Here is a 144,179-nt window from a genome sequence, read left to right as displayed (position 1 = left end):
ATTGGACACCAAATTTTAATCATTTGCATGTCTGGTCAAAACACTCATGCATATAAAATTTCAAAGCAATCGGATGATGCTTCTAGGTTCGTCGATTTTTTTTTTTTTGTTACAGAGTGTAACTGAAGTAAAAATACTTTTTGTTTTTCAATATTTTATTTGGTAACTCCAAATCTTTCAAAAAGTAATAAAAACCTCACTTTGACATGCAATTTAAAAGTTCAAGTACTTCTGCATTAAAGCGGCTCTAAAGACTCAATCTGCAAACCAAGGTTTACTGCCAAAAAGATGGTATATTTCCACAGTTGAATTAGTAGATAAATCTTTACCTTAGAGCCCGACTAGCATAAGTCCAAAAATTGAGATTCTCTGTTTATTAGTGCATTGTATGTTGAATCCTATTCTGCATCGAACCATGTAAACATAATTCTAAAAGGAAAAAAAAATCATTTGTACACATTTAAAAAATCGTTAAAAAATAGCCCGTCCCATCCTTTGCATGTGCAAGACAAATGTGTATAGGCCTTTGAGGTTGCCGTTCTGGTTTTGAGATACAGAAATATCAACAGCAATAACCAGGTATGTTATAAACAGCTGGTGCACGAAAAAAGAGGAGGGCCAAAAAAAAGTGTGTGGGGTTAGGAGGCATGACCGCAGAAGCTGTTTTTTTTTTCTAGCATTGAGTTGTTTTAAAGGCTTTTTACATTAATGATTCTATAACATCCCAAAAATGGAATATCTCCTCAAAAATCAATGGATGGCCACTGCAGACTTTCCCCTTTCAATTCAGTTTCTTTTTTTATGAAATAAGGTGAGAAAAATTCATTTGTTTGGAAGTTTTAGTTCTTATTTTGGTGGAAAAAATCAATTCACCCTGCAAAAAATCATTTTTCAATAGATTATTAATTTTTAAGTTTCAAAAGTGAGAGGGCAAGGCCCATGGGTGCAAGATCTTCCGTCTCAGGACGGATTTCCATCTTGGACAAAACTTCGAGACAGAGGTCGTTACAGAAAGAAGTTCGATGACTTTCCTTCAGCTTTTACTGCAAAAAGAAAAATTGAGTGTTTGAAAAATATGCTTTAATATTACTGGACTGTTCCATAACCACGAATTTACTCTCTATTTTCCGCCATGGGCTTGTTTTGCTTGCAATGTGCTTTTGGAGGAGTGGCTTTTAGACTCACGCCGTTTGGCTGTTTTTTAGGTTGCTCTGTTATTTCCAACTCACTGCATTGCAGACCGCGGAGTTGCTCGCTATTGTCTATGATTTATCGAATTAATCGTCTCTATTTGAAAATTTAGCTTTTTCTCTTTCTATTTTCGATCACCCTTTCGGTTTTTTTTTTTTTTTTTTTTAAATTTGCGCGTTTTTTTTTTCTTCCAAAAATGTCTTAGAAATGAATCTGAATCACTGATTGAGTGTGATTGCTGACGGGATGAAATGTTTAGCCACAGCAAAGGGCGTCCACATACCAGGCAAAACGGAAACTATCAGGGACTTTAAAGTTTTAAATGAAAATAGGAATTTTGGAAAGAATGGGGGGGGGGGGGATTTCAAGCAGGTTTGAAACACTGATGGGCAACTGTTCTTGCATTTTTGACATGTTTCTAGTAAAATATTCTAAGACTTGAGCAATCACTAAATTCCAATGTCTTTCAATCTAACACTCGCCAGAATCGAAATTAGAAGGGGGGGGGGAGAGAGAGAAGGAAACGAGAAAAATAATGGCAGCACAAATTAGCAAAAAAAACGCTACTCTTGCAAAGAGGGTAAGTCAGTAAATTAACCCACAATACTGAGGTCTTAAAACGTTTGTATCTAGGACAATCTAAGAGGGGGAGGGGTGGATGCTACTCGAGGGCTCCAGATTAAATTATCGAAAAACTGAATTGAAAAGTCATTTTTGAAGCTAGGAGTGGTTTGGGCTTTTTCCTCTGCAAACTCTTAAAAATTTATAAGTCAAAAATGTTTAGGCTGTCTTTAATGATCTAAAAGTGGGGAGGGGTAGTTTAAAAAAAATTCGGAAACTGGAGTCTTAAAAGCATTAATTTAGGCTATCTTTGGTGAATTGATGAGAGGTGGTTTTGGTGTTCTAACCTGAAAATGTTTCGTAGCTGATGTACTAAAAGCTATTTGAGTCTATACTTAAATTACTTAAGAGAAAGGGAATTTATGACCCGGTCACGAAAAGTGTTTGTAATTTAAGTCTTAAAACTTTTAGACTATCTTTGACAATGTCAAGAGGGAGGGGGCTCTCTGTAGGCAAAATTCCGAAACTGGAGTCTTAAAGGTGCAACTTAAGTCCTGGGGTTCGGGGTCCCCCTTCCTGGTAAAAAATTCAAAGCTGAAGTATTCAGAACTCAGCTTTTGGTAATCTTTGAGGGACTTAAGAAGAGGGAATTCAAAAGCTTTCTCTCAATAAATTTTAGAACTTAAATTCTTAAAACTTCCGTGATAAAAAGGGGGAACCGAAAATTTAATTCAAACGTAGTGAACTTAGGGGAAGGAGTTGAGGGGGGCTCTCTCCCCTGAAAATTTCTCCATGCCGATGTATTGAAATGCTATTTTTGAGTGAGTAAAGAGTTAGGGAATTCGGGGGGGGGTTTCTCGGAACATTTTCGAAATTGAAGTCTTATAACTTTGAATTGTCTTTGGGGGGGGGGAGAATTGCTCTTTCAATAGAAAAATCAATCTTAAACACAAACTTACACTGACTGTATTAAATACAAAGAAAAGGGGGGGGGGTTACTGTTCCTAGAAAAATTTTTTTAAATTGTAGCCTTAACTCAAATTTAGGATGTTTTTGGTAAATTCAGAAGTTCTCTTTCGAAAAGTTTTCGATGCTGAAATTTTTGAAACGCCTCTTTAGGCTATATTTGAGTGCCTTAAGAGGGTGTGATTCAGGGGTCCTCCCTGGGGTGAGGATTCAGTTCCCCTATTGTTTGTTTTTTTAATTAATAAATATTGGAAAGTACCTCGTTTAAAAAATGTATCTGCTTCACTGAAGTGTTTTTTTTTATGGCTAATTTCACCACCTGCTATATTAAAGAGAAAGAATTTTTTTTCAAATGAAAACTGGGGGTGGGGAAATGGTGCCAGTTATCATTAGTCGTCCATACCCTTCCCCCACCTTTCCTTCTTTTCTGGTTTGTTGGCTCTACCTTGGGTCGACTTTCCGATCAGAACTGATTTATGTTGCAAAAGTGAAAATCTTACGTCCCAAGCGATTTTATTGCTGCAATAAAAATGTTTACGATTGGCAAAAAGCTAATGGCGGGGAGCCCCAAACGCTCTTACCCCTAACATTATCCACATAGACTAAAATTGTGTTTTTGGAACTTCAATTTCGAAATATTGCCGAAGGAGAGTTCCATAACTCCATCCCTTTGATAATGCATTCAAAAAGCATATAAACATTATGAAAGATGAAGTTCAATTTGGTTTTTAAAGCTTCAATTTTGGGGAGAGTCCAGAGCGCCCCTCCCCCTCTTTTTCTAATATTTTTGAAGGTTGCCCAATATTGTGATTTTGGGACTATAAGTTTGAAAAAATTGTAAGAGAGTCCCTGAACTTCTCCTTCTCCTGAACTTTACCAAAATGGCCTACCATTGTGTTTTTCGTTTTTTAATTTACAAAAATTTATAGGGGAGAACCCCCAGACCCCGTTATTGGCAGTTTTTAGGTTTTTGGAATTACGATATCAAAATGCTAAAATATTACAATTAAAACTAAGTTCATGTTGCTAGAAAAGTCAAAAGCTTAAAATTCAAATCAGATTCCAAAATTGGCATAGTTAAAATCTACAACATTTAAACACATCAATTTTCCTCAAGCACACATGCTTGGGGGGAGAGGGGGCTGAAAATATTTTCTGTCTTGAATACATCACCAAACTTGCACCCATGGCAAGGCCCTTTTACTTTTGAAAGTGAGGGGGCAGTTGTTCTCCTTGTCGCCTCCCCCCCCCCTCCCATATGAGCTACCTATGAGGTATGTGATAGTTGAAAAATTTGGCTGATTTACCAATTAGCAGTTTTTATATGTTTCATCTATGTTCAATTTTATCATGTAATTATACTATCACTCATCATAACTGTATAACTGACACCAACAACCTAGGGTTTTCCAGCAAAATATTTGAAAGGCTCTCCACAAAAATAATGATCAATTTTAACACAGACTATCCTGTGTAACAGGGTCTATATCATCACCAGTGCATCAAGTCCATGCAAAGATTGCAGTAGAGGTAATCCTGAAGCTCCTAATTAATTTCAAAAGAAGCACTAAAATCCTTTTAAAGAAAAGGAAATTACAAAAAAAATGCCTTTTTTAAAAGTTGTCTAGTAGCTTTAAATTGCTCAAAGAAGAAAACCTTGTTCTCAAAAGAATTATTTCATTACTGTTTGGAACAAAACTTTCAATATCTTCTTTTAAGTGTACAATTTTTTTTATTGTTTACTGTGACAATAATTTTATCAAAACTAAGCAAACCCTAAACAGTCAATATTTATTCGACTATGAAAATAATTCAATTTTGATTACCTTTCCCTACTTATTATAACTGCCACAGACATTAAAAAGTATAGCATGTGAGAAATTTAAAAAATGAGCCTTCTATTTTGTTTCATTTGAAACAGTTATTCCAAAATTTCTCAAAGTCATACAAAATGTAAACAAACTTTATCTAATGGGATTTTTTACATGCCTAGGTACGAAATTCAAAACAATGCAGTATTTCTTTGGTGCATAAAAGAGTAGTTTATGATTCAAAAATTAAAACTTGAACTGGTTTGGACATAAACTTTCAAAACAACCGCCTCAAAGTACCTCTGTCCCAATTTGAGATAAATCCAATGTAAACTTGATTTGACAAGGAAAAAAAACAGAGATATGCTCATTTTTTATTTATCTGAATTGTGTTTTTAGTATACCTAAAGAATCAGTATTTGTATTACATTTGTATATAAAAAGTTGCCCTCCTTATAGCTTGAGAATTAAAAAAAAGTTGATTAGATCTGGTTTTCCTTTCTTCTGAATTATTTGTTTCTTTCTTTTGATTCTGACGTTCCTTTGAGTTTCATGCAGCTTCATGCATGCCAGCTAAAAGTAAATAGATTTGCCTTACGCGGCAGCATGAGGTCATCTAATAAAACAAACAATGTAATAATTAAAATTTCCTCTGAAAAATATTTGTAGCTTTTAGAGATGTCTGATTTTGAGTATTATACTGTGAAACAAGATTGTTTTCTTATATTTTTCAATTTCTATAAAAGAATTGTTTTATCTTGGTTAACTTTTTCTTCTTTTTTGGACATCGAAAATAGGAACAGTCAGGAGGTTCTTAGAGAAATATGGTGATACTGTAGACATGGTTGTATTCGCTGTTGAAGATGTTGATGTTGGAATTTATGAGCTTTTAATGCCATTGTATTACCCAAGATCTAAAGATGAGGAAGAATATGCATGCTTTAATTTACCAAGGGACATTGGTGGTGAGAATGGAGAACCTTTCATTCCTGAAAGACAAATGAGGATTGTAGAACGACCTTTTCATGCTCTTGATGGTAATTTATATTGCTTTAGTCTTTCATTTTGGTTTTGCTAGATGATAGGTGTTACCTTTGAATATGATGCAGTAAATGCCATTCAAGAATGAAGTAAAAATTGCTTGAGACTCACGGCCAGCGTCAATATGAAGAAAAAAGTTTCCAGGCTTATTGGCCGTAGTCAAAATGGAAAAGAAAATCCAGACGTTTCGTCAAGCTCTCAACTGACATCGCTTGACAATATGTCTGCATTTAGTTTTTCATTTCAACCACGGCCAATAAGCCAGGAAATGTTATTTCTTCATAAAAATGAAGTAGTATAATTGAAACATAAACAAAGCATTTTACATGCCTGAGAAATTTCTATGAAAAAATAAATATATAAATAATTTAATGCTGAATCATGTTAAGTTCTTAGGCATGTTTAGTCTGTTTGGGAAAAGTATTTAAAAAAATTTTAATTATAAAACAATATATTCATACACTTTTGTTTCGAACTAGAAAGGTTTTTTTTTTTAATTATGAAACATAAATATATTCATATTTGTATTAAAAATAAGTTTGATTTTTCTGCTTTGATACACAGTTTGTTGAACTAGAATGTATCACCCACCAGCAAGGAAAGTGACACAACTCAAAATTTTGAAAAAAAAAAACATACTAAGTTAGTAGGTTAGTACTACTAACGTACAGTTAGTACTACTAACTATTGATTCAAGATCTAAATTTAGTGCTCTTTCTTGCCAGAAAACTCGCAAAAAGTTAGCATATGGCACTGCTGCATGGCGATGAAAAAAATGATAGTATCAATACCAACACATTATTAAAATTTCCTAATTTAGACTATAAAAGTTAACCACTAAAAGTCACAATCTTTTATGACTATCGTTGCGTAAAACCTTGATTTTCTTCAATGCTGTTTTATTTTTCTTTTTTTCTTTTTTTTTTGGAGTTTTGTCGCTTTTTCTGCCAGGGTGTGATATGTCAAAGATTTTGTATAAGATTTGAGTGAAAATACTATTATTTAACTACAACTGTCGCAGCTATTAAGATACTTCTGCTCTTAATCTTTTTGAAGTTTGATTTTGTTGATTGAGCAATACTGTCATTTGCAGTTAATATTTGAAGGAAACCTTTTTTTGATTTTCCACAAACATCAATAAAATACTGAAAGTTGAATTTAGGTGATTCTATATGCTTTGTATCAAAATAGTTTTTGGGTACCGTATATACTCATGTATAAGTATAGAAACTTAGCTCAAAAAATGAGATTAAAAGTTAGGGGGTCAACATAAGCGGGGCAGAACTGCCAAAAAAATTTCCAGAACAATTCTTGGGGGGGAAAAACTCTCAAACGTTAGCATTTTCCGACTTTAGACCGGCTCTTCAAAACAGATGCTATAGAAATAAATACAAACACATTTTGCTTTAATTTTACATGGTCTGACTAAAGTAAAGATTAAATAATTACTGTAAGCGGCCGACTAAACGAAAAGTGCCATATTCGCGAATTTTATCTATAGTCGCAAACTAATGCTCATCCTTTTAAAAACAATATAATCTGGCTACAGCACAGGATTTTATTGACATTTATTCAAAATAAAAGCAACAAGTAACAGAAATCGTAACAGCAAAATCGAGCCCTTTACAAAAATCGTGATCTCAGAAGTGAACCCTTTTTGGTGCCAAAGAATAATGATCCAACTTTTTTCAACATAAAAATGTTCATTATATTTCAATTTCCTCCTCTTTAAAACGTTTACATTTAAAATTAGTGGTAAAACGTGTAGTATTTTTTCAGAAAGTAAAGGCTTGACTAATATGCGGGTTTTCGATTTTTCCCCCCCCGATTTTCTCCTAAAAGTAGGGGGGTTGACTTATATGTGAGATCAACATGACAGTTGGTTTCATTTTGATTTTGTAATTGCATAGAGAAGTAAAAGCAGAGACTGCTGCTTATCTTTCTTTCTCACCGATCAATGTCATACACCACTGTCTGGTAGTTAGCAGTGACTACACAGTTGGCTATTAATTATCCAGTACTTAAGATTTGAGATAATACAGAGTCAATACATTCTTACAAAATAGATTATTGTGAAGTGAATAATATATTTTATTTAAAAGTCGAAATACTGTGTATAAACTTGATATTAATGTAATATGAACAAATTAAATAATTTAACACAACATTTTATTACACAAAATATAAATAAATAACGTGTATCCACTTGGTATAAATATAATAATATAACTTTAAAATAAAAGAATTTTTTTTTTACACAAAATATAAATACATGTCTGTGTTGTTGATAAATCTATACTATTAAAATCTGCTTGTCTGTCTTGTGTGTTTGTGTCTGTGTGTCTCTGCAACCCTATCTGCTACAAATTGTGAATGTCGACCAAGTCAATAGTGATTAGATACCTGTACAAGACATCCAGGGAAAACCGTTTTACTCTGTGTTACCTTTTTAAATATAAAGAGGGCTTAAATAAGGGGCCATACATCCAGGGGTAAAATCATCAATTGTCACCTGACATAGGCGGCATTTAGCCACGGCAGGTGGCAAACGAGGATTGGGGAGCAAAACAAGCAGGAGTGAAAACCCCCTGAATTTAATATTCAAATATGTATAGTTGAAATATGTATCAGAAGAAACAACCTTCATCAACTTGATATAAATTATATGCAATAACATTAACATACCTACTCAGATACCAGAAGTACTTGCTTTTTTTTAAACAGACATAGGTAAAACAAATTTAATTTTGGAGTTTGTCGAAAATGCTTTTGTTCTTGTGCTGTCACGTGACAACTGGAAGATTCTTTAGCCATTTTTAAAAAATACTACAAATCACTTTGTTTTGCACTTTGTAAAAAACTAAAAAAATTTTTGAAAATTTAGGATCTTGAAATGTTTAGTGCATTAACGATGGCTCTCATTTAACTACTTAAAGTGCAGTAGCTTAGTATTAAATTGCAAAAAATATTTTCTGCTAGTTGAAAGTAACTTTATTTAAATCAAAACAAAACAAATTGAATATAATCATTTGTTGCTGCATGCTTATTTGTTGTCTGCCAAGTTTTGCTTGCGTTTCCTCATATGTTATTTATTTATTACTGTTCATTAGCAAGAGAAATCATTTTGTTTTATTGTTTTTAGATTTCTACTAGGCATAAATGAAGATTTTTTAAAAAATATGTGAGGTCTGTGAAATTATAAAACATTTTCTTCGAGTTTATTTGAAATAATATATAGTTATTTTCCCTAAATAATAGTTGTATGAGTAAGTTAAGTACCTCTTGCTGTCAGGGGCATCCCAAGTAAAATTTGTAGGATTAAGTAATTCCCAATTTTTTGAATGACTTCCCGATTTTACCAAATGATTTAATCTAATGAGAAGCTACTAGTCATCATTTAAAATAATGTAGTATTGCATGTTTTCTCAAAATTTTCAAAATAAAACGAATTTCGAGAGGTCACAATGACCTCCTGTGACATCCCATCACCTCATCCCTGCTTATGCTTTGTTGAACTACAAAGGAATTCACGAAAATGGTTTTTGCTTCTTGGGGAAAGTTTTGGCAGCAATTCATTTATGTTCCATTCTTCAGACAACTGTTATGGGCAGGTAAAGAGCAGTAAGTGCATACTGCCGAGTACCTGCACAATGTATCAATAAAAGCAGATCCTGCTAACTACCAGAAATAACAAAAATGCTTTTTTTAGTGGCAAACAAATAAACATGTTTGTATTATATAACTGAGGAAATATAGATTTCAAAAATGCAAAAAAAAAGGAAAAAAAGAAAATTGGAAAATTTGCAGATAATCTTTGAATAGGAATATGTGAAATGAAATTCAAATTTGCCATTATTTGAAATGTAATAGATTTCCCAAGTGAAAAGTTCAATTCCAATGTGTAGATTCAAATACAATTGAAAATTTAAACTTTTTTTAAAACATTCATTGCAATCATTTTCAATAATATTGAATGCTCAGTATTGAATAATTTGTTCATATGTTTTTGGGCAACTTTTGAAACATCAATCCTGTAAGAAATAAAGAGCAAATATTTGTTCAAAACAAAAAGAGAAGAAATAGATACAATTGTTTTGAATTCAAACAACAGTTACAAAACTTATTTCATGCACATTTCAGGGTTACAGAAATACTTTTTCCAACACAGTGAATGTTTTGAACTACCAGCGCTCAGCTGCAGTCACTAAAATGAATCATATAAAAAAAAATTTTATTTTCAAGAAAACTTTTCTCAACTACAAAAGGCAGAAAATCTTCATTTTATTTTGACACTCGTTGAATGCTGCTTCATCTTTGATTTTTGTGTGTGTGTGTGTGTGTGTGTGTGTGTGTGTGTTTTCTTCACCTTACATCAGTACAGAAATGTTTTACGTGATTTTGTTCACCTGGTACAAAGGAAAAGTGAAGATATATTTTTATATGCTCAAAAGTGGTTTTGAAGATTTTGGTTCAAAATACATTTAATGTTTCTGCAGGCATTAATCACTTTCTATTGTTGCATCTTAAAATTCAAAAATTTATTTTTAGAGGTGGAAGAAAGTGTGGATTTAGCTGCTGAACTGGAGTCTTCTGTATGCATTGGAAAAACAGCTTTTGCTAAAATGCATGGTGACTTAGATAGACATAAAAATTCCACTGCTAAAAGCACAGTGGATATTCTCACTTCCGAAGTAACAAGGAAAACAAGGTGAAAATTTGTTATTTGCTTGAAAATTATGTAAAGTTTTTGGTTGTGTATTAATAGCTCTAGTTACTTCACAATCATTTGCTTTTAACATTTAAAAAAGAAAAAAAAATTCAAATATGACTACAAGCAACAGGCTCTGAGCTCAGTGAGACTGGTCCTAGTCAATTTAGTAGTCTGCAACAAAGATCAATGGCTGACTTAAAGCTATCTACCACCTTGCTCATCACAACCTCTTCTTGTAAGCTGTTCCAAGAGCCCACAACCCTGCATAGTAACTTTACCTAATTTCCTGGTTAGCCTGAGCTTTGAATAGCTCAAAACAATGATCCCTTGTCCTGCTTTCCATCTAAAAGTTTAAATCATGTCCCCTCTGACTCTCCTTTGCTTTATTATATACAATATATCATATATTTATCATAATCTAAATCGGAAAGTTCTTTTACTAGCCTTGTACCAATAAAAAAATATCTGTCTTCAGATAGGGAGACCAAAGCTGAACAGCATACTCCAAAAGAGGTCTTACTAAACTTCTATATAAAGACAGAAGAATCTTAGATTTGTTTGTTATAGATCGATTGATATACCCAAGGCATTCTATGACTTTGTTACTTGTAGTGCTGCACGGCTAACTAAACTTGATGTCCAGATTTATTAAAACAACCAGATCAATGATATTTTCTGCAAATTATGACTAAGCCCTGCAAATAATAGTTTGTAGTGCACTTATTTCCATGGCCTAAAATTAGCACTTACCATTTTTTAAGCTCAACTGGCATTCCCCACTTATCTGCCCGCTTAGCAGAATTCGAAAATATTCAATACTTTGATATATTTCTGATATTTTCAGTCAGCACAATTTAAAATCTTCATAATAGTAAATGCATCCTCAAATCCCTCTTTATTTTCTTATATTGTTGATACAATATGTACACTTAAAATTAAGGTTTCTTTCATTATTTATGTCTGATATTTCATTTGACATTTTTATCAATTTTAATGGAGTTAATTTAGCATTAGCTGTTTTACTCATTTTTCTTCTGAAGCTTTCTTTTCCTTATCCTGGTAGATTGTAGATAAAGATAATGTCAATAAAATTTCTAACCAGAGAAGGAATCAGTCCTTGAAAGTGTTCAATATAATGATACAGTCCTTATTTTCTCCATTAAGCTGAGCACACAATCCCAATAAAAGCTCTATTAGGATTAAAAAAAAAAAAAAACAATGTTCTTTAAATTCCAAACCAGGATGAAGAATACCTCTGAACGTTATCATTCAAAAAAAGGCAATCCACAAAATTTCTTATATTACAATTTTAAGATCATTAGATATAAGATTGAGTCTTTAAAGTATCCTTTTAAAAAGACCATAATTTCTAATATTGCACATGATAATGTCATGAGTCTCTAAACATTTTCATAAGGATAAGTACATTTCGTAAAAATCCCATTAGTATATGAAAGCATTCCTAAAAAGTCAGCTTTTGGATAAGAATGCCCTATCTAAAAGCCTCATTGGGATAAGGAAGGTTTTTCTTATGACTATGTCAACATCATGAGGAAATGGTTGTTTCTGTTATATCTTCTAATCTTTTTGGGTAAATGAAAACATGCATTTCCTCACTAACAAGAAGATGTAGACAAACTTATCATGCTGACTCACTGAGAGTAGAATCTTGATTACTGTGCATGAAGTTGTGAAAACTGTCTCAGTTCTTCTGAAAGTTAGGGGGGTTTTAAGGTAAAGTGTAGAATTTCAATTTTTAATTAAAGCAAGTGATCCTATGTAGTTTATAAATGTATATAAAGTATGTAAGAAAATGAAAACAATGGTTTTTAATACACATCTAAGTGACATTTAATGTATTCGATTCTCAGAATGTCTATTGTCCCCAGCTATAGTGTTATAAAGAGGGTTCCGAGACTCTGTCATAACACACTGGTATGTAATTTGAATCAATCTCATTTCTGATGACCGATTTCAAGTCATCTAGTGATTTGAAGGGTTTCCTTTAGTTTTTGGGCTTGATATACCCCCAAAAGAAGAAGTCGCATGGATATAGGTCCGGACTGTGTATGGGGTCCATTCTCTCCTGTGACCTGTTACTTTTTCTGTATCCATGGCTCAAATGCTCTCCAAACGTCAATTTAAGCCATGTGAAGATTTCAGCAGTTATATGGGGAAGAGCCCCATCTTGCATTAACCAGTACCAGCTTATGTTGAGACAGCCCGCTTCAGGGCCAAGGTGATGAGGAACTTGTATGGATGCAACCCCACTGCTTTTATTAGTCTTTGGTAATGATGTTTTGAATATGCTTAATAGGATGCCTGTAGAGTGGAAGTGGTTGACTGATCCTCAAAGAATGCGCATACACACTCCCTGTTGTCATTGGTAACAACTGAGCATTTTCGTCTCCTAGATGATTTTTCTTGCATCTCAAACATTCCCGGTAGATTGAAATCTATCCATCATTCTATAAACAATGAAAATCAGTGCGAGATTAGGGCTAGAGAGAACATCACCCATGTGATGACGTCAAAATGACTGCAACTTTGGAGTGCTATAACTTACCACGTGATTAACATGTCACTAGGTGTCCTTTTCTTTTGGAACTCTGTAGGACATGCCCGTCAAACGGGGGTATTACCTCAATTATTCTCATAAATTTTCTTAGGAGTAAAGCAACTCTTCCAAAATCCGTGATTCCATATTACTTAATATTTATTTCCGGTAATTTAATTTTCTCTTGAAATATCAGTGTATGTGCTATTACACTATGGAAGCATTGTACTTATATCAATAAATGTGAAATCAGGAACTTAAAATACTTTCGTGTTTTTTGGACCACCCTGTATGTATAAATAATTTATGTATATAGCTCTTTATATAGGTATACTTTGTTATAGAACTGAAATTGATTTAACTTTCATAAACTTTAATCAAATAAAATTGAGTATATGTTTGTTAGAGTAAAACTTTCTTGTTAATTGCCATTATATAGGTATGAAAGGCTGCTTCGTAAAGCCAGAAATGAAGATTTACGTTCAATTGCAAATTTGGGATGCTTATATCATAGTGGAGAAGATAGATATGGTAGACCTGTTGTTGTTTTTATTGGTGAAAGATTCAAAGTCAATCAACTGGATTTGAATAAGGTATTAAATTAAAACATTTACCAAAGTAAGGTCTTGGTATGAAGTAAATTGTTTGAGAAAGAAATGAACAGATTAATATGATAACACTTGCTCAAATTTGTAGTTATGTTATGAAAAAAAGGAATTAAGTTAGTAATAATTTAATTGACATTATTCTTTTTACAGTCAATAACTTAAAAACACAGTTAAAAGTGATAAAATGCTAATGAAGTAAAATAGATTTATATTAAAACAAACTCAAGATATATTAACATGCATAACATGCTCTCTTTTTAAGTGAAGTGCATATGCACAAAATCATTTTAATTAACTGCTCTCTGTATTTTTTCTCCCAGCCAGTTTTCATTAAATAATAAAGATTTATGTAAGCAAACCAATAAAAGATGAAAACTAATGAGAGAAGGAAAATGTTTCCATACTTATAAAGTTGATTTTCTTCTTCAAATGCTTCCACGATTGAAATAATGCCTTTGCTATCTATCTCTTATCTGGTTTTGTGGGCCAATTAGTCAATTCATTGTTGAAATTAGTTTGATTATGGTCAGTGTGCTGAATAAGCTTCTTGCTATCAGTTACTTTCTCTTCCATTGTAGAGATTTGTCTTTGTTCACTAGGGCTGTTCATTTGACCAGCAGTCATTTACAAGCATGAAAGTATGTTCTTGAAAATCATCAAATAAGCAAAAAACAAGCCTCAATGGTCCTTTGATGTTCTACCAAGTATTTTCAGAACCAAGTACATCATGAAGATTAAATGGTTGAAAACTTACGTTTTCATCCAATATAGTTGTTTTCTAACTCTTTTGTTTGAAGTACATTTCTTCTCAAATAATATAGCCGCCAGTCTTTCTAGTTAACAGATTTCATTTGTTTCAGTACATTTGACAGTGAATCTTCATATAGTTTTAGGTATCAAAGATGAAATTTTACTTCGTGTGTATAATTTGTTACATTGGTTTAACTTTCGTTTTTGTGTCCTGAAATCCCAGTTGCAGGTAAAAAGCAAAGTTGATCCTATCTGAGCAACTGTCCTCAGATTAAGAGAGTATAACAGTATCGGTTGATTTTTTTTTCTTTTCTTTTTTTTTTTTTTTTTTTGACAATTTTTTTAAAGAAAAAATCTCCTTTGATTGTGGTTTTTGTTTTTACAAGCGCAGTCATTGTTGAAAATATGCAGTTCTGCTTCAGTTTCTGGAACACTGTTAGTTAAATCCATGATAAATGAGCAAACTTCATTTGGCAACTTTTTTGCCTTGTCTTTGTGGTACTGATAGAATCTTTTTGTCTTAGCAGCCAGATTTTTTTGCCAAATGTGGTCAGATTTCATTTTCTCTCCTGGAAAATATTCTGCATAAAGTTTTTTTTATGATATAGCAGTTGAATGAAATTATACGCAGTACCCAGAGATATTACTAGGATTTTTTGCAACATGTGAAAATACACCTTGGGGTCATTCCATATCAAGTGATCCAAAGTTTTTTCATCACATTTTTGTATTTCTTTGAAATTTGGCTCATCGATTGTAACCTTCAAGGATCATCAAAAGTTCAAATTTGTAGATTTTTATCTCTTTTATTTTTTATATTTTTGAGACTTTGATTTTTAGTAAAACCCTTTTTTTTTTTCATGGATGCTTGAACATAAAATGGACAATAACTCAGCACCAATATAGATAGAAAGATTTATTAAAAAGTATTTTAAAGTACATTAATTGTTGCTTAATATGATATGCAACATGACTAATTTTATGACTAATTTTATGAAAAAATTTATTTTTTAAAATTTAAATTTAAAAAAAACTAAATTTTTCAGAAAACATATAATGATTTTTTTTTTTAAATTCTCAAAATTTTTTGTGTATTTTACCTTCATTTGTGCAAAATTTCAAGTTGGGATCTCAATGGGATCATATTTTTATGAATTTTTGAATAAAATCTGATTTAAGAATTAATGATATTTTTCAGATTCTGTTTAAATTATGGGGTTTTCTTGCTAGAGATCCTCTAGTGAGTAGTATGTATATGTATGACTATGCTTGAAATGAGCGGAACTTGTAGATTGGTAAGCCTCCCCCCGTACCACCACGTTTTATCTTTTTTTTTCCCAAAATGTTTTCAAAATTAAAAAAAAAATGGTTTGTAAGAGTAACAGGCATAACAAACGTTCCCAAACATCAGCAGTGTCTAAGGCTTATATATGGGGGGGTGGGGAATCACAAACACTAAAAGTTGGGAAAACTTTAACAGAGAAATGGAACCAGGAGTATACTCCATGTATGTCGTATACTCTCAAACATTGTTTAGACATATTGTGTATATGATGCGTACACATATTGTGCATAATGGATTACTGGGAGCATACCCTCAGAAAAATTGAACAGACAGATGATCTGTTACTTTGATTTATTTGTAGTTTTGTGTGAAAAGAATGGAAAAACATTAAAACAACATGGGGAAAACACTATTTTGCTTTGATCTTGGGGCAAACTATTTTCCTCCTTCCGAAATTGAAGGTCAGTTCTGGGGTAATGGATGAAATGCATCAAAACCTTCCTTATCAGATATTGAATTAATCAAGTACAATTTGTGAAGTTATAATCAGAAAGACTTAGTCTGAGAAAAGAACAAAATATGTGGGGTAAAAATAATTCTCAATTCAATCCCCAGGTGAGGCGTGATACTAATATTGTGTTAATCCTATGTTTGGGTGCATGGGAGGGGGTGATATACTTCATCTTGTTTAAAGAAGAACATTTACCACCTTTTAATAATTAATTATTAAAATTTTATTAAATTGTTTATTTTAATCTGTTTTGTTTTGGTTATTTATTTTTTTTAGCATTTTGAAAATTAAAAAAAATAATTAAAAGTGGTGGTGCCCGGGGGGGGGGGCTTACCAACCTACAAGTTCTTGCCAGTTTATTTCAAGCATAGTCATCTTTACTTACTACTCATTTGACCATCAACAGTAATAGAATCCCATATTTAACTAATTATAGAATCTGAAAAATTTCATTATTTCTTAAGTCAAATTTTATTCAAAAATTCATAAAAATATGATCTCATTGAGGTCTGAACTTGAAATTTTGCACAAATAAAGATAAAATACCAATAAATTTTTGGAATTTTTTTTAAACAAATTATGTTTTCTGAGAAATGAAAATTTTAAATTTAAATGTTTAAAATAATTTTTTTTTTTATAAAATTAGTCATGTTGCATATCATATTAAACAGCAACTAACGCACTTTAAATTGCTTTTTACCAAATCTTTCTATCTATATTTGGTGTGGAGTTATCGTCCATTTTATGTTCAAGCATCCATGAAAAAAAGAGTCTCATAAATGAAAAAAATAAGAGATAAAAATCTAAAAATTTGGACTTTTGATGACCTTGAAGGATACAATCGATGAGCTAAATTTTGGAGAAATGCTCAAATATTTTTTTGGAGTGTATTTCTGCTTTCCAATGCATGAAATAAAATTGTAGGGCTGTTTAAAATGCCTCTTGCAGTACCCATCACATCCTTCTTTCCCTCAGCTTCTTAGATTATTTCGTTTCTCTTTTTTTAGAACTTCCTGCTACTTCTGTTTAAACCACAATTTGAGCTATTACCTGTTTTTTTATAAGCTCATGGCTAACTGAGGATTTTTAATCTTAACACTTAATTTTTCTCATTTGTATTTAAGTATGTATCAGTTTTTAATTACCAAAACCTTATGGAGAAGTGAAATTGAACACCTTGTTGTAAACTTACTTTGTACTTAACAGGATGTGTAGCAACAAACAATCTCTGCATGGATTTTACCATGAAACAATAGTCCAAATAAGGATTTTCTAAATAATGAGTTTTCTTTTGGCAAATGAATCAATGTAGCCATTTTTTTTTCTTTCAAATATCTGCTGAGGCAGCTTTTTCTGACATAGACCTCCTGTGTTATCAACTTTACTTCAAATTAGATAATTTTTTAACTGTAATGCATGCTATAATTTGAGCATAGCTAGCTGTTAGTATCACTATTTACATAACTGCATGTCTCGGTTGTACACAACTGCTGCAATTATGGTTACTAATAACTGTTTTTGAAACTTGGCACCTCTGAAAAAATCTGCTCTTTTGTGAACATATCATATTTAAGGATCATCTTGCTAGTCTTTGAAGGTGGAGAAAAAAAAATGGTAAATGTCTACAACGTGTGCAATTACTGCTCTAAACAAAAATTGATACCTAAAGTAATTGCTTTGTTGTGAAAAAATCAACTTCCAGTCTACACCATTTTTTTTTTTTTTTAATACTCTGCCCAAACCGCTGTTTATTCAATTTTATAATATAACAATTGTGCCTCTTTTGAAAATCATTTGTTAAGTTATTTCTGTTTTTCAAGCTTTTGAAGTTGTCCCCGTGCAATTGCTAGAGTAATTAAGCTTAGGTTCATATATGTAGTTGAAAGAGTTGCTTTTACATTGCTGGTAGCTGAAGTACTTTAAGGCTATAATTCGATAGAAATTGCAGGATGCGAAGCTTGAAATTTCCTGCAAAATACCTTCTGCTTTTAATTCTTTATGTTGCAATCAAAAATCTAATGTAAATTTTTGTTGTTATTAGTTAAAAAGTACACTCTTGTTTGTGAAAATTGCAACATCACGAAGGACTTACGCGAGTGAGCTGAAAATTGCAGGAAATGTAAAGTAGGGCATGATATGCAAATGATTAGAATTGCAGACCGGTAGCGCATGCGTATGCTGAGCTGCGCCCTCTGAACAGCAGATCAAACCGAATATAAATAGACGGCTGTAGGGAGGCGTGTATGATTTTCAGTGGGTATATGCTAGAGTGAATGTTAACTGAATCTTTACTATGCCTCTTTGACGAAAGAAAGCGTAATTTGAGCAAATTTCGGAGTTTGAACGGGGCATAATCGTCGGCCTACGTGAAGCAGCTGGATTGTCTTATCGTGCAGTAGCCGCTCGTGTGCAGTGTAACAGCAGCACAATCATTGCATGTTTAGAAGCAGTGGATGGACGAGGGTTGGACAGCTCGGAAATCGGGTAGTGGACCCCAAAATGTGACTTCTGCTCGCGATGACAGACACCTGGTGCGTATGGCGCTGACAGACCGCACAGCTTCTTCTAGACAATTGGCAGCGCAGTTGTCAACAGCTACAGGTGTTTTATTGTGTACTTCATCAATTCAGAGACGTCTGCTGCAGCGTCGGCTGCGCGCAAAGATTCTTTTATACAGGATTCCTCTCGCCCGAAACCATCGCCGCCTGCGTCTACAATGGGCCAATGTGCATAGGAGCTGGCGTGATGATTGGCAGCAGGTCATCTTTTCTGACAAATCCTGCTTCAATTTGTGGCACCATGATGGCCGAATTTCGTGTCAGGCTCTATGCCGGAGAACGGCACATTTCGGAGTGCATTATCGAACGCCACAGTGGATGAACACCCGGAGTTATGGTCTGGGGTGCCATAGCATATCATGGACGATCACAATTGCTACGAATTGTGGGCAATTTGAACAGTACCCGATACATAAACGACATTTTACAGCCCCAAGCTATTCCTTTCCTGCAAGGATTGCCATGGGCTGTATCTATTACGATAATGCCTGCCCACATGTCCCCAGGATTGTCAAGTCCTACCTTGATTCGCAGCAGGTGCAGCTTCTTCCTTCGCCTGCATATTCCCCGGATATGTCACAGATTGAACATATGTGGGATTTCGTTGGGCGTCGTCTCGCTCGTGATCCTCGTCCTGTTGCTTCGACAGACGAATTTTGGTTGCTCATACAAACAATATGGAATACTCTTCCGCAGGCAGATATTCAAACTTTGTTTCACTCCATGCCGAGTCCTGTAGCAGCTCTTATTGCGGCGCGTGGTGGTCACACAAAATACTAATTTCTATCTCTTTTTATTGTTTGTTTGGTTTGAAAATGTAGTTATTTATTTGTACTGTTACCACTCAACTGTGTATTAAATTTCATTTAACTAGGATGCTTCCTTCTTGGTGTTGCAATTTTCACAAACAGGAGTGTAGTTAATAAAGTTTAATCTTTAACTGACAGCTTATTTAAGCCTACTGTCTGTTAAGTTTTGCACATAACAAAAATTCTATGTATTTTAAATGTGTATCAATATGTTCTTTATAAGTGTTATTGTTTACGTAACTTTTCAATATAACTTTTCAATTCTTTAAATTATCTATTTAATGCCTGTATTCTGTACAGCTGGAATTTCAGTATGTTGTATGCAGTTACTTATTCACTGTAAACATTCTTCATTTTCAGGCTGTTATGTATCTGGTTTTGACCTTGGATTCAATTGTTCAGAAAGATTATATTGTGGTGTATTTCCATACTCTTACAACCAATGAAAATAATCCGTCCTTATCTTTCTTAAAAGATGTATATAGCATATTGGAATATAAATATAAAAAGAATTTAAGAGCTTTTTATATTGTTCATCCTACATTTTGGAGCAGGGTAAGCTTGTAGGTTTTTTCATTACATTTCATTCTTTTATTTTTTTAACCCTCCTCATGCCATGGAATCGACTTTGACCTCAACATATCACTGCCTAAGTTTTATTCTAAGACAGACATATTGAAAGTGGCTGTTTTGAGAAAAATGCATTTAAACATTTATTTTTCATACTGAAATTCAGGAAAAGTGCCATTTTTACTTTTTGTTAAGAGGATGAACAAACTACTGTTCAACGTATCTCAGTAAGGAACTGATACAGCATGAATTACTCTGTATAGATTATATCAATGTCAAATTATAACTTTTTAAGGATGTCTTAGTAGTGAACTAGAGCAGTAATATGTTTGCAAAGTTGATGCTCTTGAAGCATGTTGTCTAAAATTCTGAAACATTTAACTTTATTCATTTAATAATCAACTTTCTGACAGTGAACTGTTACACATATAAAAAAGTAAATTTGTTAAGTTAGCTTGTAACACCACTGGATCACAATTGACCCTTTTAAATATATCATTAAATTGTAAAGAGAAAAAAATATTTTGATGAAAGTGGTATACTATGTGTTTACTAAGTGGTAGTACGGATCAGAAGCATTGAGAGAATGAGATATTCTGGTTTCAGAGATGCTTGTTAAATTTGTTCTATATGTGTCACAATTGTTGCCTGAACAGTTTTCAGTGTAATGAAAAATATGTATTAAGATAGAGAATCAGTTGCTTAAATTTTCATTCTGTTCTTGGCTATTATAGTTATTGATATTACTCTGTTTATTTTAGCTAATGGCTTGGTGGTTCACTACATTCACTGCATCATCAATAAAGAACAAAGTACAACTATTAGGAGGTGTTGAATACCTTTATCACCTTATTCCTCCAGATCAATTAGAAATTCCTTCTTTCATTCTGGATTATGATTATAAGGTATATTTTCATGATTTAATGGTTGAAGGGGGGAAAAAGTTTTGTAAATTTGATTATCTTTTTCTTTTCATGAATTGCTGCAACATTAATATTCATCAAAGTGTTTTTAATTTTTGATGAAATTGATGGCTAAGTTCTTAACCCTTTCTTTTCCCTGAACTGCATATGAGACCCCTACTTCAAATAATTGTGTAATCTCATAATATTGTAAATGGGTTTCAAAATGCAGTGGGACCTAGTTTATCCAGACTAACTGTGATCAAAGGCAATTCTGATGGTTCAAAATCCGGGTACTATAGATAATAAGCTAAGTAAATCTTTAAATAAGCAGACATACCAGTCATTATATTTAAAAAAAAACTGTTTTCTGTAATAACATACATGGAATTGTACACGAGATGTTCTACAGTATAAAAATATTTTTTCCCATTGTTTCTTAACAAAGAGTTTGTACACTGTCTTCTGTTCCAAACACATGTGACGTTTGAATGAAGCAGAGTCAGGCAAAAGCTTTATCATTCACAGATTAAAATAAAAGTAAATATGTTGTGTACTCAAACTATTTTCGTGCTATCACCACTTAAAATTATCTAGGAGTATAAAAAATTTTAAATGGCAAAAAATTTAATCTGGAGATGTAGATGAGGTGCACAGTTCTTCTGTATCCTCGAATTAGCATTTTTGTGCTCAGTGAAAACCATTCATACAAAACACTGAGACCTTAAGATAACTAAAAGAATCAGCCTTAAATAATTTCAGATGCCAACATCTCTTTTTTGATCAATGGCGCAATTGTCTGAGAAGAAAATCAAGTCTTAATTTTAACTTTCCACTGAATAATTGTGTTTTCCTTTGAGGTAAATATGCTCCTTTTCTTTCACATGTGCTTGTTTATTAATTAGTTTTAATACAAAATGCAATTTTCCATAATGTTGGTTTAAAAAAACCAACTGGTAAAAAATTGATAACGTTTGTTTGTTTGTTTGTTTTTTTATTATTATTTTCCTTAACTTGATTGATATTGGTGTTTTTTATCCTTTATTTGGCAAAAATATTTTTTTGTTCTCTTTTGTTTTCAAAATTTGGTGAAGAGAGTGTTAAATTCAGCTCTTGTGTGCCTTTTTTCCTATGATGTTAAAACTATTTAAAAAAAACTAGAAACACAACCTTTTTGTCTATATTTAAAAATCAGTTTTTCATCTAATGTCACATTTTTATTTTTGAATGCCTTTTCTTTAGTCAAATATAAATGTTTAAACTAATGAAACAAACAACAAAATAATGAATATGAACAAGAATAAATTTTCACAAATGTTTTTTCATTAAATTAGATTTATTTATTTCAAACGGAAAACCAAAGTTCTAAAGAAGGTCTTTAACCTTCGCCTTTTTACTAAGAAAGTATGGCTGGTTGAAGCTCATTCATTTTTATCACTGTTGTACTAATCAGAGCTGCGGAGCAGGAAGAAAAATGTCAGACTCTGATTCCTAGATTTTAAAACATCCAACTCCTACTCCAGCATTATTTATTTTTATATTTTTTTTAATCCCCCATCCTCTCATTAGAAGGGGGGAAAACCTTTAAACAGAGTTTGGAATGAGTCCTTTTCATGAAATTTTTGTGTTGTATTTTATTGTTCGCCTAAGATGTATACAACATTAGAAATGCAATTTGAATATCAAATTTTCCAATGGTTAAAATTTTAAAAGTGAGATTACTAAAACATCCCTTTTTTTTTTTTTTTAATGAAAAGCATAAATTTGCAGTCTTTTAATGTTTAACAAATAGATGTTGATCAAATCATGTGCTTTCAATTTTTGAAAGCTGTGACTTGAGCGAAAAAAGTTTTTTTTGCTAAGTCAAATAACCTCTTTTGAGAGGAGGAATTCTGCCCCAGGTGACACCCATCCGGTGGGTGACACCCCAAGTTAATTTCATAGTTTATAAAAAATATAAGTACTACAATTCTGAAACATTTCTCCAATAAACCGTAAGTAGGGAACTATATTGCAGACATATCCGGGACATGTACATCTGCAGCAAATTGTACACAAAATACAGTAGGATACAGCTTTGTACGAATAGCTTTGACTATACCTGTATTTCTTCTCTCAATTTCAAATTTTAATTTTATTGGCTACTTTAGAATTAAATTTAAAATGAAGATTTTAAGATTAACTGCAATTACTGAGTGTTGTAACCAAGAAATCATATACTTATTTTATTTCTTACTTTTTAGTGAGAATCAAGCTTATAGATATAGTCTTTTAAAAAATTGATATATTTTATCAGACCTTTTGGATTGGTGCTTTCACACCAACACTTATTTGAATTTACGGAACACCCTCAGAAGTTTCTTCCCGAGTCAGGGGTCCCGACTTGCGCAAGAGAAACATTCCTTTTACTATTTTATGTTTGAGATTGAAGTAAAAAATATATTGCTATTTTTTTGAAATTAAGTACTGTAAATGTTAGGCAACAAAACCATTTGCTGATAGTTACTATTAGTTAAAGAAAGTTTTTTTAAAAAAAAGGAGAAAATAGCGACTCAGCGGAAGTAGCTACTACAGAAAGTGTAAGTTCGATAAATAAAGAAGCCAGCAAGTTGCCAATGATGGTTATTTTCTAATGAGTAGTTCTCTATACATCTATTGAATCAATTGGTAGCCAGTTTAGAAAAAATGTAAGGAAAGTAAGTGAAAATTGGAGAAAAAAAGAAGCCGGAGTCAGAGTCGATATGTTTTTTTAAAGACTCCGACTCATTTACCCCAAAAGCACCCCAATTTAGTTCTAATTCCTATTATTACTTTGTGTTTCCATCCAGAGAGCAATGGAAGGATGTATAGAAAATCATTGGCAAAGCACATAAAAACTGGTTTACTGATGGTTCCAAGACAGCATCTGGAACTGGTTCTGGTGCATACTGCAGCAGCAACAACATAAATCTGTGCTTCTCATTAGGGAAGCTTGCTACTGTCTACTAGGCAGAAACTTTAGCCATATTGACTTGTGTAAATAACTGCCTATAACTAGGCATAAGTGGTAAGGTTATCAGAATATTCTCTGATAGCCAAGCTGTGTTGAAAACTCTTAACAGAGACTGCTTCGCTACCAAGACTTTGGGGAGTGCCATTAATGCACTGGTAAGACTAGCTCGCAGTAATATGGTTTCCCTTTACTGTGTTCCTGGTCACCGTGATATTGTAGGCAATGAATTGGCAGATCATTAGCTAAGCAGGGTTCCAATGTACCATTTGTGGTACCCGAGCCTGCCCTGTGTCTGCCCTACAATGCAGTAAGGATTACTGCAGTGAAACTTCTTATGGGTGAATCATATGGTCGGTGGCTTCAGCCTGACTCTCAAAGACAAATTAAGGCTCTCAACCGGCAGTCTCCTTGGTTTAGATCCAGGGAACTGCTTAATTTGAGTAGGAATGAGATCAAAATGTCTGTTGGGTTGCTAACTGGACACTGCTCTCTTAATAGGCACCTTAATCTGATGGGTGTTTCCGACGATCCATCATGTAGAGGATGCCATATGGCTGATGAGAGCTCTATTCATATGCTGTGTGAATGTGAGTTTTACACTGCGCAGAGAGTTGAACACCTAGGATACCACTGCATGGATCCCTGGGAACTGCCTAAAATATCGGTTAGGCAACTGCTGAAATTGCTTCGGTTATTGGGCTGTACAGTGGTCAAAGCAGGGACAACCTAAGGCTTACAGCTAAGTGGTGGGGTGTGTACAGAGAAAAATATCGTACAGAGAGCTCATTTCAAGTGCCCCCTTTTTCACTTCATGCTTCATACCTCAAAATCAATCCGACTCCGACTACACAGCCCTGGGAGTTTTTTTCGTCTTTCGAGTTCGACATTACCGTCATGTGATCGGCTCTGATGTAACATCTCGCAAAGTAATATTCTAAACTGCTGACACATAGCTTGCGGAGAGACGATGAGTTTAAGATAAGAGACGCGATATGGGGAGAGGGTTTTTCTCCGGTTTACGGCTAGTGATCGGCGACGCGCGGGTGCACGTGACTTCTTCCAACCAATGTTCTTTTAGCACATAGTTTTCTTTTTGCTTCATTCGTGTACGATAAGGAGCGAAGTTTGACGATTGGAACGCTAATGGCTTACTTCAAAGAATACGTTTTACATTACCAAGAATCATATCAAAATAATTTTAGATTTTCTTGAAGCAAATGCAGACGTTCATAAAACTAAATTCACCTAGAATTTTACAAAATAGTACACAAAGGAAAAATGGGCCAAATGTTCCGGTGCAAAAAGCATAGTCAAATGACAAAAGGTAAGTCATATTTTATGCATATTTCAATATTACAGTGTCGAAAACAAATATCGAAGAGGGAAAAAAAGCCTATATGAAAATAAATTTTGTTGATTTACAATATAACACCATCTATGTTTGTAAAAACATCTTTTATGAAATATATTTTTCCCGAGAAACTATAATCGAAATACTAATAATAATAGTAATAACTTTTAAAAAAAACATGATATTAAAAAAAAAAAATCTTTATAATAAATGCAGACGAAGAAGTATAAATAATCTGTAATCGTGGATTGAATATTATGTTGTTATGTCTAATGAAGTGCAGGGTGCAAAAGGTTTAGATGCATCCAAAACTCTTGATGAAAAAATCTGCCAATTCAAATTGAATATATAAAACACTAAAATGCAGGGGGGGTTAGGTCATGGCGCTGACTGCGCCATTGAAATTTTTACGGGGTGGTGGTGGTATTTTTGAGGAGTATTTTTTATTTGGGTGGGGGGCTCTTGGTTTTTGAGTGGGGATCTTCGCGATATTTGGGGGGAATGGCACCCCTGAAAAATGTAAAATTTTGTTGGGCTAATTGAGCTTTTTGGGGGATGGGAGCAGTCATAACAGAGTATATAATATTCCGTATTAGGATTGGTTATGTAAAAACCAACCCTCCCCCCGCTCAGTTGTAATTATAACAACAACCTCAGTTTCAAAGACATATTCCAGTTTTTTTCTCTTCTCCTTTAAAATTATAATTTAATAAGCATCTGCTAAATAAAAAGTTTTATTTTTTTCATTATTCCTGTTTTCAAATTCCATGTTTTCTAGGTATTGCTTTCCAAGACCCAATCTTATGATATCTTCAAAACAGTACTTTTCTAGATTTTCCTTTTCAAAACAAGCAACTTGTACCTATGATTACATAATTTCATCTTTATTTTCAAGATAAAAAAGTCAAAGCAGCAATCTTGGTTACAAGAGCAGTTTAAAATAGATTAATACTCTGCTTCTGTAAATGTATATTGAAAAACTACAACCCAAAGGAAAGATTCTAAATTGAAGAAGAAATGAAAACAGGAGCATTTTGAGGAGCACTCTCTTTTCCTTGAAATGCATCATATTATATAGCAGCCAATTTACGAATGCTTACAGTATAATCAAATACAGTATTTGTATTATATTGCTAATTTTTATGTCGGCAAAATGGAGAGTCAAATTTTGGAAACAATTACCCAGAAATTACCAGTCTTTGTACTGTTTTGTAATTAGTTAATCGATATTAAATTTCAATAAAGAAAAATTAATTTTCTTACAAATTGAATTCAATTGAAATTGAATAATGACAATAGGTAACAAATAAAGAATTTAGAAAAAAAGGGGGGGAGGGGATTTTATAGCAAAAGAAGACAGAAAAAAAAATTACCATCGTCAGTGGTGTACCTAGCATGGGTGACACACGGGGCGGTAATTTATGATGTCACTCCACCCCCCTACAATGCAAAAAAAGAGGGATTGTATATTCTGTGTAAACTTGAAATTCACACATTTCAGAAATGACTAGTACTTTTGTGAAAAAACTAAATTTTAAGTGGGATAACGTACAAAAGACAAATAAAAATTATGAACACTTTTTATATAATTGCCCTAGACTCATTTGTGCAGGCCGTCAAGCGGTCAAAAAAATAAGGAGGAGTAGGAATTTCCTAGCCCCTTAATTATTTCAAATGCATTATCTCTTGAAAATTTGGAGTGCCCCCGATTCCCCGCCCCCCTTTTACCTTATTTCCTAAATGATAGATTTGGTTACAAGAAAATGGAATCAATGGAAATAATCAACGTTAGCCGAATGCATTTTCATTCGCAAACTCATATTTTTTACATTGAAAAAGGAGCTCTTAATAGTTTCGAAATACGTGTCTGCAATTTAATTCAGATGTTTGTGCATTATAACGTTGTTATTAGTTGAATTAAGCATTTTAAGCTTTGAAAACTTATTGTAAAGTGAGAAATGTTGCATACATACCTATTTTATGTTTGCAGTTATAACTCCCAACCCCCTATGCCCACTGCATCATTTTTAGGGTTGGCCACATCCTAATTCAATTTTCTCATTCCAACACCTTTCAGAAAACTAACTCCCGTAATTTTATTACAAAAATTCTACGGAAAACCACCTGCCCCCCCCCCTTTCCTGCACCATGTTCAGTGTTCACAACATTCTAATTTGTTTTCCACTTGCCAATACCTTTCAGAAAAATTAACTCCCCTTTTGGTGGCACAAAAATTGAACGGAAAACCACTTATCCCCATTGCAGTTATAACCCCCCTTGCCCCCTGCACCATTTTTGGGGTGGGCAACATCCTAATTTCTAATTTGTTTTCCTCCTGCCAATAAAATTTTTTTAGAAAAACTTACTCCCGCAATTGTATCACAGAAATTGAATGGAAAACCACTTGCCCCCCCAGTATAGTTCCTCCCCCCCCTTGCCCCCTGCACCATCTCCGGGATTGGCAACATCCAAATTCGTTTTCCTCGAGCCAATACCTTTCAGAAAACAAACTCTTAAATTGTATCACAAAAATTGCACAATCTCACCTACTTAGGGGCAGTCGAGATTTCGCTCCGAAAACAAGAGCGTGAAAAATCACTTTTCCCCTTCTTTTGACGATTGGAATACCAACATGTGAGAATTTTTTTGAGAGATCCCTTTTTCCCCTATAGCGCCATCCAGTGAGACGATCAGAACTAATCTCGCGAGGTGAATTTTGAGCTTGGTATAAGCGCCTTGGTACTCATGTGTTGATGCACATCTTCTTTGATGCATACACACAAATAAAAATACTCCAGTGCACCAGTTCGTATGAGTGTGTTATAATGAGCTATTTTTTCCATATGAATAGTATTTAAGGAAGATCATGCAATTGATTCCTCTCAGAAAAAGATTACTGAAGTAGTGAAGTTAATTGTGTTACCCATTCAAGCAACTAAATACTTGTCATTTTTTGTTGGATGATGTCAAGTGTTGCAGAAAAAAATCTGAGGACTTGCTTATTTAGCAGAAATATAGTAAGCTCTGTATAAAATACTGTAAGTCCATAGAATGACATTGTATTAAATATATAATTGTAAGGCTCCCTTCTCTGTTTTTTTCACTTATTGCATCACAACCATTTTGGATTTTTTTAATGATATGAGAAAAAGAGAAAAACTAAGAAATATGTCCATAGCTTTTAAATCTTTATCAATCAGAAATGTACTAATATCTTCTAGAGCATCTAAAAGCTCAGGGTTTTAGGAAAACTATATGTAATTTTCAAAACATCAAAGGAAAAGGAAATACAGTAAAACCCTTCTAATGTGGACACTAAAGGTACAAATTTTTTTGTCCATAGTAGGGGGGTGTCCGCAGGACAGGCTAATGTTATTTGCCTTGGAATCGGGGGAATTAAAAATTGTCCGTTAGGAGGGGTTTTACTGTAAATTATATTGTTCCAACTGTAAGTTAGTGCTACTAATTGGAAAACTGACTTCCTTCTTATTTTAATTTTAGGTGAATGGTATTAGATATTGCCAACCAACACAATCATCCACGTCATGAATTACTTCTACCTTGAAAGATGGAAATACTCATTCCTGAATGAACTTTAAAAATGAGCTTGTTAAATTTTTAATATTTTTTGTAATCTTAAAAAATAAATATTTGTATATAAAACATACTTGAATATTGTTTTGAATGGTATGTACATACTTTTAATTTTTAAAACATTTAAAAAAAAAAACTAGCATATAAAATATATTTATTCTAATAATTCCAAAAATAAAGGTAATATTTGACTTTTTTCCCCATTTTTGCATCTGCTGTCTAACTTTTTGTTACCAAATTTCATTAAACACAAAATTGCTCTGCTGGTCAGTTTATACTATATTGCATTTTGTTAGTTTCTATATCCAGAAGAAAACCATGGGGAAGCATTTCTAAATGCATCCTACCAATGTTTCAAAATGATTTTGATATTTCTGAATCAACTGTCAAAATAAAGGGTTCTGACTATTTTTATCTCAAAATAAATTTTGTGTTTTTTGTTCCCTCTTGCAGGATAAGTTTGTTCTTGCATTCTCTACGTATGCATGAGTGTGTATTGTAACACACTCATACATTAATTTTTACAAACCACATCAAGTGGTAAGTGGTTTGAAAAGGTTTTGAGCTTGTGTGGAAGGGCAGTGTTATCCTAATTTTTCATACAAAATTTAATTTTAATGAGTAATATGTAAGAACGTTGTTCAACTGAAAACACTGGTATAGGTTCAACCAATGTGAAAGTTCACCCGAATTCTGTGAAAACTGTACTTAATTGAAATGACAAAAAAAAAATTTCGATCACTTTTTTTTGACCGGGGGAGGGACATATTGGACTTTTTTTGGAATTAATGTTAACTGTTTTTTACTAATTAAATAACTATAAAATTCTATTACAATAAATTTCAAGGGACCACAAATTTTGTTTGTTATAATGTAAGAATTTTGTTATAGTGGAATTATAACAGAAGAAATCTTGTTGAAGGTGCCAACAATATATATAATTTGAAGTTGGGATCCTCATAAAACTGCAGGAAAGCAGTATTAGTTTCTGGTTCTATGAAGTTAGGCAGAATTACGTGTACTTGAAATCTTCCACGCCCAACCACTGCAAGGTTGTCCTAGCAGCCCATGGAGGATGTGCTAAATGTTGAAGTGCATGCCTCCTGCATGTATTTACTTCTTAAGTACAGTCAAACCTCTGTTTCTCAAATTTCATGAGATAAAAAATTGGAGACATGGACGTTTCGAGATAGAGCGGTTTTGATAAAAGTTATGAAAATAAGTAATTGGAACAAAGTCAAAGAGATAGCGTATTCTTCAGCATGGATGTTGTTCAACATTTTACAGTATGATCTTGCTTTGATTTTAAGTTTTAATGACTATTGACAACAAGTTTATGCATACCTTTGGGGATAAAAATTATCCTATAATGATTTTCATTCAAAAATTTTGAGTTTTTTTACTTTAATTGAAATATTAAACATTTGAATGATATGAACTTAGGAAAGAAATAACTAGTATCAGTGGACTCGAAAGTAAAACGCAGGAAGCATTTTCTGTTCAATACCCTCTTCCATAAATTTCCTAGTGGATGAAATTTCTGGAAAATGTGATCAGTTTATCTTGAGTTACATATCTCACAAGAGTTGGGGTTTATATGACTGTTTAATATTAGGAAAAATGCTTTCTCACCAAGTCCCACAGTTGATAAAAATCGATGGGGATCAAGTTCAAAAATACAATGCAGTTAACAATCGAGATATAGAGGTTTTTGGAAAATATTATTCCTGATAAATATTTTTAAAAACATTGAAGTAACACTATAAATGCAGGGAAAATCGAAAAATCCGACATAAAGAGCTTTTTGAGGACAGGTTTGACTGTAATATTATATCTACATAGAATTAACACTAAGTATAGAATTTGTGCAATAGCTTTGTTTCACCTTTTCTTAAATCTTTCAGCTTTTATTTTTCACTTTTCAAAATAATTAAAAGAGTAAACTATTTATTATTGCTATTAAAATTTGATAAGAGATTCATCCTGCAGCCATATTTTATAGTTACAATATAATCACTGCATAAAACAAAGACATTTGCACACTTTTCTATCAGTTATACAATTTTTTTGGTTTTTTCTTTCATTAAAAAGATAGAAAAATAAAGTTGAAATTTGTTTTATATTCTAGAAAAATATTTATGGAAGCTGTAATAAGATATCAGACATTTGATTTTAACTCAAACAAATCTTTCTAATGAAACATTAAATATGGTTTAATCATTTATGACCAAGCCTTCATCCATGTAAAATAGCATTTTTATTGCTTCTTAATGAAGAAATGACAACTTTTAAGTAAAATTCTTTATCAGTAACAAATGTCAAAGTATATTAATACATGATGGTTTAATACAACAAGAAATACACAAAGAACAACATTTTGTATACATATATGTATATATTCATATAAAACCAGTTGTTGAATAACATTTTCGATATACTAACTGACAATCATTTATCAGTTTATAAAATTTTTCATTAAAAACTGTACTTTTTTTCTTTAAATACTGATTGTTTGTAAAGAATTATTTTAAAAAAGGGAGATGAGAAACTATATTTGTAATGCTCAAATAAGCTGTTAAGAATTGATTTTGTGTTTTAATGGGATAGGATTGAACATTGGGGTGTATCAATCTTTTGTAATATGCTTGCCCCCAAGTGCTATGTTTTGACCAAATTCGCTTAATAAAAAGTGTACCGTATTTCTTTTTGATAGGTTATATCTTTAGCAGTTTCATTATTAAGCCAAAAGTTTAAACAAAGTTTTTTTTTTCTGCCTCTTAAATCTTTTTTAGATAATTATCTCCGAATTTGCTTATATCTAGTCTAATTCTAGCTAAATTGACTTGATAATAAGAGGATCAATTTTATGCTAGGTTGTATCTCAGAAGGTAAACTTAAAAAGATGCTTATTATTTTTCTGGTGCTACTTATATTATTTATTTATGATTCACAAACAAAATATATTAACCAAAAGGAAACGAGCTGATGTGTGCATCACATGACTTCCTTTTACTCCAATTTAATGTCATTTTCTCATTATTGGCAGTTTTAATGTGATTCAATAGTTTACTCTCTAAATATCACCAACAGTGGCCAAATTGAAACCAGATTTTAAAAAAAATTAAAATTGCCAAATTTGTCGCCAAATTGGCGACCAAAAGACTGGTGATATATCGCCAAATTATAACACCACTTGAGTTTACATCGAAATTATCAATGATTTCCCCCCAAAAGGGGCAAAAGACCCTCTTTGGAGCATCCGAATGCAACCGAAAAGGGAGGTGCACAACTAGACCCCACTAAGCCTCTAAGTGCCAAATTTCAACTTTCTAGAATGAGTTATGCGACATACATACGTACATACAGACGTCACGAGAAAACTCGTCGTAATTAACTCGGGGATAGTCAAAATGGATATTTTGGGTGTCTGTACATTCCTAGGCATATATATCCACATGTGGTCTGGTTGAAAAATAAACTCAACATTCACTTGGTGTGAGCAAAATGGAAATTAAGGCCGATTTTTGAGTGAAAATTTTTTCGCGAATATAATACTTCCTTTTTTGTAAAAAGAAATAAAAAATGCTAATATTTCAAAAATCTCCTTAACCCCCCCCCCCTGCCCTAACTTTATGATCATTGTGCCAATTAAACACCTGTTATGATTACAACTTAAAATTGATGCACTTATTACTTAGTCAATACAACTAGAAGTTCATCTTACAGTGAAACCTGTGTATAACAATACTGTCTATAACAATAAACCTGTCTATAACAATATTTTTCGTGGTCCCAGCAAAATGTCAGCCTTAATAATCAAACTGTCTATAACAATAACCTGTCTATAACAATACTTTTTTTAGGTCCCAACAGTATCGTTGTTGACAGGTTTTACTGTATGAGCATACTTATTTTGAAAAATTAATAATATTTAGAACTTTTATAAATTTACCTTTTTTTTTTTTAAATTTTAAACTTTGTGGCCCCACTGTAGTCCGTATTCAAGTTGAAATTTATTGGATCTTATCATAAAGCAATTTGGCTAAAAAATAACGCTAAGAGTTACTGAATTCTGAGAAAAAAAGTTTTTCTATACACCCTAGTCAACATCATTTACAGTATTACAAAGTAGAATATTAATATGCAAAAGACTAATTTTTAAAATATAGTTTTATCAAACATATATGAGATAGGTTTGCAATACTATTATCATATTACCTTTATAAATTACTGCAAAATTTATCTATTGTAATTTCTGGTCTGGTTTTCTAACTTTATTGTTACTTTGAAAAATTTTGTAAATATTTATTAATTATTACTATTATTTTTTTAATATAAAATTTACTTATTTTTTCACTAATATGTCAGTAGTTACGCTTAAATATATCCCTAGTTTATAGACATCTTCAGTTAAAGATTTTAAAATACTTAAATTTTCTAATTACGATTACCAATTTAAAAAGTGATGATTTAAATTAATCCTTGTTTCTTCTGCATTTGTGTATGAACGCAAAACTCAGCTACTACCAAAACTTACTTTTTATGAAAACTAGTTGCACTAAGCTTCAAAATAAATTTCTTTGAAATTCTTAACCCCCCCCCCTTTTTGTGATCCTATAATTTTTCTTAGATGTTTGATATATCGACTGTTGACTGAAAGTTGCTTAGAGTTAAGCAGCATAATTAATGATTCTGATTCAAAAATTTTAACTTGTTCATAAATTAGACTTTAGCAAAGTACCTAGTAATCAGTTTTTGTAAAATTTGAGAAGCATTTGTTTTATTTTTAACGAGATGGGAAACTTTTGGAGTTGGTTATGAGCAGAACCGTGTTTAAATTTCTACTTTTAATAAACACACAAATAAAATAATTGAAGACCTTGGTGCAAGAAGGGGGCAGCTCTCCTTTTTTTTTTTTTTTATCTTTTTTTTTTTTGGTTTTGTGCTTTACATTGAAATGTTTTTTTTTCTCTCTCTTTTTTTTAAAGAAAAGAATGACAAAGAAAAATATTATCTTTCAAAAAAGGATGTCTCCAACCACTATTTTTGTAAGATATTTTAAAAAGTAGTTGTAACAGGCTAGGTTTTAGGAGCAAGTGAAGAAAAACTTTACCTTTGTTTCATTGTATTACTTTAAAATGAGATTGGATTTTTTTATTACAAAACTCACATCATTTTCTTATTAGAACCAAATATTTCAATTATTGTCAAAAAAAAATCCATTTATTTAAATATTTATACATATTTGGAGCAAGAACGGGACAGTTTCACCATGTAACAGTTAATTATACATGGATAATATGGTTCATTAAAAATTTGGTTTCATAGAGTAAAGTTCTGGTATAATATTAAATACAACAAAAATTCAAAATAATAGAATATCAGAACTGTTTGAACAAAACTTGTCCCTGGGTTGGAAAAAATGATTGCATGAAATTAAAAAGACTAAAACTCGTTATTCATGAATGGGCAAATCAATTTAAACAACTTTTCAGACATTATTTTAACAATTTATAGATCATTAACACATTGGAAAATAGATAAATTTTTTATATGGGTCAAAAAATTAGAATAATCTATTCATTCAATGGGATTTTTATATAGTAGAGAAAATATTTGCATACCTGTTAACCGATAGTTTGTCACAAGTATGGAGCTTGGCGCCTGGATAATTTTACGCTCTTTGAAAAGCCTGTTATTGCTTAAAATATGTCGTCAATTTGATGAATAGGAAAAAAACGAAGTCACATATTGCATCATTTCTTAAAGTTAGAAAAAACTATCCAACTGAATTCAAATGATCGTTTTACAATCTATGTAAGTACGTATGTAAGATTTTACCCTATACGCATGTAAGATTTTAAAGGAATATAGAAGGACTGACCAACTAAAAAGTAACCGAAGTAAACGAGGTAGAAAAATTGTAACACCTGGCAGAGATGAATTCAAATTAAATTGTCCAAAATAATCGTTTCAAAATGCTTCTTATGTACATAAGTGTTGGACAGAATGTATAGTTATCTTATCCACGCCAACTACACTTGGACGGTTGCATAACTGCAGTTTTAATTGCGGATCTAGGAAGTAAGACCAAAGATAAACATGAAGCAGAAGCGTGCACGACTATCCTGGAGCAAAGAGAAGCTCAAACAGGGACAACAACGTTGGAAAAGTATTATATTCAGTGATGATTTTTTTTTTTTTTAAATCTGTGAACAAAAAAAAGATGTTTGGGTTTGGCGTTTAAAAAGAAAAGCGTATGAGAAATCTTGCGTAAGAGGTTCTCTCCACTTTGACACATCCTTCTTGGTTTGTGGGTGCATGAGGGCTGCTCGAATTGAGAAGTTTTATAAATATCATAAAATAAAACAATGCGTGACTTCCGCTGTTTATCAATAATACTAAATGATACACTGTTAAAACTACAGGATGCATTCGGCACCTTTCAGGGGAGAAACGCTTGTTCACCAGTGGCACCCAATACGGAGCCGAAATCGCACCTCTAAATAGGGTGAAAAACAGGCACCTTTTAAAAAATAGACAGTCGGAGTGAAAAAAAGGAACCTTCGGAGAGAGAAATGGTACCCTTACTATAGCTCCTCCTCCCCCCTCCCCCGTATTGTGTGCGTTTTTAAATACAGTTGTGTAATTTTTTTTTCTTTTTTTAAGTTTTGTTTTGATTTATGATATTCTACGTTCTGGACATTTTTCACATTGAACTCGGTACTGGAAATGATTAAAACATGTAATTACAGCATTTGATCATATTTCAGAGTTTTAAACATAATTAAGAAGTGCTCATTGCTCTAACTCAGTGTTTCTCAACCTCTTTTGACCCACGGGCGCGGTAAAAGCAAATGAAAAACTTTGCGGACCAGTTAAATCTTTATCGTTTTCTTAAAAATTCATAAAATAAATAACATTAATAATAACTCTGGAGCCGTTAAAAACATGTGAAAAATTCAGAGCTCTGATGAGTTTTTTTTTTTTTTTTTTACAAAAAGTAATGTTAAGAATTAATAAAACAATAAATATCTACCCCTTTACTTGGTATCAAAGATCTGTCACAAATCGTTATAATTTAAAGACGAGTAATTATTTAAATAATGTGAGAAATTATACATTTACTAAAACATGACGCATTCCGAAAATGAAGCATAGCTGTACTTATGAATTATTTACATGAAGAGCCAAAAATATTCAGGGATATTACAGTTACGGAAAAACACAAAATCGTTTCATAAACGTTAATCAAGAGTAACAAAATAAAATGCACATGAAGTTTTTCGACAGTTAAAAAACCAAAAGAAATTTCTAACGCTATCGAGACATTAACCGCCTAACAGGAAATGATTCTAACACTTGAATGAAAAAGCAAAAAAAAAGGTAGACTGAGAGAGATTTTTTTTTATCGCTAGGCTTTCTGTTATAATCTACGAAGCACAAGAACCATTTTTATTAAGATTCTCACTTGTTGATTATAGCAGATTGATTATATATATAATCTTATAGCAGGTTTTTTTTTTTTGGTAATTAATATAAGCTGCTTGTACTCAAGAAAATAATGACAGATATTTTTAGTAGAGTTTTGAATAATGGAAATTTCAAGATAGTAACGGTAAACTGAAATTAAAAGACAGTAACGGTAACTGAAAAGCAATAAATGTACTTTTAAACACTTAACTATGTTTGAAAGCCCTAAAAGCTACTAAGTGATCAAAAGCTGTACTTACTTGTAACTTCGGATAATTAATCCTAGAAAAGTTGTATATTAATCCAATAGTGTACTTCATTCAATGTGAAAGACACACAAACACAATCATCATTTGTCCGCCATATTGAGGTGGTTGAATTTTTGTCTAAGGCAAAAGCGCATGCGCAATGAGTCTTTTTGCGATTGCATGCTGTTTCGGCTCCTCTGCTCTATTTTCTGGCCTGCATTGCACCTTCAGGCACTATGCTTTCACCTTAGAGGGAATATTTTCACTCGTCTGGAACCCCTGGTTATAACAGTGTACTTCATCTCAGACCCAGCAGTTACCCACTTAGCGACACATTTTATCTTTCAACAAGGTTCTACTCCGTGTCACATCTCTAAATCGACTAATAGATTTTAAACAGAAAGAGGAATTTCAGTATTAAACTGGTCAAGCAACTTAGCCAATCTCAATACGATCAAGAATTTGTGGTACCATCAAATCTAAAGAAAGTGGTTCAAGATCTGGTGCCCGCCAACAAAATTGAGCTTGTTGCCGCATTGAAGAGAGTATAGAAACAGTGTTAGAGAGAGAGAGAAACGATTAATGTAAACAGGTAGTAGAATCTGTATGAAAGAGGATTAAAGCATTGAATCCAGCAAAAAATGACGCATTCTAGTATTAATATTGTTTCTTTTGAACGTGTTTTTCTTCCTTTAATTTGAATATTCTAATTTTTTGACTCAATGTAAATCTTCATCACTATAAACTTTTGGATTATTCTGTCTAAGATTATTTTTAATTGAGTATATTTGAAATGCAATGCACACTTTAAGATCTAAGAAAGGTGGCACGTTCATTTAAATACCTAACTTGCACTTATGTTTGGTTAGGATAAACTTTTTTTCCAAATAGTGGGAAGTATTCTATTATTTTGAATTTGAGTTGTAGAAAGATAAAATCTTTACAAATATTTTTTTTTATTTTTTTGTGGTTCTTGAAAGTTTTCAAAAAGTCTTAACTGTCCCCTTCTTGCGCTGAGGTCTTTAATTGATTAATGGAAATAAGTAACATGTAATTAATAACTTCTCTGTCGATATTAAACAATTACTTTCCATTTCCGCTTGGTGCCCTAAGCCGAGATCTTGGTTGTGTAGTCTCTGTGGATTTATTTGACTTGGGACATCTTCTGCAGCGCCATCGAATCAATCTTGTTATATAGTCGGGCCAATTGTCTGGTAACAAAACTAACATAAAGCCAATTGATATCAAAAGAATTCCTGCCAGTTTCATTCCTTCAAATTTCACGTTATATAGATGTACATCTAAAACTGTCAAAGCAATACAGACAAAAATGTTACTTAATGAAACATTTTGAACTTTGTGAAGCACAAAAAAAAAATGAAAGTAAAAAATTATGTATAAAACATTTGTACAAAGAGATGAATACTCATTAAACAGAAACAGTTCAGTTCCCAAAACTCGACCTAATGTGGAACGAAAAATGGCCGCGTTTGAGAAAATGCCGGGTTAACGGAAATGCGGAGCGCGTAACAGGTTTTTTACATACGACGGGGTTTATTTATTTATTTATTTTTTTAGAATATTTTATTCATGTATTCATTTTTTTAAATCCTACTTGGGTATAGCGGTGTTTTTTGAATTTTCCGGTTTATCGAATATTTAGAACTCTACTTAGATTGAAAATTTAAAAGATGCAATTTTGCTGCAAAATTGATGTCTTATATGCACAATAATGCAAACCGTTTGTAATAATATCTTCCTTTCTTTTCTTTTCTACTCATCTGTTTTTCTTTTTGGTGTGTTTCTCGAACAATCTACATCAGCGTTTCTGAACTTGTTTTGGCTCACGAACGAGTAAAAATTAGTTTAAGAATTTCGTCGATCTGCGATTTTTTTATTCTTTACAAAAAATATTTGCTAGGTATTAAAGAGTTGTTGCAGAAGTTAATTATAATATTTTTGTCAAGATTTACTTCGAATAATATTTAAATAAAAATAATAAATAATTACTGTATTGGGTATAAGTAATGATTTTGCACTATTATTAGTTTGTTTACTTGTCGAATAATTATTTTTTAAGGTAGGCAGTTAAAAAATATTCGTGGACCGGTCTTTTTTTTTTTTTCCCCGTAATCGGTGCCAGTTTGTCGTACCAGTGGTTGAGAATCTTTGATCTATTATACTGCATTGAAATCTACACTAAATCACCAAAAGTATTGGGACTCTTTTCAAAAATTCATTTTTTCTGATTTCTCGAGAAATCAGCGACCAATTGTTCTGTAACTTTTGTCACATAAAAGGTACGCTCCAAGTGTCATTTTCCGATCAAATGACACATGATTTAGAGGACCAGCTACACTGAGAAAAATAATGATTTTTGATCATAGCTCACAATGTAGAGTTAATTTTTATATTTTCGTGGAAATATCACGTATATTCACGAAGATTTTAGCATTTCTTTCAAAAATATAAATTTTATTTGAAGGTTTCTAGCTCATAAGACGCAGTTTTCTGTCGCTCCTTACCAAACCTTTCAGAATATTTGACAGCATACAAGAGAAACATAATTACTAAAATGTAAAATTAAAATATTGTAAAATTGATGAAATATGAACGTTTAAGAGCCAATTTTTTTAAGGATCAGGCAGGCTAGAGTTGACATTTTTGATTTTGCTGAAATTTTCAGGATATGTCCCTTATATAAAACTACTAAAACGTGTTTTTTTATTTTTGCAAAAAAAAAAAAAAAAATTTCTCTAAGTTTTTGGAGGTCAAAGTCGGACTTTGTTCGTTTTTTCTTTGAAAAAAAAAACATACCAGTTTTCGTAGGCCAATACTTTTTACTTTAAGAGTGAATCGTGGCACTGGCGATTATTTTGTGTTCTACTATATCCTCGATATATGTTAGTACTTAATTAGTTAGTAGACTTACGCAAAGGTCAGGGGTCATTCAAAGTTGCACAAAAAAAGGTTTTTTTCTGCAACTTTGACCGACGAAATCTTATCGCGCCAACAGTGAGCCACAGTAGTATATATTTTAGTAAATAACATACCAAAGAGTAGTATCCAAAAAGAGAAAGATTTGTGTGGCTGACTTTTGGCGTACTGAAATATTTGACTCTAAAATTGCAGAAATCACAAAATTACAGGACTTTCAAGGTCATTAATTTTTTGCGCCAAGAATCAGCAGATATGAAACTACCTGGAGAAGAAGGCTTTCTTGTCGTAGAAACACAATCCGTTAACAAACCTATGGCTACTGTTTCCACTTTTTCATAATTGGGCTCTTAACTTTGCTCAACGAGTGTTTCTTGGCGCTTCTGAAAAAATGCCAATTACCTGCTTTTAAGTATTTATTACTATTATTTGCAATAACATTATCATAAATTTTCATAAGCTAACTAAAATGGTAACAAAAGACAACATATACTTGGACCCAAATTGAAAACTAATTCTATAAAATACTCAGTATGCAACAAAAAATCTGTCTACTTGGCCAATTGACTTTTCTTGTAACATCTTGTCTGCCCTTTTCCATCGGTAATTAGTTCATATTCGAAATTGTATTTGAGAATAATGAAGCAGTTCAAGTGCGGTAAGCAAACTGTTGTACAAAAAAAAAATAAAGCAATGTTTATAAAACTCATATCTGATACAAATATGGCCTGCCATACTAAGTTTATAATGCCAATTTAATATTCTACTCGTGTAATTAATATAATATAAACAAGAACTAAAAAAAAATATATTAATTTGAATTTTTGGCATCTTGAATTCAAATTATGTTTTTCGCAATCACGAGCGTGTGTGTGTATGAATGTGCGTGTGTGTTTGTGTAGGCGCATGTGTGTGGGTGCACGTGTATGTATGCATGTGTGTGTGGGTGCACGTGTATGTATGCAGTGCTGTGTGTGTAGGCGTCCGTGTATGTGTGTGTATGTATGTAGGCTTATGTGTTTGTGTGCAGGCATGAGTGTGTGTATGTGTGTGTGTGTGTAGGATATGGACACAACCTAGAGACGGTTTTCGCAAGAGGAGCAGCATCGTAAGGGCGGTCGACGCGACGGTGGTGCTGGCAGAGGGTGCTGGCGGGAAAATAAAATGATAGGAATTCAAAACAGTCAAGTGAGAACAATAAGCAATCGTGATTGCTCAAAAAACTTACGTATTCAATTGTGCATTCTTGATCAATGTCGTTAACGCCATGAAAAAATTCCGAACATGCAAAAAAAATCTGGAGGCTTTAATGTGCCGTCCTTTTTTTTTTTTTTTTTTTTCAATCTGTAAAGAGGCTTCTGATTTGTGAAGAAATCATACATCAGAAAGGTTGAAATAATATTTTTCCATTATGATCTCTCATGTTCTCATGTTGATGTTCTCTCATTTCTTTTGATGTGCTTTCTGGGATGATTTTATAGCAGTTTCCTCTCAAATCATGAAAATATCATAATCGTGCAATTTTTATTTTTATGAGAAGTGCGTTTTTTTCCAATGGAATTTGAGAAGGGCCTAGCCACACTTGAGCAGATTCATTATTCTGAAATGGAATTTCCTAATTCTGAACAAGTTACAGATGGAAAAGGGAAGGCGAGATGTTACTAAAAAAGTTGCCTGGTCAAGTAGACAAATAGAAAATAAGAAATAACAACGTTCGCAGAAAAGTGTTTCGGCGTTACAAAAGCTTATGTCTTTTGTCGGGTGTCTTTACACCCATAAACTGATTTCTTTTGCATTGAAAAAGGCGTTCCTTGTAACCCCGAAACACGTGTCTGCAGTAATATCCAATTCCTGCTATTTGACGTTGTTATTTCTTACTTTACTTTTCATTCACAAAATTATCTATTTATTTTAGACAAATAGAGTTTTTGTTGCATACTGAGAATATTTTATAGACTTAATTTTCAATTTGGTTCCAAGTATATGTTGTCTTTTGTAACCATTTTAGTTAGCTTATGAAAATTTATGATAAAATTATTGCAAATCATAGTAATAAATACTTAAAAGCAGGTAATTGGCATTTTTTCACAAGCGCCAAGAAACACTCGTTGAGCAAAGTTTAGAGCCCAATTATGAAAAAGTTGAAACAGTAGCCATAGGTCTGTTAACGGATTGTGTTTCTATGACAAGAAAGCCTTCTTCTCCAGGTAGTTTCATATCTGCTGACTCTTGGCGCAAGAAATTAATGACCTTGAAAGTCCTGTAATTTGTGATTTCTGCAATTTTAGAGTCAAATATTTCAGTACGCCAAAGGTCAGCCACACAAATCTTTCTTTTTTTGGATACTGCTCTTTGGTATGTATTTGCTGAAATATATACTACTGTGGCTCACTGTTGGCGCGAGAAGATTTCGACGGTCAAAGTTGCAGAAAAAAAACTTTTTTTTTGTGCAACTTTTGAGTGACCCCTGACCTTTCCATTAGTGGTCCACCGGAAACTAATTAAGTACCAACATATATCGAGGATATAGTAGAACACAAAATAATCGCCAGTGCCACGATTCACTCTTAAAGTAAAAAGTATTGGCCTACGAAAATTGGTATGTTTTTCTTTAAAAAAAAAAACGAACTAAGTCCAACTTTGACCTACAAAAACTTAAAGAAAAAAAATTTTTTTGCAAAAATAAAAAACACGTGTTTTAGTAGTTTTATATAAGGGACATATCCTGAAAATTTCAGCAAAATCAAAAATGTCAACTATCCAGCCTGCCTGATCCTTAAAAAAAAAACTGGCTCTTAAAGTAATTGAATTATCACTTCGCATTAGGGTCGTCCTTTAAGATGTACTTTTGAAAATGTTTATAGGCCTTCCTCCCATTTTGGTTTTTGCCCTAAAATAAGACTTCCATGAAAATTTCAGACTTATATGAAATAATTTTCAGGTGTCGCTACTGAGCTTCAAAGTTTTGAAAATTCAACACTTTTCCAATAATTTGAAGCATTAGTTTTTCGATAAACTGAAAAATACATTATAAAAAAGTCAATATCAATTACTGAAAAACGGGAAGGTTACATTTCTCCTTTTACTAGATCAACTCATATTCAGCTTTAATATTGAGATGGGAATTTTTATAATCATAAGCTCAGAGCGAAAGCCTTCAACAGAACATTGCGACAACGCGTATAAAAAAGGGCAGGAAGTAATCCATCCTGATGCACTGCAAACGAACTCTCTATTCAGTATCTCAGAACGAAAAGCATCAGTTAAAATACTGCTTAAGATTTGAAAAATCAATAGGCAGCTGATGTTCCTTTGACTTGACTGGATCGGAGCATATTTAAAAGACATTATAAGTTATTTACGGAAACTTTTTATTGAGTGCCAGTCATTGCTGAAATATAACTTTGAATACCAAAACTTCAATCAGGAATAGAATATACAATCGCTTCAGCAGTTTACGAAATAATTAGAATCCTGGGATATTGTGACTCTGGTAACTTGATGCTTGATTTTGGACGAGCATATTTATGCTTAGGTTAAAATTTAAGAAATTCTTAGATCTGCACAACGCCAATAATTGTTAACGCAACTCAAGCCGTATTTTCTTAGACTTGTCTTAAGAAATGGATTCGTTTAAGCCTCAGTAGATTAGAAATCAACTTATGTGAGCCTGACTATAAACAAATGACCGAGTCTGTGTTTTGATATAACGTCAGTAATTACAGCATGTGCCTTTATTTTGGAAGAGGTGAGCAAAGTATTTCCCTGGATCTTTAAGGCGTTGTAATGTTCTTGAAACTATGCTCGAGGCAAATGTAGTAACATTGAAATTAAGTTACAACGAACTTGAAGGGACCGAAAATTTTGTTCGTTGTAACGAGAATTTCTTTGTAATGGAATTCCAGCAATGCAGTGGAAATTATAACGGTACTGAAAATTTACTTCGCTGAAACGGATATTTCGTTGTTTTGGTATTTGTTGGGACGGGATTTCACTTTATAATCAACTTTGTTAGCCCTGAAATGTAGATAATAAAGTTCCAATGCTCAAAAATATTATGAACTTATGGTTCCAAGATGCTAAATCTTCCATCAATCAAAGTAATTTTTATGCTGCTTTATCTGATGTTTAAACTTATGCAAAACTAATCACAAATGCATCAGATATTGTCAACAAAAATCAACTTGAACAGCTCTCGCCTCGATATGACTAAACATTTTTTTTTAAAGATACCATAATATATCTTGATTTTTCAAAGAGAAATTCGCTTTAGAGTTCTTGAGGTATTATCAAGAAAGATCGTACTCAATCAATGGGGGGGGGGGGGGAGTACTCTCTCAAAATATATTAGTTTAGAAATAATTTTGAACAGCAAGAAAAATCTGAAGTTCGTAATAAATGCTCGTTTGCTGCAAAATATTATCTGCAGAGTTAATTGTACGTAGCAACTGTGTGTTTTGCCCCAAGGCTTCATAATCAGCTCTTAAAAAAGTAAAAGGACATGAAATAATTAATGAGGTTTATAAGTGTGTAATAAACGACTTTCTTGGACAGAAGTGACCCTGAGTTCCAGAGAAATTCTTTGTCCTTACGTTTTTTGACAATATTTCTCTAGAAACGAAAGGGAAAATGGTCGACACTTTAAAAACAGAATGAGGTAATAAATTGAAGGGAGCCCTGGTAGATCCTGATGCAGTTTTTAAGTAGGTCTAGATGATTTTACATCAAATAACTCAAAAAGTTTATTTAAAACCTTGAACATACCAACAGATAAAAAAAAGTCAGAAAATGGAAAGGCAGAAAAAGTAATGGAGTAAAATTACAGAAAAAGTAATGCAGTTATTTGTTCATTAAACTACGATGGTTACCAATGGGGAGGGCAGAGCCCGATCATTCTGATATTGGACATGGGGCACATTTCTATTTCAGGGTCCCCCTAGAACCCGACTAAGATTTTTGAAGACACTGGGCATGAAATTCATTTTGTGCCCCCTCCCCCTATTCCCGCTTATTCTGAAGCTATAAAATATTTCGATACTTGCGTATTCACACAACCATGCTAAATTTGGTGGTATGAGGTACCATCATCACACATACCTCATATCACAACATTTAAAAAGTAGAAGAGATATAGTATACGATAATTCTATAAGATGTGGTTAAACTTTGCCCGTTCCAGTTCCGTAAATATCAAAGTTATCTATGATATAACTTTTAATAGTAAATACAGACTAAACTTGGAGTGGTTTTGAGATTTGTAAATAGATCAAATTTTGAAAAGGAATTTTTATTTTTTAGGATTTTTTTTTCCTTCTCTTGGCAGTTGCAAAACTACCAATGATATCATTATACTCTAAATTTTGAGTGAACTCATTATTTATTTTTAATTAGCATGATAAATTGAGGGGATTTTGGGCCCCCTGAATCTAAGAGGAGGGGCCTGTGCCCCGCATGCCCCTGCAGTAATCAGGCTCTGGGGGGGGGGGGGACATCATGGCGCAGGTTATGACATTGAAAATTCTAGGTAAGATTTTTTTTAGTGGCTCATTTCGGTTTTTTTTTTTTTAGGGGGGGGGGATGGAGGGCGGTCAATAGTATTTAGGGGCAGGAATCAGCCTTCGCTCTTTGGGGGGTTGGGCATTCCTGATTAAGAGTTGCAAATTTTTTGCAAAACATGGATTGGCACTGATGGAAGAGTGCAATAAACTTCATACAAAACACTACTTGTTGCTGCCAGTGAAGCAATTTTGAAGTAACTATCCGTACTGGCATTTTGTTGTCCTAAATGGTCCCTTATCCTTCTAATTCGTTTTTGCAATTTAGTTAATTTGACACGTTTTCTGGCATTTTGATTTGAAAAAAATTAAATTGAATGAAATACTTAGTAAATCGCATTTCCTCTGAAGTTAGAAAAATAATTTTTTCCAGAAATTAAAAGTTTCCAGCTGCGGTAGTGCCCCTAAAAATTTATCTTAAAAATCTAAAAAAAAGTAAAATAATTATTTTTCAGAAGCTGGATCAAAACCCATAGGTGCCCCATAGTAAATTCACAATTTTTATTAAAACGCTCATATAAGGACCACCCTACTGCGCATGCACGAAAGATAACAATTTTTAGAATTCATAATGTTAAACCCAAGTAGATCTTCCTACTTCAGATTCCAGTTCAATATCTTAAAAATTTCGAAAGATATCGGCGATTTAATGAGCTGATTTTCAATAATCCTTGCGCAACAAATCATTAGGGGTCTTCCGCAAATTTGCAACATTCGCCTGCAATTGTTCAGTGTGATTCGCGGCAAAAACAGATTATTTGAGAACTATCCCTCACGATTCATAGTTTATCCAAGAGTCATTGAAATTCTGCTCATTTGATCGGTGATACCTTTCTAAATTTTAATTGGTCTGTAATTTTATTATGAGTTGGAAGATCTACTTGGGTTTTAAATTATGAAGGCTATAAGGCGCCATCTTTCGCGCACGCGCAAGTGAAAAATTAATAGCTTAAAACTTTCACATTTCATCAAATTTTCAATATTTTAATTTCAAAATTTATTATTATGCTTCTCTTGTATGCTGTCAAATGTTCTGAAAGTTTGGTAAGGGGTTACACCGGAAAATCTACGTGTTATAACTCAAAAACCTTCAGATAAAATTTGTATTTTTGACAGAAATGCTTATCTTCATGAATATAAGGGATACATTCACGAAAATGTAAAAAGGAATTCTACATAGTTCGTAAACTTATTTGTGAAATTCAAAGCTTATTCCCAGCTATTTACGATGAAGGATGGTCAAAAACCTTTTGTTTTTGTTTTGTGTTTTTCTTAATTTGGTTGCTGGTCTCCTAAATACATGGGTGGTTTCCTAAATACTTTTTAGTGGAAAATGGTAGCTAGAGCATACCTTTTATGTGACGAAAGTTACAGAACAATAGATCTCTTGTTAGTCAAAAAATCCGTAAAAGTGTGAATTTTTGAAAGTGTCACAATACTTTTGAGGCTATAGTGTATTTGAAAGAATATGTTTCGTGAAATTTTGTACTTTCCCAAAAGTCTACATTGAAGTATTTAAATATTTCCTGCAGTTTATCATTATATATTTCATCAATTCCGAATTATAAAATGTTTTTCAATTTTTTTTCGACTGCGTTTAAAACTTAAGTCACTATAGAATTTTCTTTTAAAACAACTTTCTATTATTTTAAATTTTCTCGTTTTTACAAATTTCTTACTTTATAAAACCGAACAAATTTTTCCTCCTTTTGCATACTCTTACACTACTCATAGCTACTTTCAAAGTTTTATGTTTCCGCTTAAAACAGTTTATAATTCAAATAATAAAAATATTGGCATGATAAACACGGACTGCAGTTTTCAATTTCGACTTGATTGCATAGAGAACAGCACTTTTTAGTTTTGGAGCTATTATTAACTCTCTGGTGGTCAAGCATCCGAAATTTATTTGTCTAGCCAAATCATTATTTCATTACATCACTAACACGAATATAATAATTTTGTTTAAAGCAAAATATTGTATCCCCCCCCCCCCCTCTTTTCTTTAAATGCAAATTAACTTACCTGCAGAAACTGGCACAGCAGAAACGATGCCTAACTTAAGAAATGTGTCATAATCGTGAATTATGTCGAAGTTTTCCATGACATTGGCAACTGCAAAAATACAATGATATCAGAAATTTGTAAAGAAATAAAAGCAAAATATGTTTAAAAAATATATATGACTTTGCAAGCATAAAAATATTTTGCAACACTAAAGTACAGTCGTGTTCAAAATTATAAGGACAGCAAAAAATTTGCACAGAAAAAAAAATCTGAAATAATTCAGTGAAAATTTATACACAAAATGCCTTTTTATGCTAGAAATCATTACTACATACAAAACATTTGAAAATACGGGGGGAAAAACGTTTTGTTGTGATTATTTTAAAAAAAAACTGTCATTGTAAAAGCTGAACAAAATTATAAGGACAACGAGCGTTTTGCCCCTGAAAAACCCTTCGAATTAATAATATCCCCCTATTTTTCAATCACCTTTTATCATGGAAGTTGTAGTTTAAAACTAGTAATTAAGGGTGATTTTGGTTTAAAAATATTGCTCAGTACATCAACATTAATAATTCATTCTTCCCTCACAAAAAATATTGGTATAGTTTCCGTCCGTAGCGAAACTTCCTCAGACTATTACTGAGCCGCCTCCAAATGTACGCTTTGACATTTTTTTCTTCACATAGATCGTACCAGAAGTAGCAAAAACTATCTAGTCCATCCTAATTAAACTTTTTCTCATTTTGAAACATTACATCATTATGTTCTTTTTACCCATCATAACGCATTTTTGGCACGCTCAACCCTTGGTCTCTTATGAATTTTTTTAAGAGTCTGTCATGACATTAGTTTCACATAGTAAAACTTTTTCCCTTTTTGTAAAAGGTGTTGAACAGATCGAGCACTGCATGGTAACTTGAATTCCCATCTAATATCTCTCGATGATTGTTTTTTGGATCAAACTCGTCTTATCATCATTAGTTTTTCACACAGAGAAGCAGATTTCGTACCTTTTCGTCTTTGTCGACCTTGTTTGCCAGAATTAGTGAGAAAGATTTAAATAACCGATCTCTCTATTCAAATTTGTTTCGATTCACGTACAGTAGGGGAAGCTGCTGTACCCACGGACAAAATTCACTTTTCAATTTTTGCTGGTCTCTGGGAATGGATAATCGATCGGAAAAAATTTCTGGCAGAATCTACAACTTATCATCTAATTTGTCAATTTTTGTCAGGTGAAAATCTCAAAACTTTCAACTTAAAATTTTTTTTCTTAAAAACCATCTTTTTTGTCCGTGGGTACAACACCCCGTTCACCCCGCGGACAGGTACCTTTGTACCCATGGACATATAAAACAAATAATATATAAATAGGTCTGAGGAAACTCAATTATACTCAATACATTTTCATAAGTCATTTTATATTGAAATACTTCAAACATATATTGAAAATAACATTAAATAAAATATCCAACACAAGCTAAACTTCGAAAATTAATCGAAGGTTTTTTCCCTTTTTTTAATTTTCCTTAATTTTTAACAACAGTGAACTCTTTAAAAAAGTTTGTACTCTTAAGAGAGTTATTGATGTTATGAATATAATTAATGTGTTTTTAAACCAAAAAAAAAAACTAGATTCATGACAGTATGGCTCTCTATGTATAACTTTATGTGCAAATAGAAACCTTTAATCAAAATTAATCCATTACAAAAAACTCAGTTTAGATTAAACCAACAAAAATATAGAAAAGTCGACTTCAAATGAAAAACAGGTGGGATTGACGGCCTGTAGATCCTACAACAGGTGGGGGATACTTCAACACTATATCTTCAAGCCCTACTTCAAATTCATCATCATTGTTGAAATCAAATTTCGGACGTTGATGACAAGGCACCATTTTGAGTTATTTCACGTTGTAAGAAGACTCAGATGTGACCCAAGGAGACTAAAAATTGCCGTCCGTGGGTACACAGTGTTTATGTGTCCTTGGGTACAAAGGTACGCCATTATGGTTTTGCAAGGCAGTCACATCGACAGAACCAGTTTTACATCATTAAAAATCAGAAACAAAACCTTCAAAATATAGGAAATCATAAATACCTACAACAAAAATAATTCATACAATCCACGACGGACGAAAAAAAAAAAAAAAGAAAAATGCTCGTTTTTTTTTTTTTTACTTAGATCCTACTAAAACCGAAAAAATGTGATAGGATCTTAAATACGTGAAATACACCGCCAGCTCAGTCATTTCCAGCCGAGGACTGCAGTTTCGTGCTTATTAGCACTCATCAGCCCGGCATAGGAGTGACTGAACTGGAGGTGGAAAACCTCTTAAGTAAGCCAAGAGTGCCAAACAAACTGGTAGCTAATAAAGAATTAGCACTGACCAGACGAGTGACCAATGGTTCGGTTCAACTCGAATTTTGAAGGCAAGGCAGGTATATTCAGTAAGTTACCGCCCTATAGCCAGAGCTAAGGCAGAAATACGTGAAATACACCGCCAGCTCAGTCATTTCCAGCCGAGGAGTTGGCTGGAAATGACTGAGTTGGCGGTGTATTGAAAGATACATTTTCAATTGTCGTAAACAAGAACGTGATGAGAAATGTGATGAATTTGTAACAGATTTACGAAAATTAATCAAGCATTGTGAATATGGAACTTTAGCGGACCATATAATACGCGACCGTATTGTTTTGGGAATAGCTGATAGAAACATTCAGGAAAGATTGATGCGAGAAACGGATTTATCCCTGCAAATCGCGATAGAGACATGCAGAGCTGCAGAACTGAGCAAGCAGCAGTCTGATATTATACAACGGAAAGAAGAAATAAATCTCCTAACGAGAAAAGACTACAGAAAAAGAAGGAATAAATACGAAATTTCAATCCTCAGTACCTTGCGAAATAAACGAATCGGCAAAATCTGACTTGTTGCGTAAAAAGAGTGACTCGAGTTATTTGTGCAAGAAATGTGGCTGGCAACATTCATAAGGACAGTGCTTTGCGTACGGGAAACAGTGCAATTTATGTAAGGGACTAAATCATTTCGCGATATGCTGTAAACATAAGTCAAAAGCTGTGAATTCGATTCAAGAGAATTTCATTGTTGATGCTGTTTTTAATGATGGTGCTCGTAATTCATGTTGGATGCATAAAAATAGAGGTAGGAAATAAAATTTTGATATGTAAGTTAGATACAGGTTCTAGTGTAAACGTCATCCCAAATAATGTTTTTAATTCCTTAAATTGTACTAATTATGTTAGACTTACTAATTTAATGTTGGAGGCATTTGGTGGAATTCAAATTATGCCAATAGGCATTGTTAATTTAGAATGTAAAAGTAGGAAATATCGTTAAAAGTTTCGAGTTCGTTATTGTGAATTGTGAACGAAGTTCTGGAACGATACTTGGGTTGTCCGGCTGTAAGGAATTCGGTTTTGTTAAAAGACTTAATATTAATAGCATTGAATTCAAGGGAAAAAAATCCTTTATTGAAAAAAATAAAGATGTTTTTGAAGGTTTAGGAAAATTTAACTTAACATGTAAAATAAAAAAAGATGAAAATGCACAACCTGTAGCTAGACCGCCAAGAAGAGTTCCAGAATCAGTTAAGTTAAAGCTAAAAGATAAGTTAAATATGCTTGAAAAAGATGGTATAATAAGTAAAGTTAAAAATCCAGATGGTTGGATAAATAATTTAGTAATTGTCGAAAAACCAGATGGTACTATTAGGATATGTTTAGATCCTCAGGACTTAAATAAAGTAATAAAAAGAGAGTATCATTTAATAATGACTGTTGATGAATTAATACCTAAGTTGTGTAACAAAGCTGTTTGCAGTGTACTTGATTTAAAAGATTGGTTTTATCAAATAAAACTTGATAGCGCATCTAGTAAACTTTGTCAGTTTAGTACTCCATTTGGTTGTTTTTATAAATTTAATCGATTACCCTTCGGAATTTCCGTAGCCCCCGAGCTGTTTCAAAAGTGTAATGAAATTAACTTTGGTGAAATTCCAGGTGTATTAATATATTTTGATGATTTGTTAATTTATGCGGAAAATGACAAAGAACATGATGAGATTTTGAGTAAAGTTATTGAAAGAGCTAGAAAGTTACATTAAATTTGATAAAAATAAATTGCAATTTAGAGTAAATGAGGTTAAATACCTTGCACATGTGTTTAATAAGTTTGGTATGAAACCTGATCCTGACCAGGTAAAAGCCGTATTGAATTTGCAAATACCCACTAATAAAAAAGAGTTACAGCGAATTTTAGGTATGATTAATTACTCAGTATTCGTAATTTATTCGTAATATGTCTGAAACTACTGCCCCTTTTAGAGAATTATTAAAAACAGATGCACATTTTGATTGGTTACCAATACACACTAGAGCTCTTAATGAGCTGAAAAATAAGGTTAGTAAAGCACCTGTCTTATCAAATTTTGATTCTACCAAACCAATTGTATTGCAGTGTGACAGTTCAAAATATGGGTTAGGGTGTTGTTTAATGCAAATAGATCAACCTGTTGGTTTTGCATCTAGGGCTTTGTCTACCGCTGAACAAAATTATGCTCAAATTGAAAAAGAGTACTTAAGTATAGTATTTGCGACTAAAAAGTTCAATAAGTTTATATATGGTACGAAAATAATTGTGCATAATGATCATAAACCTCTTGTATCAATTCATAATAAAAATATTGTTAATGTATTATCATGTAGACTGCAACGAATGAAACTGAAACTGCTTAGATACGATCTTGATGTAAAATATGTACCAGGCAAAATCTATACGTAGCCGATTTATTATCCAGATCCTACATTAATGAGATTGATAATCATGAGTGCCTAAAAGAAATAGTACATTGTGTTAAAGCTACTAGACATTTGCAGGTTAGTGAAAGAAGACTAAAAGAATTTCAAGAATGTATTTTTAAGGATCCAACCTTAAGTAATTTGATGTCCTTGTGTAAAAATGGCTGGCCTCATAATAAAAATAATGTTCCTGAAAATGTTTGATTTTATTTCAAGTTGAGGCAGGATCTTTTTGAGGAGGACGGGATAGTGTTTTTAAATAATAAAGTTATTGTTCCGAATGAGCTTCGAAAATAAATAAATGCTTGGGAAAATACACGAGGGACATTTTGATATGGATAAAAGTAAGTCCAGAGCAAGACAAATTTTTTATTGGCCAGGTATGAGTAATGATATTGAAAACTTACTAAATGTTCTATTTGTGAAAAATATAGGTCGAGTAGTTGTAAAGAACCACTCATATCTCATGAGATTTTGTCATTACCTTTTGAAAAAGTAGGGTGTGACCTTTGTGAATTTGGCAAAAAAGATTACTTAGTGCTAATGGATTATCTAACAAAATGGTTAGAAATCGTTCCAATTGTTAATAAACAAGCAACTGAAGTAATTAATAGCTTAAAAGTTATATTTAGTACTCATGGCACTCCCAGATTCGTTGTTTCAGATAATATGCCTTTTGATTCTAGGGAATTAAAAAAATTTGCATTAGATTCGGATTTTGAAATAATCAATAGTAGTCCAAGGTATCCTAAATCTAATGGCCAAGCGAAAAGTGGAGTTAAGATTGCTAAAAGTATACTTAAAAAATGTTACGAGTCTAATCGGGATATATACATCGCGCTCATGGAATACAGAAATACACCTATTAAAGGTTTAGATTTTTCCCCATCCCAAGCCCTAATGAGTAAAAGAAATCGTACTAAACTGCCAATAAGTAGTGAGTTGTTAAAACCTGAACTACAATGTAACGTTCGAGATAAAATTATTAATAAGCAACAAATAAGTAAGTTATATTATGATAAATCTTCTAAAAAACTTGAGGATCTTCATAAAAGTCAAAACGTGTTAATTCGTAATGGTAATGAATGGGAAAGAGGTAAAATAGTTAGAACAGATAAAAAGCCTCGTAGTTACTGGGTGAAACAAGAAAATAATCGTGCAGTAAGGCGAAAGAGGTGCCATTTAAGATCTTCCTATAATGAGCCCAGTTTTAGATTTGATTGCGATATGGATGGTTCTATAAATGCTGAAAATGTAACAAGTGATTCAAATATCGATTCCGGTGTTGAAATTTCGAACAACTGCTCCAGAATGAACTCAACATATTATGTAGCAAGATATGGAAGAACTGTTAGACCACCAGATAGGTATGTTGCACCGATAAAATAGTTTGAACTGTAAATACTTGAGTTGGTTTGTGTATATAGTTTTAATGTTTAAATTCTGAAAAAGTAAGGTGTTTTATGCGATTTGCATATCAGGTTTAACTGCAAATTGATGCTTGTGTGTAATCTATAAATAGTATTTCCTATGGTTTAACTGCAGACTCTTGCTCAGGCTTGTAACTGTTTATGTTGTACTTTTAATAAACATTCATAAAATACAACAGGGAGAGCCCCCAGGACTCCCTATCAGATAAGGAAAATTTCAAGTGTGCCTTCTTAAAATACCTGTCGCTCTTTCTGCAAGTGTAGTAGCAAAGGTTTAAAAACAACTTGAACAAAACTTTTAAAATATATATTTCAGATTATATTACATATTAGATTTTTACTTACCATACTTTTAAACTTAAATTTGAACATGCTTCAACGCATTTACTATCTGCATTATTTTCTTACTATTTGTAAGGGAATATGTGTTATACACTCATGTTTGTGAAAATTGCAACAACACGAGGACTCATTGGAAAAGATAAAAATTTATTGCACATATTACTCATAGTGCTACAAATAAACAATCAAAATTACAGATCATTGAAATGAAAATAACTGGCGTAAATTAATATCGAATGTAGCTATCCTACGCACCTATGCGAGCCGTTTGGTATCGAATCATAGAAGTCCTGAATGTCACGATTGGGAATAGCATCCCATATGGCTTCAATCTGAAGCCAAAGTTCTTCCGTACCAACTGCCGGACAAGACACATGGGCGAGTCTCCGACCAACGCAATCCGAGACATGCTTGACGGGCGTCATATCCGGAGAACGGGTAGACTAAGGAAGTAGCGTCAAAGACCATATAGCTTCGCATAAGACTGGACACTCCGGTAGAAATCAATGCTTTCGCGTTTTCTCCCACTTCAATGAAAGTCGTTGAGCACATAAAAAAAACTTCACAGGCGTGTTGGCGATTGAATTTTGGAGGAGAAAAAATGTTTTATACTGTGTGCAGCGATTAATCGCCAAGTTCAGCCACTGTGCGTCGTGCGCCGTGTGCCGTGTTTGAATCAGTTCTTCTCCCCTCCCTCTGGCGAAGGGTGGTAATTATATGGGCATTTAAGCCTCAGAGAGGGTCATTAAGAAAAAATGAAAGCAAATAAATAAGCAAAAGGAACACAGAAGTGTGTTGTATCAATAACAGACTGTTTACGAAGATGCAAAGATCTTTCTCATTTCTTTTTTTTGCTGTTTTATTTACTTTTATTTTCCTTTTTTACTGCCTATTTATTTCTATTTAATTCATTGACTTTGTATTTATTTACTTTGTGAAGCGAATGCAGAGATGTATTTTCATTTTTGTCACAATTTTTTAACTTATAAATTTTATAATTTTCTCTATTCACATTATAATTTTTATTTTTTTCATGTCAACAAATCTTGTATTACATTACAATTAAGTTCAAGATGTCAAACTAGCAGAAAGAAAAAGATGAAAATATAATGTATTTAAGTTAAGGAAAAAGTGTTTTGAACACAACGTGGGCTTATAATCTGCGGACGGTTAGAAAAGGGTTATGATCCCCATGACTCTCCCCTCGTATCCCCCTGTTTAATACCGAATATTGATCGCGTCAGGGCCGGATTTAGAAGAGGGAAGGCGGGGCAACTGCCCCGGGGCCTCCACAGCAAAGGGGCCCCCACAATAAAATTTTTACAAAATATCCTCTTTTTTTTTGGTATTTCTACAAAGAATGATTGCACAAGATAATATTATTATGGATATATCAGAAAAGGGGGGGGGGGGCTCCACTCCTTCGTTGTCCCGGGGCCTCCACACTTCCAAATCCGGCCCTGGATCGCGTGAATAACAAATAATTTAAAAATAGAATGGCTAAGTATTTTGTATTCAGTTCAGATAAAATTATCGACGAAACTAAAGTATTATTAATGCATATTTTTTAATTTTTCGCTAATATTTTAGGTATTTTTGATGCATATTTGTTAGAATATGTTAATGATTTTTTTAATGCATATAACACGACTTACTTCGTAAGATTCTTGTGCTTACTATTAAGAAATCGTGTTCTATTGCGTGCTTTATCTTTCCAACAGGTTTCTAAGTACAACTGGAAAAAACAATGTTTTAAATAATAATTATTTCTGAAATCCGTAGTTACATATGGTTCTTTATTTTCCTTCTATTTATGTTTAATTTCTTACATTCAGTCGAATCGGATCTTTAATCGACAACCAATTGATTTTTTTTCTTATTCCTCCTTTCATGGCATAGAATTCAAGGATACCTTCATTATAAAGTTTAGTAACCTAATTTCGTTCTTTCATGTTATGTCCTATGACTTGGCGAAGGTTTTTCAAAAAATAAATAAAAAGTTAAACAAAATACTAATAATAATCATTAAAATTATCAAACTGCTGTTGTTATAAATCTCATTAAATTAGGATACATAAAGCAATAGAAATAGATTTTTTTCTCATTCTCCATCCATCCCAGCGCCCAAGCGTTGGTATCTGAGCCGTAGAAATGTTGCATTCTACTGTAACAGTAAACGTAGATATAATTCCTCCCTTTATTTAGCCTACCTTTCATGAGTTATTTTTATTTGCAACTGTACAGTTAAGAAACTTTGTTCATCGGCTCTTTGGGACAAATGCAACACTTATACTGCTGAAAAGTATGAAACGAATCTCACAGGAATGCGTTTTTAACGAACTAATCTTGTTACAACAGGTATTTCAGCATTTTAATATTTGAATTAATTTCGAAGAAAAAAATTTCATTTTCAGGATAAAATGATAAAAAACAAAATAATAAATAAATAAAGCATATGTTATAGGAATAAATGATTCAAAAAGAACGTGAGCGAGTACTTAAATGTTTCAATTTTTTATATTATACAAAGATAACTTATTTAAAACGGTGACTACTGCTTATTCAAGGGGACTATAAATTCTATATTTACCGGATTATCAGTATTCAAATGTGTTATTCCGAACTTTATGTATTTCGCTCACTCCTAAAAGAATTTGACCATCAACCCCCCCCCCTCTAGAAATCCGGAACGTTTTGTAGCGTAAAACAGAAGAAAGTTTTTCTTTTTTTTTAATTTCTCATGTCAGTAAAGGAAAAGAAACAATTTTTTTTAATTCTGAATTTTGAAACTATGAAACGAGTGAAAATTTGAAGAAACACAGAAAAAGCAATTCTAGTTCTCATTAACTACAAAGCATATTTGAAATTTAGACCCTGAAATAGGACTTTCTGCTATCTTTCCAAATTCAATTTTGGGTCGTCCAGGGTCAAGGCAGGTAGGTCCCTTATCAGTTTGGTAGACTTTCCCTCCTCCAGGAGCGTGCACAGAAATTTCGGGGCCCGTCACAAATGACTTTTTCGGGCCCCTCTCCATATTGTTTACCCGTATTTTCACCCCTAGTCATAAAAATATTGGGCCCTCTTCAGGCTCGGACCAACAGGTGTTCCTTCTCCCCCCTGTGAACGCCCCTGCCTCCCCCCCAAACTCTTATAAAACTTACACTGCACCGATTTCGAGCCGGGGACTCTCCAAGGACCGGGCCCCAAGTTTCTGATTAGGCTATTATCTGGTTACCAAGATGTGCCAAATTCAGCTCCTTGATACATTCTGAGTAAAAAATGTAAAAAACATGATTCTCGCGTTTTTGCAGCACATTTTTCCAAGATGATTTTTTGTGACTGATGTGTTGCTATTTTTTTAATATCGGATTCAGTAGTTTGGAAGTTCCTCTGCTATTCCACCACATGGGATTTCAATTCGACACAGGCTCTTAACTTGACAATGTTCTTATGAGATGAGAACACCTAAGAAGTTTTTTTTGTGAAGGAAGTAAATTAGTGCGGTCGACGATAAGAGTTTATAGATTCTTTTGTGTGAAGCCCAGGGTAGGAAAAACTCTTCTGCCCCTGCTTCTGCGCTGTCTTCGGCTGCGAAGGAGAAAGGACAATAATAGGAGATAACAAAGAAAAATTGGTGACAATGAGGCAGATAAGCAAAGCTGTGGACAAACGCGGGAAGATTTCACGCAAACGGCTTCTGCACTTTGAAATACTGATTTACACCCTGAAGATGAACTCAATCCTTTGAAATTTGAATGCAAGGCAGTTCGGTATGGAGTTAATGTTAGCAAGCGTAAGTATAGAATTATGAAAATACTAGTTTTGAAAGTCTTGTGATTAAAAAGAAAAAAAAAAAGTAGGTTTCATCCACAATTACGGGGTTGCGTGACATGAAATTTTTCAAAATGTTAACTGAAATTTTAAACTTAAAAATATGTTTTTCCAAATTAGATTTATCAACAAATTAATTAACATTCACGCAATTCATGTACATACGTGTGCGTGTGTTTTCCTTTCAAATTTCACGAAATCGTAATTCTAAGCGAAGGAAATTTTTCAAATTGAAGTCGTAAAGTGCGAAAAATGCCAAAGCAAGCCATCTTTTGTAACAAAGTATAGAAATTCGAAACACTCTTCCTGGCATTCATTTGAATTTTGAGGTCTTGAATTCAAATTATGGCCGCGATAAAAACCATTAGTAGAAACAAGAAATCCAATGAGCAGGGTCTCAAACTAACCCCCACACTCCCTTAGTTCTATTTTTACTATTTTTTCTAAAAAAAAGTCTATGAAATAGTTTTAAAAAATCAAAATTTTTTTGGGAATAACGTTTTGAAATTTCCATCCCGTTCGCTGTTGCGCCCCTGGAGAGAGTTACTCCGGCCAATCCCTATTTACGCCACTGTTTACAAAGATTACTTTCACAAATTTCTCAAATGTAAACTATATTATTATACACAGGTATACCATTATTATATCAGGAAACCCATAATTTATGGAGCCGTCACATATTTTGGCGCCCGGGATGATCCCCCCGCTTGCTCTCCTCTTCGCTGCACTATTTTGCAGAAGTTGATAAGGTTTAAAAAACTTCTCAGTCATCGACTACATTACTTAAAATTTTTTATCTCGCAAGATTTCCCTTCAATTTTCACTGTGAAGTGGGCGACAAATTCGTTAGATTGAATGAATTTACAATTATTTTTTAAATTCTCACTCCTGTTAATTTTGTACTAGGGGGCTCCACTCCCTGCTCGTTTTGTTCGCCAACCTCCGCTCGCCACTTGTGGCGCGTAACGATTGGTAATTTTAATGCTTACTCCTTGGTGTCCTCGGGACATACAGGGTTCATGATATTCTCAAGACTGGATGTTGAAAGCCCAAAGCGGAATGGCTTTCTCTGGATGTTCGATATCCAACGAGACCAGTTTCGACCTGAGACATTCCTAATCCAGAGGAGATTGGGTTAAAAGACACACAGACAAATGCGTGTTTACCTAAAAATTTATTTCTCGTTAAAAAAAAAAAAAATGTCTACAAAACTGATTCATTTTAAATCTTAATGTAACTTTCTTGAATTTTTAGATCTCTTCTATTTCAATTTATTTTTCTTTTACTTTGAATATTAATTGGGTTAAAAAAAACGAACTATAAGTCAAATAAATACTTATATGCAAAAAGTAAAATGAGAAATAACAACGCCAAATAGCACACTTTGCAGATTACTGCAGATACGTGTTTCGGCGTTACAAATGAATGTCCTTTTCAATGCAAAAGAAATGAGCTTATGTTTGAAAAAACATCGGAGAAATGGTTAGGTTTCTTTTGTCGGGTGTCTTTTCAACCAAAAGCTCATTTCTTTTGCATTGAGAAAGCCGTCCATTGTAACGCCGAAACACGAGTCTGCAGTAATCTGCAATTCAGTCTGTTTGACGTGGTTATTTAATTTTCACAAACAAATGGGGTGGTTTCCTTCAGTCAAAAGTAGTACTTGTAGTCACTGAAATCGATAGAATAAGCAAAAACTATAACTTGGACCCAGAAAATACTTTCATTTTCCCAACACTTATTTTTTAATTATTTTTTTTAAATGTCCGATTTTTCAAACAAGGCGTGGTTTTAATGGCGTCACAAATGATGCAGTTTGCCGCATCTTTCACAACGTTTCCACGTTGTGATAATCAAGAAGCGAATTAAAATTGCGCTCTATGCTTGCCATCAACCATATCGTTGCCAATACACGTGAGTAAAGATTTTTGTTTAAAATATATTTTGATATTTGATCTATTACTGCATCTTTTTTTTTTTTGGCACAGTTTGATTTGATCAAGAAGAAAAAATTTGAACTTAAAATTAAAAAATTCTTAGTAGTTCACAACATCATATTTTTTTCTTTTTTTTTTTTTTTTTTGTTTGTTCGCAAAAACTTAAAGCATTAATAAGAAAAAGCGTTGGAATTAAAGGGGCGTGTGGAAAAATTATTTTGTTTAGTTTTAGTTTTTGACAGCCCACTCCAAACGTATTTGTACTTTAGACTTTCTATGGCATTATGAAGAACACATCGCCGCTTAATCAGCGTCCCGTTAAATAGATTTTCAAAAGAATGGGAAGAGGATGTAAATTGAGTTTCAAGATTCCGTAGGAAATCTGGAATCAATTAGGTTTTGTTATCATTGTCGCGGGAACTGAAACCGGTGGTTAGTATCCCCGTCCTTTCTCCCCACTTTTTCTAAGAATTCTTAGTGTTGTAACCTTTGCGCCAATTCCAAGAATCTCCAGTTCAACTTGGCGGCTATAGCTCTGAATGTCAGTTTTTTTCAAGCACCAGTTTTCATTCTACTTACGCTTGTTTTCCTTGCCATGCGTAAAAACCGGTCGTCGAGTGTCCAATCTTCACTAGTTCTATTATCTTTGGTAGCGTAACCTGTTATGTACCGAAGAACACTTGTACATTACGCGCAACATGTGAACGTGCATTGTCCTGCTGAAACACTACACCATGGATGCTCAGAAGAAAGGGTAGTACCTCCGGCGTCTCAGCGTCCCTGAAGCAGCCCTCGCTATTGAGATTACCCGTAATTCGGAGTAGATGGGACTGCCCTTGATATTCAATAGCACTCCAGACCATGGCGCCTGGCGTTATGCCGGTATGACGTCGGATTACACACTCTGGGAGGTGACATTCCTATGTGTAATGTCTGAAGCTTACACGTCCATCGTTATAGTGCAGATTAAATCTGGACTCATCCGAGAAGACGACCTGTTGCTAGTTCGCACGCAATTGGGTGTGTTGGTGGGCCCACTGAAGCCAGAAGTGACAATGGTTAAGGGTAAAGGGAATCCTGCAGAGGGGAATCCTTGTATACAGGTCCTGGCGCAGCAGACGTCGATGAACTGGGGATGCAGCAAGTGTGACATCTGTAGCCATACTCCAACGTTGTGCTAGCGTACGAGAGGACGCTATACGATCCATCACAGCTAGGCAGGTGAGGTGTCGATAATCTCGTGGCGTCGTTCGGTTGCGTGGGCTGGCACGAGTCTTTCCGCTAATTTCACCGTCCTCTGTCCATCTTTTACAAATTTCTCTACGTAAGTTCATCATCACGCATGCAGATCACGCGGCTACATTCAAACTCCGTTACACATTCGTATGAAGCTCTGCGTTTTGGACAAGGCATATTGGGTACTAGAGAAACATCTACCATTGGCAGATAGTCATTCAATGGTTCCAAAATACCTTTAACAGCCTTTTATATACAGAGTCTGCCCCGCAGTTCAGAAGGCGTAACTCGGTCCACGCATGCGCGACAACTCTGTAATTCTAATCATTTGCATATCTTATCTTGCTATACATTTCCTGTGAATTTCAGTTCGTTTGCATTATTCCTTCTTGGTGTTGCAATTTTCACAAACATGAGTGTACAATAGGGTGGTCACAAGGTACATGGGGGGAAAACTTTTTGCAACTTATCTTTTGCGGTACCCCCCTAAAATGTGCCAATAGATTAGAAAATGTGATTTGGAAAGTTTCAAGTCATTTCGATGATATTAACACGTGCGGCAAAGAGGCTAAAGTTACGAAAAATGGCAGTTTTTAGCAAAAAAAAGGAGTTTTTCATCTGTAAAACCAAAACTATTCATTCTAGAAACTTCGTTCTGGTCTCATTTTATAGGGAATTTTATTCTCTTTAAGCCTAATTTCATCTAAATTCTTGTGAAAATTGATTGAACATTATTTAGGACTTTTCAAGTCAGGTTGTAGCTAATATAACCTTAAATCGCGTAAAAAGAACGAATCATTATAATAAATTGTATTGCTTCTTTTAGTTAATGGATGATGCCCTGACAATGTTTAGCTATCAGAGCAAAAACAGCAATATTATCAGAAACATATGCAGTGAAGTCCTGTTACAACGATTACTGATACAACGAAATATCTGTTTCAACGAAAGAAATTTTCAGTTCCGATTTGATTTCCATTACGTTGCTTGAATTTCATTGCTACTAAAACCTCGTTCCAACGAAGGAAATTTCTGGTAATTTGAAGTTGGTTGTAACAGAATTTCACTGTAATATAGTTATGTCTCTAAAACTCAAAGCTAAAACAAACAACTGCATGTAAAACTTATGAAATTAGCTGTAGAGGCCATAAATACGGAACGTTGCTTTCCCTCCTCGGTGGTCAGCGATAAAAACTAGCTTAAAAATCCCAGTCTTGTAAGGGCTTTCGACCCCCCAGAAAAAGGAAAAACTACGATTCCCAGGAAAGTGGCCTGTGTTCTTAGGCGAGAACTTGTTAGGGCTTTCGTTAAAATGACAGACATTTTATGGCTCCTTTCTCCAGTACAAACCTGCGTTTTGTAAGTACAATTGTTACAGAAAAAGTTTTTGTATTTAGCGAGTCGCTACCACATATTAGAAGTTGGTTTGAAAGCAGTTTTAATTTGCAAAATAGGTACGTCCACTAGTCCTCAACCAGATATTTTTCAAGAATTTCAGGATGAATGGTATTGGTAAGAGGCCATTCGAAGCAAGTATAAAAGATTAAAAACAAAATAAGCAATCCAAGTGAAATTTCAAGCTTTCTTTTTGAGAAATAAAAACAGTAGCAGCTTAGGGATGCCTATAAAAAATTCATTCCACTTTGCTTAACTTATTTAGGGAGTCTTTCTCCAAACATTGTTACTTTTCGAGTATCTGGCGCTATTCATCACACAAGATGGATGGCCTGCAGTGAGAAGCAAAGGGATGCAAGTGGACTATTTTAAGTTTTTCATAAAATGCGTTTAAAGTGCAGATCCTAGGTAGGCTTTCGTTGAACTTTTTTACTAAATCATGCTATATAACAGTCCCCTTCCAAAGCTACTAGTACCATCTCTTGCCCCTAAGCAGAGGAGACGTTCCCCTATTATTTGTAATAATTATCTCGAAAATTTTAATTTTGTCAGTTACATTCCGTTGCTTCTCACTGCCTCATATACTCTTTTAAAAATATATCTTCTCAGGGATCAGCTTTCTTTAATTGATTTAAAGATAAAAGGCGTTGAAGATATTTGGTTGTTTATCAACAATATTTATGGAAAAGTATGGTTTATTGTCTGCGGTTCAGCTTTGGCCCCCAACCAAGATCTACAGTTAGTAAAATCTTTCATTCAATACAAGAGTATTTATGAAGATGATGTAGGCACAGAACTACCTAAAATAATTAATCATTTGTGGTCCCTAAACTCAGAGAAAGTTGCATTTCCCTTTTTTTTTTTTTTTTTTTTTGATGACTTTAGGGAGAAAAAAACAAGATCAAAACAAAGAAGGCAGCAAAATTAAAATCCGAAGTAGGAGATAATGAAGATGATTTTGGTGATAGGGATACAAAAGCACAGCTCAATTTGAAAGAAGCTTAGTTTTATTGGACAAAGAAGTAGATTTTTTCATTTCTCCTCAAACTTTTTAAGAGATAGAATTTTTTACAGAGATTCGAAGTCGATACAAAGTTTTTAAATACTGAGCTTGATGAATAGTGTGAAAACCAATATTATATTAAAGCTAAAAAGATAGTAAATAGTTTAAGGGTTGTGTGTCAATGGCACAGCTGAAACAGGTGTAAAACTAATTTCTAATTAACGACAGTTTCTATTACAAATTATGTCCGAATGCAGGCACATTTTTCCACATTCATCAAAATCTGTCATATCGAAGCCATTACCACTTTAATTTCTCAATGAAAAGTAATAACATAATGATTTTTTCTTTTCTTTTTGTAATTTTTTAACTCTGCTTTCTCTTCTGAACTGCTTAGTTATTTTATTTTAAATCAACAATTTGTTGCATTTAATTTTTAAAGTACCTCCAAATGAAGCCTTTTTAATGGATAAATTAAAATCAACAAAGAGCAAATAAATGTAATTGAATATTGTAATACTTTTCGATCTTTGCATGAAAATTCCTTATTGATGGTATCTTCCACAGACCTGACCTGAAAAATTCCCAGTACCATTCTATAAATTTTGTTAAAAAAAATGGATAAGATAACTCATTACGAGAATAAAATTTCCTATAAAATGATACCAGAACGAAGTTTCTAGGATGAAACGTTTTTGTTTTAAAGAAGAAAAACTACGATTTTTTGCTAAAAATCACTGTTTTTCGTAACTTTAGTCTCTTTGTGGCACGTGTTAATATTATCGGATTGAGCTGAAACTTTGCAAATCATGTTTTCTAGTCCACTGGCACACTTTAGGGAGTTGCCGCGGAAGAAATTCGAAAATCGATTTTTTGTGACCACCCTAGTGTACAATAAATAAATAAATATTAATTTAGCAGTAGTTAAAACGCATCGCAATCCACCTTAAAAACACTAATTGCAACATACTGACCTCATTTTGCAGCAAATCGGTTAAGTACTAATATAGATACGAGCATTTACGAGGGCGGACTGCCGCCATCTTTGATGGCGTCAGTCTAGAAAATGTACCAGGAAATGTCCACCCAAAGCTCAAAATACTTTCCAGGACACCTATTAAACTTTTCTGTTAAAACATTCTCCCTGCTCAAACTTTCTACAGAAGTGTTGAGCATTTGAGAGCTACCGGTCGCCATCTTTGATGACGTCATAGCAGGAAAATGTACCCAGGTGGAAGATGTCCAACCAAGTTTAAAATACTTTCTAGGACACCAATTGAACAGTTTTGAAAAAAAAATATCCCTACTCAAATTTTCCATCACGTGTCTTTGCTGTCAGATTCTGGACTAAGTGGCAAAAATAAGATTTTTAATAAAGCACCCGTATCTGAATACTGAACTCGTTTGCGGGGAAAAAAAGGGGGAGAGGATTTTTAATTGCAATTTGTGTTACGGTATATCTCCGTTTTAACAAAAAAAAAATATCATACCGACATGCTTAGTAGAAAGTGAATTTTTAATCAAACCCTTGCGTACTTTACAGTTTATTAAAAATACTAAAATACAACTTGATAGAAAAATTTAAAGCAAGATGAATGTGTGTGGGGGGGAGGGGTGGTATTTTGAAGGCTTTGCCCCACCTTGGAAACTTCCTAGATCCGGCACTGCAGAAGGCGAGTGCCTTTGTGAGGGCCAAAAGTCCGGGAGGATCCTTCCTGCTTACATGAAGATATTTTCAAACTGCTTATTCGCGACTCATCAGTGGCCAGTGATTTAGGAAGGGGGTGGTCCCCGGGTCTGAACCCCTCCCTTGAAGCTTAAAATTAAGCTGCAATAATTAAAATTAAAGATATTCAATCCCTAATAGAATACGTTTTTTATCATATAATCAATTAAACGTATGAAATCCTCGAAACCACAGTTGCCTCCCCCCCCCCTCGAGATGACATTGCTTAGTCTCTATAAAGTTTACTCAATAAATTTAAAAAGAAGTGAAATATGGTGTCGAAGTAAAAAAATATATAATTAATAATATATACAAATTTTAAATTAAAAAAAAAAAAAAAGTCTGTGAAAAACACCCAGGAACTAAAAAGAAACAAAATTGGTCACATTTACATAAAATTTCCTACCCAAATCTGTAAATCAAATTTATTTTACAATTTAAGCACACAAATCGACTAAACACCAATTATAAAATAAACAATAATTTTAATTACTATACGATAAACTTTTAATACCTAACTAGTTATAAACGATTTATTAATTTTTAATCACCTTTTGAAGTTTGTACCTCCTATAAACTACTACTTAACCTAACTGACAAGGTTTGGTTTTAAAGACTAATTTCGAGTTTAGTTAAATTAGTGTTTAATTCAGGATTCGTTGGGTAGTTCATTAGTTTAGGTAGTAGTTTGTTCATAGGAGGCACCAACTTGTAAAGGTGATTAAAAATTCAAAATTCGTGTGTTAGGAATTAAAATAGATTATTGTGTAGTAATTAAAATCATTGTTTATTTTATTTAGGTATTTAGTTGATTTTTGTTCTGGAAAAATGAATTTGATTTAGAATTTTGGGAAGGAAATCGTATTAAACAACGCTAAAACATTAAAAACACACATACACACAATCAAAGTCAAACAATAGAATGAATAAAATGTTTTAAAAGAGTTAAACTCTATACTCTCTGAACTAGAGCAGATGGAACTGGAGGTCAGGAAAAAGACTAGATGTGGAAAGAAGTTAAATTTATTTCATAATCTATTGAGGGTGATATTACAAAATTTTCTTCCGCTGTAAAGTGTTACCTCATTAAAAGAAAAATATAAATGTTGCTTACCAATAAAGAGAACAGCTGAACCAGCAACTTGTACGTATGGGATCTGTGTCCACACAATCACTTCTGTTTCTACAAGGTATAAAATGAGACCAATGGGCCACAACAGTAAAACATTGAGCAGTCCCACTAACGTGAGAAATAGAGATAGTTGACCCATTGTCACACTTCCAATGAGTTTCTTGAATAATACCTAAAAAAAAAAATTTGAATTTTTGGCATCTTGAATTCAAATTCTGTTTTTCGCAATCACGAGCGTGTGTGTGTATGTATGCGCGTGTGTGTTTGTGTAGCGCATGTGTGTGGGTGCGTGCGTGTGTGAGTGTGTATGTAAGCATGTGTGTGCATGTTGTGTACGCGCGTATGTGTATGAGTATGTGTGTGTGCAGGTGTGTGTGTGTAGGTGTGTGAGTTTGTATGTGCGTGTGTGTATAGGATATGGACGCAACCTGGAGACGGTTTTCGCTATGGGAGCAGCATCGTGAGGAGCCGGTCGACGGTGGTGCTGGCAGAGGGTGCTGGTGGGAAAATAAAACGATAGCACGCCAAAACAGTCGAATGAGAACAATAAGCAATCGTGATTGCTCAAAAAAAAAAAAAAAAATACAGTGTGATTTTATTGAATGTGAAGTAAAATTAAAGACCTCGGTCTAAAACAAATAGTATAAACTTTCAGGAATCAAGAATAATCGTTTAAAAAAATTCATTTTTAAAGATTTCGTCTTTTCATTTCATATTATTTTGGAATTTGTCTCTGTGAAAATAAATACAATGACAATTTATTAAAATGTAACGTTACTTTATGAGTATATAATTAGTTGTTACGTGTTGGAGCGGTCCGTTCTTGCTCCAAAACATATAATAATCCAAATAAATTTTGGATTTTTTATTAAACATTCAAATAACATTTGGTTCAAATACGAAAACTCTGCTAGCCTTTTTATAGAAAACAGTTTAGTTTCAGAATTATATAACAAAATAAGTAATGTGTTTCTCCTGAATCTATGCCTGCTGCATCCCCAATCCTTCAATATCTTATGAAATATTGCTTGGAGATATCTAGTTCTTGTACAGAATAAAATATAGTATTTTTCATCATGTATTTCAATGTAAAATGCAAAACCTACAGAGAAACCAAACGCGAAACCGACGAGCCCCTGTAATATTTTCTCATATCACCCAGCTGAGTGGTGATATGAGTAAAAGCCGATGAACTTGTGAATAAGCAGTAAATTTATTTCCGTAGAAGATACTCATTTTTATTTATTTATTTATCGATTCTTATGAAATCTTAAGCCTAATTTACATTTTAGCAATTGATGCTGGCAAATAAAGGTGACCTAAATCAACCCCAGCTAATATCCAAGCAAAAATAGCAAAAATTCATTCTGCTATTGGTGGCAACTTTATACACACGCAAGAAAGACATTAGAAGATAAACTGCCGTGCCAGAATCAATGTATATTTTTAGTAAAAACAAAGACGATGAGAGGGGAAAGAACATTACCGAGAAAATTATTCAGTCACCAGACTATTTTCTTTCAACCGAATGACTAACGACAGTGGCAACTTCAGAAATGATGCAGGTTGATATATGATACTGATTTAGTAAAGATCAAGATTAGGAAATTTTTTTGGTCGTCAGCGGCGAGAAGAAGCAAATTTATTAGTCGCCAATGCTTTTTTTCTAGTTGCCACTTTTTTTGTGAACCAAAAAAGTAACGAAATAGCAAATTAGCATTTAAATTGCTACTAAACATAAAAAATACTTGTTAACATGAAAGCTGATATAACTAATTAATAGCATTAATTAACGTCCCCAACATAGGCAGGATTCGGGACAATGCCAACCGGGTGACGAATGATACTAACATTTTTAGTGGTCACGTTTTTATCTAGTCGCCACGTGGCGAGTGGCGACCATTAATCTTGAGCTTTTTGATTGAGTATCTTTTATACACCTTAATTCTGTACCCCAGAGCCTGACTGACGTAAGTCAAAAATTCCGATTTTCCGTTGCATTGTATGTAAAAGCCTATTCCGCATCGAGCCATGTGCACGTAAATCTAAAAAAAAAAAAATCCTTTTCAATTTTTTACCAGGGCTAAAAGAACGCGCGTCCCATCTTCTGCATACGTCAGAAAAAAGCTTTTCCTCTCTCCTGTAAAATTACCATAGTGTGACTTACGTCCTTCTGGCTCTCAGATACAGAATCATCACATATATTTGTAAAATAGTTGAAGAAAATTAAGGATGATGTTTTTATTCAGTACCCTGCGTAACATATAACTGTTATTTAATTTTTGTTGGTTTCGCTTTACGCACGTGTTTTATTTATAATGAGTGACAGTTAGACGTATACTCCTGTTTGTGAAAATTGCAACACCACGAAGGACTAACGCGAGTGAGCTGAAAATTGCAGGAAATGTAAAGTGGGGCATGATATGCAAATGATTAGAATTGCAGACCGGTAGCGCATGCCTATGCTAAACAGTGCCCTCTGAACGACGGATCGAATCGAATATAAATAGACGGCTGTAGCGAGGCGTGTATGATTATCGGTTTTAATATGCTAGAAGTAAACGTTAACTGAATCTTTACTATGATTCTTTGACGAAAGAAGCGAAATTTGAGCAAATTTCGGAGTTTGAACGGGGCAGAGTCGTCGGCCCTCGTGAAGCTGGATTGTCTTATCGTGCAGTAGCCGCTCGTGTGCAGCGTAACAGCAGCACAATCATGCGTGTTTAGAAGCAGTGGATGGACGAGGGTCGGACAGCTCGAAAATCCGGGAGTGGATTCCGAAATGTGACGTCAGCTCGCGATGACAGACACCTGGTGCGTAATTTCTATCTCTTTTTATTGTTTGTTTGATTTGAAAATGTAATCATTTACTTGTACCATTACCACTCAGCTGTGTATTACCTTTCATTCAACTATGATGCTTCCTTCATGGTTTTGAAATTTTAACAAGCAGGAGTGTATGATAAAATTTTAATAGTTTTTGGTGGGATTTTTTCGTGCAATGATAATGCACCCAAATTAGTAAAATCTTTTCAGATAAAAAATGGAAACGACTGATCTACTTTCGGAAAAAAAAAAAAAACAACGAGCCAAAACTAAATCTTCTCTATCGTTAGAGAAGGGAATGTAATTCTTCATAAATAACAGTATTAAGAGATAGTAGTATATACTTTGTGGAAGTAAATAATATTGCTCTTCGTATCGATATTAATGAGATTGAGTAAAAACAAAATCAATATTTATTTTCTTTTCATTTTGTGAATATTTACTCTTCATGTTGTTAATATTCTGATAAAACATTTAAATTAGTAATCTTTCAGATAATAAATGGGAACATTTCATCTGGTTTTCGATGAAAACGGGCAAAAAATAAACCTTCGTTATCGTTTGGAAGGCTATGAAAATTCTTCATAAATGATTTAATTATATGTTCTATTACAAGACATGCATATGGAAAAAAAACTTAAAATTAAGTGAATGAAAAAGGTAGAAAATATTAAATTATGAGGGTTTTTTAATTATTTTTTTTAACTTACTTTGTGAACGGCAAGTCCTGCAGCGGCTGCAGATGCTAAAACTACACCTCCTAAAGTTGAGGTTTTGGAAACGCCATCCATGTAAGCAAGGAGTGCGATGCCAGTATTACATAAAATCACTGCCACGATCTGTCACACGAAAATATTGAAGTAAATATTGTGTAAAAAAAAGGTGCAATTAATTCAAATTAATCATCTTCTTCAACGAATTTCAACATAAACGAGCTTTTAAGTTTGTCAATGAACATTCATTTACTAAATTTTATTTCAAAGCTTTGTGGTTGATTTTAAAAAATTCAGGTCTGACTTTGTCAAATAAGTTGTTGGATCAGAATACATCACTTAAAGCTATTGCTGCAGTAAAAGGGCACGTAAAATAGTTAAGTTTTCCTTGCGAAAGAAAGATTCCGAATAATTAATTGAACTACTAGGTAATCTGTGTTCACATTTGTTGATATTTCTTCTACATGTAATGAACCACCTTCCTTGCAATGTTTTTTTCTTAACAATGTCTCATGATAGAACGGACTGTCCAAAACCGGCGAAAAACATTTTTACATTTAAAACAAAACTCACGCTTAAAGTGCCCTTCAAGACTCTTAAAGTGGTGCATTTAAGGGACACGTTACCAATTCCATTAATCTGGAGATCATCTAAGCTGTTTCTGAGCCAAATTCAACTAAAGCGTAAGACCGTTATGAAGGAACATTAAGAGCAGACCTTAGTTCAAATCTTTTGGTTTCTTTGTTCAACCTTTTGAGTGGAATAGTTTGATGAAATAGTGACCTTCCTGTACGAGCAGAGAGATTTAAACGTAGCCAGTAGCGGTTTTACTGGGAGAGTAACTGGGGTAGCTACTCTTCTCAGGAATAAGAAGATTTTTTTTTTAATTTAATAATGCGAAAACATGCTTTTAGCTTACTTTTTGTAAAGGTTTTAAAAATAATATGAAGAAAGTTCAATGTCCCATTGCTAAAAGATTAAAAATTAGTTAATTGTCTCAATTACACTGAAAAGTGGAACACTTGAAGGTTCATGTTACCCTTCCAATCCTATTAAATTTTGAGAGAAGAGTCCCCCCCCCCCATTCGAACCAAACTGTTTTTATTTTTACAAGCTAGCACTCCTCATTTTTATATTTCAATTTTTTGATTTATTAACTACTTTTCGTTCAAATTTAAACAATTAAAAAATCGTTAACATTCATTGTTCAATTTCGAAAAATTTATATGAATCTTCACCTAGCAGGTGGATTTGTTTCAAATAAACTTTAGCAGAAAGATCTCCTGACGTTGGAAATGTATATACAACAAAGATTTTTTGAATTTGCAGATAAATATCATTTGTAAATACACATTTTATTTTTAATTTTAACTTTTGTTCCGTTTTTGACGATTTGATTCATTAAAGCGGTTGACTCAACAAGTGATTCAATTAACCGGCGTTCACTGTATTTGTAAATAAAATTGCGACTTTTATAGGAAAAATTCATCATTTGCCATGAATATACCTAAAGTTGAACCGAACTGGTTACATCATTTAAGTTTCAAAAACATTTCAACATACGCATTTTTAGTAACAAGATTGATTTTACTTACCCTAATGCCAACAAATTGTTCGTGTAGTATAACCCAGGATAACAAATAAACGAAAGAAGCGCTCGAGGCTTGCAGAGCCATGACCGCTGTCGTGTCAAGTTTCCCCAAGGCGTTGATCAGCATGTAGTTGGTTGCAACCCATAATATGCAGAAAAACAGAGACCGTATGAAGAAATGCAAAGCTGAAAGACCTTTCTCTTGAAAGAGACGCATCGAAGCACTGCAAGAAAGCATTAACAAAAAATGAGAGATAGCCTGGCTCTGGCAAAAAGATGTTTGTTCTTGGACGACCTTATTTTTGCTTGGAGTGAAAGAGAAGAAACTTAAAAATGGCACAGCGCGGAAAATCCTTATCGGCGATGTAAGTCACAGTTTGAAAAAAAAGGAGTTGTTTTCCTCACCCCTTTTTAACAAATGAAATCGTTTAAGCTTCAGCTGGTCGGGAATCAACTTATCATAACCAGATAACTTATGGCTATGAATATGCGCAGATGAAACCCTTCTATCTACATGTAACAAACCAGGGATTTTTCAGCGAATGTCGGGTCAAAATTAGTAATGTTATTTTTGCTTAGAAGAAGATTAGTTGGCATTGCATTAAAACATTCGTTGCTTTATAAAGATGGTACGAAAGTAAGAACTTGACCAGCATCCATAAACAATTTTTTCGGAAATAAATTGTCCGAGCTCGATAATATGCCGAGCTCAGGCAGTGATGAGCTTGCTTTTGCTGCTCTTTCCTGATTTAGAAGTGAGAAAAGCAAGAGAAGAGACATGACATGTAATTTAAAAAGGAAAAGCGTGATCGTCTGATTATCTTATAATACTGAATGAATACATTTATTTTAACCTTTTGTGACACTCAACATCTTCAATTGAAAGCAGGATACGATCATGAATAAACGTCCCATGAACGATTAACAGAAGTTTTACATTTTTTCACGGACACAAGGACTAATGTCGTCCTCAAATATTAAACGATAGTTTCAACACTCTTTTCATCCTGAACCTGCAATGCGTCCTACAAAGAAAAGAAGAGGATGATTCTTGTAGAATGGTTAAATTAAATATTGTGTGGCGTTAGAAAAATGGCCCGAAATCTCTTCCAGCAGAGTCCCAAACCTTAATATCTGAGGATTCATGGAGGAAAATAATAATGGAACATTAGGACATTATGTTTCCTCAATGAGGCGGAAAAAGATAATGGAAATGACGGGAAAATTATTCTCCATGAATAAACAAATGCTTTCAGCATCAGTTTATCACCGATTTCCTCCTGCTGTCGAAAGGTTCTCCAATGCCTCAAGTGCAGTAATTTCATCTCCAGCAAAAAGTTGGAGTGATTACACCTTGCAAGAGAAAAAGTAAAGGCTGTGACTCATGGACATCGAGCTGAGATTTTTAACAGACTCACTCCCGTCAGTAGTAGAGAATATAGTTTTCCGGCTTAAGAACATTGTTGAACGGGATGCTGACAACATTTAGCAATTTTTATGTTCCTTTTTTTCGAATGTTTATTAGTTATAATGCATTGAATGTTTTTCTGTGTACAACGCCACCCATTGGTAGTGTTTTGGACTAATTGCTTTGTTTAATAAATGCAAAGCGTATCATTTGAAAAATCTGCAGTTCAAATTTCATCTCATTCGGACCAATAGAATGGATTCTAGGGCGCCACCCATTGGTAGTGTTTCGGACTAATTGCTTTGTTTAATAAATGCAAAGCGTGTCACTTGAAATATCTGTAGTTCAAATTTCATCGCATTCGGACCATTAGAACGGATTCTAGAGCACTCTAAAGTGGGCAACTTATTTCATGCTGTCCCTGATGCTTTTTATACTGGGAATATAGGACGGACTTAGCAAAAATCATTCCATTACTTGACGCTGTGTTACGGATTGGCATAGGGTGCTGCTATTTCTTTCACCCATAATACAGTCTCGGTCTGATAAGTTGCCTTCCGACGTGCCTAGGATAAGAGGATTCTATTTGTTGAAGAAAGGGTGAGGAAAGGCCGTTTGTGAGTTACTAATAACGGTTATTAGAGTTGAGTTAATATTAAAATATATCATCTTTTAACAGAAGCACAACTGAGCTAGTTTAAAGTCAGGCGTATTTTTATCAGAACCAGACTATAGTACACATATAACGTGTTGAGGACGTACTGGAAAAGACATAAAATCCTGAATGAACACTATTATTAGAGAATTCTGTGTTTTGCCGTTCTGCGACATAGCTTTAACAATCCAAATAAAAATACGTACCACCAACACGTCAACGGGGATACATTGTCAAGAGGGACGTCTTCACAGGTTTTTTAAAACGATGATGTTTGGCGCTCTACTGAGCTCCAAGATCAGCTACAACCCAAATTCAAAATAATAGGAACTTCCCACTTTTTTAGAAAAAAGTTTATTCTAACCAAATATAAGGGCAAAATAGGTATTTAAATGAACGTGCCACCCTTTTTAGACCTTAAAATGTGCATTTCATTTCAAATATACTGAATTAAAAATAATCTCAGACACAATAATCCAAAAGTTTATAGTGATGAAGATTTACATTAAGTCAAAAAATTATAATATTCAAATTAAAGGAGGGAAAACACTTTCAAAAGAAACTATCAATACTAGAATGCGGCATTTTTTGTTGGATTCAATGCTTTAATTCTTTCTCTCAATGATTCTACCACCTGTTTACACTAAACGCGTTTCTGGACACTGTTTCCATGCCCTCTTAAATGCGGCAACGAGCTCAATTTTTTTGGCGGGCACCAGGTCTTGAACCACTTTATTTAGATTTGACGGTACCACAAATTCTTGATCGTATTGCGATTGGTAGAGTTGCTTGATCAGTTTAATACCGAAATTCCTCTTTTTGTTTAAAATCTATATGTTGATTGAGAGATGCGACACGGAGTAGAATCTTGCTGAAAGATTAAATGTGTCACTAAATGTGTAACTGCTGTGCCTCAGATGAAGTATCTTGCAGTACTATTGTTAAACAGCGGAAGTCACGCCATTGATTTATTTTAAAATATATATAATTTCCCAATTCCAGCAGCCCTCATGCACCCACAAATTAAGAAAGATGTGTCAAAGTGGAGAGAACGTCTTACACGAGATTTCTCCTCCGCTTTTCTTTTTAAACGTCAAACCTGAACACCTGTTTTTGTTCACAGATATTTCAAAAAAATATTTATCACTGAATATAATACTTTTCCAACCTTGTTGCTCCTGTTTGAGCTTCTCTTTGCTCCAGGAGAGACGTGCACGTTTCTGCTTCATGTTTATCTTTGGTCTTACTTCGTAGATTCGCAATTGCAACTGCAGTTTATGCAACCGTCCAAGTGCAGTTAGCGTGGATAAGATAACTATACATTCTGTCCAACACTTATGGACGTAAAAAGCATTTTTCAACGATTATTTTGGACAATTTTTTTTATTTGGGATCATGTCTGCCAGGTGTTACAATTTTTCTTCCTCGTTTATGTCGGTTACTTTTTAGTTGGTGAGTCCTTCTATGTTTCTTTAAAATATTACATACCATAGATTGTAAAACGTTCATTTGAATTGAGTTGGATATTTTTTTTTCTGACTTTAAGAAATGATGCAATATGTAACTTCGTTTTTTTTTCCTATTTATCACCTTGACGACCCATTTTGAGCAATAAAAGGGCTTTAAAAGAGCTTAAAATTATCCGGGCGACAAGCTCCATACTTGTGACAAACTATAGGGTAACAAGTATGCAAATATTTTCGCTACTTTTTAAAATTCTCATTAAATGAATAGATTATTCTAATTTTTTGACCCATATAAAAAATCTATCTATTTTTCCAATGTGTTAATGATCCATAAATTGTTAAAACATTATCTGAAAAGTTGTTTAAATTGATTTATCCATTCATGAATAACTAGTTTTAGTCTTTTTGATTTCCATGCGTTCATTTTTCCTGACTCAGAAACAAGTTTTGTTCAAACAGTTCTGATATTCTATTATTTTGAATTTGGGTTGTAATACATTCGGTTGCAATTTCATTGCACATCTATTAGCTGGTTTGGGAAAGTTGGAGAGCACCAAATATCATCATTTTCAAAAACCGACAAAGATGTCCCACTTGGCAAGGTTGTTCCGGTTTACGGTATTCTTGCAGTGGCGCAGCAAAGAGGGGGGGGGGGGTGACCCTCAGAGCCATTGGTTAAAACATTAATGCAAATTATAATAAAGTAGTTTATGCATATGAAAGGGCGATTTTGATTTAAAAAAAATCCCTTCAGAAGGAATTTTTGATCAAAAAATCCTCTTCAGAAGGTATTTTTCTTAAAAAAAAAAAAAAAAAAAAAAAACCCTCCAGAAGGTATTTCATGCTTCGCTAGTGTATTCTTGTAATATCTACAAAAATTTGAAATCAAAATTATTTTCACGTACAGAAAAGATTTAGTTGCAGTAGTTCTTTTCCTCTTAGAGCAGATCCTAGAGCATAAATAAACAGGAAAGAAGAGGCAGTTGCAAGCCGTAAAGAACCAGGTGGTGAAAAAGGGAGCTTTGAAAGGTTCCAGGTTCTGGCTTTTCTCCGCTGGAAGCATGCTGACATCTTTATCGGTGGACCTATTCTCGACAATGCTGAGAACGGAGGTCGAAGGTGTCGAGTAAGAGCTTCGGCCACCCTCAGAAGTGCAGTTGCAGCTTGCAGATGGCTTCAGATGAATGACGTATGCCCATTTCAACAGGTGGGTGATGCCGATCCATGTGCCACACATGACCACGGTGAGGAAGAAGCCCAGGGCTGTTCGTTTGGCTCGGCCTGAGCAGCAGTGCCTGCTCGACCTATTCGTGCTTTGATTGAGATGCTCGATTGGAATATCACCTAGAAAGATTTTTACTGTCAATATAAGGCCATTCACCAGTTTTGTAAAGTGAAATGCTAGTTACAATGTATCAAAAATCTGGACATCACTCAACCCAATTTAACTAACTCTTTAGCCGCGTACACATGGCTTTTCTAGAATCTTGCTTATAACCCGCGTTCCGTTTTGTTTACCGGTAGTATACGGATCTGTTTTTGAAATTTTCTATTTTAAATGAGTTTGCAAGCTAGGGTAAAGCTAAAGTCCCTGATCGTAGCTTAAGCAGCTACATGAAAAATCGTCCTGAATCTTGGAGGCTAAATGACGGCTTTCTTTCTATATCTGCTATGATGAATCTTCAAGAACCTAGAAGTATTTATTAAGGAGGAGTTAATACGAAACCACAATCAAGAACCAAAATTCCCTACTTCATCATAACAGACAAAGATTAAAAAAAATAGCGTTTAGCCTCAAGTTGGCGGACGATTCCTCATGTTGCTACTAGAGTCCCTAGGGACTTTAGTAGCAGCTAGGGACTCAAGTTTCTACATAAGCTGCCATCGAGAGCTTTAGGTAAAACAGCTTTCCGCGACATCACCGTTTTCACGCTTGAACGGGGAAATTTGCAACTGTTTAGGTTTTTTTTTTTTTCGAACTTGAGTGGAGACATGCGGGTGATAATAGTGCCTTGTGATCGAGGCTTTTGAAGCACAGAACATAAAAGAACTTTTTATTTATTTATTTATTTTAATTTTTTGAACTGAGAGCAAGAGGATTCAGTTGAAGCCATTGTATCAGTTGGCGAAAAAAATATAATCAATAGAAGGCTAGATGGACTCAAATGAAGCCATTACGTTTCAAAGGATTGACAACAATTCAATCGGTTATGGTAGTGAGTGAACATTTCAGCACTATTTCATTTCCAGAAATGTATTTTACCTATTAATGTTATCATCAAAAACTAGTATTTGATACATGACCTAAATTATAAGCAATTTTACTCATATGCGAATCTTTAAAAAAAACTAGGAGAAAGTTTTATGATTCAGCTTCCCGGTTTTTGGGAAGTTTAATTGAAAAAAAAAAAAAAAAAGTGCTCCGATTCAACGAATGAACACCCCCAGCTAGTGGACAAACTCAATATTTTCTCTTCGTACATTTTTTTGGAATTGTATTCAAGGAAGTAACTGCTTGCCAATTCATCAAAGAAAAGAGAGAGAAATCACTGAGTGGGGGGGGGGGGGAGGAATGTCCTACTCATTCATATTTCCCGGTCAGTCTACCCTACCTTCAATTGCCATCTTCTGAGAACCTGTGTTTATGGAGACATATGGAAGCGCAGTCTCCAGAAAATAAACAGAGGTGAAAACAGTTCCAAATTTTTGTAACTTAAAGAAGAAAATAATTTTTTTTGCAGCTGTTTCTCACCAAACTGAAAGGAGGTGGGGCATTTCGTTTTTTTTTTTTTTTTTTTTTTTTTTTGCATTTACAAATACAAATACAAATGTGACGACCAGCAACAGGCACTGGGCCCAGCTAGGCTGGTCCTAGTCAATTAATTAGTCCCCAATGAAGATCAATGGCCCTCTTAAAGCTATCCACTCCCTTGCTCATTACCGCCTCTTCCGGTAAGCTATTCCAAGTGCCCACAACCCTGCTAAAGTAGTAGTTTTTCCTGATTTCCAAGTTAGCCTGAGATTTAAATAGCTTAAAACAATGACCCCTTGTTCTGCTTTCCCCGCAAAAATTTAATCCATTTACATCTTTCATTTTGACAAATTTAAATAACTGAATCATGTCCCCTGTGACTCTCCTTTGCTCCAGGCTATACATGTTAAGCCTATTAAGTCTGGTATCATAATCTAAATCTGAGAGTCCCCTTACTAATTTAGTTACCCTTCTTTGAACCCTTTCCAATACAAAAATATCTTTCTTCAGATAAGGCGACCAAAACTGAACAGCATACTCCAAATGAGGTCTTACTAAACTCCTATATAAAGGCAGAAGAACTTTCTTAGATTTGTTTGAAATAGATCTATTGATGAACCCAAGCATTTTGTTGGCTTTGTTACTAGCAATACTGCACTGTTGACTAAACTTGAAGTCCTGATTTATAAAGACACCCAGATCCATAACATTTTCTGCCTGATTTATGACTGAACCCTGTAAACGATATCTCATACGCTTATTTCCATGACCTAAGTGTAGCACTTGACATTTCCCTACATTAACTGCCATACCCCATTTATCTGCCCACTTAGTAATATGATCTAAATCCTCTTGCAGCTGTTTTACTTGTTCTTCATTTTCGACAATCCCCATAACTTTTACATCGTCAGCAAAACAATTCATGCTTCCAGAAATATTTTCATTGATGTCATTCATAAATATAATAAACAAAAGAGGCCCTAAAACTGATCCCTGAGGAACCCCACTTAAAACATCACTCCAATTAGAATGATTTCCTCTCACAACTACTCTTTGCTTCCTACCAGTAAGCCAATTTCTAACCCAAAGTAAAGTTTTTCCTCCTATTCCAATGTCAGCTAACTTGCTGAGAAGAGCAACATGCGGTACCTTGTCAAAAGCTTTTTGAAAATCAATATAAACAACATCCACACATTTTTTGTTATCTAAAGCTGAAGTAACCTTGTCGTAGAAATGCAATAAATTAGTAGTACAGGATTTACCTTTCCTGAAACCATACTGCAAACTAGTCAACAGACTATTAGTCTCTAAGAACATCATGATCTTAATTTTGATCAAAGTTTCGAAAATCTTACAAATCACCGAAGTCAAACTTACAGGTCTATAATTCCCAGCAATACCTTTAGACCCCTTCTTGAAGAGTGGCGTTATGTTAGCCAGCTTCCAGTCCTCTGGCACCGTCCCCGAGTTATAAGAAGCATTGAAAATATTCAAAATAACATCCACTAATTCCTCTGCACATTCAACTAAAATTTTTGGATAAATATTATCTGGTCCCGGAGCTTTAGTTGCTTTAATCTTTTTCAAATGAAATAAAACCTCCTCCCTGGAAAATACAAAATCCTCAAGCTGTATAATAGCTTGTGTCTTGTTAGTGTCAACTGTTGAGGTTCAATGTTGTTCATTCAACAATGAGTTCAACTGTTTCATTGCTATATGCTTTTTAAAAATTAATACAATTATTTTTTGAACGAATTTCTTCATAATGTAATTATAAATACACTTTTGAAAATTCAGGAATCTTTTATGGTTAACATTACTGTAAAATTGAGTGTTTACTGTACAGAAAAACATTTACAGTACATTTTACAGAAAAAAGTAAACGATTGCAGCGCCAATTGATGCACCACATGACTTACAGTGCGAAGCAGAAAAGACCGTATATTCCCTTACTCGATGCGTCCCAACTGGTATGGTGGTCAGCGAAGTCGCCTACCAATACGAGGGTCCCGAGATCGAACATGCTGCTCGCATGTTGCATTTTTCAACTCTCGTTTATTCTACTGTAAAATTTTACCGTGAAATAGGATTTTTGGGTAAAAGTTACTGGCAACATGGATGCCAGTAACTTTTACCGTAAAATTTCAGGATTTTTTTAAACAGTGTACTTGAAAGCAACTATTTAAGAACATCACTACTTATTATCTTCATTTAAAGTGCTACTTAAACATGCAGTAATTCATTAAATATTTTAACTAAAGATTAATTCCGCAACAAGATAAATTACCTCTGCAAATATAGAAAAATGTGTTTATAGTTGTGTGTTAAAAAACGTAATTAAAGATTAATGTTGACACGGGAGATTATCTTCGTGTAAATACTAAAACACTTTTTACTGTTACTTATTGCATATCTCCGGTATTTTTGCATTAGTTGTTTAACCTTTTTAGTACGCACCTTGGCCTCGAAAAATGCTCAACCGGCTAAAAGTAATTTCCAAGTGCGGAGCAATGTGAATCATTTGCGTTTTGTCATCCCTGTATTGATTAATTTCTCGAGCTGGATTCCCACGCCCGTCTTCTTTAACAATGACCTTAATCTGCAAACCACACCCGAAGGATTTATGGCATCACACACATGAGCGTCTAGACTTAAATGCTACAGAAACATTTTTGCGGATTACAGAAAACTGAGTACAACTGTGAAAGAAAAATATAAACATTGTTTCTTCGAAGAAATTTTAAATAATGAATTGTTAGCATAATTGAAGAGTAAGATTATTTCATGACATACGGACAAGCAAACGTCTAACGTAAATCAGGGCTGCGGAGCCGGAGGAAAAATGACCGAATCCGACTACAAGAACTTCAGAGCCTTCAACTGCGACTCCTTTACCCCCCAAATCAGCCTGACTCCGACTCCGCAAGTACTGGCAGAGTTGTGAATTTTGAGGGAGAATGACCGACTCCTACTCTTGAAGTTTAAACCTTTGACTCCCGACTCCCTACCCTGCCTTTGAAATACTTGCCTTTGAAAGCTTTTTGCACAGAAATGGATCGCATTTATTGCATGTTTTAGGTATATTATTTTCAATACATTCAGATTTTTTCCCCTTTTGCTCTTTTATGACTTAAATCAAAGGCCCCTGCAGGAGCAATGCCTTGGACGGGCTGTCATCCACGCCTTGCTTCACCTCTGACTACCAGTCAGTTATGCAGCCACAAGCTTATAAAGCTCCATTAGTGGATATCTAGAATTCGTCTTGAATGGAGTTTTTCAGTTGCTTCAAAAAGCTCTTCCGTCTCCGAAAGGATAGATGGAAGAGTATATGAAAATCTGCATATAGCCATGGAGTCTTCGAAGATACAACGCTGTTCGAGGCACGACTGTATAGTCGGAGTCGGACTACTTTTGTGGCAGAGGAGTCAGAGTCGTTATAAAACATGCCGACTCCGACTCCGGGCTTCTTTTTTTTTCTTTTAATTTTCACTGTACTCTACTAGCATTTTTTAAAGAAACTGACTACCAATTGGTTCGATTAAGGTCTATAATTAGAAAATAAGTTATTGGAAACCAGCTGACTTGATTGTTTATCGAAATTTCTTTTAGTGCTACCTAACGCCACCTTCTAATTTGCTTGTTTTTTAAACTTTCTTTGACTAATATCAACTGTTAGCAAACGATTTTGTTGACTAACATTGTCGAAGTAATCACTCTCAAATAAAAATAATGATATATTCTTTACTTCGATATCAGTTATAACATCGTAAGAGGGATGTATTCCTTGAGCAAGTCGGGGACCGTAAGTAGGGAAAAAGCTGCTGAGGGTGCTCGGTAAATTCAAATAAGTAAAGGCGCGAAAGCGCGAATCCAAAAAATCCGATAAAATATATCTATTTTTTAAATCTAAAGACTATATCGTTAGGTTATCACTGAAAAGTATGAAACAAAATAAGCATATGGTTTCTTGTTTATAACGCTCAATAATTGCAGTTAATCTTAAAATCTTTATATAAAGGTTAATTCAAAGCAGCCAATAAAATTAAAATTGAAAATTGATCGAAGAAGAAATGTAGGTATTTTGAAAGCTGTTCACCGCATCTTGTATAAAATTTTCTCCAGACGTATATATACCTGGCAACCTGGCCTCTCCCTGTAATATAAGGTCCTATTTTCGTTGAAATTTTATTGATGAAATATATATATATATATATATATATATATATATATATATATATATATATGACTGTCCCAAAGTTGTATGGGGGACAAAATTTTGGAATTTCAACTCGCATACCATGGATAATTGTGACATTTTATACAAATAACTGTCTTGGAAATTTTAAACCATTTGAAGAGTGTTATAAGTGACCGCTCAACACGCTTAAAAGTTTTTAAAACCTAATTTATTGAGAGATATTTTTTCTCTAAGTTTTATAAAACTTACACAACACAAAAACACTTTCTATTTTACTTTTCTTTTAATAATGCGCAATAATTAAAATTTTAAATCTTTTTTTGCTGGAATTACTTTAAAAAAATGTTTAACGGAAAGTCCACCAATTTTCAGTTTGATTTCAGCCATTTGAAAAACGAGTTGACGCTGGTAAGTTTCAAATTAAAATCTCTTGATAATTTAACTGCTCACTCAGCACAATCATTTACTATCTTCAATGCCGACACTACTTTCTCAACTTTGGTATAATCCTTTTTTTTTTTTACTCGGGTGTGAAATTAGTATAAAATTTCATTACAGTAAATAGATTCCGAGTCAGTTTTGTAACAAAATCTAACAGTGGTTTACTCCAAAAGAAATTAATATCTAAAATCCTTTCCAGATCTTGTTTGCTGTAAAGCTTTAATCATGGCAGCTTTTTTCTTTGGAGGCGCGAAATCTGAGAAAAAACTTAATCCAACTAAATCTACAATTAGATACCAAAAGGTGTCCTTTAAATTTTTAAGTGCTATAAGAGACACTTCACTATTAGTTTTTTTATAGTTCTGGTATTTGTAGAAGATGTAAGTCATTATGTGGCTCATTGCAGCTACTGGGGGCATTGAGCAAAATTTTTACATGGATTTGTTGCCATGAGCAGACATATTATTTTTAATGCTTGGATCTCATATGATGCTAGCTTGAATTCCTTGCGAAAGGACAAAATCTTCAAGCAGTAAATGTCTTTTGCCATCCGTCTTGCCCGGTGAAAAGCACCAGGTGAACTAAATGTACTACAAAGAATGTGATCAACCTCACTAAGAGCAATCAGTGATAGCTTTAAAAACTCTAAATACTCACGACGAAGTTGGATTTCCTTCTTTAGTTGTTGTCTAAGGAACTGTACAACATGATTTTGTTTATTCTATAACCACTGCTTTTCATTTTCTATTAAAACATAATCAGGAGTGTGTTTATATATTTATTCATTGTTTTCTTGGCTTATAACATGACAAAAATCTTTTAATCGAGCAAAAATGGCAATTTGTGGTCCTGATGATGGATAATGTACCTGGCCTCTCCCCGTTATATAGGGTCCTATTTTCGCTGAAATTACTGACACAAAAAACTTGACATTTGTGCCACCAAAACTCAAAGAGATATTCCAGTTTAAAGTTTTAAGGGACTATACAGAAGATGGGATTGGAACTTATCGCCTTTTCAGAACAATGAGAGTTTGTCACAGTAAAAAAACAAGGTACGTATTTATATTTTTCATTTGACGGCGAATGTAAAGTGGTGTACGTCATTAAACGCCGCGTTTCATATCTCAGTGAATATTGATCGTACTAATGTAAAACCTTTTGTGTTGGAATTACTTTTCAATGGAGATTATTTCCCTGAATATATGTTAGGGGACCTGGGGCCCGTATAAAAAGTTAAATTTTGTATTTTTTGACTCATTTTTATTTTAGCTTCAAACTTTCAGTATCTTAACTCTTCATCAGATTTTGAACTTTTTTGCATATATATATATTATATATTATATTATATATATATATATATATATTATATATTATATATATTATATATTATATATATTATATATTATATATATATCTATATATATATATATATATATATATATATATATATATATATATATATATATATATATATATATATATATATATATATATATAACCGTGAGTAGACACGTACAAACACGCAATGGATGTATCCACGAATTAACTTGTGTATACTCGTATATGTATGTATGCGCACTTATATGTACGTATATACGTCTACTATACACGTATATGTTCGAGATACAAGTGTAACACGCAAATGATGTTCGTTTATACGCGTTTATACCTACATATATACGTGACACGTATATACTCCTGTAGACACGTATACACTACTGTAGGTAATCACGTATACATGCTTATACACTCGTGTAGACACGTATACACTACTGCAGGTAATCACGTATACATGCTTATACACTCGTGTATACATATCTATACTTGAGTAGACACGTGCATGCATGTATCTGATGTATCCATGTATCTATTCGTATAGGAACGTGTTTACCCACCCAGTAAGCAAAATATCTTGCCTCCGTATTGCATAAAGGTTGACATGCAAGAAAAATCATCTTGGATTAAGGCTGCCTCAGTATTGTTATGTTACTCCATTTATGGCTTTATATGGCTTGTGTAGTATTATATTAATAAACAAATGCAGTTATCAGTCATTCATATGTTATTCCTAAAACAATACTATTCCACCAGAGACGTAGTGTCGGGGGGGGGAACAGGAGGAACGTGCCCCCCCCCCCAACTTGCTGGACACTTAACCTTTGTCCCCAGAACTATATAAAGAAATTAGCACAAAAATCAAGAAGAGTATCTATTTTTTCTAATTTGTATGGCCTTAGAAATGCATTTAGACGATCTTTGCTAATGTTAGGATGGAAAAGGGGACTGGGAGCGTTTCCCCGGCCATTTTTCTAGATTGAAACTTGACAAACATAATTGTTATACTTTTTCTCTAACTATGTTAAAAAGTAGGGGCTTTGGGAGTTCTCCCCCGAAAATTTTAAAAATTGTAGTTTAAGAAGTTTTAGACGGTTTTAAAAGGTGTTTAGGGGAGAAAAGAATCAGGGGCCCACTCCCAGAAATTTTTCGAAAATAAATAACCTAAAATATGCATTTTTTGACAATGTTTGATATCGTCATGAGGATCGACGATTTTTCGAAATTGGTGATCCAGAAACAATTTTATACGACTTTAAATAATGCTAGGGGGAGTTTTCGGAAGCTTTAACCCTGTGAATAATCGAAATTCAAGACCTTAAACGAAATGTAAGGCTATTTTGAATAATGTTGGCGCTAGGGGAGAAGGGAGGACGCTCCCCCATGAAATATTCGAAGTTAGTTGTTAAAACGTGGTTTTAGACCATCTTTGGTAATGTTAGTGTGAGGAGAGGTTCGAGACCTGTCTTCGCCAATTTTCCGATATTGAAATTCCAGAAACGCAATTTTAGATGACTAGCTGACCTACGTGAAGCATTTGCACTCCAAGGAAGAATTTTCTGCAACCACGAGATGCTATAGACTAAACCAACGAGTAGTAAAGCAGCAAACTAAATTGAAATTTACGCTTCTACTTTGTTAAAATATTTTAAAAGTAAAACTGCGGTTGACAGTGTTTAAATCAATATTTTGTTTCCTGATTTTAACAACAACAGAATTGCTGCTTAGAATTCTGCTATGAGTATAATTTTGCATATCAATGGAAACTTGGATAAGAATTCTGCTGAAGAAAAAAATCCCATTAAAACGATATTTTTCGAATTTCGACACACATTTGAACCCAAGCAGCCCTTTCCCTTATTAGCACGCTGCTTTATCCGATCGATCCAATGTGTCTTTGCTCTCGGCTGTGAAGTAATGTGCAATAAAAATGGGAAAAATGAACATTTTTCTTTCACAAAAAAAAAGGCAATATTTAGACCTGATATTCATTTTTTTGTCATTAGCAGATACGATAAGCTTTAAAATGAGGAGTAAATCATGGAATTTGATAATAGAAAAAATAAGATCTCGTGTAGCGACAGAAAAACAGGCTAGAGGAATCATATATAAGATGTTCAATGATATTATCAGGGTTTATTCGGGGACTCTTCCCTGAAATATTATCAGAATCTAAGCCATAAATGCAAAATTTTAGACAGTCATTGGTGATATTAGAGGTAGGAAAGGTTCGTGGACCTTCGGAATTTACTCAAAGTCCTAAAAATGGAATTTTAGACGATGTTTAAGTATGGGGTAGGGCTGCACTCCTAGATGCTTCTTGAAATCGAAGTCCTTACGCAATTCTATACTATCTTTGATGGCGATTGGAGAAGACGTGGGGCTCGGAGACTTTTTTCAAAGTCAAAGTTTTAAAATTGCTCTTCTAATCTAAGTTTGATAGCGTGAGAAGGGATAGAGTTCGGAACCTCTCTCCCTCCTTTTTTTTTTCGGCAATGTCTCTATCTTTTTTATTTGATTTAATTATTGATAAAAATGTTCTGAAAAACTTTCCATCAGTTTTTCTTTTCCAAAATTATTTGACTGCTTTCGTTTTTTCCATAATAAAATTTTTAATTTACAGCCTTGTATATTTTTATTTGTTTGAAATACAAGCATTTGCGGCCCCCGTCAAAAAATACTTTAAAGATTTAGAATTTTGCGGCCCCCGTCAAAAAATACTTTAAAGATTTAGAACTGATGTGGTTCTTTTCAGCGGTACCTTTTCACTTTCTTTTGTTCTAAATGTTGTGCCTGATGAATATCTTTGTAAAATTCTTGTTCTTTTTTTTTTTTGGCTTTTTATATTTAAGCACTTAGAACTACTGGTGTGACTAGTCATGATATTTTTAAAATCTCGCTTACTCTGTTTCAACTTTTTCTCTATTTAAAACGTATTTTGGCGACACGTATATTTTTCTCTACTTAACTGCGATTTCCCAATATTTTTATGAAAAAAAAGGCAGAAGAAAAAAAAAAGATAGAAACGTAATTCTGTCAGTGGCCCCTATGAAATTATGTTTATTCACCATTTCATTTCTTATTTGACTGAAGTTTGGTTAAAAAAAATGTTGGAAACATTCGTTTCAGCGGCCCTTAGTTAGGTAAATCATATAGCAGAACTCTGGATATTCCTAAATAATATTCAAAGGTTGAATTTGCTTTCAAATTTTCGCCGAAAAAGACCCCTTTTTGAAACACCTTTATTCTATTTGTTCACTTATTATGTCTATTCCATTTTCTTAAGATCGATAAGGTTTCCTTTCTGTTTTTATTATTATTTTTTTTTAAATTTAAATTACGAAATTGGTGACTCGATTTTTGAAAAACTGGGGGGGGGGGGCAACACCTTTCTTGGTGAGAGCACTGGCGCCCCCCCCCCCTCAAATGTTTGGTCACGCTACTCCTCTGTATTCCACACTAATAACTAAGCAACCAACAAAGCCTAAAGATTGCAACGCCACGTGCAGCGTGGAGCTCCTGGACCGACTGTAGCGAAGGTCGATGGAGGAAGATAACATGCCAGCAATACAAGGGACGCTGGTTATAATGAACTGTGCGCATGCGCAACTATCAACGAAGGTCCACCTGTTCTATTGTGTACTACCTTGACTGCGACAGTATGAAATCAATATCATCTTGATGGCGACAGCATGAAATCAATACCATCTTGATGGCGTCAACATGTATGCAATGCTGATATTGTAAGGTAATATCAATATTGGTATTTTAAGATAAATGCAATGTTGCATACGTGTTGTTATTGCAATATTGCTTTTTAATCTTTATGCAACCTTTATGCAGTATGAAACACGTCAATATGGACGCCGTCACATATAATATCAAGATCTGTCAAGGTTGAAGTTTGTCAAAGTCTGTCAAGAAATTTTGTTAGTAGGGCAGGTTTACACGACACGTATGTCCCCCTCCTTACCCCATGGGTAAATTGGTCATAAATACATAAGGAAAAGAAAGTGCTATGAAACTACTAAAATCAATATTTTTTTTTTCCTAAAGTTCAATGCACCTTGTTCTTTATTAATTCAATGTAAAAAAAAAAAAAAGTTGAAGTGTTTAAAGAATTTATTGTATTTTATTTTTCACCTAAGTTGAAAACCTACGATTTTATGACCACTTCACACCACCAGACCCTATTAATTATACATTTCATCGTAACAGTTAAATATTAAATTTTTTGTAACATATTGTATTGACATCAAATCACGTTAACGACATGCAAAATTGAGCGAAACCCTAGAGTACATTAACAATTTGAAAATTTTAAATGAATATTAGTTGAAATAACTAAAAGAAACTTGTAACATTGCTAATTACGACACTGTTGTACAGTTATTTTGGGAAAACATAAATTGAAAGTAATCTTTAAAATATACCTCACCTATTCAGTAATGCAAAATCCTCGTGCATCTTCCATTTTTCATGCCCGCCACATCATTTGCGTTGCCAAATATCAAGGTTGCCAAATGCTGCCTCGTCAAAATCGACAGAATTTTTGCTGTCATTAACGTCTGCCTATTCCTTGAAAGTCGCTATAAATCGAAATAGCGTCCCGACCACCAAGGAAACCAAACGTCAGCAGCCAACAAAAGCAAATCCACCGCCAAAGACGAAAGAAAATAAAAGCGACCCAAGAACAAGTTTACACGACAGAACAAGTTGGGGTTTTCTAGGTTTTTTTCACCCCTCTGTATCTCAGCCCCATGAAGGCCACCGGAGTTGATTTTTGGTATACTCAATCTCTAGTGGCCCCTGAAGACGTAAACCAAAATACAATCCCCTGGATCATCAGGGAGAGAAGGAATTTAAGTTAGAAAATCGCAGTTCAAAAACGTTTTTGCTTTCTTTGACAGGGCTACAGCCCAGACGAAAAAAGGAATCAAGCTGAAATTTCGCACACACATTCCTTGTGCCCTACTGAAGTGCCTTTTGTGCCATTTGACCCCCTCCCCTTCCCCCCTCGTTTTTACCCCCCAAATTGTACCTTCCCGGGGTTCTATCATAGCCCCCCCCCCCCCCGGGTGTCTACGGGAATGATTTTTTTGTATACATATTCTTGGGGGGCCATTGAGTACATATACAAAAATTCAACCCCAAGGGATATCATGGGCCAGAGTAATTAAAGTTTGAAAATCACTAATTTTCCCCAAATTCTTATGTACCTACTGTCAGCTCATAGAATTTGTTTATCTCGGACTGCAATTGCAAGGTTAGAACAGATCTAACAGTTATTCCAAAGTTGTCTTAGGAAATGAAATTCAATCAAGACTAAAACATATCCAACAGTTTAGACGTTAAATTGCGGATATCACAAATTTGCCATAGCGACTGCGCATGCATGCAGACTTAGCTCATTGGGCTTTCTGTTTTCAGATTCCATGTTGTTTGTTTATACTTAAGCAGAGAAACAAATTAATGAATGAGGTTAGAATGCTGTCCTCCCCCCCCCCCAGTTTTGCTGATACGAAATTTCCTTCCCACTGTTTTTCAGTTTTGATATATTTAAGGGGGGAAGAAATTTTATATGTCAGCGCGAAACTGGAGTTAAACCATTAGAATATTTTGCGTGACAAATTATAATATGAAACTGTACGCATATGAATACGGCACATATAACCTTTTAATTGAAAGCGAAAAATAGCACTTTTTTATTGGTTTGCTTATTTTCTAAATTAATAGATTTTTCACAAACAACACATAATGAATTGAAAATATATGAAATACGTGTGTGGATATCCGTGCTTGGCAGTAATTTGTTAGCTGAAAAAAATTTTGCAATTAATTTAAGCAAGACTTTTGATGAGCTTAGTCCGCGCGCATCATGTGCATTCGCTATGGCAAATTTGGGATATCTGCGATTTGACGTCGAGTACAGTTGTATAGATCTTCTGACACATTCAAATTTAAAATATTTGATGGCTTAGTTTTTTTTTTTTTTTTTTTTTTTTTTTGCTTGGTGATAACATGCGTTATTTCGTTTTTTTTTAATGAACTTTTAAACAAAACTAGGTATTAAACAAGACAAAATCATCAAACAATTAAAATTAGCTCATAAAACGTAAAATAATTCATGATTTAAGAAAAAATGCAATTAAACAAAAAGTGAAAAACTAGATTAAAATAGCCCTCAAGCTGTAAAACATTTAAAGAAACCTTCATGAAAATGTTGAATAATTATTGCGAAGTTGTAAAATACTCGAAAACAATATAATTTAAAATATAGTATTTTATTATCCAAGAAGTTTTCTTTGCAACAGAGAGGATACAAGAACTGCAATAAAATTTAAACCGCCCAATTTTCGCAAAATGAACATAGAATTTTAATAGTCAGAAAATAACTTGACGTAAAATTAGGCTAGCCATTATTGTTCCTTACAAAACAGCGTTGTTTCAATTTGAAAACTTTCTGACTTGAAGTTCTCAATTCTAAAAATACAGACAAAGTAATAATATCAATGCAAAAAGATGTGATATCTCATCAAAAACAACCCTGTTGTAAAAATTTCCCCGCCAAGAAAATCTTTAACTTTTCCGCACAAAAAAGAAAACCTGCGTCCTAAACCCAAAAACCCTCAGCCTTAAAAAGTTATGATATCTAATTTGCCCGCCAAGTATCTGCCAAACTATCATTCTCCCTCTTCTCTTTCATTACAGCTACTTCCATTAGAACCTCCTCCCACCTTCATCTCCTCAGAAATATGGATAGATCTTTTAAATTGTTCATCTTGTTTCTCGGGGAGCTTTTCAAAGTGTTAAGCTTGGTTGCTTGAGTGGTTGCTTGGTGAGCAAAAAGTTTCCCGCCAAACATCTATCTAAAAGATCTATCCATATTTCTGAGTCGTTGAAGGTGGGAGGAGGTTCTAACGGAAGTAGCTGTGATGAAAGAGGAGAGGGAGGATGATAGTTTGGCAGATACTTGGCGGGCAAACTAGATATCATAACTTTTTAAGGCTGAGGGTTTTTGGGTTTAGGACGCAGGTTTTCTTTTTTGTGCGGAAAAGTTAAAGGTTTTCTTGGCGGGGAAATTTTTACAACAGGGTTGTTTTTGATGTGATATGAATCTTACATCACTGGAATCGTTATGAAATTAACTATTATTAAATTATTTTAAAAACCCTTTTTGTGTAAAGGAATATTTGCTAAAAAGTTGGAATCTAGATTGAATGTTTTTTCTACATTTTTTTTTTGTATACTAGTCGACCCGTGCGGAACTCCGCACTGTGCTTCAAATCGTTTCATTAGGCCTTTCGCTCTTTAAAAATTACAAAAAGAATTTTATAAAGAAGAACCGAAAAAAGTAAACGGAAAAACGTAAGCGCACAAGAGAAGGCATGAAATTTGAAGACATCAGTATCAAAACCTCGTTAAATACAACATTGTGATAATTTGATCATCGCTCACCTTTTGATCGTACATATTTTCAATGCAAACATAAATATCATTAAAAGTGTGGCTGAGTGACACGTGAAAAATCAGTAATTGCGCATATGAAAAAACAGTTTGAGGCATATACAGTCCTGCCCATGTGAGCATCTGACGGGAAAGAAAGAAATATTATTGGCACGGATTCGAACTGGCGCCATTCTGATTCACAGCACGACATTCCAACAAACCTAGAAATTGCACCTTCCTTTTCGAATGCTATTCATTGAAGGAATGCGTAGTAAAAAACAGCAAAAAAGCTTTTTGCCAAAAAAAAATAAGATCATTCGTCTATGTTTTGTCATTAGCCAACATGGTACGATTTAAAATTATTCGTAAAGCATGGCATTTGGTTAAAGAATGAGAAAGATCTCACGTAGCGATTGAAACAAATATTCTAGAGAAGTAATAAATTAGGTTGAAAATAAGTGTTTTTATTTTTGAATATTGAACTATTTTCCACAGCAAGCTGCTTTAACCATTCCAGCTTAAATGCCCACACATGTTTCGCTTTTAATCGAACACTTAAAATTCAAAACCAAAACCAGTTGAACTGAGTCCGTTTTTTAAGTGTAATTTTTCGAACGTAGATATTTTTTTTATTTTTTTTTTTCAGCCGAAAGCAGAGGAGTAGAAAATGATTTCTTACTAATGAAATTGATAATAATTTCAATGTTTTATATCGTATTCGAATAAAAATTAAATGTTTACTGGATGAAACTCGTAGTTTCAATTTGGCGTAATATTTTTTTCATTTGTACAAAATGTCGAACACTGCTATTAGAAAAATCTACATTTCAACATACAATGAAAATGTTTTTCTGCACAAAAAGGATTCTCTTGAGGTAAATCTAACACATTTTTATGCTCACAATATGCTTAGTGGTCTGGACGGTGTCAAAGCTTTAAAAAAAAGGACGAACACCCTTAGATTAACAATCAACTTATCCGAATGATAACTGTAGCAGGCATAAAGGAGTTGAAACACCAAGTAGCATTCCCATTGCATTTACTTTATTACGTGAGTTTTCTGTTATATATTATGAGTACATGTAATGCGTAATATTAATCTAAATTTGCTATTATGTTGGACAGCCCGAGCTTGCCCGAAGTTCAGTTAGTTTATAGCCGAACACTCTACCGAAAAAAACTTATCAATTCAACCGAACAACTAAGTCCAGTGCTTTTAAGCTTTATTTAAAAACATACACACACACACAGGTTAATTTTATTTTATTTTTCTTGGCGAAAGCGACGCAAAAAATTAAAAAATTGTATTAGAACTTTGGTTAAAAAAAAAAATCTGCATAAGAACTTCAGGCTGCATAAAGGTTTTACAACAGCAAGAGGCGTTTCCGAAAACTTGATTTTTCGACCTAAGTCTACTTTTCGTCATTAGCTATCCTGGTAAATTTTAAAATGAGCGGCGAATAATATATAAGATAAGATATTGAAGAGAAGTGTTTTTATTTTTGAAATTTTTTACAATTTGTTACCGCAGGTTGCTTGAACCGTTACGACTTAGATGGCAGCACGTGTTCATCATTTAACAGCACGGTTAAAATGCAAAATAATTTGAACTAAGTTTTTTTCAAGCATAGCTTTTCGAATGTAGTAAAAATGTGATAGGCTATTTGCTTTTTACAAAAAGAAGAAAAAAAAAATAGTTTACCCTTCAAATTGAGACAGTAATTTTTTTACTTGTACAAAGAGTCAAAAATTCATTAGAAGAATCTATATTTCAATATACGATTTATTATTTTTTTTCTAAACAAAAAACAATTTCCATTGTAGTCTGAAATCTTAAACCTGATACTTATATATTCGCTTACATTATGCTTTAATTTTCTTACCGGAGCCAAAGCTTATAAAAAAAAGAAAGCCTTACAATTAAAAATCAATTTAGCTTAACGTTGCATTAAGTTTTCATAACAGCAAGGACCGTTTCCATCATTGATTCTACTCCCTCACATTTGTTATTAAGTGTTCGTGTAATGCGCGATATTTATCAAATTTTTTGATTCAGATTGTTCGGACGTAGACCCGAACGCGCATTCTCCTGGTTCCCAGTCGAACGCTCTGCCAATCAAGCTATTCAGCTCCGTCGGTCTCACTGCAAGTTAAAGTTACAAATTTAACCGAAAACTTCATTCTGGTTCTTTAAAACCGGTTTTTTGACAGAAAAAAACAATCTTTAGGCCGTGGGTCTATTTTTCGTCAGTAGCCTGCACGATTAGCTTTAAAATAAGGTGTAAATCAAAGAAATCGATCAAGAATTAAAAAAGATCTCACGTAGAAACCAAAAACAGGCTACAGAAATAATATATAAGGATCATGCTTCTATATTTTGTCATTAACCAGCATGATACGATTTAAAATTATTCGTAAATGGAATTTGATTAAAGAATGACGAATATCTCACGTAGCGGTAGAAATAAACATTCTAGAAAAGTAATAAATTAGATTGAAAATAAGTGTTTTTATCTTTGAATATTGAACTATTTCACATAGAAGGTTGCTTTAACCGTTACGGCTTAAATGTACGCACATGTTTTTCTTTTAATCGAACACTTAAAATTCAAAACCAAAACCAGTTGAACTGAGTCCGTTTTTTAAGTGTAATTTTTCGAACGTAGACCAAATGTATTTTTTAGGTGAAACTCGGAGTTTTAATTTGGCGTAGAATTTTTTTCATTTGTATAAAATGTCGAACACTGCTATTAGAAAAATCTACATTTCAGCGTACAAAGAAAATGTTTTTCTGCACAAAAAGGATTCCCTTGAGGTAAATCTAATACTTTTTTATGCTTACATTATGTTTAGTGGTCTGGACGGAGTCAAAGCTTAAAAAAAGGAAGAACACCATTCGATTAACAGTCAACTTATCCGAATGATAACTGTAGCCTGCATAAAGGAATCGAAACACCAAGTAGCATTCCCACTGCATTTATTTTATTACGTGTGTATGTTATGAGTACATGTAAAGCGTAATACTTATATAAATTTGATATTATGTCGGACAGCCCAAGCTTGCCCGAAGTTCAGATAGTTTATAGCCGAACACTTTACCGAAAAAAACTTATCAATTTAACCGAACAACTAAGTCCAGTGCTTTTAAGCTTTATTAAAATATAAACACACACTCACAGGCTATTTTTTTTTTTTTTTTTTTTTTTTTTGCCGAAAGCGACGTAAAAAATTGGAAAACTGCATTAGAACTTTACTTTAAAAAAAAAAATGCATTAGAACTACAGGCTGCATCAAGGTTTTGAAACAGCAAGGGGCGTTTTCGAAAACTTGATTTTTCGACCGTAAGTCTATTTTTCGTCGTTAGCCAGCCTGATAAATTTTAAAATGAGAGGGGAATAATATATAGGTAAGGTAAGATATTGAAGAGAAATGTTTTATTTTTGAAAATTTTTACAATTTGTTACCGCAGGCTACTTGAACCGTTATGACTTAGATGGCAGCACGTGTTCATCATTTAACAGCACGGTTAAAATACAAAATAAATTGAACTATGCTCTTTTTTAAGAGAAGCTTTTCGAATGTAGTAAAAATGTGATAAGCTATTTTTTTTTTCTTTTTTGCAAAAAAAAAAAAAAGAAAAAATATGTATTTTACCCATCAAATTGAGGTAGTAATTTTTTTATTTGTACAAAGAGTCAAAAACTCATTAGAAGAATATATATTTCAATATACGATTTGTTATTTTTTTCTGAACAAAAAACAATTCTATTGTAGTCTGAAATCTTAAACCTGTTACTTATATTTTCACTTACATTATGCTTTAATTTTCTTACCAGAGCCAAAGCTTTAAAAAAAAAAAAAAAAAAAAGTACAATTCAGAAGTACTTTAGCACAAAACCACATCAATTTTTCATAACATCAAAGTGCGTTTCTTACTCATTTATTCTATTCCCTCATATTTGTTATTCACTTAATTAAGTATTCATGTAATACACGATATTTCTCTAGTTTTTGATGCAGATTGTCCGGACGTGGGCCCGAACACGCATTCTCCTGGTTACGAGGAGAACGCTCTGCCGATCAAGCTATTCAGCTCTGTCGGTCATACTGCAAGTTAAAGTTATAAGTTTAACCGAAAATCTCATTCTGGTTCTTTAAAACAGGTTTTTCGGCTCAAAAAACAATTTTTAGATCGTGGGTCTATTTTTCTTCAGTAGCCAGCACCATAAGCTTTAAAATAAGGTGTAAATCAAAGAAATCGATCAAGAATTGAGGAAAATCTGGCGTAGAAACCAAAAACAGGCTACAGAAATAATATATAAGGATGATGCGATACTAATTAAAATTAAAACAAGCGATACATACTTTTTTTTATATTTTACACTATTCGTTCTTTGTGAAACAAATAAAAAACAGCTCTTCCTAATTATACGTTTTTCACCTTCCAGACGAAAATGAAATATGATCAACTGCTAAACCACTTGACCGCGCGATTTCTAATGTAAAATATCGACTTGGAAAATATGACGTAAGAATGGGTTTGCCCCCCCCCCCCCCCCAAGTAAGGGTATGTAGAGATTCCCACCCCCTCGGGTTCCTTACGTAATTATTGAATGGCCCCTCATAACGGAAAAATGAACTAACAAGAGAAATTATAAAATTGTACACAAATTGCAAAATTATGAATGATTTTTATATTTACAGTGCTTACCTTTCAACTTATTCTTATTTAATTTTTTTGCTCTTGTGTTTCTCTTGCTAATTTGCGTTTTCTTTATAAGTGTAAACTACTAGTGCAGTGTCAACTATACAGCCGTATGCAGGTAAAGGACAGTAACTGCAAATTTTTCTTTTTTTTCTTTTTTTGCATTTTTATCATCTATTGTACGTTATCTTTATTGTAAGCTCACTTATTTGGTTTCCGCTGAAAAAAAGGCGCGAAAAAGTCGTCTAATTTCAACATTTCCCTATTGTTAGTATTGAATCCAAGACGCGTTTCATCAACTATCTCGAAAACTCATTTCTGCAGATACTGCCATTTACCTGCACACGGCAGTATAAATGCGGGTATCAACTTATACTGCTTGGTTTACTTTAAAGTTAAAATTTTCCTTTAGAAATTGAACTAAAAGTAAACTTGATAAAATTGCATTGCAAAGATGTCTTAACTTGAAAATAAGAGTATTGAAGCTTTTCAAAAGAAATTTCGGATATTTGGCACTACGTTGTACTAATTTGCTCTTATTTTCATCGCCGGGAAATCATTGATTGGAAAATGAATAATTCGCTGGCAGATTCTGTTAATAATTCGGATTTGTTTCGACTCCACCCATTGCAGTGAAAACTTTGTCCGAAATACGAAGTTTCAAAATGTTTTAAAGTTTCCCCCTTTCTTTCAAGTTACTGTCACTTGCGCGCAAAATGCTCATTCATAAATCGAAAGATCAGTTCCTTTATATGCTGCCTTTAAATATTCATGTAAGTACTCAAATCTATACGTAGCACGCAGAAATAAATGTTACATTTACATTAATATGAATTTTCTTAAAGTATTATATATTTACTATATTGCTTGACATAACCAGTCCATTTAGATTTCGTCATTTTGATGCATACATATATGAATTTTTTTTTTGAAATTTTACTTTCCAGAAACTTCGGGAGCATGTACTGTCAGACCATGTTTGACGAAAGAAGTTGGTGAGCGACGATTTACGACGATTCTATCTGAAGGAGTCCAGGAGGGGAAATGGAAAAATAGTGAGAGGATTTTGAAGCCCGTATTTCGTCCATTTCGATTTGTCTTAGCTTCGAATTCAGCTGCATAACTGCTATCCCTGTCAAGTAATAGATGCGTCCGTTTCGGCCTTTTGAACGGATGTTCGTCTTTAAATCTCAGCGATGGTCGAACAATAAGGTCTTATTTAACGTTTTGTTTAGAAAACAAAATGAGGATCAGCAAAAGAAAAATGATGAGGGGGGGGGGGTGAGGTATCATTCTGAAAGAAGAAATTCATTTTGATTGTAGCATGCCATAGTGATTCTTCCTTCAGATATCAGAGACAATTTTTATGAGAATAGCGCATTTATTCATTTGTAAAGAAAAATTTGGAAAAGAAAATACTCATATACCTTTTTGAATTTTATTTATATGATGCAGGGTGAAGAAAATTCAATTTTGCAAAAGGCTTGCTCACAACAGTAGTGAAAATCAAAATTCAACAATAAATTATTCTAGTCAGAATTTACTTTAAATTAATACTGCTCACATTCTTCCATTTAAACACAACTTTTTTTTTTTTTTTTTTTTTTTTTGACACAAGCATTAAAAATATGAATAACTTTAACCAAAGTTTGTTCTCGGATCTAGTCTAGAACGAAAAAAACAAGACCTAATAGAAGAATATTTCCAGCAATTAAAATCTTTTAAAAATATTATTGAAACAAACTCTTTATAATGGATCGTATTCATATTAAAATGAGCCCTAGCTTCAAAATTTTTTGTCGGATGACCCTAGTTTTTGACAACATAAAAGAATTTAAAACGCTCAAATTGTTCTACATACCGAATTTTCATCCCGACTAGTGGAACAGAAGAGATTTACAAAGCGGCCATCTTTATCTCAGTAAGCTAGTTTACAAGTCGAAATTAACGAAGCAATGAAAACAAACATCAAAGTATGTTAAAAAAAGTTGACAGTTATTGGTATTTGTTATAATAGGTAAGGTTTCAGTATTGCTTAATGTTGAGATTTCTTATTTTTACCAAACAGGTAGAATTTTATTCATTCAACATTATTTTACGGTCCCTAAAACAGTAGAAAAATGTATTTTTAATTATAGCCACAGAAAATTGTTGAATATGTTCAACTGTAATTTTGGATATCCGTTTAATAGCTCCGCCTATTTTTTTACTTTTTTATCGAAATGTAAAATAGTTTCGGATCAAATTTCTTTCAACTATTTTGAAATTTTCAAAATTTTTGTAATTCATTTCACTGATAAAGATACGCAGGACTTCTATAGACGTAGACTTTTTCTTTCTAGAAGGCTTGGCTGCACCAAGTTTTGAACTGCACCAGTTTAGAAACATTCTCAGTTCAAATTTAATGTTGTTGAAATTGCTATAAAAATTGATTCCTTTCATTAATAATTCATTTAGTAGATTTTACATTGGTGAATATTAAGGTTTTATTCACTTAGCATGATTCTAAATACTACATATTTTGAAACAAATGGAAAAATATATGATGAGAGTATTCTTTATTTAATGAAAAGTGGCATAATACTATTAAGTTAACCGTTTTAACAGCTTTTACCCGAAAAAAGAAAAAAATTAGAATTAGCCTGTATCAAAGTCCATTTACTTATTTGTTTGGCTCTGGAATTATTTTTTCCCCATGAAAATGATGAACGCTTCCATTTTTGTATGAAATTATTTCTGCATAATTCTTTCTCCCCGCTTTAAATAAAAATGAGTCAATCACAGCTTTATTTCCATTTTGAAAGTGAATGGAAAAACATTTTTGCTGAATAAGCGAAATCGAAAAATCCGCAGCTTAAAACTCATTAATAGCATCAGCCGCGGTTCGATTTGATGATGAAATCGATGAGATGAGAGGGGAAGAGGAGAAAAGCAGAAAGAGGAAAGAGATTTCACAAAAATAAAGAAGCACACTCGAGTAGCCGACATTTTGGATTTAAAATTTGAAATTTTTCTGTCATAAAAAATTTCTCGACCTGGATGAACTTCTGAAGACATGACACATAGTTCACGGTAACCGTATTCCCTTGGGCAGTCAATTCAACATTTTTCAAATTTTGTCACGGTGTAATTTGTTAAAGAAAAGGTGAAACATTGTAGGGGTTGAAAAAACACTTTTTTTTTATTAATGGAATTTAAATTAAGATAAGAAAAATCAAACTTGAAGTTTAAATAAATTTAATGAACTAAAATGTTAACACAAATTGCATCTATAAGAGTAGTGACCCCCTCAACTATGGGCATGAATAAGGGTTAAGGTGACCCTGCGTCTCGTTTTTAGGCAACCTGTCTGGCTGCCCCCGCACATTGTGTCAAGACGAAGCAGGGGGGGCCTACCCCCCCCCTAAGAGATAGCAAAGACCCATACACAAAAAGCAAGAGCCCCCCTCCCCTCTCAAATGAGTAAAATACTCCTCAAAACAATCCCGTCTAAAAATTTCAATGGCACAGGCTACGCCATGACCCCCCCCCCCCCTAAGTGGACACCCCTGTTACGCAAAAATGTCCCAGTCTTTCCCATGAATAATGTTCCATGAGTCTTTTGAAAGTTAGCAACCTACTCTAGCAAATTGGAATAAAAAAGTAAAAAACTTCAGCACAGGTGATAAAATGCAAAACTACAATCAAGTTAGTTACATAAGTGGAAAAATAACAGTAACCAATCGAGCAAAGTAAGCATAACCACGCTAATAGTAGATCAGTGTGTAGAAAATGGTTACCATTTTTGGCAAATAACTAATTTTGCTCTTTTATAAATAAAAAGTCCCATTTGGCAAACTAAAAGAGTATGATGTAAGTAGCAATTATGATGCCACTCTAACAGTGTTTGGGATACAAATATCGGGGAAATGTGTAAGATTTTCTTTTGGTTATTTTCTAAACTCTGACAACCCGGTCTGGGAAATTTGAATAGAAAACAAAGTGTCAAAGTTTTGAGAATACTTTTAATTATTGATACTGCTTGACTAAGTGTATTATTATGTGTGTGTCTATTGAAATCGAAGGTACCATTCTTACTTTTAATCTGTTCATTTATATTGCTTGCAATAAGCACAAACTGTTAATAATTATTTTTTTTTAAATATTATTCTGTCTCATAAATTCTAAAGGGTCCCATTTTAAGGAAGAAAACTTTGGTCACTTTAGTCATCAGGCATAAATGGCTGACGCGTAAGCTCGGTATTAAAAGATCAGAAAACAAAAATGGCTCTCTGAGTGACGTCACAGGAAAAGATTCTGCCGGCACCCCCTCTCCTCAATCGTATTGGAGTCTACACGTGGATATCGATTACCACTGAAACGAATTATAATAAGTTTCTTTTGATCATTTTGTGCTTCTAGTTGTAAAAATTCGAGATCTCACCATTTGATGAGGGCTATGAATCTCGAAAGCTGTCAGCAATCCTATTTTTAGTCCAACTGAAGTTTTATGATCTTTAAAGTAAACGATACTGGATTTTCTTTCCAAAAGAGCAAAGACGTAAATAGTAGTGCGAATGATATTGCTATTTCGGTAACAGAAAAATATTCGTTTGGTTTTCCGTTTGAAGAACTGACAGATTTATTTGATCAAACCTAGTTTTTTTTTTCCTTAATTTTTTATTTTTATTTTCTTTTTTTTTTACCAGATAGGCTAATCTCGGAGTGCATTATTTATAAGGAAAGGCCTTAAATGTTTGGGCAGGTGTGTTATTGTCACAGATATCGGCTTTTTTTTTTAAAAAATCATTTTAGAAAACTGAAATACAGTAAATTCTCACTGCAGCGAATATCAATACAACGAAATATCCGTTTAAACGAAGTAAATGTTCAGTCCCGTTGTCAGGGGGTCACGGCAGGTCATGGTAACATACCAAAAAATGCCTTATTCGGCAAATTTTGTCTGACGATTCGGCAACTTTTTTAGATATAATTGCAATATTGCAGGTTTTTAATGTCCATATTTCCCTCTTCTTTGCATGGTACTTATGTGCATACCCACATTTCATCATTCGGTAAAATCCGGAGTTCCATTCGACAAATTCAGAATTTCCGCACTCCTAAAAATTAAAGTTCGGGGTATCAGAGCCCGTTGTAATGTTTGTCCCGTTACAAGGTATACAAGGTATAAAATTTGTGGTTCGCTGAAGCGGAATTTAGTTGTATACGAATCAATGAAGACCATGACTAATCAATTACATAAAATAAAATACAAACACACACACACACACCAACTAACTGAGGAAAAATGGGACATGTCGAGCAAAAAAGAGATATGTACCATTTTAATTTTAACGTTATGTGCTTAAAAACAGTGGCGGCGCTTCGGGGGAGGGGGAGGGCAAGGGGAGAAACCGCCCAACCACTTTTTATGGTAAATTTATTTATTTTATTTTTCAACTTAGAAACCAAAACTAGAAATTATTTTAAAAAAAGCAAAAAGGTCAAAATTCTTAAAACATAATTATTTGTTTTACTTTGTATATCTGTTTACGAAACATTATTTAGCCCAAGCAATAACTTTTAGTTTATGTATTCATTGTTTAGATATTAGAATATCAATTGTTTTATTAAACAAGCTATACTTGTTTAATAAATTCAATACTAAGTGTTTGCAACACCTCAGAATACTTCGGGGTGAATAATGTAAGTTTAATTCATGTGTAAGTGTATCTTCGGGGAAAGTTGTTGAGGAAAAAATTCATCAAAATCTTTGAAAAAAGCGAGTTAAATTGTTAGACTTACATCAATTTCCTCTTATCTGCTCCAATAATCTCAAAACCATCCCAAACAAAATTTTTTCTTTTTTCATTTTTTGCTGCCACTAAAAGTTCCATGGCTTTTAGTTGTCTGTTTTTTTTTTTTTTTTTTGCTCCCACTTATAAGCCCCAATCGCCGCCACTGCTTAAAAAAACATGCAAAGCGCTAAAATACGCTTGATCAGACTTTTGAGGTATATTCCCGATTTCAGTACGGGGGAAATACGCTTGTAAAGACCTAAAAAGTATCCCTGGTTATGTTTTTGCTTAGCCTGAAAGTAAAGTTGGAAGGCTCAAGTAACGAATAAAAGCAGTAATAATATTTTATTCTACGGAAAACTTTTGAAATTTTTATTGAAAAAAAAAAAAAAAGAATGCAAGCATCGGTTGAAGTAAGTGTTTTGACTTAGGGTACAGATAAAAAGAAACTAGATCGGCGGTTAGGGCGTCATAACCCCACTATAACTATTTATGAATTGTATATAACTATTAACTGAATTGTATATAACTATATGAAAGATATATAACTATTTATGAATTGTATGAATATATATGTTGTACTTCCCGCTAATAAAAAATTCCACATACGACACCATTGGCTTCAGATACTTAAAACTGTTGAGGTTACACTTCAACTTCAACTTTTCATAAAGGTTTTATCGTATGATTAAAAGTCATAACGTTATTTGTTGTATGTATGGGGAGTTTAAAATGAATTTTGGTTTCAAGTAAGGGCGTCGCTCCGTAATTGATGCCTGCTTTTCTGCGTTAGAGGTAACATAAATTAGAGGTCATGCACAATGTTAAGTTATTAATAAATCATTTTCTGGAATACATGAAAAAAAATTTAAAATCACTTGCTTTAAAGAGCTAGAAAGCAAAAGAAAAAAGAAAAAAAATGTCGTTTACAGTTAGGAAACAGTTTGAGAACTTTCTCACCAATACTAACAAAAGAATCTATATGCATACAATGCCCCCAAAATGACAATTTAACACCTTAGGAAATTCATGAAATGAATACAAAACTTTTGAGATCGGGGAACTTTATACTATTAGTGATTCATAATTCATACATAGCAAAAATTTTAACTCTAAAATTTTATTCATCATCTCATATACGATGCTTTTGAACTGCAAGGTGATTCAAAAAGATGGACATAATTTACAATTCTATATTTACTGCACTATACGTTGTACTTAAATTCTGTCTGGTATATTTGAAACAGGATCCTGTAAATTCTTGAATACTAACAATTTGACTGCTGTAGCGTCAGTTGTTATTGAATTACTAACTGCATCAATTGAAAGCGACATGTCTTGCCCTTGGTACTGGCCATCGAGGTCCCGTGATCTCACACCCTGCGATTTTTTCTTATGGAGATTTGTAAAAGATGCTGTTTACATATTACCGCCTCTTCCCACAGATCTGTGACCTACGAAACCGTATCACAGCGGCGGGAACTAAATGACGCATGACATTCATCATCGAGTGTGAGTATCGTTCAATGTTATCCGTTTAGTCGAAGGAGGGCATATTAAACATATATAAACTTCCATAAATGTTCCCATGGAATTTACACAGTTCACGTAAAATGTATAGTGCCGAAAATATAACAATTTAAATTTGATGCATCTTTTTGAATCACCCTGTATACATATCTACGAGCAACGCTTCCGAAAAATTAAGACTAAGTAAAGAATTTACTTTATATCATGTAAGTGTGTGTGCGCGTGCGTGCGTGATGTGAACAACATATTAGTCGTAGGGCTTGCGGGGAAAAAAGTTAGAACCTTAGCAAGATACATTGTATGTTTAGAGTACATACGTGAAGAACTATTTATTTTCCAGATCTTATTTTTTTCCAAAACTTTTTACAGTTTGAGCATAGTTTAGAGAAAATGGAGATACCTTAAAAGCTCTGCTTTGCAATGCAGCAACACTACTTGGACTTTGTCCAGCGCTTGTAAAAGATGGGAATCTTTGTTTTTTACTAAGCACGTGCCAAGTCAGATTCCGAAAATTCGTTTTTGAGCGTATTACTAGCATATTGAATAAATCTCTTTCTATACCTTTGTTTAATGCATCTTTTCGTATCATATATTGAGAGGGATGCAATGTTTGAAATGCTATAAGTGCTTACCAATAAAGAGGGCCCAATTGACCCCTGAAATTAGAGGAAGCTCATTTCTTGATCCCCGGCTTTTTGGGAGGGGATTTTTTTTTTTTAATCCTACACACAGTTTAACAAAAACAGAAACGTCTCAAATATTACTTCCAAAATTGTTTCAACTAATTTAATTTTTCCACGTGTCACGTTTTGTCACACAAAGAACATCTACGTCACTTCCGTCACACAGAAGTTTGGCAATCAGAATTTCAAAGCCATCGCATAAAAAGTTTCTCTTCAAAAATTCAAAATGAAATATTTTTTGAATCATTCTTAAACTTTAGTATTTGTTTTTAACGTACGATTGACAATGTGAGGCAGTGAGAAACAAAGGTTTGAAACTGGACTTTGCGATGTTTTGAATAAAACACTTAGTAAAGTTAATGTTATATGATACGATTTCATTGAAAAGTTTTTCTAAATCATGCTGTATAGCAGCATATACTAGGGTTATTTGCACCTATCTCTTGCTCCAAAAAATATGTCTATACTCTTACCATCTGTACTAACTATCACCGAATTTTTAATTTTGTTCCAAAGTGCATCGTGTGTGATTGAATTTCAAAATATTAATTTCTTGCATCAATTCATTTTCCAATCCTTTTTTATTTGCTTAAAAATTCGCTCAATTAATGTATATTTTAATTTTTGTCTTCATGTTTTGTTTTCTGTTTCCGCTTAGCCTTTAAAAGAAAGGTGGAGAAGAAAAATACGAGAAAACAAAGGAAAAAAATTATGCCATTGAGGAAAAATTACAAAACATTTCAAAATTCCCATGGTTTGGAAGTTTTTAAAATTATCTTCCCAAGAAACCAGGTTTTATTCTCTGGCCCTTTCCATCCTTTACATAATTAATTCCCGTACCATTTTGACATGCTGACGGTCAGAGGAGAAGAGAAAGTGTTCTGAATGTAAATATACAGGGTGTTTATTAAATATCTTGCTTTGGTAAGGAAAATTTGTGCAAAAAAGCTATGTAAGATTATTCATAATTATTTTTGAAGCTATGCTTCTATGGGAGATTTGGCGGCCAGAGTGAACCGAGAAAAAAAAACGGTATAAAAAATCGTCCTTAAACTGGCTACCTTCGACGCGCATGCGCAGGGTTTCATTTATTATTCTATCTTTTACCAATTCATCTGTAGCGAAGCCTCCATGGAGCAATCGACTAGCGAGTTTGCTCTTAACCGAAAGTTTGGCAGTTCCAGCCAATCCAAGATAGTAATACTAGTTTTAATTTTTAAAAAAAAGGGCAGTCGCGGGACTGGCCGACAGGAGCTATGCTTTGGTTGAACAACATATGCTTATAACGTGAAGTTGATAGTGTTGAATTGATAAATTTAACTAAAAGTTAATTTGATTTTTTGTTTCAGTGTACTGTCAACATTATAGGCTTATATTACTCAATATAAAATATAGTTTCTACTGGGCCAGTCCCGTGATTACTCCCCCCCCCCTATTGGTACAATATTAGATAAAGGCATGACAAGATGCGAATGATGAAGATTGCAACAGGTTTTCCCGAAGGTTTTCTATCGATTCCAAATCGGAATAATATCTTTGCTCTCATACTTCCTGCGACATACAGTCCAGCTCATTATTATTGTCACTTTAGTAAGCAGCAAAAACCAATTAGTATTTTTTTGTACCCGTCGCTTACAAAATTGGGAACAAATTACGATGCTTTGCGAAGAAAACATCTTTATATATAACTTTAGCAACCCTGGCTTCTCTCGCTTTCAATCGCTTTTTAAGTTGACTCGTCCGAAGCAGAGTAGCGAAAACTTCTTTTCCCTCTTACTCCAATAGCTTGGGGTTTCAATAGAGATAAATTTTGTTGATTTCGTTTGAATATCTTGGATTTTAGGCAGAAGAAAAAGATACAATTATTAAATGTTTTAAGGATACAAAACAATATTTTCACTAAAATATATTTTTTTGGCTAGGCAATCTAGAATGGAAGTCACTTTCATGCACATGGTTTCCTGTTCTAGCCCAGGACATAATTTCGTTCTTTATGTCGCAAATCTTTCCTGCTTGTCTCTCTTAGTATATTATCTGTATAAGTATATAAAGACAATAAAACTTTTTGTCCCCTGCTACAGCCGATTTCTACAGCATTTTCAAGACCTTTTTCCAAAGCAATCATTATTAAGAGATCAATTTTAGTATTTATTGTCATGTTATTTCTACTTTATTATTTTTAAGATTAATAACCGACCAAATTCATAGATAGTAATTGCAAAAAACGTGAATACATTTCAAGAATTATTAGTTATATGAGCTTGGGTTTTCTTGCATAGATGTTGGGAGTTTTTTGAGCTCAATCTTGGATTTTGCGAAACATCCCGTTGCCAACTTTCGTCCGAAGACAAATGACCAGAGAGGTAAACTTGGGGGCGCATTCAACTCCAACAGAATTAAATCGAATCAAATACGATCAATTATATCTACCCATCGCGTAGCCTGGAATTTACTCTGAATCACCCGGAAGTAAACTTCTCGGTATTCTACTGGAAGATAGAACTCGATCGAATCGAACAAAATCGAGTTGAATGAGTCCCTTAAGTCCGTTATTCAACAGACGATTCGACCCCCCACCAGACAGCCCAACCGCACGTCGAAGCCTTCTTCAACCAATACGAAAGCTTGAATCTGTGGTTCAGGTGTCTGACCGAGCGTCGAATAATCTGGTGATATCTTTTGAGTATTTAAAAGTAGGAAAAGGTTGAAACTTACTTCCAAGAAGTTGTCCATCCGGAGAAAAGACAGCCATCGAGGAACCTGATTTAGGAAGGCTGCTTCCATCACTCGGATGAATCTTGCTGTGCCTCGGAGATCCAGTCCTCGAGAGTGGCACTTGTCCATAGATGCCATTTCTGCCTTCCGTTGCCAAGGACAAAGTGCTGGCACCGAGTCCTCCAGGTCCTTTATAGCTGAGGAGACCTTCGCCCGCAGCCGGGTTTATGGATTGGGGAGAGAAGCTATCGGAATCGTGAGTGATGACCACTGCAGGGGGGCAGCGACGATTTCTGCCAGAAGACATACCCCTCTCTTGGCCACTAATGCTGAAGATGCTCACATCCAAGTCGCCCATCAGCCAGCGCTGTATGAAAAAAAAAAACAATTTCGGATATAGTGTGGATCTGATAAGTTGAATTCGATGGGTTGAAGTTTAAATGACACCATCTGTTAAAATAGGGGTGAATAAAGCCGGTTTGAATTGCGATATCGTTTGTTGGCTTCGCGCCAATCTGAGAATTTCTTCTCTTTCAACCTTAACATAAATGAGCTCTCCCAAGCTCAAGCGTGTTTTTACAAGAGTTAAGCAATTCATGTCGCCTCTAATTACAGCTTGACTTTTGCGCCCTTCATGAGCTCATGATAAACTGTTGCCATCATCATTGAAGTAATGAAATTAAATTCATACGATGTTACTTGTCTTTGTAGAAATTAGCTTCTTAGATGCAATTTCCTGAACTATTAGTTTCAATTGAAAAATTCATTAATGAAATGAAATGTGACTGAAGTTTGAACTGTACATTAATTTTTAGTCTTAATAAAGCTATACAAAAAATGCTTATCGTTTTCAGAATTTCAGTTTTCTAAAATTTTCATGTTTTAAAGAATCTGCTAGCACTGCTTTTATCATTTTCCTTTCAAGTTTGGAAACCCCCAGCCCCACTTATCATGATTTTACACATAAAAATCTATTATCTGGCTCTGGTAACTTCATACTTGACCTTAAATGGTTACAGTGTCGTCTTCAAACAATGATGACGCCTGCACAAATGTTCACAATCACGTGGGACTCTCAGAATCTCTTCTATGTGTTACTTAGTCTTCCCTCATCAACAGTTTAGTTTCAAAAATTATTACAAGTGGGGTAAAACTGTTTGCTTCCATTGACCTCATGTTTCCTTTTACCGCCAACTGATCGTATATTAAAATACAGTTGGCTCTCTGTTTAACGACTTTCAAGGGACTATACAAAAAATCGTCCTTAAGTAGAAATCGTCCTTAAATAGAATGCTTTTAACACTATAGTGTACCATCTGGGACCGTGAAAAGCCGTCGTTAAATAGAGCGTCGTTAAACAGAGAGCCAACTGTATGTTCTTTGATAGCTTCTATGATGTTGATCACAGTGTTGTATAGAATAAGATTTGAAACTGAACTAAAACTAGCGATTCAATTGGTATTCTCACTTAGGTAAACCAATGATTTATTTTAAAGAGCCTCCCCTTAGCTTGAATCAATTGAACCAGGCGTTTAGTTTGAACTGAATGGTAAGTTAGACCCGAATGAAAGGTTTCTTTTTCTTGATTTCCTTCGAATAGAAACATCAGTGACAGAGGTCATTTGCTCGTGTCTCGTCTTTAACCAACTAGCTGTACCCGAAAAGCAGATGTTTCACAAGTAAAGTTTTAACTGCTCGCGCGATCTCGCTGATCAAACTTATTACAAAATGAAGTAGCCCGTTTCCTCTTCCAGTTCATCCACCATTTCTCGGTGGTCAAGCTATAGCGATCAAACGGTTCATTGAGGATTTTTTTAAAAAATGAATTTTTAAAATTCGCATGATTACATATGAAAGCCCGAAGTCGTTTAATGAGCTCACAAAAACAACTTCGTACATTTTTTACTAGCAACAATGCATTGCGTACTGTGAATTTTTGCTTCATTCTGATTTACACTAGGGCATTTTATGTTACATGTAGACTGAGAGTAACAATTCTTCTGAAAGCATCAATTTGGGTAGATGCCCCCAAATCCAGGGTTGATTTGGTAGCACTTGAAAATAGGGAACATAAAACTTTTATATATACATAACTCTAACGTGTAAAATACCCCAAAGAATACACTGAAGAATGTTTGTATACGTAATGTCTTCATTATAATCTCATGTATTCTCAATTAATTACCTGCTTGAAACTGCAGTGTTTACACAATCATTTACTTATTAACTTGTAGAGTCCTTATAAAAGGCAGTTGTGATACAGTAACATTTAAGAACATAAAATGGGATGGAGGCAAAGGCAGATAGAAGCATTCCTAACAGCAATATATCCTTCTGAAGCTAGCCGACCAGAAGACAAATATTTTCCGTTTTTAGGCATAACGGCAGTCCCACACGTTTAGGGAGGCTGTGGGGGGGGGGGGGGGAGAGGTGGTAATTGCCCCTTTGACTTTGAGAAATCCACGTATATTTACATACATAGAGGTGGTTTGTGTTGAAGTTGAATAAGAGTCTTCAGACTCCAGGTTGGTGAGAGGGCTGCGTGAAAAACGCCTTGCCTCTGCTAGTTAAAAGGAGCGAATATTGAGTCAAGGAGATTGATCAATCATGGGAGGGTCTTTATATTTCTTCTTGACAGTCGACTCCCGCTACAACGCGATCCAACTTACGCGAAATGACTATAACGCGATTTTTTCCCCGGTAAAGAATTTTATTCCTAACGCGAATTCTTCACCCGCAATACGAAAATTTTCCGAGGGGAATCGCGGTTTTTTCGTGAATGGACCTTCATCCTTTTGGCATCACTGAGAGCGGAAGTTCCCACACCATACTAGTCTGAACATCGCTTATACAAATAACTCTATACTCCTCATTTTCCATTTATTTTTTTCACTCTATATGGGAAATTTAATGAAATATAATGACACCTAAGAGCGCTGTTTCGTTTAAAGTTCGTGAAGATAGAAGGAAAACGAGAAAGTTTCAACAACTATAATGCATTTGTTTTTCTTACTACATTATGTACGTACCGTAGTGGTTTATTTTACTTCTTCCTTTCCCATTGATCATTGATTTTGTGCATCGTAGCAGTTTTTTATGTTAAATATTTTTTTTAAAAATACAACAAATATAATTCAATTTTTTATTTAAGAAACAGTAATGTATAGTTAAGAAATGGTTTTTAACACTTTGAGGTGGTGTTTACAAGTGTCTTTAATTGTATAGGTATGTTTATAAAAGTTTTTACACATACCATTTTCCAAAACGCGAAATTTCAACTTACGCGAAGGGCCTTGGAACGCATCCCTCGCGTAATTTCGGGACTCGACTGTATTGGTTTGTGTTGTGTTTCGATATCATATAGGGGAAAAGTGGGGCAGTGAGACAGGGAAAACAGTGAGACAGCAGCAATTTATTTTCCTCTTAGCTATTTCCAGACTGGCAACACTTTTGTAAAGTCTAATCAACATGTTATGAACATTATTTCAGAAAGAAAGCTGCGTAGGGCCGTGGTAGCCTGATCAGTAAGGCATTGGACTCGGGACCGAAGGGTCTAGGGTTCGATCCTCACTGGTCGTCATTAATAATGGCTGGGCGACGATAAATATGCTCGTGGTCACAATGTCCTCCAAGTGAAACGATACCTGTGGGGGTGCCAGAATAGGAAGTTATTCGGCTCCTGGCCTGGTTCTAAATTGTCTCTCGAACTGTTCATAGATGGCACCACCATCTATTGTGTTGTCTGTGTGCTGTCCTGGAAAACAAAATTCTGGAAACATTGTGTGGATTAATAGAGGTATAAGCTTCTCTAGTGGAATAGCAGAAACCTCAATATGTGTGTGTGAAAGAAAGAAAGAGAAAGCTGCGTTCAGATCTAAGGTGAGAAAAATAATTACGTCATCTTAATTTAACCCTTTCAAAGTAAATTTTTTGCGTTGCTTGTTATATCGTTTCTTGCTTTGTTTGATTACTTTAAAAACTGGTGTTATTAATCTTTTATTAGGCTGTTATTTAACGTTCATTTCAGCAGTAAAATGATTTTGTTATATTTCTTTGCATGAAAGTGGCGCTTAATTAGTTCAGATATAGCAATGAGGGAATAGTGAGACAGGAACTGTGAGACAGCATGAGTTCGTGTCTCGCTGTTCCCGTGGTACTATTTAAGGAGTGGAAAAATTATGTGTTGAATGGAATTTAATTGCAACTAAACTGTTTACGAAAATAGTAACAAGATCAGTTTGAAAACCCTGCACCAACACAATAAGGATGTTGAATGGAGTTATGGCCATTACATCGAAGTAATATAGATGTATTTGCTAGATTTCATATAAATTATATGGCGTATTTATTTCGATTTGGTATTTAATCTATGTAACTTTAGTTTTTAACCTTGAAGAAAAATGGAATTGGATTATAAATGCGACGTGTGTGTGTGTATGTGTTTGGCATTACAGCCTTTATTTTATTTTAACCAATGACACCTAACGGATGAACCGGTTTTGATATTTTTTCTTTGTTTGAAAGGAACTTTTTCGAGAGTGTTTTTATCTCGGTTTGTCCAACCTACGGCCCTCGGGTCATATGGGACCCGCTAATTTTATCATGTGCATTGTAGCCCCTAAACGGAAAATCTAATTCTGATACTTTTTTGTCTGATATTGTTTTGCTTTGTTGTGTCTTGATCAAGCCTGTAACCCAGGGTAAAATCAAACGGCAACAAACATCCATATGTTTTCAGGTCAGTCTTGATGCTTTCAATGTTCGCTAGTGCGATAAATGTGTCTCACTGTTCCGACTTACTGAGTCTTACTGTTCCCACTCACTGGAAGAGCAGTGAGACAAAATTCCATTTCATTTTTTTATATTAGTTTTCTTTTGTGTGAATTCGTAGAATTTTTTTAAACCAGCTTTTATAATACCTATTACATCACCACATGTTATAGAATTCAAAAGAAATTGGTTTCAATGTTTTTTCATTTAAAAAAATGTGATTGCATTTTTCCTTCTCACTGTACCCACTCTTCCCCTACATTGAGCATTATATCCTTTTCCCTCCTCCACCCCCCCCCCCTTTCTTGAAAAGTTTGAAATGACGGGCCCAGATGACACACACCTACTTGTAGAACTATAAAAAATCGGAGGAAAAAAAAAGCTATTTCAAACTGCAAATGCATCAGCAAATTTTCAAAATCGGGAACAAAAATACAAATGATTAAATTTAGTAACAAACGTAACTAAATAAAAGGTCTGTTTTTTAGTAACAAACTTTTCTAAAACAAAAGAAAGGATTTTTTTTTCGAATTTGGGAACTTACCCCGAAGTTCGAAGACGTGTGGCCACCCTAGTTACACTGTCACTATTGACGTGACTTGTCATGCTATCCCGAATATCTCGTCTTATTTTAAAATACGTCTGGGATAAGTTCGTGTCACAGAGAGACGCTAGGACAATAAAACATTTCAAGCATTCTTTTTGACGACTACCTTACGAAAGTCTTTAGACAGCACGGGTTCGTTAAGTGGAAGATCGCTCTATCCCGAGCTTACTGAATCGAGGTGGCAGTGTTTCTTTCAGGCATCTCTCCTGGGGGGGGGGGGCAGTTGGCCTCCTTCAGGAGGCCAACTGCCCCCCCCCCCCCGGGGAAAAATTCGAAAACACTTGTTTTACTATGTAAAGATTTAAAAAAAGGAAATTATAGAAAATTCGGAACTTTCTCATCCGAGGGGGGGGGGGGTATCGGCCTCTGCGGTCTCCATTTTGTCACTGTCAATGGAAAGTCCTTTGCTGTCAACAAACTGATAAAAGCATATTTTTTTCCCCTGGAAGTATACGTGCATTTAATTAACGAACAAGATATGTGTTTTCCCCCTTTTTATTACCTCTTTCGTTTGTTGTCTGCTTATTTCTGTTGTTGTAGGTATGAGGTGGTTGGAACTATATGTTATCTATTATTTATCTAGTTGTTAACTCACACAATACATTGGTGAGGTTCGTATCGGAACCTTCTCCACTCTGTAGGCACTCATGGAGTCATGGTACATCTCCTTGGAAATCAAAAGTTTCCTGAATAAGGATCATTGTGAAGGGATATTGGGCTGTGAGTTATCTTTGGCGGGCTGGAAATGCCTGTATAAGCCTATATTCGTTCCTCTTTTAAATGAAAAATAAGTGTCATTAACGTCTTCTTTTCGAAAGAAATGTCTGAAAATTCGGCATATTTTACTACCCCCCCCCCCTTTATGTAATCCCACAGACTTTTAGGCCGACAAGATTTTTAGCCAATTAGAAAGCTTTTGAAAATCTACGCAGATTTTCTTTGAAGAACAGATTTATTTCGTAATCATTCTAGAACTTGTTTAAAGTCTTCCTACAGAAGTCTTTACTGTCTTTAGCGATCATCTTTGCAATCAGAGTTAAGAAACAAAATATTTTGAGGGAAACTTTTGTTTATTAATGTACTTTTTTCCCTTAGTTCAAAAATTTATTTACAATAATCACTCGTGATAATACTGTACTGTTTGTTTTAAAAATTGTATGCAAGACTGAATTCCATATTTAAGTCACACACACACACTTTTACATTAAAGTCATTCTTCAAGTTTTCTTAGTTTGACAGCTTTATCAAAGCTAATTTTAATGAAGTTGTTTAAAAAAAAATGATAAACTTCCATACATGATATGTTTTTAAAATGTAAATATCTCTATTTACTTAATAATTAATACTCCTTACATACGCTTCTCTTTACGATTCAATCAAAGTCCTAAATTGAAACTAGTTTGAGGTCCCATTACATTACCCTCCTAACATTTTTTTAAATTTTAAGTAAAAGAAGTAATTCTTTGAAAGTTTCTCATGCGTGCTTGTTTGACATTTAATAACTTATGTTCAAATTTAGTAATATTATCCATTTTTTCAATTCAAAAAATTTTAATATTTTTTTTTTATAAAACCCTAAGTTTTTTTTTTCTTAGTTTTATTTTTACTTAGTTTCATTTATTTAATTAGTTATTTAATTTTTGCACATATTACAAAACCGTCTTTTGCATATGTGCATATGTAATCGCTAATTTTGGCCCCTTTTGACGTTTAGTGCATGTAAACGGTATTTTAAAAAAAATGCTTATTGCTGCGTTTTTAATATTTTTTTTTACTTCTTTCTTCACGTAAGTTATAAAAAAAAGAAAAGAAAAAAAGAGCAAATATTTTTTTCGTTTTCAGCGCATATTTTTTTTAGCTTTTAGTAAATATTTTAAGTATTTTTAGTGCATATATATGCATGCATTTCTTCCTGATTTTTAGTGCACATAATCCAGGCTCTAATCATTTTCCTTGTCTTTTTTTCCTGTGAAACTTGGTGAGAGTTTTCTTCACTGTTTGCAATTTTTATTTTATTACATGTTATTGTCAGTTTTAGGAATTGTAAGACAATCTGATGAAACAAATTTCGACCTCAGAAGGAGCAATTCAAGGAATATTTGTTTCTGTAAATGTGCTCAATTAAAAATAATTTTTGTTACATGATAGCGTCGTTGCGTGTTTTATAAATTTAAAAGTTTCTTATGCACTTACAGAGTGACAGAGAACCGTCATTATGAAACTTTATAATATTTTTCTTAGAGTGATTTTGTGTATATTTTATTGATTAAGAAATGTTTTCATTACTTTTTTTGGCATTTTCCAATCAAAATTTTTGTTTTTTCTAATATTGCAGTACTGTCATTCTTTTGATCTGTTACATTTTTATGAGAGCGATATAATAAACCAGGAGTGTTTTTTAAAGCTCATATCGTCCTGCCGGTGGACGCATACTGGGATTTATTTGAGGAGGGGCGGCCAAGCCAAACATGAAGGTAACTTCGCAAATTGAAGTTATCAAATTATTCAGAGTTGGTAGTTTTAAATTTATTTCTTGTGGGGGAGGGGTAATGTCCCACTCCTTAAATACGTCCTTGACCCCTCCAAACTCTTAAAGTGCCCCACCCCCTTAAATACGATCCTGCCCCCCCCTCAAACTTTCAAAATGCCCCCCCCCCCTCCCGGAGCAAAAAGTCTGAAAGAAACACTGCGAGGTGGCATGAGTTGTTGCAAATGCATGAAAATATTTTCAAATTCAGGGATAGAAAAGGCAAATGATTAAATGTGAGGACTTTTTGAGTCCCCAAATACGAATTCTATTTTTGGGGACAAAACGTCAAAAAAAAAAAAAAAAAAAAAAAGTCCAATTTTGGGGACTGTCCCTGAAATTTGCGGAACTATGATCACCTTAATTTCACGCTGACTATTGACGTGATTTGTCATTTCCCCCTAAATTTCTCGACTTATTACAAACTAAATCTGAGATTAGTTCACGTCACAGAGAATGCGATAACATAAGACGTTTTAAGTACTCTTTTAAACAACTTTCTTACGAGAATCGTTATACTGCATGGACTCGTTGAGTGGCAGGTCGTTCTATGGAGTCTTCACTGCAGCGAGTTGGTATGAGTTGTCACAAATGTATTAGAAAATTTTCAAAACACAGAACAAAAAATGTAAATGATTAAATTTGGATAGTTTTTAAGTCCCCGAGGGATTGATACTATTTTTCGGAACAAAGAGTCGAAAAAAAAAATCCAACTTTGGGGACTATCCCTGAAATTTGAGGAAGTATCACTTTAATTTCACGCTGACAGTTCACGTGGTTTGTCATTTTCCCCAATATTTCTCGACTTATTACCAAATAAGTCTGGGATAAGTTCGTGCCGCAGATACAGCATGGTCTCGTTATTAGATAGATTCGCTCTATCGGGAGCTTACTGAATCGATGTGTCATAAAATACTGCAAATACATCAAAAAGTTTTCAAAACCAAGATCGAAAATTGCAAATGATTCAATTAGGGACTGTTTGAGTCTTCAAGTACTAACATTATGTTTAAGGACATCAAAATAAAATTGGAGACTGTCCCCGAAATTCGAGGAAGTATATCCTGACTTGTTACAAAATACGTCAGGAATAAGTTTGTGTCGCAGAGAGCGAGATGACAATGAAACATTTTAAGCAATTTTGAGGACTCTCTTACGAGAGTCGTTATACAGCATAGGCTCGTTAAAAAGAAGGTCGCTCTATCGGGAGCTGACTGTATCGAGGTTTTATGAGTTGGTGGCTCACCTGGGGTACTCAGGTATGCATCGGGCGGTCGGCAGTCTGGAGGCGTGAGGCGCCATTTTCCGCCATCCCAGCAGATCGATGGGATTTCTTCCTGTGGGCGATCTCTCCTTTCTCCGGATCCCTCCGAATGATCGAATCCGTGAGAAACCTCGGATGCGAGCACGGATGTACGCATGCGCACTGCATCATAGCACCGACAACTGGAGAGTCGACTTGGCCTGTGGTTCTTTGTTTACTTCATTCATTTTTTCATCCTTGCTGCGCCAGTATGCAAAATGGAACTTAGTTTTTCAAAAAAATGGAACTAATTTTTGTAAACCTTTATTTTGTTTTCATTTGGAGTTTTTCAAAACTCATTTATTCATTCATTTGTTTTTGCCTGTTTGCTTGTTTATTCACTCATTTTTATTTATTTGTTCGTAAATACATTCATTTTAATTAATTTATCCGTTTTTACTTCCTTTTACAAAAAAAGGAGTATTGTATTCGCGAAAAAATTTTCAATCAAAAATCGGCCTTAATTTCCATTTTGCTCAACCCCGAATGAATGTTGAAGTTTTTTTTCAACCCGACCACACGTAGATATATGCCTAGGAACTTACAGACACCCGAAATATCCATTTTGACGATCCCCGAGTTAATTACAACGAGTTTTCTCGTGACGTCTGTATGTACGTATGTATGTGCGTATGTCGCATAACTCAAGAACGGAATGTCCTAGAAAGTTGAAATTTGGTAATTAGACTCCTAGTGGGGTCTAGTTGTGCACCTCCTTTTTTGGTTGCATTCGAATGCTCCAAAGGGGGTCTTTTGTCCGTTTTTGGAGGGAAATCATTGTTAATTTCGATGTAAACTCAAGTGGTGTTATAATTTAGCGGACACTTGGCGATATATCGCCAGTCTTTTGGTCGCCAAGTTTTGTCGCCAACTCTGCGGCAAATTTTGCCCTTTTTTTTTTTTTACTTTTTTAAATTTCTTTTTTTTTAATCTGGTTTCAATTTGGCCACTGTTGGTGATATTTAGAGAGTAAACTATTGAATCACATTAAATCTGCCAATAATGAGAAAATGACATTAAATTGGAGTAAAAGGAAGTCATGTGATGCACACATCAGCTCGTTTATTTTGTTTTTATTTATCTATTTATTCGCTTATTCTTTATTTCATTTTTATTAGTTTTTTTGTTTACTTCTTCAATTTTGACTTCTTTTCCAACTTTAAGCTACTTTTATTCTCAACTTTCTTTTATCTCTCGAAACTTAAGCTCTTTTTATTTTGGTTCTCAACTTGACTTTATTTTACTAACTTGCCTCTTTGTTTTTTGATTCTTTTTTTCCCCTTGCCTTTGATTTCAAAGTATGATAAAAAAATTAAAAAAAAAAACATAAATACTTATGGTGTTGGTTTTATCTAAACAGATTATTTTCGCGTATTTATTGTAACGTATGTCTGGATTTTATTCGAAACGAAGCAACTTAACTTTATTTTACCAAATCCACCCCCTTTTTGTTTTCTATCCTTGACTCTTTTTTTCCCTTTGCATTTTATTTATTTATTATTATTTTTTATTTTATTTATTTTTTTGTCCGTTCTTGATTTTAAAAAAAGTGATTGAAAAATGTAAAAAATTACGTTGCTGGTTTTATCAAAACGTTTAATTTACGTCTGTTTATTGTAGCATTAACATACCGATTTTAGTACACTAACAAAACGTGTCTAGTCTATCATGGATACTTTTAAAATATTTAAAAATACGTCAGTAACTTAATTTAATCAAAAGTACCAACTAGGTTAAAGCTTAATAAAACAATGAAAATGTATATTAAGAAATGAGAAAATTTCTTTTTCCATTATGTGTACGCATGCGTAACTGATGAATTATTTGATCCCTCTAGGAATTGAAAGTTTTTCCAGCTATCATTTTACTTTGTGGTTGCTTTGTTTCTTGATCTCGCTAATTTGCTCCGTGGTGCTCACGCTTTGGTACGCATACCCCTTGTGGTAGGTGAAAATATTTTAGGGGTACGCAATTAACCATCAAAAAGTACAAGATTATTACAACAATGATACAAGGCTACAAATGATACATTTGTTTTCAAAACGCTATAATACAAAAGTATTGCACGTACAATGCTGAGGAATATATGAAAATAAACTAGAACTCATCAAGATTTAGAATTGTGTTAACGGGTAATACGAGTGTTGTATTTTTAAAATGGACAAAAAAAATGTAAAGCGTTGTTCTTGTGTGTGTGTGTGTGTGTGTGTGTTACAATATGCGTAATGTTCATCTGCTCTTACATTGCTTTGAAGACACATTAATAACCTTTATGTACCCTCACTGCCAAAAGCGTTAGAAGAGCTCAAAGATAGCATCCATGCCGACAGTAATGACCATTAGGAAGACGCTACAAAATGTGTGAGGCGAGTTTCTCCCCAAAATGGTCATCACTGTCGCATAGATGGTATCATTAAGTTCTTCTAACACTTTTGGTAGGGGGGAGGTACAAAAACAGGGTCACTAATGTGCCCACAAAGTATTGCAACAGCATATAAGTATCACGCATATTGTAACAAAGAAAAGCACTTTTCTTGTTTTGACACCATTTTAAAAGTACTACAAGCGTATTACCGCACCTGGTTAGCAAAATTAAAAATCTGATGAGTTTGTGTTATTTTCATGTATTTCTCACAAAGTTGTAAGTCCAATACTTTTAGATAAGTGTTTCGAAACCGAAAGAATAATAAATATGTAGTTACCCAAAGTAGATGACCCGAATTTCGCATTTGTAGTATACTAAAACATGCTGACAATGCAAAAATGTTTTGTGATAACTGTGATGATTGAGTGAAATCGTATAATCTACATTGAACCTAAAATACTCCAGCACTTTGTTAATTATCTCCTAGAGTCGTATTGAAAAGGAACACAAGTAGAAGCTCTTGCTGTGAAGTCCTATACGTACGCGAAAAGGGATTTTCGAGTTTAACTTACGTGAAAAGCAACTAAAAAAAAATTAAGTGTAAGGTTGAAAACGATTTGCGGCTGTATTTGACCAAGCGGTAGTTAAACATTAATAAAACTTTAACCAAAAAAAAAATTAAAATAAAGCATGAAACAAAACTGGCTCAGCGTTTCCACCAATATTTTCCTGAGAGTTTTAAAATTTTATGTCCGATTAAAAAAAAAGGTTGTAGTTCATAACTTAAATTTTAAATGTATCGAATTAATTTTAAACTACACAGTTTAATAAAAAAAATTAAGGGGGAGCGGGGTACTCAAAGTTGATCATGCTAAAAAAAAGTGTAAGTGGGTTTGTAAAGGTTGAGAACCTATGAACTAGGTTATAGGTTCTATAGGTTCTAATATTATAGGTTCTAGGTTGGGAGACTGTTGTACCTTTTGCATGTTTCACATTCCTTCCAGGCACTTGAATTTTCGGGCATAACGTCAGCGCATTTTAATTTAAATGTTTTTCATTGTTACACAACGGTATGGTTTCCTGATGAGCTGCAGTTCAGGCGAGAAGGATAGCGGTATATAAACCAGTTTTCATATTGCGGATTGAAAAACCAGTGATAATTTTTTGCTACGAGGAGTTAGTTCATAACAGTCCTAAAATGCATCTCATTTCAATCTAGGAAATAAACTAAATAAACTGTCATTTTTCCTGTAAGCTCTTCCAAATGCCAGTTAGGTTAAGGGAGGGTGTCCCAATGCAAGAAGGTCGCCCAAAGCGGGTAGCCATTTGTATGCCACCGCATGGTGTGCAAGCGGCGATGCATGCATATGTCATGTTTACCAGAACATCCCCGAGTTTCAATTAGTCGCAGCGGTGAAGCGGCATGGCATAACCAGGCTTAAAATTGAAATAATGATACATATTTAAAAAAAAACTAAAGTTATGCAACTTGTGATTAATATTGCTCAGTTTATTTATTTTTTTTATTGCTCAGTTTATTTATTTTTTATTGCTCAGTTTATTTATTCATATTGCCCAGTTTATTTTTTTTTAATTGTCAATAATATTACGTGGTTCTCACGCCATCCACCAAACAAAATCAAATTTTGAATGGTGTTTGTTTTTTTTTTAACGAATACCAGCCATCGTAAAATAATAAGTGGAATGTTAGGGAGTAAATAAACAAAAAATTAAAGGGAAATGACTACACAGTGTCAACACAATGCAAAAATAATAAAAAACGACGTAAGATAATTTTAATCATGAATTTATTCTAAAATATTTCAATGTGCGATGACTTTTGTGGCGTATTATTTCTCTGTCTCTTCGTTTTTTGACAAATTCCAAAAATAAATTTAGACAGTATTTTGAAAACACTACTAGGTTTTATTTAGAATGGCATAGGAATAATGTGAAAAAAAAAAATTGGACTTCATATTCGAATTCAGTTTTGCGTTTTTTTGGTTTTACTATAAAATTTCAAGGCGTACAAACACTTTTGGGAGCCACTGTAGATTTAATTAGTGTTTAAAAGATAAAATTGGCATAAATATATGCATATGTTTTTGAGATGTATTACAAAGTTTTAATATTTTATTATATTAAACTATCATCTATACATTTCCCAAGTATTTCCTGTGAGAGCCAATGTTTTCCGATTTTCTTTTGTTGTGCATTTTTTATTCATAGGAATTATATAACACTCAATTTCGTAACATATTTATGATCGAGAGGCCGCTGATACGAGGAAACTTTTTTCCTACATGTTTGGAATCTTTGTGTTAGATGATTGTCATTAGTTAGATTGTCATTAGTTTAGACTTGTCATTAGTTAGTTTTGCAAAATGTCAATAACTCATATAGTACTTCAAATAAAATTTTGCTTTTTTAGATTTAATTAATGGCTCTGAAAATTTTAATAATTAAATAAATTTTTAAGCTGATCATCATATTTTAATAATGAGTTTATTCGGATATTTTGAAGCAATGTAGTTAAAAATTAATGCTTCTGATTGAGCATTACTCCTCGTTTGAAGTTCATACATACAGCTTTGCTCTCCCCCCGCCCCTAAACAAAGTTCTAGCTACGTGCTTGCTTCCGTATAGGGGGCAAAAAGAAAAAGCATGCACGCTGACGGAAAATGTTACACAAATATCTTATTTTTTATTTTAGCCTACTTGTTGAACATGCATCACTTGACAAAACTTTTATTTTAGAAGTAGACCGCGCAACTCCGATCTATTATTAAAAAAATAACTAATTTTTACGTTCTCACTGTATATTTAAATTTTGCAATATGTTTTTTTAATCTCTGTTTAAAGGCCCCACGAGCCGCCAATGTCCCTTCTGTGCGATGAGACGCGATTAATTTTAATACATGAGACGTTCAGCATCCAAACCAGCTTAATCCACTTTTGAAATATCTACAGGTGAGACATCAATGAAAACCGGTTTTTGACAGCAGTTTCGACCTGAATGAGCGGGATGTGTTCTAATCCGCTTTGAAACTTGATAAAAACCAAGAAGTATCCAATTACGAGAACTAACTAAATAAATAAACTTTAGAATATTCATGGATTGTACTTGTTATGATAATAAACGCTTCCTAATTTGCTAACTTAGCATTGAAAATTAGTTTTGAAATTTATCATTCATGCTGCCATCTAGTGGCTAGCTATACAATTAGCCAAGTAACATTTCAAATTTCTAGCGCAAGTTTCATTGCTTTTTTATTTATTATTTTTTTATGTGTGTGTTTGTGTTATTTATTAATTTTATTTTTACTTTTATTTCAATTTTTTTGGGGGGTGGGGAGGAAAATTTCCGAGATTTAAAAAAAAAATGTGTTTCGAAATGTAAACTGCAATCTTATGAAGTAATGATGGCATTTTACATTCAGGAATATCCCGATGGAGGTCACTGTGATCTCCCGAAAAATTCCTCATTTGAAAAATTCAAAGGCAATATTGTAACATTAAGATTGTTTCTTTTTAAAAATATTTATTTATTTATTTTTTTAATGATGTCTAACGTTTCTTCTGATTAGTTGTTATGTGCGTATGATATTCGTGTACGCTCGCATTTTATCATTCGTTAAAATAGGAACTTTATTACTTCATTCTGCAAGTTGAGAATTGTTTTCATCCATGAATCAACGATTTGATTAATTGTCTCTATGCTATCACGTTCACTCTTACCACTCCTCACTGCTCGATAGTATTTCAACTGTAAATTGTTACTGGATTTCATTGCAAAAAGTACAAAGATTCTGGTTTTGAAAACTGCCCATTTTAAAAATATGTATCACATTTTTAAAAAAAATTTTGAAGACTCCTTTTTGTTCTTCCGTTTTTAATTTAGCATGTTTCCTTCATTCAAAATCATTTAGACTTTTTCGCTCGTTACTCGTTTTCATTTGGCGCCGAGACTATATATTAACAGACAAGTTTTTAAATATTAATAATGTAGGAGAGAAAACACACTTCAATCACTGAAGAAACCACAACTAAATAAACTTTATTATAGCACTAAAAATCTTGGTCAAACTCCAATCTTGTCAGCGCTTCTGATCAAACGCAATGACGCTTTTCTTCAATCGACGCCGCTTTTCGACTTCAACACTTTTTGTTTTATATACCGTAAAGTGTGGCTACTTGGACCCGAAATGTCATACTTTTTGCGAGTTTTACACTGGATGCTTTGTTAAACCCATAATGTAAACTGATAACATTGTTTTTACCATTTTTCAGACGTTCTGCTACCACCTAAGCCTTCTCTAAACAACAGTTTTAACTCTTTATATATATATTTTTTTATTTTTTAAAATTGGATTCAAGTAACCCAGCGCTGGGGCTACTTGGTCCCACTCTGCAAATCCATTAGAAAAGGCTATAAAACAGGTGGTGGTATCAAGAAGGACCAATGGTTTTCAAAAATTAACTCAAAACGTACATTCTAGTGAGCAAACTATTCATATAAATTGCAAATTATTTATATAAATTAATATAAAATCAACGTATACATAAAAACATATTTTTAGGCAAAGATAATTTCTCAAATAGAAACATAAACTAACTACAGCTAAAACCAATTGAAATGCTACTTATTTAAAAGAATACTTTATTTGAAAGGATAAAAACCCCTCAATATGCTTTGAGTGGATTTTTTTCTCTGGTATTATTTGATACCTGCTCTTCCTACTAAATACTACAGGATGCCCAGGCTTGTTTTGTGAACGGTCTTTTAATTTCCTTTTTAGAGTTGATATACTTAAGTCAAAATGGGCTGATGCCACTCTCTAAGATATTTCTCCGGAATTAGTTGAATCTGGACACACTTGTAATTGCTCCTCTTAATAATCCGCTAATTTCCTACTTCAAGGGGTTCTCTTTTACTTTCGGACTCTTTTTATTCCCAGATTTGCAAAAAACGGGCATAAATACTAACTAACCTCTTTATTTTAAAAGATTACAAACCTTACTTAACATAATTCAGTGACGAAATATGGTTTGGGGCTGTTTGAACGCAATTTGAATTTTATGTGTGCACAGAGTGTGGTTTTTCAAATTGTTCGTGTTTTTGCGTAATCACGACATAATATTTGCATTTATTTTTAAATATCAATTAAAAATATAAATACCTTGTTTTTCTTACTTTGACGATCTGTAATTCTTCTGAAAGGGCGATAAATTCCACTTTCATCTTCTCTCTGGTTCCTTAAAATTTTGAACTGGAATATCTCCTTGAGTTTTGCTCTCACAAATGTCAATTTTTTTGTGTCAGTAATAGTTTTCAGTGGATATTATTTCTCTCTATATAAATCAGGGGACGTGAGGGGCCCGTATAAAAAGTTAAATTTTGTATTTATTGACTCATTTTTATTTTTGCTTCAAACTTTCAATATATTAACTCCGCATCTGATTTTGAATATTTTTGTAATTAGAAGTATACATCTAGAACTAACGGTTGCGAAAATAAAGGTCTTTGTAGGTCCAAACGGAACACCCTGTATAATTATACTATTAAAACAACACGTATTAATCATAGTATAGTCGTCCTGATGTCCTTGCAGTCTGTTATTACATAAAGTCAATTTCGTTTCTTTTATTTATTTCTAATACTTTTTCACAGATTCCTGACTACTTTTATATCACTATTGTGTGTATCTGGAATGAAAAAGGCATTGTAACTCTTTTTTTTTTTTTTTTTTTTTTTCAAAATCGGGATAGTATAAGCTCTATATTGACATCAAGGGAAGGAGTTCAGAGAAATTTTGGGGCCCGTCACAAATGACTTTTTCGGGCCCCCTCTATATTGTTTAACCCTTCGTCCCTACATATATTTTACCCCTCATTCCAAAAATCTCGGACCCTCTTCAGACTCGGTCCAGGGCCAACAGTTGTAACTTCTCCATCCCCCCCCCCCCCCCCCCCGGTGTACGCCACTGACTGACGTGGACAGGTAAATAGCGATATCCTAGCAATGAGCTTTAGAAAAATTTGAAGAAAAGAGTTTTTTATTTCCTACACACAATGGTAAAATGTTTTAATTTAACGTACATTTCCTGCTTTATTTTCATCAGACACCAAATAAGAAAGTTTGTACAGTAAAACTAAGGTGAAATAGATGACAAAAATTAAAAGAAAATTAAAAACGAAAAAAATGTAGATACTGGCTATTTACCTACCTAGGGCTGTATATTACTAAATTTGGATACTTTATTCAGAAACATAAAGCACAAAATGTAATTCCTAATAGTAAAAATATGTAGATTATAGAAAAACAGCTCTTGTTGGCGCATTCCACATATTGGTTTTCAGGTCAAAGGTCCTTCACTTTTGTTTATTGCGATAGTGGCTTTACCTTCTTCACTGTAAAACAGCATTCGAAACTCTCCAGGTAACGGCTCGGGATTTCAAGGGTTTACTCCGGTTTCCTGTGAAGAACAAGTTTTTGTTTTGTGAAAAAGTTTCTTGAACCACAACAAGTTGAATGATTGCCGACTTATACTTTGGGGAAAAACCTTTTTAGGTATCAATGTAAAAATATATTAGACTTCTTTATTAGGTGTTTCCTCTTTAACTTTGTTACGGTCCCTTCGGATTCACTGAGCAAGCAAGGACGAAATGCTGTCTCCGGATATTTCAGCTTCGAAGGTATTCCATGCAATTCGGTCTTTGCTTCGGCCATATTTACTTTTGGAGCTATTGCTATATCAGTGGCATCACTACGGGGAAAGGGGGTCGATCCGCCCCTGGTGTCATCTGTCTAGGGGGTGACACGTAAGGTGGAATTGCAAATTTTTGAAAAATATGAAGCTAAAATGTATTTTTAAGACTAAAATTTAAAAAATTTCCGGGGGTGAACTCTCGGACCCCTCAATTTCCCACCCCATATCATGGTGTGAATTACGTTCATATTGTCAATACTTAGACCAAGTAGTGACTTCTTATACCAAAAAACTGAAACCCATTATCTTTCTCTGTGTTTGAAATAATCACGGGGCCATCAATTTCATACACTCCTATACTTTTTTGACCGCTCGACGCACATATTCATCTAGGGCAAGTCATATAAAAAGCATTCATAGTTTTTATTTGTCTTTTGTAAATTATCACACTAAAATTTTGCCATACCACAAATTTACTTTTTTCTGAAAATTGTTCGAATTTAATATTTACGTAGAATACATTTTTTTTTGCGTTTGTTGGGGGGTGGGGGGATGAGACCACAATTTTCGCCCCGGATGTCACCCATGCTAGGTACGCCACTGGCTAGATTCATATGTTTCACTGAAGGTCCCTGAATTAGTCCAGAATTATGACTGACTTAGATTGAGAAGGTTTTTGAAGCTTTCAGAAAGATTAAAGGTTAACTTGAGAAAGGAGACAAACTTTTTGTGAGAATTTTTCTCGTTTTTGCCAGATATGTTATTGGCAGAAATTAGGCATATTAACTGCCCATTATTTTCCAGGAACGCTTCAATACTTTTTTTTTTTTTTTTTTACAGCGTAGGTTCATATTTTCTGAAGCATAAGAAGCTGCAGCACCTTTTTATTTATTTTATTTTTGGTTGGAATTTAGCGCAGAAGTTTCTTATTAGTTATTTTACAAGAAAAAGAATACTTTCACGTGTAGGGCGTAGTGTTAAGCCATCAATGAGACACTATCAAATAAGCAAACAAAGGACGGCTGATCTTTTCCCTCGACCAAATAAAAAACTTGGGACCGATATCCAACTGTCAAACACGCGGCAGTCTCATTTCGTTTAGCAAATAATTTCGTGATCATTAGCACGCATGGGCAGTGCGGCTACTCTGAGAAGGGAAAGGAAGAGTTCCTAATCACCCTTCCCCCAAAGAAAGAATATTCGCTCATAGTCAACTGGTCACTGTTTGGCTCTGACCTGTTGCTTCCATCGGGAATCGCTGAATTTAACGCTTTTTCTTTTCCCGCGCTTGCTGTTCCTTCACTGCTGGCTGCTGCTAAACCTCTTCCAAGAATGGTTCGTAAGGAAATCCTTACTTTGTTTTTGCTGACAGATATTTGACTTTTTAACCATTTTCTCTTTTATATTTTTTTTTTGGGGGGGGGGGCATTGTTCATGCATAATTAACCCTATGATGCCGAGCCGAATTTTTAAATAGGCAGAGTAGGCAGCTACCTACAGCAGCAAATATTTAGAGGCGGCAAATTTTACTTTTTACATATTTTTTAGTATCTTTGCAAGCCAGTTTTGGTAAAATTTTGCTTTCAATTGTAACTTTTTTTTAAATTAAATTATCTCGATATTTTTATTTATCTCATGAAAATAAAATGTCTTTTGAGTATAATTCAGTAATCCCTCTTTACATTGCGCCTCATTATATCGCTCATTCGGATAAATCGCGCTTTTCCTTTGTCTCCCGAAAAAACATTTTTTAAAAAATGTTGCTTCACAGAGAACAAAAAAATGTATTTTATTCCTCACAAAGAATATTTTCTTTCTTTCTTAAATAAAAAAACAAAATTTTATGTTTTCCCTTCATCTAAGTTCGTTGCAGTATAAGCTACAACTTTAAATTCGTATTACATCATAAAACAGTGGAAACATTTTAAACTATTTTCTTTATGTTAAAAGAACAATTAGCAAGTTAATTACCGTTTCTTTTAATTTAGAAAATCGTCTAACTGTGATAAAAAAAATATCTTTTTTTTCCCCGCACGATTTCTTTTTTTCGTTCCGATTTTTTTTCCCGCACATGTTATTATTTGTACATTTATTGAATCGCTACTTTTTATAACCTCGTTATATCGCGTTTTCAGATATATCGCGCTTTTTTGTTGTCTCCCGACAAGCGCGATATAACGATGGGGTTACAGTAGTAGAAATTTAGTTGGAAGTTCTGAGAGGAAGATGATAGTGAATTTCTGGTCTGCCTATGGGAGGCACGGAGTTAAATTTGATTCTGCTTTGAGGACCGTAAGCTCTAAAGGATAATTCCACGAAAAATGGTCATTTTTCCCCGTACACAACAACTCATATGTTTCATTAAAAGTAATAATTTTAAAAGGGAACGCGAATAAAATTTTGTCGGCTAGGAAATCTCAAACGCATGTGCAATTTCTTAAATAAAACATTCGTTCATTTTCTTTTAAAATTAATAACTTTTAATGAAATATAAGAGCTATCACGCGAGAGACAAATTGGCGATTTTTTCATGGAATGGTCCTAAACATAGTTTTTTTTTTTTTTTCCAACGGCTTACATAATTATTTCTCAGCAAATAAGATGTGTTTCCTTTACATTGGATTCTTAGTCTTCTAAGTCTGCAATTTGTTTTATTATATTGCTACATAAATAGAGAAAAAACTTAAATAAGTCTTACAGCAAATTACAAGAGGTTGGCTCTAGATGTCTCCACGTTACGTATGCAAATAAATTAAGTTTTATGTAACAAAATGACATATTTTTAAAAAAATGTGTCAGGAGTATCTTTGTATCAAATAAAGATTTAAAAATGTGCTTTTTTTGTTTAGTTAAAGTTTTAAGAACTATAACAAAATGCTGATGAAATTAAAGAGTCTAATTGTCCCACATGTGGCAGCGGATTAGCCTCAAAGTAGAATATTTGTTTTGCGGAGTTTTCAAAACAAAAAACAAATAAATAAACTTCTTTTTTTAGATAGCTCTTTTTCTCTTCTAATTATGCATTAAGATTCTGATGTCTGAAATAACATGAAACAAAAATGTATTTTAAAAACTATTTACATTCGATAATTCATAAAATAAACTTGAGCGTAGGGGACTTATACGTCCTTAAGTATTCCTTAAAGGATTGGATTGATTAAAACGAGGGTTGTTTTATAAGGTTGCTATCAAAACGGCATTATTAAGAGAGAAATAAATATTTTTGAGAAAATTTTTACAGTCGGATTTTTCATCCAGTAATGTTGAACTTCAAGTCCTGTATATTTCTAAAACGACTACCTTTTTTTTTTCCAGTTCATTTATCGCATATAGAAAGCTCAAGTATACGTTACGAAAAGTACTTTACAGTAGAATTTTTTTTTTTTTAAATCATTTTATGGTCCTAATTTTCTTCTTCAACCTGATAATTCAGTTTTAGTGTAGACAGTGCATTGTTTCATCGAGTCTAAAAGTCACTTTTTCGAAATTAAATACTCTGCATGATATTTTAATTCAAAGTTTTGCTACTCTTTTTTTTACTGAAATTTTCACCCATTATATGTTAAATTTAAAGTCTTGTATGTATCTACAATGACTATAGTTTCCTGTTCATCTCTCATGTATGTAGTGAAGCTCAAATATACAATATGAAAATTTATTTACAGTACAAATAGTAATTTTCTCATTTTATATTCTTTACTCTCTTCCTAAACCTGTCTGCTTATTTTAGATTGAATAGTGCTTTATATATTGGTGCATTGAGCCTGAAAATTTATCTTAAAAATTAATAACGCTGCGTGATATTTTAATGCGAAGTTTTCTTACTTTTCTTTCTTTTATCTTTTTTTTTTTTGCCTCAAATTCAACTTAAAAGCTCATTGACAGTGAAAGGACTTCAAGGAATGAGCATCACCATCACTATTTAAAACGTTAAAATTACTATTAAACAAAAGAATAAAAGTTTTGTTTTTTAACACTTTAATCAGGTAAATAAGTTTCAAAAACACACAGAAAAAGCTTATTTGGCAGCAATAAATCAACTGCATGTCTTCAAAGCTGCGAGGTAAGATACCATGTTGAGATAAAATTGTTATTTACATGATAAACACTTTCTTGCCAAGACAGCTCTTTCGCTATTATCACAAGTATTTGAAACATATTTTGTCAACTTTTCTTGGTTCAAAAACTGGAACACGTTGACAGAATTTTCAAAGAAAAATTCTGCAAACTCCGAATGCTTTAACACATTTTTATTATTTAGTGCAAATTTTATTTGAAAAACTATTATAGAAAAGAAAATTAATTTCATCCAAAAAAGACCATGAATTGTTTTTTAAAAAAAGTTATTTTTCCATTAAAGATGCGTCACTTAATTTGACGAACTGTTTTCTTTCTACCTAGGCAGAAAGAAAAATAAATATATTCATAGAAAAATTACTTAAAGCAATTCGTGATCTACAAGCATATGGCAATTCTAGAATTTAGAAATTGAAGTTGTTGAATGCATCCAACTGCGAAACTTTTAGTTTGATAAGGCGCTTAGTAAACTAAAATCTCCAAAAATAAAACATGCACCAAGTAACGTACCTTTAACGGAAAAGTACCAAAATGGATTTTCTTATTTGAAAAAACTCGCAGACATGTCGAATACAATTGAGTCGTTTATTTTCAAAAGGTGTCTCTATTCTTGTTCTAATCAGTCTCTTTTAAAAATGGAACAACTCTCAGTTTCAATTTGTTATTTTTATGGCACAATCAATTAAAAATCGTTTCAATTAAGTACACTGTTATTGCAATTGCTTACCAAAACAAATTAGTAAAATATAAGATTATATAATATAAGAGACTATATAATATAAGACTATAATGTTCATAAGTCATTTTTATTCTCTTTTAAGCGATGTTGCCATTTTCAAATTTTCAGGGAATAAAAAGAAAAAAATCACATTTATGCATTGATTCTTCTCCTTGTTTCTTGAACATAGGTTTGCGAAAAAAGTATTTTTATGATACCTTTATACCATTGTTTTCTCATATGAGCAAAAAAAAAAAAATATTCGAAGGGCTCTTCAACACTCTACAACAATGCAATAATTGAAGAGTCCTGGAAGGAAAGGTGAACTGTAATTTTTATTATATTTTATTTTATTTTGTGTTTTTGTTTGAGTCGAGTTCAATTTGGCGCCATTAAGCGGGGAGCACCGAGAAAGATGGCGAAATGTCAATATTTTCAGTGTTCTAGAAACTATCGTTACAAAGTTCGAAATTCATGCCTTTCTTCATTGTATAGTAAACTTTTGCGTATTTCTTCGACTTGATCCTTTCTTACTTGTCTAAAAAGAGTTCACAAATTCCTCTGAAACTACACAGTGTTGCCATATTGAACTCAACTCGAACAAAAAAGATGACTGTGCACCTTCCTTCCCTGCACTCTTCAATTATTGCATTGTTGTTCACTTTTGTATTCCCGAAAAGAGTTTTTGCTGCCAAAAAAGTCTTAACTGTGAAAAACTGCTTTACAGGGGCAGCAGTATGGCGTCGCTGCTGACTACTTTCGAAGGAATGCATCGATACTACTTTTTTTTTTTTTTTTTTTTGCTATTTTTTATTTAATTTTCCATTTTGCCTCTAATATCTAATATTGCCTCCTATGATAATTTTCTTGATTTTTTTTTCTACCGAAAAAAATAAAATAAATGAATGAATAAAAGTGGTATTATTTAGTTTTGTGGGATTCGAAACGTGTTTTTGAAAAGTGACCCTTTTTGAATTAGAATACAATTAAAATGACGCTCCGCTACATCATTAGTTAAAATAGAATAATTTGATTTTTTGGAAAGAAAAAAAGATTTGATTACATTAAACCACAATGATTTAATCATTAATTTCGCTATTCTGATTGGATATAAAGTTTAAGCAAGTATTGATTAATGTACTTTCCGCGTGTCCTGGTTTTTCAAACTTCTTTGTATATTTTCATTTTCAGTTGATTTTTTTTTTTTTTAGATTGAAATCTCCAGATGCTCTTCGATGCTTACTTCAATCAGAATTTTCAATTTAATTTTTGACCAAATAGAGCTAATGCTAGAAAGTTCTTCCTATTTCTTCATGCTTGTTTTATTATATACGCTGTCCAAGAAACAACTGAAGTAACGACAAATCGATAGGTGTTTGCATTTATATCGCTAAACTAACAATGCGTTTTACTATTTTTTATTCTTCCGAAATTGCTAAAAGGAACTTATTGATCGATTTTCTTTTCATCTTTTAACAAAGATTCTACGAGGGACGGGAAACTTATCCACGATTTATTTTTAGAATACATTAATGCATGCAGTAGAGCAAAGTTTATCCGTACTGTCGCTACAGTAATTTGTTGACAAAAGAAGGTAAAATGTTTTCTTTTTTTTTTTTTTCATCGATTAGTATCTTAAAACATTTTTAACGAAATTAATCATGTTTTCAAATCATAGGGTTGGTTCTGAATTAGTTATACTATTGCAACTGATATAACTATGACTCAAATGAAGATAGAATGTCGGCCGAATTTAAAAACATTGATTAAAAGTTTGAACGAATTAAAGCTATTACTAACTACTTTCATGAATTTATTGCTTCTAAGTACTTACTCAATGATTACTCACAAATAAACGTTTTTCTACTAAAAAACATTATTGTATAGCGGGTGATTCTGTTTTAACTTTATATTTTAACTTTTTTTTCTGTTTTAACTTTTTCTATAAAATCTAGAAAAATTGTCTCTGCTTTCTGAAATCTTTGAAAAGAAAAGACAAATCAACAATTCAGAAAAAAAAAGGATTTAAGGAGACAACAAACTGAGAGAGGATTTAGGGACTCGTTCAACCCTAACGTAATTCGATCGAACCGAATACGATCAATTGTATCAACCAATCGCTCAGCCAGAAATTTCCTTTGCCCCACTCAATAGGTAATTTCTCGCTACGGTACTGGTAGATAGAATTCGATCAAATTAAACAAAATCGAGATGCATGAACTCTTTATTTAACGTATACAGTGTGGTGTAAAAGTTTAAACACAAGCTTTAATGGAATAAAAAATATACACTGGAAGGATTTGAAAATTGACCGTATCTTAACAATTAGGCATGAAATTCGTGTTTCGAATTCGGAAACAACTATCTGAAAGGAAATTATAAATTATAAAAAATAAAAATTCCGATGTCGCAAAAGTTAATGTGCAGAATTGAAATATTTATAGTTCATCAAGCATTGTACTTTATGATCGTTCCCTTGTACCTGATGAGATTGAGTACTCGATTTTTCAATGGCAATACGAGATTATGGAAGGTTTTGGCAGTGAGTCAGAACCAGGTTCGCTCAATTGCTGATTTGAGTATTTGAAATAATGCATCCTGTTCTTGTAAACGTTTTGTAATATGATTCCTCAGATGTTCTATATCAGATTGAGGCCTATGAAGAGTAATCGCCTGTTCATCAGACTGAGAGTCTGAGATTCCATTCCTTTTTTTTTACAGCGGGAATTAATGCGTTGAGTTACTTAAAAATCCAATAGAGCAATAGGACCTCTAGAACTTCGCAAACGGCAACATATGATACCCCAGAGTTTCTTTATACTTTACTGGGTTTTGTCTAACATTTAGAAAGCAAAGAGAGGTTTATCAATCGTAGCCAAAAGTGCTCCATACTATAAGCGAGTCATCGCTTTACTGCCTGTTGAATATGCTCTTTGGATCTTTCCTCAAATCACGCCAACAGAATGGAGCCTATCTGGAACATCCAAATTATATTTTTGTTAACAGAGAAATCAACACTAATCCATTTGTCATGAAAATGCGTGTGCTTTTTTTGCCATTGGTTGTTTGTAATACTGTTTCAGAAAAAGCATAAGAGCTTTTTTTTTTTTTTTTTTGGAATCCCCCCTGATTCAGTTATTCTGTTGCATATGGTACCACGTGATATTTTTGATTTCAAATTTTTATCTGAATAAGAGACAGATTGTGAAGTACAGCCATTTTTTTTAATTCGCCTGTTCTCTCGAAATGTGGATTTTTACTGCCCTCCTAAGCAATTTCCATGTTTTTGTTTTTCTTCATGTTTCAAAATTCCTATCCTGATGTAAAATAAGTGGCCTACGCAAAGCGAGTTTAACTTCAGATTTTAGCTTTCTAAGTTTTACAACTTCTTCAGGCAAGACCTGCAGAGATTTCAACATTTTGTTAACACGTTGAGCGATCGCCACACTTAACAGTCAAAGGACAAAATGTCTTAACTATCTTCCACACCTGTCAAATTTTAGGGATATTTGCATAAAATCTCATTTCTACATAAACGTTTGTGGCATCAAAAAAAAAAAAAGTTTTTACAATTGACTGAAAAAATTATTTAAAAAAATTAAATGGTGGCCTCAAGGAGTTGAGTGTTCGTTATAGCTATAAATAAAATGTATTTCCTGAATTTGTGAGCCCTTACTTGATTCCAAAAGTTGCAACTCACACTTGATAGATTAAATACTGCCAAACTCATCCAACGCTGAACTATTTCTTACTCATAGATGTTGCATTTCCTCTTAAAAATGAATAGTAATCTTTCTTTATGAGTTGCAACAAAAAAAAATTCATCTTCCGTAAATTTTTCGGTTTGATACGTATTGAAACATCCATTATGTTCTAACCTTGGTAACATTCTATAAAAATACACGAATAATTTATTCATTTTCAGATCGAGGTAAATACTCAATCTATATATATATAAATGAATGTCATCCATGAACTGAAAAACTACCCGGCAGATTTGGCTGAAACTTTCACCGTTTGTTATTTTTGGTACTGGGAATGTTTATAGACCAGTTCGAAAAAAATCCGATCGATAGTTCTTTTTTTTATTCCAATTTAAGTCACAATCCATTGGATAAATACGAATAAAATTATCGGCTGCAGAAATTAATTCGCGTGAAAGATCTCATTGATAAGAAGTTAGCTGTTGCCATTTTACTTGAGTTTGAACAAATAAATTCTTTCTTTATTTTTTTATGGTTTTTCATGCAACGGGGGGATTTAAAACTTTTTCTATTTGATATTTTTAGCGATTGATTGATCTTGCAAACTGCGTGAGTACAAAATTTGAGTATAGTCACGGCTTCACTTGATGCCTGGACCGATTATTATGAAAATTGCTATATATATGTATTTTTCCACGGAGAAGGTGCATAATATGCTCATTGAAGCCACTCGCCACCAGGTGGTACTGCAGAGTAGCAACTTCTGTCCCGTTCAACCGATTGTCATGAAAATCAGTATAATGATGTATTTTTTTGTTGGCGTAGCAACGCGCGTCGGGTACAGCTAGTCATTGATAAAAATCACGCAAACTTTTCGTGACCATGCTTTAAAAAGTTAACTGCTGGGACTTTTACTAGCCCAAATTGGGCGGGGTAAAATTTCGTCTACTGCTAGCCTTAAATAAAGGTAAAGATATATAGATACATAAAAAATAAAGGTAAGGATTTTTTTGAAGAAACAATATGCAGTAAAATGTACTTTTTCTAAGAAGAAAGAAGTACCCGCAAGTTATTTTCGCATTTCTGAATGTGCGAGGCTTTTCACCAAGTTGCGAGTAGTTAGTAAGCAAATGACGATTGAGCTGTCGTTAATTCGCAGCTACGGGCAGTTCACCCTACTCAAGAGCTGTTAATATGATTATACAGAACATAAAATTAATTAAACATTGAAATATTTATGTAGTTTAAGTGAAATAAAATACAAATTAAAGTAGAAGTCAATAGTTTACAATGCAAAAGTACAAAGAGACTGAAATGGTTTTAAGAGTTTTTCTTCCCCCTATAAGTTTGTTATCAGGGCCGACGAGAGGCCATGTCAACCTAGTCGGAAACTAGAGGCTTGTCCGTTGAAGAGAAGGCCCGCGTCAGAATCAAAGCAGTATAAATTAGATAAGTTTTATGGGAGTGGGGGGGCCTGACGAGCAGACTGACAAGGGGTCCACCTTAGCTCTCGGCGGCCCTGTTTGTGATCTCCTCCTCATGTAATGCTTTGAGGATGGTTTACCCTCTACTTGACTATTTCAAATACCTCCCCCCCCCCCGATATAGTAATGATAAATATTGGGAAAGTTTTCTGGTCGTTAATAGCGAGTAAAAGCGAATTCATTACTAGTCACTTCTTTTTCTAGTCGCTTTTTTTTTTGAAAACAACAACAAAGTAACTACACTTCAAATTAGCTTTAAATTGCTTCTAAATCATAGAAAATGATCAGCTTAGAGAGTGGTTTATCTAATAATTTGTGGCATTACCGTTAAGAGAAATGTCTGTTGAAATTGCTAATATTAGAGGTGAGGTTAGGGTTACCGGATGATGATGCTAATATTTTTATAGCAATTGATGCTAATATTTTGAGTTTCAACTTTTTTATTTAGTCGCCACGTATCGTTGGGCTGCCGCTTATCTTGATCTTTACAGACTAAGAAACTTTTACCAAAACAACACTGAAAAATGCGTGCAAATAGTTTTGAAAAACCGTAAATCAATTGATATAATGTAAAGGACTCGATTTCAAAATATTGACTTATACGAATGTTTTGATTCCCCTTGATGTTTTATTTCGTTAGCAATACGCGAGAAATGATCACAAAGTAATTAAACTGTCACGCATGCCCGAAGACTTTTCGTGACATCCAGCCTTTAGTGTTACAATGAAGAAGACTGCTTTCATCAAAAATGTTTGGTTTCCTTGAAACCAAATAAATTAGTTCTGAGCTCACGTTTGCTTCCTCTTCCTTTTTTTTCTTTTATACTCTCTTTTTTGTTCTTTGCAGTTCTACGAATTTCTTGCAAAACCTCTGTTTTATGTTTTGTCCGTAATGGGACAGTATAGACTGCTCATGAGAAAAAAAAATGTTATGCTTAACCCCTTTCGAATTTTGAGCACCTTACAGGAAAATGAGGAATAAATAGTTAATATTTGAGGATTAAATTGTCTTTCGAGAAAATATTCATACATTATAAAAAAAAGTGATCCAAAAGTCACGCAACCGGCTATAAAATATTTCAATTTAAAAATACTATTAGTTTTGTTTACAAATTTTTCGGTTAGTTGGCAGCCTATATTTTTAAAAATGACACACCATTTTTGCTTTCGTTTTCTATACGCACTGACACTTTCAGTAGCTCTTAGTGTGCAGTGTAGCCAAGATGTTTTTATTTTTATTTGTTTAAATTTTTTTTAAATTTTATTTTATTTATTTATTATTATTTTTTTATTTATAGCCAAGCTTAATGAGTTTTTCTTATTGGTTAATATTTGAGGCCATTTCTGTGACTTTCATGAATAAATTTCCAAATGTTTCCACTCCAATAATCCAGACAACAATCCTTCGATGTATATCTTATTTTAAGGAAACTGGAGATGTTGAAGATCGAAGAAAAACTGAATGATCTCGTTTCTACCGGACCAGAACGAAATAGACAATGTATAGAACGAATGGGGGTTGAACTCTTTAAAGAGTCAAAAATATATAAAATAACGTTTAAAGGCCCAATTTAGAAGTAAAACTGCTTACACATGTTACGGGGTTACAAGGACTTCCCTTTTTAAATACGAAAGAAATGAGCTTGTGGATGAAAACTTATCTGACAAAAGCAAAGATTCAATTCTGTAAAGAGTGTCAAAAAGCATTTAATCACAGATGGATATATCACATGTAACTGGCTGTTCACACTGCGCAGCAGAAATTTGAGTTTTACGCTTATCGAGTTATTTCAGTTTTAAAAGATCCTGATCAAATTAAATCATTAAGTTATTGTCACTGGATGAAATTGTTACATTAGCGAGCCATATAAAAGCGATGAAGCATTTTCTCATTGATTCTAAATAAAATATTAAGATGTGTCAAAAAAAGTTAAAAAAGTACTCCTCTGCAAGGAATTCTCTCAGGCCCGTTATTTAGGTGGAGTCGGGAGGGGCAATTGACCCTCCCCCATTTGGCTTTGAAAGTTTTACATATAAGTGGGCGTGGTTTTTGTTGTTTTCCGATAAAATTTGCATAGAGTATACACCATTTATCCTCCCATGTCTACAAATATTCGAAGTGACGGACCTAATTTCATTTTTCTTTTTAGTCGTAATACAGCTTGGTTGGTTTAAACCTTAGGTTTTAGATAAAATACAAAAAATAACTGGTTTAGATTCCATAAAAGTTTTACATGGTTACCAGTAGGCGCGGATCCAGAGACTGAAAGTCATGGGGTTCATGACTCTCCCCGGTTCTTAAGTGATATATTTTATTTTGCGCGATAAAATAAATCGTAAAACAGTATCGAAACAGCAATAAGAAATGTAGAGACGTCATTCGAGATTACAAGCAATTTTTAAAAATGATCTTATCGACATTCAAAAAACGTTGTTAATAAAACTTTTAACATTGTTTTTTTTTTTTTTTTTTAAATTTCAACACAGTTAATTCTACATACCGCTAAAAATATCATCTTACCATGCAAAATACCGACAGCACGGTTATGACATCCAGAGACTGCAGTTTCGTTCATGCTGGATGCCATATTCGAGCTGTAGGAATTTTGCATGTTCTACTTCTGCTTTGGTATTGGCTTAAGGACTAATTTATTGCTTGTCATCACATCCTTTTAACTTTTCTAAATTTTACTTGAATAAACTTACTGAAACACTTGACTTTCCTACTTTCTTCAGAACACTGAAATAGATTTTCAACATACTCTTCATTTTTGATTCTCAATGTTTGGAAAAAAAAGGCAAGGAACAGTTTAAAAAGTGACCAAAAATATTTCAGTTACTAAACGTTTACTTTTATTTTATTTGAAACTATAAAAAAAATATGCGGAAAAATAAATTCCTATTTTAATTTCTCCGCAAAAGCGTAAAAGGTTTAGGACTGGAATGTTGCAGAACGTTAATTTTTACTTTTTTTTTTTTCGATTACGTAAAAAACACTTTTGAAATACGTTTCGTTTTCAAGAAACATTTTGTTTTTGTATTTTTTTAAAAATTATTCAAAATGATTTCGTCAAATTTTTTCGTACAGTCGCTTGAAAAAATCAATTGAAATCAGTTTCAAATGTTAATCATTCTTCTAGTTTTTCGATCCTCGGTCTAGATGCTTTATATATAATCATTTTGCAGGGTTGTTTCAGGGTTTTATCAACGAAAAGCTTTAACATTTGCATTAAAGTAAATTTTTAATATTGATTTCTAAACTGGTGTCGTTTCGCCCATAGTTAAGCACCAAGTAGACGTAATTCACTTGGTTGGTGACAATGAATTAAAGTATTTTTCCGCTTCCACTCCTCCCAAAAAATGATAAATAAATGGTCAAATAAAAACACTCACGAAGTTGCAATTGCTTTTTATCGAAAGAGTAGAACCCGCATTTTCATTTGCATTACAGGACCTTCAATTATTTAAGCCGTATTCCAGTGTTCATTAATTATTCATTGTCACCTGCTCTAACAATCATCAGTTAGGCCCACTCGCTTATTAATGAATTAGGTGACAAAATTTACTGACATTGGCGTGAATGCTATTTTGGTTTGGTTGAGAATCTCTGGTCTCCTAGCGTGCTTTGATGTTACGCTTCGATGTTTTGACCAGTACATTAATTTTATAACGGCATTTACCCCGTAAAACACGAGTGCTTTTCAGAAAAATTGGCAAATAAATATCGAATTTATTTTTGACAGAAAATGAATATATAGGTATAGTGTTACAATTTCAGTAGTGGGGGAGGGTAGGAAGAAAGGGGGTGAAAATTATAAATTGCATGCTTATTTTGAATTTCAAAGCATTTTAATCAAATTCAATCGAATTGCCATACTTATAGCAGAAGAATGGCTAAAAATTCAGTTTGGCAGTAAAAATGGATGCATTACCTTTTCCACACAAAAGAACAGAAGAATAAAAAACGTGTTTTTCACAAGAAATAGCTAATCAACACTAAACAAATTCAATAATAATCTAGCCTCCCTATTTTTAATGGAATGGAACTCAGGTGGACAATGGAAATAAAATTTAATTTACCTAGTTTGTTTCGATACTTCGTTTCGAGGTTTCGGCCTTGATTTTATAATGGTGGCTTCACTTTTATTTTTAATTCGAAAGAATTTTATATGAAAGCCATTTGTCTGCATCCGTTTCGGAGCGAGTTTTACTGTTTTTATAGTGGGACTTACTAGCTTTTCATCATTTGCAGAGCTAAGAACTGTCATCCATTCTTTCATGCGACAACATCTCCACCGGATGGAAGCACTTGGGCTCTATTCAGTGCGAAACTCTTAGAGGATTTTAATTTTGCCAAGAGTATGCAACGCCAAACGAATAAGCCAGATGTTTTCACGTGTCGCACAATCATACGACATGGATGCTGATGATTTTCTGCGTCTTGAAAGTCCACCGAGTGAAGCCATTTTTAACCCTTGCCTTTGGGCATAAAGACACTCAACGCCACTCTGACTTTTTTATTACTTTTAGAGAGAGAAAGAGAGATTAATATAAAATCCGGTTGTCTGGAGATTAGTCTACTTAATATTTCCAGCCTTTAACTTGAAACACCCAAGGTTTCCTTATCCATTCGGTTTGAAACGTATTTCAGATCTCTTAAACTGAAGCATCAAGGGAAAAGATAGGTGATTAAAAGAACGATAATACAAAAAGCAGCAAAAGAAGTTTTTGAGTGAATTTAAAATTAAAACAAAATGCAAACTTAATTTTCTTTTTGCTTTAAATGAACTTATTTTTATTTTCCAAAGTCGTTGACAGTTGATCAAAATAAGAGATCAGCTAAAAAAGCTAATGACAGTTTAAAATTTGGCAATTTTCTTGCATTCAATTAATTCTATGTTTTTCTTCTAGAGTTCATGTATACGCCTTTTGTCTATTCTGTGGAACGTTTTACTTTATTTTCTGGTTTTTCCATGATTATCTTTCGTTTACTACTTTTTGAGCTGCACCTTTTTGTCTTTTCACCCCCTAAGCAGTAATAATACTATACACTCTCCAAAAGGCATCCTCAAATATCACGAAATTTTCGTCGTATTTGACAAAATGGCTTCGTGGAAAATACTCAGATTAAACTTTTTGTCAAATTGACGAACATTTAATAAGATTTAAGCAGTAACGTTTTTCTGACCAAGCGAGGAAAGAATCGCCATAAAAGATAAGTGTTGTCTAAAGATTGGGGAAGATTTCAAAGTGAGCAATGCATTTCTGAGGGTGACTTATCTGTGAGCCTGTTTGAAAGCTCCTTCTTCAATTTACGCTCACGTTGGTTCTTTAGATTTAGCCTCCTAATCTTCAAATTGGTTGTTGATTAACACTTTGTATTTACTACTAAAACTGCTAATTATTCTATCTTAATTAGTCAGTCTTAATTCTACATTCTCAGAAATGCATCGCTTAATTTCAAGGATTAATCAGTCGTTAGACGAATCTCATCGTTTACGACGATTTTTTCCAAGCTGAGTCAAAAACTCGTGCTCGAATATCTCACTAAATTTTCGTCGATTTGACGAAAGGTTTAGTCGGAGTAGTTTTCACGGAGTAATTTTGTGAAGTATGACAAAAAGTTCTATAGATTTGTGTATTCATTTCTGAGAGTGTGCATTGTGTTTGAGTTTTACGCGCACAAAAATAAATTTAAAAAAGAAAGAGAGAAAAGAAAGAAGAAAAATAAGAAGAAAAAAGCTTTGTAGTCTGATATTAACGTATATTTTCGCAAATGCAAAATATCATTTCGTAGTTAGCAGTTATGAAAATTTTTGAAAATAGTTTTCGGGTTTCAGACGAAAGATATGAAACAAAACTTTCACAGGGAAATCCACTGACTAATCGTTGCCTGGGCAGAAATTTCTTCAAGTACAAGAAAAAAATGGAAGTCGCTGGGAGCAAGATAGGGTGGACCTTACGGTAAAACTTCAGCAGCAGATTTTTTGAGGAATTCGTAGAATGCCAACGTCGGTTCGATTCTCAGGTGACAAACTTTTTCTATGTTACTAGACTACCAAATCTTCTAACACGGTTTTGCCAAGTTTAACCCGGTGGTTCTTACGTTGTAAAGTAGCTAACATTTTGCTGCATTTACTGCAATAAATCTTTTTAGCGAAATATGTTTTCTTTCTTTTTGTAGCCCGTAGGAAACTTATTTTCCAGACGACCGGTGTATTTTTTTTGTCTTATTCTTTCACTTATAAACGCTATCTGTGAGTAATAAATACATTTTCTTTTCTTGCAGTCTCATGTCGTCCCATCCAGTGATGGAATCTCCTTAAACGCTGACCTGGCAGCTCGTGATGGTAAACACCAAATCCGACCTCGATATCTCGAAAACTTCCTTACCGAATCTCAGAATCAGTGCCATCCGCAGAATTCCAGATGGAATTGTATAGTTCAGAACTTCCTCTCAATCAGCACCTTACATGGAGTGGCTCATTTAAGGCCCCCAAGCACGATGAAGCAAAAATGTTTCTGGTTGATCGCAATACTGGCTTGTGGAACTTTTTTACTTGTGCATGCGTCAGTTCTCATATACAATGCCGCTACAAGGTGATTTTTAAAAATTTATTTGGTTACAAGTGAAAAATTTACAGTTCTCAAATTTATTTTTTTCCCACGAACTAAGAAGAAATGCATAAAAATAAAGATGGATAAAATAGTAATAATATTTTCCCCTGCTATTCAACTGCATGAACTTCATGGGAGAAAACGCTGTACTTGCAGCCTTAATCAAAAAAAAAAAAGAATTAGCTTGATATGAACTCGAAAAAAAATTTACGTCTTTAGTCTTAATATTTCGTTTGAAAATAAAAAAAAAGAAGAGATTCCAAATTTATTTTTAATTTCACTTTTTTTTATAAAACAATTTAAACAGACCATCCTTCAAGAGTGTATAAGGAAGCATAAAGAATGTACATTTGAGAGAAACAGACAGCTGTCATTGTCAAAAAAAGAATACCAATTAGTAGCTCAAATTATAGCTTTTGAACAGAAGCAATGATTATAGAAATAGGAGTAACGTCAAAATTTGAAAAGGACGGTCGAGAAACCTACATATACACAACAAAGCCAAAACATTATGATCACCCGCACACTTATCAATGAACTCGTCTGGATGACGTGGAGGGCATATGAATAAGTGGAAATGGTATTTAACTGCCGCTGAAAAAAGCAAAGAATTATTCTTGCACTCACTTTTGCACAATATAGGAAAAGTAATTGATCTAAGCGAATTTGACTGAGACCTTATTGTAATGCCTCGAAGACTCGAAACGAGTGTCTCTGAAACTTCCCAACTCGGAGTCAGCAGGCACCAAGGCGTTGGATGTCTGCGCGTCATTATATGAAATGGACGTCAAAGACGAACCCGCTAGGAAAAGCAAAATCAACGCTGGGGAGTGACCCAGTTGACAGCCTAATACAATGCAAGAGCAAGTGTTTTGGAACACGCAGTTCAGTGAACACTGTTTGGTCTGAGACTGCCCACGAGTGCGGCTATGTTGGACAAGCGTGTTGCCAATAAGCAATAAACAAGTGTTATTCCCAACTACCGCCATAGTGGACCCGGCAGCATAGTCAAAACTGAACCATGGTCAATACTGGGCCATATGGTGGAAGAAAGTTTTCTGGTTGGATAAATCGTGATTTCTCACTCATCACGCCGATGTGACCCTTACTTGTTGCAGAACACATGATGAAAGCAGACTATCTGAACATAACTGTAGATCAGTTGCATATTTAGGGGATGTCTCTCTTCCAAACTAAAAATGGTGTCTTCCAACAAGATACCAACCCATGTCACCAGGCTCATATTGTGTTGAATTGGTTCGAGGAGCACAATCGTGAATGCTAATAAATATCCTGACCATCTAACTTGCTGGATCTTAACCCAATAACCCCATTTGTGCTTTCTGAATGGGTAGCTCAGAGTTCATGCTCTACCATGTCAGAATATCTCGATTTTGCGTGGCCACTGCTAAGACATTTCGTATTATTTATATCCATTTATCCACCAAAAACTTGTGGCACCCGTACCAAGATGAGTTATGGCTGTTTTGAGGCCGAAAAGTGGCCCAACACGTTATTATTAGATGGTCATAATGATTTAGGTCTTCAGTATACATTAAAATATTTCGCAAGCTTATATTGATACTAGAGAAACTAGTGTTTTACGTAGTATTGAACGTGTCATTGACTAAAAGACATTTTTTAAAGAGATGAAAAGATTTAGAAAAAGACATGATTAAAAAACGACGAATACTTTTTAATTATTCTAGCTGAATTGAAATCAAACAAGTGCTTAAAAATGTACCAATGTCGAGCAGTATAAAGACTTCTCAAAGTTACTTTCCCAGCACAAATTTCACATTTATTTTGAAAATTTTTTAAACGTTCGTTTATTTTATTTACGTAATAGAGATATTTTATATTTTGTTTCACAGCACAGTTTTAGTATTCATTAAAACATTTATTTGTTGCATCTGCGTGAAAAAAAAAAACCCTCTTAAATTCCGTTTCCAGCACGATTTTCATGTTCATTTAAATTCATTTTAAATGCTCTGTTATTTCATCTATGTAACAAAGAGTCAAATTCCGCTTCTCGGAACAATTTCAATACCGATTTAAACGTATTTCAATCAATCATTTATTTTATTTGCGTAATGAAAAACCTTCAAATTCCGTTTCCCAACAACATTTTCAAATCCATTTACACGCATTTGCAAACTTTCGGTTTTCTTTCTGTGTAAAAAGACAACAGCCTTCGGTTTTGCAAACTGCTCATGAACATAAACCGTAATTTTTCTCTTTAATATCGCAATCTCTTAATGGTAAATTGGTATAGGGGGGGGGATTTAGCTTTAATAATTATCAACTTTCTGATTGAATTTAGGAGCGACATTTAGATGATCAAATTTCATACAGAACATACTTGTGAATTTCTTTGCTGCCAACGTGGTAAAAATGTTCTTATACACCAGTGGCTCATAACCACCGGGCCGTGAACCGGCATTGTTTCGTGGATCAAATGGTACCGGACTCACCAAGGTACACTACATGATTTCCCTGCTATTTATTGAGGTGAATTTCTCTCAAGCATGAGCTAATTTATACCTGTGTGACAAAAGAAATACAGTAAAACCTCGCTACATCGCTATCCGATACAACGATAATCCCTCTACTATGATAGTATTTCGCGGTCCCGGTGAACTTGCATAGGAATTAATGTTATCCTCCTCTCAATATTGCAATATTCTCTACAGCAATAAATCCCTGTAAAATGATAATTTTTTATAATTTTCAACTCTCCTTTACTACTATTACTTGGTTTCCAAACAATGAAAAATACTCTATTTTATCAACTTTTTTCCTCTTTTTTTTCTGACAAGAAAGCACTTACTGCTAATTGTGTACTAATTCCTTTTCACCACAGTAAGAATCATTAAAAATGTCACATACCGATTTTTGAACTTCAAAGTTTTAGTAAGATAAGTGCACAAATTATATTAACAAAATGCTCAAGGAATCCAACAAAATGGTGATAATAAACAGGGTTGTAGTACAACAAATTAAAAATTCCTTTTTTAAATCTATAATAATTGAACTCGTTCCTAGAACGAGAAAATGACATGAAACCTGAGGACAAACTTTAAAATGACGTAACTTAATTATTTAAATAATTAAATTTAGTTCAAGGATGTTATTTTACACCTTTAAGTGTGCTTAATGTAGTACTACATATTTAATTTGTGGAATGTTGATGTAACATTTTAAAGT

General features: G+C 33.7%; 2 protein-coding genes across 3 annotated transcripts in view; one reads left to right on the top strand and one right to left on the bottom strand.

Annotated features, from left to right (window-relative positions):
• The window catches only part of LOC129231227 (protein GDAP2 homolog), a 40,518-nt gene extending 11,690 nt beyond the window's left edge, over positions 1-28,828 (top strand). For both annotated transcript variants that reach the window (XM_054865489.1, XM_054865490.1), the window contains exons 6-11: positions 5,327-5,566; positions 10,119-10,278; positions 13,278-13,431; positions 19,720-19,914; positions 20,691-20,834; positions 28,676-28,828. In XM_054865489.1, coding sequence (XP_054721464.1) covers positions 5,327-5,566; positions 10,119-10,278; positions 13,278-13,431; positions 19,720-19,914; positions 20,691-20,834; positions 28,676-28,723 — 941 coding nt within the window. In that variant the 3' untranslated portion in view covers positions 28,724-28,828. The remainder of the gene's footprint in view (positions 1-5,326; positions 5,567-10,118; positions 10,279-13,277; positions 13,432-19,719; positions 19,915-20,690; positions 20,835-28,675) is intronic.
• Positions 28,829-37,572: 8,744 nt separating this feature from the next.
• On the bottom strand, positions 37,573-106,447 carry LOC129231163 (putative thiamine transporter SLC35F3). Its single transcript, XM_054865411.1, has 7 exons — positions 106,090-106,447; positions 75,408-75,846; positions 70,978-71,197; positions 69,380-69,508; positions 65,826-66,015; positions 47,007-47,096; positions 37,573-37,796 (listed from the first exon to the last, which is right to left on the bottom strand). Exons 1-7 carry the CDS (start codon positions 106,445-106,447, stop codon positions 37,573-37,575), a joined length of 1,650 nt encoding a protein of 549 aa, XP_054721386.1.
• Positions 106,448-144,179: the final 37,732 nt, after the last annotated feature.

This window comes from Uloborus diversus, chromosome 10 (genome assembly GCF_026930045.1).
Source record: "Uloborus diversus isolate 005 chromosome 10, Udiv.v.3.1, whole genome shotgun sequence".
Classification (NCBI taxonomy): domain Eukaryota; kingdom Metazoa; phylum Arthropoda; class Arachnida; order Araneae; family Uloboridae; genus Uloborus; species Uloborus diversus.
This window is presented reverse-complemented; position numbering and strand designations above follow the sequence as displayed.

What these genes read in the sequence shown, in the direction of transcription:
- LOC129231163 (XM_054865411.1), bottom strand. Translation starts at nt 106,447, where the DNA reads ATGGGCGACTTGGATGTGAGCATCTTCAGCATTAGTGGCCAAGAGAGG. An exon ending in ACTGCAACTAAATCTTTTCT is followed by an intron (nt 71,198 to 75,407) that starts GTACGTGAAAAT and finishes GCTTTCTTGCAG; the next exon opens with TGCTTCGATGCGTCTCTTTC. An exon ending in AACAATTTGTTGGCATTAGG is followed by an intron (nt 69,509 to 70,977) that starts GTAAGTAAAATC and finishes TTCGTGTGACAG; the next exon opens with ATCGTGGCAGTGATTTTATG.